Here is a 130053-nt window from a genome sequence, read left to right as displayed (position 1 = left end):
ATTTTCGTTTTCTGTCCTTTGTGAGGGTTACGCTCTTGTTTTTTCAGATGTGGCTACCTCCAGTTTTCTCAGAACCATTCCCTGTTTGCTTTCTCTCCCCTGCTCACGGGGCACTTGCAGACTGGAGAGACAGACACACAGGGGAGGTATCTTTAAAATTAAAAATAGGAAACTGAGAAGCCACACAAAGCACTCAGAGCAGTGGATGAGACAGAATCAGGCTCATTGCTGGGGGCTGCATGTCTCGCAAGGACGGTGCTGTCCCCAGGGAGGAGACCTGCCCACGGCCCCTCTTGAAACCTTCAGCTGCACAGAGAGACTTTGCCAGCTGGAGAAGTTAAAGACTGAAGCCCGTGTGCTTCTCCATTTTATTTTATTTTATTTTTATGCCAAGCTATGCACCCAAAACACACAACCAAGACTGGTGCAGAGCAAGAGAAGCCACAGGCACCCCTGCAGGAGCTGAGGCTGCCCCGTGAGCTAACAGGTGGAAAGTCCGATTTTACCTTTTCCCTCTCACTACTTTTATGACTCCTTCCTCCCTTAAGCACAACCCTGTGAGCAGCTGGGTGGCCTGGCACTTTGCACGGTGTCCGTGGGGCACCGAGGGCTGGGCTGGTGAGGCGAGGAGCAGCCTTTGCAGAAGAGCTGGCCATCGTATTCCACACACTGTGGGCCACCAGTGACTCACAACCAAAGCAAACTCAAACCAAAGCTGCACATGGGGAAGAAACGCCTAGAAGTTGCATTATTATGTAAAGTGAGTGGGATCTGCAGTGCTGAAAATCATTTCTGAGAAACCCACAATACCAGGCAGGGTGCCACAAACCCTGTCCTGCCCATTGTCCCTTCCCAGCCCTGGCGAGGGGAAATTACTGTTTTCGTTTACAGCTCCATCGCTTGCTTTCCTGCATGTAAACAGCCCCTGTAAAATCGGGGCACTGCTGCACACAGGCAGCATCATCCCGAGTTCTGCACAGGATGGACCACAAGCACATCACCAAAACCCACCCAGGGCTGCTGAGGACACAGCAAGGGGGTAGAAACCCAGGATAAATGCACAGGATTCACTCCCCTTCAATTTTTGAGCATTAGACAGGAAAATAAGAGCTGGGCTTTGATCATGAGATGCAAGTGCTTCATGCCAGAGGGGATGGCACAGGGAGCTGAGCGGGGGGTGCCTTCACCATACATTTCCTTCATGAGCTGAAGCAAACCACTAAGTAACATAATCACGGCTGCACAATTAACACACACACCCATCCGCACGGGGTTATTGCCAGAGATCCTGCTGGTCAGACAGAACTCGCTGCATTTCCACTTTGCAATTGCCTGAGTGCTTGCAAGCACAAAACTCTCCCACAAGTTTTTCCTCTGCACCCAAGGAGCTGAAACCAAAGACTTTCAGCAGAATCCTCCAGAAACAGCCACAGAACCCTTACCATGGACGTTTTCCTCCCTCAAGCAGGCAGAGCTACTCCCTAAGAGGGGCATGGGGGGAAAAAATCAGCCAGATAAAGCTGTGCCCACACCTGCAGGCTCTTAACTTGCAAATTAGTAAAAGCCAGGGCTGATAACTGGGAGAAAGGAATGATCATGGGGGGCAAGGCACAGGGCAGGACAATGCTGCCCCTGCAAACCAGTAGCAAAATGCCACTAGATGGTGACAGTGCCCACAGAAATTCAACCACCCAGGAGAGAATCCTCTCCAGCACAAGGCCACTGTGAGCTGAAATAGTCTTTTGGGGATAAATAGTTAGTATCTCCTGAAGCAAAGCTTTAATTTAACCCATGCTAAGGTGAGGAGCAGCAGGAGGTGGTGATTTAGTGATAAATGAACGAGTGAGAAAATTCACCTGCTCAGTGTGAGCCTGAGCTGGGTTATCTCCGTGTGGCCTACATGAGACATCAATAAACTCCATTTATCTTCATTTACTTGTGACTGCTCCCCTGTGGCTCTGATGTCCACCACTGAGCATAACGTGTGCTGTAGGATTCAGCAGCCTCTCCTGAACAAAGCTGATGGCCTCCTGTGGGCCATGTCACCCCCTGGTCCCCAGGCTCAGGGCCCTGCCCATCCAATGCACATTTACATTTTAAGCTATTTTTTACAGCACTTTCAACATAACACTTCAGCAACACTCTTGCAGTCCATTAAATTACATGAAATTCAGGAATTCGGTAAAAATGGGTGGTTAGAAATGATCCATAAAGTCTGCATGCACCAGTGCTGATAATTGTGTTGTCCAGTGGATACTGAATAGGATACTGTCTGGGAATTGTGTAGTAATTGGTTTATTTGTTGTATGAATGCTTGTGTTATGCTTGTGAAGTGGCTCCTGGGCCACTTTAATGAAGTCAGAGGTGTGTGAAAATGAGACCGTGTACTTCCCTATTTCAGCTACGTGTGTGACACGATGTAAGACACTGGATTCATCTTTCATTTTACATTAATCACCTAAATCACGCTTTAGAGAAAATGCAAGTTTGTCAGTAAGTTAGTAGTAGAGGAGAGACTTTTTATTGGCATTTAATAATCGTCATCATCTCTGCTCAGATAACAATGGATAAAATAATGGCTTGCTTACATTTGGCAGGTTATCTCCTTACCGTAGTTCTCTCATCCAAAACCCCATCTAAAACCCGAGGAGCCCAGCTTGAAAGAAAACTACAATACCCAGATTCTTAAAAAATCCATCCACATGTTGTGACTTGCTGTTTGTTAGACTTGTGCTAGCTCCCAGCTTGCTGCAGTGTAACACTGGGCAAAACTGGAGTGATTGCCATAATTACAGCAGAGCAGAGAGCAAAACCACTGTGTTCTGTTCTGCCAAATAAAGCTGCAGCCGTGATGGAAGGAAGGGAAATGTGGAAAGGACAACTTGCAGAAACTGTGATGAGATTTGCTAGAATATAGGAAAGATAATATTCTTTCAAAGACAGAAAGATAAAAATCCTCTGGGTAACTCTGAAAAATAGGAAGACTACCAAAGCATAATTACTGTCTGACTACGGGCCTTGTCTAGCTCCTCCGTAAGCCAGCAGAAACTTTCTCCTTTCTCCAAAATCTCCTATAAATCCAGTTGTGTGGGCACTGCAGCCCAGGGCACGGGAATCACCTTGCCAAGCAAGAACAAATCCTCCTGGCGGGGCCCTGCTGCGAACACGCTCAGTTACCAGCAGCAGGGTGGCCGAGGGTGAGCATTGGTGCTCTGGTAGCATTGGAGCATTTCTGCATTCTGATAAGGGACTTGAAGTGCTACAAGAAAAAAAAGAAAAAAAAAAAAATATATATATATATATATATATATATGGAAAAAAAAATGAGAGTATGTAGAAAGAAAAGGATTTCTTCTCTGCCTTTGTAAACAGCTGAGAAGTGCATCTGTGAAGCATCTTCACAACTGCCTTTTGGGTGTTTCTGCAAACACCACTGCCCAGCTTTGGTTTTCTGTTTTTCAAGCTCAGAAAACAGAGTTTTCGCATAGAAGCATGCACACACGTCGCTGTGCAAACTGAGATATTCCCATTGCAAATCCCCTCTGCTTAAAGATGGGACAATTATTACTCATTTCTAAACAAAGCCTCATCTCTTTATTTGAAAATAACTCATTTCTGAATGGAAAAAAAATATATCAGTGAATTTTTTCACCAAAAAAAAAAAAAAATCAGGTTTCGGTTTTACAGTGAGTGTGAAACACCCTATTCTGCCAGTTTTCACTTTTATTATACATTGCATTAATTTGCACAGCTCTTCTCTTACCCAAGCCAGCAAGACCTCTCACAGGAAAGCCAAAATTTTGCCTCTTCCAAGCCCACCCAAACCTTGGGCCACATGCACATGGGTCCCATGGGCACAGGAGGAAGAGGAGGATGGGCTGAAGGGCTGAAGGGTGTCCTCGGCTCCGAATGTTGTAGGACCATGGACCCAGCAGCAGAAAACCTGGCTATAGAAAAGTGTTGTGTTAGGAGGCGCAAATTAAAAATCACCCCTCTCAAATGATGCTCTGGCTTCATCCTGGCTGTGCAAGCATTTTTTGTGAAAGGTGGACACCAAAACTCTGCTTGCGTGCCACCACCCGCTCTCAACGTGGAAACAAAGACGGCAAAAAAATTTGGAAAGAAAAGAACATCAACCTAGATTGTATTGTGTGCTCACCACCAGGCCTCGGGAGGTTTTCTCTGCTCTAACATTTCTTTTGTGTTCTCCATTTGGTTTCAAGCAGCGCCGCACCGCAGGGCTCTCAGGCTGAGAGCTGGGAGGCAACGCCACAGGCGCAGATCCCAAACTGTGGTTTCCTGGGCAGAGTTCTCTGAATTGCCCCCAGACTGCCACAGGTCTGCAGCTCACACGCCTAACAACATTGTCTCAGTGCCAGAGCTAGCACCTGAGCTTGCAGCAATCTCCACGAAAACAGCTCTAAAAACTCGAGGGGAAAATGTTTTTACAGATTTACAGATGGGTCAGCCGAGGTTGTGCACGGCCGGGATGGGCATTGCTGGAAATCCTCACACAGCCGGGGCTGGGGGGATGCAGGGGGGGATTCACACCCGGTGCCACTGCCGTGTGGCTCTTTACAGGGTTCCCCTTTTCCACTTAATGATCTCCATCGTTTGCACTGTGCTGGGCTCCCAAATTCCCTTCAGCAGCTGTAGGAAAAGCCTCGTCCCCACACCAGCTCCGCTGAGTGTTGTTGCCTCTGTTCGGGAGAGCAGCGCTTCCCAGCGTGGCCCAACCTCGCCCGCAGTAATAGCAGGGCTTCGTTATTGTAACCCGTGCTACCAAGATGACAATTATTTTTCCAGACACACGAAAACCAAAAATCATTTAAATGTTGCATCATATAAACAACCTGATTCTCAAGCATGGGTTCACTTATTCCGTTCTGAAACAGATGTGCAGCGGAAGATGACAAAGCAAAGGGAAGAGACCACCAAACAAATGTTTTCTACAGGCAGAGAATTTGTCCAGGTTCCATTAAAATAATCTGCCCTGTCCCGGCAGCGAACACAGCAAGCTGTCAATGGTTTCCACGTTTCCCCAACTTTCTGGCACACACATGGAAATACGTTGCTGTAAAACGTACGCAAAAATTTCAGCCTAATTAAAGGGCTTTTATCTGGTTAAAATCATATCTTGCGTCTAAAAAAAAAAAAAGACGTTTCCTTGCCTGTGTGTACTAAATAGCATCTTAGAGTATTAAAGCAGAAAGGAGTTGTACGAAGCTAATTTACATGACACTGTTTATTGTCTTCTGTTTGTTTTTGCATGTCTCCCAGTGCAGTCTCGTCGCTCCGACCTTTCTCCACCAGCACTTTCTAATCAATGGCGTTTTCAGACTCTCTCGCCTGAAAGCAGGAGACAGGACGGTTCAGTGGTTAGGGCACTAGACAGAAATGCAACTCCCTGCTGCCAGTATCCCGTGGGAGCCCGGGCAAGGTGCTCGCCCGCTCTTTGTCTCAGCTCCCCATCTGTAAATCACCATTTTCCTAGGGCTCAGCGCCGTCCCGAAGCCTTCTGTCTGCGCACCGTAATGAGGTGCAGCCTCCGCGAACGGCACCGCCGTTTATCAAAAAAAAAATCCCAAAACGATTCCTGCGAGCTGTGCGTTGTAATTGCAGCAGTAATGAACCTGTAGGTAAGGCGTAGGGCTTTGAAGGCAGGAGACATATGAAAGTGTGCGAGGGCACCTCAGTCCCTGGGGTGCAATGTAAATCCCAGCTTTCCAGGCAAACACCCTGCTCCAAAACTGGAGTGACTTCGTTCGGGCGTAAAGGCTCGGCTTTAAATAGCACAGCAGTGCTTTATCTTTCTATCTCGACTATTAAGGAGCTCTCTGGTTTTCAGCAAACTGCCACCGGCCCAAGTGATGTTGCTGCAGCATATGACAGCGGTGTTTGAAATAGGATTAGACACAGCAGCAAGAGATGATCGTTTTTCTCCTTGCACTCTGTGACCAGCTGTCCAGGCTTGGCTGGAGCTGCACAGATGAGTGTGTAGGAGCAGAAGACAACAGGACCATCTCTGGCTCCATCCTGACATCTTAGACTGATGTCATGGCCTTGAAGACACAGCACAAAGCAGCTCTGTGTCCTCCCAAAAGCACACCCCTGTGCAACAGACCCAGCATGGGCATCTGTGATGTGCCACCTGTGCCTGTCCCTGAACTGCTTGAGGTGCAGGCACCACGCACAGCCCCAAAACCCAGGGTCTGCAACCTGAGAAAATGAAACCCCCAGCACGTCAGGGCAAGTAGGCAGTGCCAGAGAAGTAAGTGATGAAGCAGCCTCACAGCACTGCCCTGGGAACGGAACCACTGCCACACCAGCACCAGCCGGGGTCCTCCTCTGGGCCCTGTCGGAGCTCAGGGTCCCCCAGCAGATCTCTTTTTTTTTTTTTTTTTTTACCCCTGGAGCCTGAAAACACAAGCCCCAGCTTTGCGGTTGCTCTTGAGCAGAATCTGGAGAGCACCTGGTTTAACGCAAGCAGCTGCTCTCTGCCTTCTGTGCTGCAAAACACTACAGGTAGCTGAAGGAGAGGATATCGGTATAGAATTCTCCACTTCAAACAGATAAAATCCATCCCAGACTAACAGAGTCCACGAGACCGCCAGCTGTCTGGCAGTCTGCGGCCCACGTTAGCTGCTTTGCTGACACAGGCAGCACCAGGATCTGGCCAGCCCTGCTGTGGCTCCTGCTGGTGCGGGGCTGTGGGAACGGGAGGTAACGGGGATAACCCCAAGCACCGGACCCAAACATAGGGCCAGCACCCAGGCAGGGTGTCAGGCTGTGCCCTGGCAATTTAAGCTTGCAATGATGTGAGAAAAAAAAAAACATGAAATATTGTATAAAAACTCGTGGTTTGAAACTGAACCCCCAGAGCTTTGCCCGCGCTGATGGGCAGCTGAATTTGGTGGAGTTCAAAGCTTTGGGGTGCACCCGAGGCACATCTCAGGGGGTCAGCAAGATGCTCTGCTCTTTGGGGTGTGACACTGAGTTCTGCATAGGTCTGTCCAACCAACTAAAAACTCTCCATAAATCCAAATGCATGTGTTCATCACAACTGCTGTGGATGCTGGGTTACAGGAGCATATGCTCCTAATGTGTGCGCCACTCTCCACCAAGGCAAACACTTTTATTTTCTAAATATTACAGAGTGAGCAGCTCTTCTGTGTGTAACAGAACTTATGAAAAGGCATTAAAAAAATTATCTGTTGTTTCCCTGATGTACAGGCTAGCACAGTAACCTATCATTCAGTTACCAGTAAGCTCTCACAACCATAAAACACACACCACTGTAAGCAGACTGAAAATAATAATGCCTACAATTACTGGGTAAAGCTCAGTTTGCTCTAAAACAGCAGTTGGCTCTAATTACTTATATTTACCTAATTGCAACTTATCACGCCCCTGAATAAGCGTGGATCAGCAGCGCTTTCATGAAGATGCCTCCAAACGCCGTGGTACGCCCCAAGCCCTGGGGTGCCTGTTGGGACTGTGAGCACCAGGAGCTAATCCCTCCTCACCAGCTCCCGACGGTTCCCAGGGCCAGGCCACCCGGTGTCACACCGTGTCACATCGCCCTGCAGCAAGGGACCCCAGCCAGCTTCAGCTCACAGCTCGGACACTGCCCCAAGTGTCCAGGAAGGACGGCAGGAGCTGGGTTTGGTTCCTCCGGATAACGCGGGCACCAACCGAGCAGACGCATGCAGATGTTCTCTGCAGCAGGAGGCAAATAGCTAAAAGCTTGTAAATGCTGTAATGCTCATTTCTGCTACGAGCTGCTGATGTGAATCACAGGTACTTATTCAGCAGGATCTTACAGCATGTACTTGATTTAGCTGTGTACCCTCGGTACATGTTGAGATGCTTTTCTGAATCAGGCTCCCAAATAACTAGCCTATATCTTGAAGTATTTTTTTCCCCCTGAGGTTTTACATAATATTAAGAGTTAGAAAGAAAATTAGAAAGGAAAGGTTTCTTTTAAAGAATGCAAATAATCCCTTTCTTCTTGCCACCTGTCTGCAGGAATTTCAGGCAGAGATGGGCTGAGGGGCTGAACCATGAGGATCTTTCCAGGTCTGCAGCTGAGCGGTGCGAGCACGGCAAACGCCACCCCTGAGTTGAGCAAACAGCACAACAGCACAACTTTCCAGAAGAATGCATAACGTCAAGTTTTAAATAATGCTCTCAGCTCCTGAAACAGGTACTGGAAAAAAAAAATGCAGTAGAATCAGACAACCATTTGGGCAGAAACTTAGCTGGAAACAGAAAAAAAGAGCAAACAAAGCGCATTACTGGAAGGGCCTGCGTGGTCTGGAGGGCAGCTCGCCCCTTGCCCGATGCTGTGCAGAGCACCTGCAGCTACCTCCCCACCCTCACACGCCCCAGCACACCCCAAAAAACTCCACGACCTCGCAATGAATCAGCCTCTCTGTGCAGCTTGGGAGGCTGTCACTATCATTTCAGCATGTCTCACTCACAGTATTATTACTAGTCATAATATCATCCAGCTGTAAGCTGTTAAAAAAAAAAAAAAAAAAAAAAAAAAAAGCTATAATATTTAACTCTATGGACATTTTGCTGTAACAAGACTTTACCAGATGTTCTGCCCCTTGATTATGCATGCCACAAAAGCATGTTTTATAATCACATAAAACAAAGCAAGATGAAAGCCATGGAAATGCCTGTGTGTTCTTTTCCCAATGCAGCTGCTTTCGAGATGGTTTTTGCATCTGTCAAGCATAAATCAAAAGAGAAAAATGATCCTCAAAACTAGCCCATTTCTTGATAGAGGCAGTGTTTTCTGTCACAAACATTAGTCGATGTCAAGAATTATTCTTCATTATATACTTCCACTTCCCACACTCACGGGGAGGTTAAGTTAAATGTTATTAAAGCATTTCCAGTCCTGGAATGGGAAGCACTGAGAATTTCAGACTGAACTGCATTTATTGATTAGTGTTATGAAAAATAAATGATGGGTACTGCTTGTGGGGGACATATGTTAGCCATAATTCCTAATTTCCACTCCTAACAGAGCCAAAACACACGTGAGTGTCTACGGCCAAACCTCTGGCCTGGATGTAAGGTGCTTTCATACTTTCGGGGGACAGGCCAATTAATAGCTGGAATGCTCAGATAAGATTTGAGTAAATATGAATATTATTGTTTGAACTTTTCATGTGACATTGCTGAGGCTCTGGCAAGCAGGGTATCATCTAAATGACAAACATGCTGAAGTAAAAAAAAGTGTTACTGCATAAGCACAAAATGCAGTGATACCAGAACGAGCACCCAATTTTTTCTGACCTTTCCTAAGCAAATTGCTACTGCAGGCAAGTCTTCGGCTGTACGTTACCTATATCCTGTATGAATGAATTCCTTTTTTGTGTGATTGTTCAAAGCCAGTATGTCCGTTTCTGTAGAAGCACCCACAGGATCACTGAAAACCACATATTCAGCTCTTGTTAATGTCACCAATGACGTACCAGAGCAAGTACTTGTTTGTCCTGAAGAAATACAGGACTTCCACCGCTCGAGCATGAGCCCTGCCGAGCGCCTGTTCAGAAAAAAAAAAAGAAAAAAAGAAAAAAAAAAAGTTGTTGACATTAGAGGAAAAACCAGGTTTCCTGTTTGAACTCTGACAGGTACTGGAAGATATGAGTAACATCAAATCTTGGTCTGCTCTAAAGGCAGTCTGTGGTCAGGGGGTTCTCACATTTGTTTGTGTGGAACAGCTTTGAATTGTTTGCAGATACCGCGCAGAAGAAACTCGGAGATGCTTATCGTCGCGCAGGGCCTGTTATGAAATACATGCATTTGTGAACAGGTTAGAGGAGATCAAAACGGCTCCAGATGATATGCCTCACATGCTGTAAAATGTGGTAGATGCTCCCGAGATACCTCCAAAAATATCACATGTCGCAGCGTTGTCGAGTACAGGCAGCAGCCACCTTTATTTCCATTTCACGCTGCATGGCAGGCGAAAGGAGTTTGGGGGATTTTTTTCCAGATCATTCTTCTTTTGTGCGTGCGTGCCTGTCTGACTGTTCAAATTAAAACTTTCCCTCATTACGATTTTCACTAACGGAGCTACCCAAACAGATCCATTGCAAAAGAAACAAGATGCTGGAGAAAATGCTTAAGCCATCCCAGCTTTGCTCCAGCTGCCCCGTGCTGGTGCCACCGCCGGGCAGACAGGGGACGATGCTGGCACAGCAGCATCAGCTCTGTGCTGCTGCCCAAAGAGCCAGCAGGGAGCCCATGTTTCAGCCCGTTTGGCAGCAAAAGGGAGAGATTCAGTGGGAGCACTGCAGGCAGAGCCCAGGAGCTGAGAGCAGGAGCAGCCCTGATGCTCAGCCCAGCTTTGGGGTGTGCCAGCGAGAAGCACGTGGTTTGTAGCAGGCTCTCCAAAGTGCTCTGCCAAAAGTTATCAGTTATCAGCTATAACTGATAACTTTATAACTTATAAAAGTATCTCAGTTATCAGCCCAAAGTGCCTCTGAACCCCTCTGTCCTTCACAACTGCTTCTGCCAGGCTCGAGGACCGACCCCTCAGCATCTCTGTGCTGCTAACAGTGGATGAAGCCTCACCAGGGGACTCAGCATCTCATGCAGAGCTCAGCAGCTCTCCCTCCAGCCCTTGGAGAAGGGAAGGAAGAGCCCAGAGGGCACTGCTTGGTCCCTTGCCTGTGATGAGCAGATCCCAAACTCCTGCATCTGCTCTCACGCTTACGATGCCATCTCCTCTTGGCCACCCCTAACGTTGTATTACGGTACCTTTGTATACATGAAGCTAACCCTCTATTTTCTTTACTCTTAATGCAAACCATCCTTTTTGAAAACTACTAAGAAAAGACCTCCCAGAGCTCTGCTAAATCAAAATCATATCTGGGGATATAGCTGGTTCATGGCTTCACATTGCAACTTTGTAAGTGAGTAACTTAGAGCTGCTATGAGTCGCTAATGGAGGCAAAACTCTCTTCCAAACCACGAACCCCTTGGCCATGCCATCACCTCTCACAGCCCAAACTGAGTCCACACAAAGAGCTTCCCCCAAACCAGAGGCAGCTCTGCACATGCATGTGATGGAGACGTGATCCTCCAGGAGGAATGCTCTCCTTGGAGGACATCAGCAGCTTTACCCATTCCCATGAAACCACCAGGCCAAGGCAGCACAGATGAGCTGAACGTCTCTCCTGGGCTGTGTCCTGCTAAGTGATCCCCAGCTGGTGGGGGAAAGTGCTCTGCACCACCCAGCACTGGGCCTTCAAAGCCATTGGCGTTAGAGCTACCTCAAACCCGCAGCTGATGAGATAGTGCCAGAGAGCTCCTTTTAAACACCTGTGGTCCCCCAGAGCTAAACATTTCCCATCCTTACAGGCAGCAGACCAAAAGGCAGGGATGGTTTGAGCTAGAGACTCACCAGAGGCAGTGCTGTACAAGCCTCTTACCGGCTGATTCTGCCTATTCTCCTGGATTTTGTTTAGATTTATTTTTCCAGCTGATGTGTGCAAGCCTCTTCCACTAGAGCGAGTGCTTACAGAAAGCAAACGTTCATCTTGCATGTTGCAGTGGAAGCAGGGGAAGCAAATTAAAAATTAAAACAATTCAATCAAGGAAAAGAACAATTCCCCACAACAGGGCTAGCCAGTTGCAGCTAAGTAATTGGGCTCTCGGATCTGGGCCACTCATAAATTAACTTAGCTTGAAAAAGACTTTCTTGAACTACTTTAGTAACTGAAAAGTTTAAAGTGAAAAAAAACAAACAAACAAACAAACAAACAAAAAACGCTGCAAGTTCCTTAGAAACCTGATGCTCAACCCCTCAAGGAGCACCTGGTTAGAGAAAGAAACTCAGCAAATAATTATCCCCTTAAACCCTTTGGGTGTTGTGTTTGTCTTCATTTCTGAGCTGGAAATACTTAAGATAAATTCACAGTTTTCTATATTAATTTTTGTAAACTTAGTGAAAATTTATTTACCCCTCAAACAACAAATTTTGCCAGCTGGGTTTGAATTGTCTGTTCTGGTGAAGCTGGCACAAAAATGCAACATGAGCAACACGTTCCCAGCGTTCTGATTTGAAATTCCCCTCAAATCTCTGGGACCTAAGTGTGTGGTTAACTTAATGCCTGTGCTTAGGATTTTCCTGAAGCACGGCTCTAATTGCAAAAGAAAGCAGGAGGGATCCTCCTTTCACTGAAACCCTCTCATTTTTCTGAGGATATCAGAATTAAGTCATTAAACATTAAACTTTTTTGTAGTAATTCATACAAATGTCATTAGAAATGGACTTGCATAATTAAAAACTGCATAAGATGAAAGCTAACAGTATCAACAGTAAGAAAACCAAGTAGATTCATAACTGGAAATAATATGGAATTAGTTCAGTATTGCATGACGGTAGGGAAAAAAAATAAAAAAGGGAATGCTGGTTGTTCAAATACAGCACTACAGCATCATAAATTTACAAGTGTGAAGGGTTTCCTTTAACTGAATACTAATTTGTGGACAACTTTTGAATAACTTTCAAAGTGAAACTGTTTAAAGCAACACATTACAGGTCTTTGTTCCTTTGAGACTTCAAGTACTGATGTGAGCTATTACATTCCAAGTGCTCCCCATTGATTCAGCCTTGCTTTAGCAAATAATAAGGCCAGGTGTGTTTACACTCTTTGTAGGTTTTGAGTATTAATGGACAATTGGGAAGAGAGTCAAATTTAAACAAGAGATAAGAAAACCAGATTAATTCAATTATTAAATATGATTTGTGCTCATTATATTCATTAAGTATGATTTCATTAAGGAATTTTCCCTTTTTATTTAACTCTCCACACTTAAGTGCTGTTACCAAATGTTTTGATTCTTATTTGAATAAAAAAATTACAAGGAATAATCCTCTTAAACTTATTTAAATTTTTCTTTTCAACTTTCCTTTTAGCTTCTTTTATACGTTGGATTTTGAGACAGTTAATAAGATGCAATGGGGCTCTGTGCTCTGAGCAAAATCTTCTTTTATTATAGCCAGACTTTCCAGGTAACAAACACGCGATCCAGCTCTGCTTGCTAAATCCCACCAAACAGCTCTCAAATTCCAGCCATCGGCTGCCACACACCTTACGTGACTCCAGACGAGTGAAGCTTTTTCAGAATATTACCTGATTTCATCTCATCAAAAAAGACAAGCAGAGGCCAAGAATCAAAATAAAGTGTTGGCTTATTAGAGAAAAAAAAAAAAAGAAAAAGAAAAAAAAAGCATTTTTAAACCAAGCAACTGATTTTCAAAGTGTCTAAATCTTTTCTCTTTTTTTTTCTCTCTTTTTTTTTTTTTTTTTATATACTTTCAGAATATCTAACCACAAGCATTTGAGCAAACTAGAGAAAAGAAACTGTTGGTAATTTTCTGTAAGTTTCAAAAGACAGCAGGATATACACGCCGTTTTATGTTTCTATGTATAGAGACCTACTGGCAAACGTACAGTGGAACAAAGATAGACATCTAGATATATTTGTACCTACCGTTCATGTGCCTATATGGAGATAGATTCTTAATTAGATAAGTAAACAATGGAAACTTTTAAAATTTGTAGTTTGAGTGTACTAAACTCTATATTTATCTCTCTTACTTCTTTAGTAATAAGGCTTTCTACGCCTTCCCTGAGTGACAGCTGATCTCAAGGCATCGCTCGGGGTGCGTGGTAGGGCAGGCGGTGTGGTTTTGGACCTGCCTTTGACCTGCACTGAAACACAACTAAATACATAAAAGTGAAATAAATATCTTTCATGCTCTTAACACCAAAGAAATATTGGGTTCAATTTTTTTTTTTTTTTTTTTTAGCAGAAACATCATTTCTGAACTATCAAGTGAGGTGATTGCAACATGGAAGAACTTGAGCAGAAGTCGTGTGGCGAGATAAAATTTTAGAAATGTGGCTTTATAAGTGCGGTGACCTGGATGTTCCCTGAGCATGGGATCCAAGGGGACCAACGGGCATCTAACTCCAGATGGGAAGAGTCGAACAATTTCCAACCTGCAAAAAATAGATACCTAGCAGATTACAAACCAAACACATCCAGTCCTCTTGTATTTCTTTTTTATTTTTATCTCTTTGCCTTTTATTAACACGCTGGTGCACTGATCTAGCCCCAGGCTTATTGCCAGCATCAGCAATAGCAGTTGCTGCTGCAAGATGCTCTCAGACAGCTCTGGGCTTACACAGCCCCCAGCCATGCTCGTGCTGGCTTTGGTATGAGCAGGGCTGCAGGTTACTCACCCAGGCACCAGGCTGGCAGAAAGAAGCAGCCAAATGCCAGCACCGTCCCTTCACAGGCTCCTCTCCCCATCTTTGCCCAAAGATACTGCTCATCCCTGTTGCTCAGGGACTGGGCCTTGCCTTTCCCAAGGATCAGCAGGGTTTCCACTAAGCCTCAGAGCTCAGATGAAGCCTCAGCAAAGACATTCCTGTAGTGTAATGTCCCAGTTTATTAAAAACTAAAAAATAAATAAAAGAAAAAAGACAAAAAGAAAAAAGCCCCGATTCTAGGGTAACAGATGAACAGTTGTCCTAAATCTGTAAAGCTCTGGACATTTCAGCAGGACTGTGACAACTCTCACAAATTCAGTTTCAGACCATGGGGTCTGAGATCTCAGGAGATCTGTTCACAGGTTTCCCAGCACTGCTGAAAGAGCTCTTTAACTGTCCACAGAAATCAATCACTCCCAGCAAACCAAAAAGCAGTTTTGCTTATTTTTATTAAGCTTTCTTTTCTCCTATACTGGCAGGCTTAAAGGAAGCAAAGATATAAAACAGAAATATTTAAGAGAACATTCATTAATTTGTAATAGCTACAACATCGTGTGTTTCAAAACCCAGTCTCTCTGGGAATCCTGTGTTAAATAATCATTCTGATAGTTACACAGTTCCAAAGAGGATATATATTTCTTTGCAACCAAACTTTAAAAATTAATGAGGGGAAATAAATAAATCCAGCAGAACCCAGATGATGACTCTGACCAACTTTGCTTTCTTAAAGAAATCTGATGGCTTTAAAAGCTTTCTCCTTCTATTGTGGTCTAGAGTTTGGTTTTAACTATAATCAATGTCTTCTTGGTCATTGTAATAAATGATAAAAAGCACAACCTTAATAAGTTGACAAGAAAACCTGTGCATAAGACTGGAATAAGAAGCAGACATCAATTAATAGACTGAAGGCTTTTCCCAGACTCAGCACTCCATTCTCCAGTAAACTTCTCCAAGGACTTGTTTCAAGAGCGCAGATACTGGAAAGGCTGCCAGGCAGCAGGCTTGGGAAAGAAAAAAAAAGGAGGTTCCTGGAGAACACCATAGAAGTGCGTGTGATCTGAAAGTCTGTACAATGGGCAACCTACCAGTGAGCAGGGGGAAAAAAAATAGAAATAAGCAAGGTCCAGTGAAAATGCCATCCAGTACACTGGTACAGGAGATCGCTCTGGTGCAGAGAGCAGGGTTTATAATCTGTTTACCAAAGTGTTCTTCTGAAGCAGGCTCTGTAACTTCATTCCTTCTTGGACATCTAAAATAGTCTCTGAGTGTAGGACAAAATCTAACATACAGTTAGGTAATACAAGTAACAAAACCAAATCCTTGAAGATAAGATATTGCCGTATTTCATCTTAAGCAAAATATAAAATTTGTGCATTCACCAGAAATGAAAGTTGACATTCAGATGCAAAGCTAGCCTGGGATCTCCTATTTATGCATTTCTTCAAGCTTCACATGAGCTATAAAAGCTGTACAGATTTTGTGATAATCCCTTGCTTTATTTTATTCCAGGCTGGAGGGACAATAGAAAGCAAAAAGCAGCAAAAAGGATTAGTAAAATATCCTTGCCTTTTTAAGCAAAATGTTACTCTTAGGCTGTAGAATGTACTTTTCAGTTGGTGAAATTCTTAATCCTATCAAACCTTTTTGTGATTTTCACTTTCAAGGTCTGTAAATATTTTATTTTCAGCCACAATAGAGGCCATTTATAACCCCTTGATGTGTTGCTGGGTCTCCTATTGATGCCTTTCCAAGAGTCTCTCTAGCAACAGATTTCTTCCTAATTTTACCACTATCAATTTTACCCAGCCTATTGCACAGCTGGTAAACTCCAGAGAACCTCACGAAATCCAACACTAGGAAATCACCATGGAATTTTATGTCTAGATTTCAACACTAACTCTTCAGCAGCTGGAAATGCAGGCTAGAAGCAGTAATTCTGTTCCTGCAATGCAATAAAAGTACATGTTAGTACCACTATTTTTAGCCAGTATAAAGCTTCCACTTCCCCAAGCTAAAAAAAGGCAGAGATGAATGAGAATTGTCTGCAAAGTGTAAGTACCTACAAGCCTCTAAGTGTGCTTGCTCTGAGTGCTTTTTGATAGTCAGGACAATCCCAGTTTACTTGTTAAAATCCACACCAGTTCCATACATTGGGAGTTACAACTCCACTTTTCTTCAGCTTTCTGGCTACAATCAGCTCCCAGCTACACTTTTTTTCATGGGTCATCTGGACTTACCTCAACCTTCTGCTCCCAGTCCTGCTTCTCACCTGGCCTTGACTACTGGACCAAGTGCCCAAACCCAAATCATGCCTTACCCATGAGCTGCCATCTACACTGCAGGATTTCCCAGACAATATTGTGCAAATGCATATGTGCATTGTAAAAAACTACTATGAATGCAAACTTTCCTAAACCCTTTGATGACAGCAATAGAAAGTGGGACTGTGAGTGCTGATGTGATGTTGCTTACTTGCATTTCTCATTATTGTAACAAGCAGTCGAGCTACAGGCACTACAAACCAAATAGCAGCCAGGGACTAATTCTCCTCTGATTGCTATCCTGCCGCTGATAAAATGTTACAGCATAGACAAATTCTGCCCTCAAACTTTCATATAAACACACATACATAAGCAGCCCCGCGAAAGGCACTCGGCAGTATCGTTCCTAATTAGGAAGACGAGGCAAGGCACAGCATTTGTCTGCTTGAGGAAATCGCAGGAGAAGCTGCACCAAACCAGCAACATCACGGCACCTTTATCTGAATGGGAGCAAAACGCACCCGTAAAGGGGAGAATGGGAAAGGAACTGCATGGCATTGAGTCCCAAAGACACACAGAGCAAACCCAGCTCCCTCAGCCCCAGCTCTCTGCTGCTGCCATTGCCCTGAGGACAGCTGGCAGCTCCCCCGTGGTGCTGGTGCTGCGCTCACCACCCAGACAGGAGAAAGTTAATTCTCAAAACAAAAGCCTGAGCACGTGGGCAGGCTGGCACACAGCACCTGGAGTTTCAGAAAGCTAGCAGTTCACTTGGTTTAAGTTTTCTAAATTTGCTGTATTTCTGTTTTGGTTTTATTGCTGTTCTGTTCCACCTCCTCTCTGTCTTTCAGGGCCCCTGTTGTCAACATTACTTAACTGGAAAGGGCTTTCTCTAAACATTTCCAAGTAGCCTTTGGAAGGATATCTTTCCACAGCCCTTGAAGTTTCTACCGAAATTATTTTCCTCTCCTATCTTAACAATCTTTTTGCTTCAAGAGTATATTTTTTCTTGCTCTGCTTTTTTAACAGGCCTCCACATGGCCACGAGCCACCAGTCAGAGACTTTCCATTGACTTGAAGGAGCTTTAGTTCACACTTCAGGTTCAAAAGTTTTCTGCCCCTTCTCATCTTCAGATCCATTTACCGCAGCGCTTCCTACCCACACAGAAGCTCGTTTGTATGAGCTGGAAATCTCATGAGACGGTGGCTCTCAGGTTGTTTCCAATTCCCAAAGAAGGCAGTGTTTTTGCCCTCAGGCAGTTTCAGTAACTCCCATTCTGAACTGGCAATAAACATAATTTTTCAGGCACCAAAGAGCCTCAGGTTTATTCGGGGTTAGATAAAACAGATGGGGGTACTTGGCCACTTTTAGCCCTATAAATTTCATGAGGTTTGAGTAAATCTTTAGGGCGCATGCCAGAGTGGATACCCCAATACCAGTTCCCAGGCATCCGGTCACAGCACAGGTGAGCATTGACAACTCATTATCAAGGGGATGCACCAAGTGAGGGTCTACAGAAAGCTTTCTCAGATTCAATTCTGGTCAATGTTTTCCCCAAAATCAGGGATGAACAAACAGAAAGGGCATGTTTAGACTTGCAGCCGATCTGAACGTTGAAGCCACTACTAGTATACTGAAGGGCAAGATTAAAGTTCAACGTGATCTTTAAAATAGAAATAAAAATTGATGAAGTTCAGTATGGACAGGTCATTAAGCACAACAACAACAGCAAAAAAAAAAAAGTAAGCACTAACACACAGTATCAGATGCACCTGGTGAAGAGGTTGTAGTGAATACAAGCCAGATTGTTTCAAAAAAGTGAAAAAGGAAGCACCAGACTGGTGTGTGTATGGAGTATTTCTGGTGCGATATACAACAAAATATTTCAGTTGTGTTCAGCATCACTGTGGGCTCACTCTGGGGCCTCAGCTCCAAGTATACACAGCAGTTGGAGAGAGTGCAGAAGGCAAAGAGGAATGGTTAGACCACCTGAAAACAAGGCCTGTGGGAGAAGACTGAGAAAAAGGGATTGTTGAGCCCAGTGAAAGGACCACCAGCAAGGGAATGGCATGGTTACAGTCCATAAGTGGCACTCAAACAACAAAATAGTTTATTAACCACATCCATAGATGATACAATGAGGATGATGGACTTCAGTTTTGGCAAGATTCGGGTTAGAATTTAGAGAAACTCCAATGGCAGGGTGCACTGGAACGGGCTGATTGGAGAAGCTGTGGCGTTCCCATCGTGGGGAGTCTTTAAGAACAGATTTAAAGGTTTTCCACTGGAATGACAAAGGTAGCTTTCCTTGTAGTGGTTCAGGGGATGGGTCAGAAGACTTGAGAAGTCCTTCCCTTGCTCATTAAATAGCTGGCTATGGTTAGGTTCTCTGGGAAGATCAAAGTGAACACTTAGCCAAGCACAATGCAACCGTAGATTCACGGATGTTGTAACAATACAACTTTCTGGATTTTTAAACCCTCAAAAACAGTTAGCAGCCAACCTTGCCTGGAAGCTCCACAGAGATGATGCAACTGCACTCTGCTGCCAGAAGTCTATGGTGGGAACGGGGAAGAGTCTACCTTGATTGCTTTTCACTTCCAGAGCCACAGGGCTCTCCCAGAACTGCCTTAGCTTGAGTGAGAAGGATGGTGCTCCAGTCTGTGTCTAACAATCAAAAAAAAAAAAAAAAGAAAAAGCATTGACAGATCTCTCTGATTTTTGGTCAGCCTATTTCCAATCCTACCCACCATCTCACCATCCCTTATCCTCCTCCACCACCTCTTCCGAGCCCCTCCATCACCTTAACATCTGAGCATTTAGAACAACACTAAGATTTTGCCCAACAAGGGAGACAGAATCTCTCCCTTCCGTGTCTTTAGAGAAAAGATCAATGCTGAGATCAGCCTTAAGGAAATGAATACATGAGGTAGCAAAAAGATGAGTAACAATAACTGTCAAACAGGGAGCAGAACCGCATATTGTTTGAGTGAAGCGAACACTGTCCCAGGAGCCTCTGCCTTCCACACACGTCCTTTCTTTATTCTTCTCAAAATTGGTCAAGGCAAAGGTAAACAACCAGCAGAACACCCTGCACTTCACCTAGGAGCAAGACATTGTAATCCTGGGCCAAATCCTCGCTTTATGGCAATGATTTACCCCAAAGGATGGTCCAGCCACCCGCTTCAGTCCCAGTCCGTCTCATTGTTCCCTGTGTGCATGAGGTTCATTCAAGTTTAGCTCCCTTAACTCTCCTGATATTTACTTACACAATTATTTCATGTAGACTTATTGTTCAAGCCTTTTCTTTTGTTCTTGTAAAGATTAACTTCTTAGAAACATGTTCAGCCAGCAAAGCGTTTTGAAATATAATTCTCTGGTGGTCTATTTTCAGAAGTGAAATACTTGGTGGTCACTATGTTTTACTAGTAGTACTTAGTGGTTTTAAAAGCTGTTTTCTGTTCTATGCATTAACATAATTTGTTTACTATAAAAAGACTCCTAAACATATATTTCTCCAACCTTCCTTGCCCATTACAGAAAGAAACCTGAATGTTATATCAAAAAGACTCAAAGTCAAGTCTCAAAATGTTCTTACCCCAAAACAACTTTACTTGCAGACTATTTATTTTCCCGTTGAGCTTAAAAGCCCTTAAAACAACAACACAGGCACATACACCACAGCCCATCAGAAATACAGCACATTCCCTTATTGCTGCAAGAAATGCCATGATAGCAAGAATCCCAGCATGCACGAGTCAGACACCCTGAAAGCACAGACCATGCTCTGCACTCCGCAGACAACATCAATGGAAAATAAAGAGTCATTTATGAAGTTACACGGCTTATAGCTGTGTCTCAGCAACTGTTCCTGCTCCCTGCTCCTGCCTGCAAATGAACGAGGCAAGCAAAGACGTCAGAGCCTTCAGAAAATGATTTTTAACTGAATGATAGAATATCTTGAGTTGGAAAGGACCCACAAGGCTCATCACGGGAACACCCCAAAATCAAACCCAATGATCAGAAAAAAACTAATCTTCTTCCCCCATCAGCCATGCTTGCCGCTAGTGCTTCATTCTGGGTAAATTTTTAACAGCGGGCAGTGTTTGATGCCAGTTCGTGGAGTACATCGTTAGGTGGTAGGACAGGGTATTTATTGTCCACGTGTGAGCTGCCCTGCTGAGACAACGGGATCAGCCAGGTCTGCACCCAAAACACAGCCCCCGTGGGCTGCCTATGTGGGTACAAACGCCAGCAAAGCAGCCTGTGAAGTTCAGAAATCATCATAAAATAATATTGATAAACGGCAAGCAGTTCAGAGCAGGACTAGCAAATAATGAAGAGCCTGAGGGAACGGATGGCAGAGGGAAGATTAGAGGAATTGCATATGTATGGCTTTGACCAAAGGAAACAGTCAAGGGATATCTGACAGGTATAAACTTCACAGAGAAGAAGGATGTGCTCATGGTGGGAGAGGATGGATAACTGGGAGCAATTAGAGACAGCTGAATAAAAACAAATTTCGGTTCAACACGAGGAAAGAGAATCAGAGAAGAAAATTAGAATACGAAATAGTTTGGGGGCAAAAGGGCCATGCGTAGAAGCTTCTTCACTGAAGAATTCAAAAGCAAGCATGAGAAAGCCCTAAATACACATCCAGCAAGGAGAATCATCCTTTGTGAAGCAGAGAAATAGTCGGGGTGACCTACTAATGCTCCACCAGCTCCAGGACCTAGTGCTCTATTTATATGTGACCGCATCGTGGGATACAACGCAGTGAAGTCGAACACGTTTGCTTCTCAGGAAGCCTTTTCTTGGTGCCTCTGTTCCCACATGGCTGGTCTTGGAGGCAGCTCCGCAGACTTTTTTTGTGCTCTGGGACATTTGACCGCTACTGCTGGTGGCAGCAGGAGCCAAGCAAATGTAAGCAGTGTCACTCTGATCAGCAACCAGAGAGCAGAGAGCTGCCAGATGCTCTCCTCTCCCTAGAAAAGCTCTGGAGCAACGCGTGCGACTAGGTTCTTCGCCTTTTGCCAGAGTTTACATCTATGACACAAACACAATAGCCTTGTACTGACATTTGCTTCAATAAACACCGGGAGAGCTTCCAAAAGCCAGTTGCAGACAGTTATGAAAACTAACCAAGCCACTGAACTATTATATAAATGGTCTTCCAGGGCTTCATTATTGCAGTTACTACTGGACAATAACAAGACTCTGAGGGGCTCCTACAATGGCAAAGTCCTGTTTCTGATCCCAGAGGCTTCTGGCTCAGCCTCTTCTATTCAGGCACACCAGAACTAGCCCAGCTCTGAATTGCAAGACACTGTGGGGTTAAAACCCCAGCATTGCATCAAGATTAAATACATCTGTTATGAAAACCTTCTGTGCTTTGCATACATGATTCAATAAAGAGCCTTAGTGGGATAATTATTTCACCCAGGTTATTAACCAGAATTTTCTTTACGTTTTTTATTATTATTATTACTCCTCAGAAAAAATGTTTAAGGTAAACAACTCCTAATTGTGCAAGAATTGCATTAAGTGGGATGCTCTACCCTGAATGCCCACTCCCGGATATTATGTACCATTACCAAAACTCATCCTGGTATTAGGAAATGAGTTTTATATTTCAAGAAGCTTCAAGCAGAAGCTGCAAGCAGGCAGCACACGTATGCAAAACATAACAGTACCCGCTCAGGTCAGCTCCTGGCTGCCACAGGGGACCTCGAGGGGCGTGTGAGATGCCAGAACTCGGCAGAGCCGGGGATGGGCGCTTGGCTCCCGACCACCCGATGTTCCCCGCGGTGTCCCCATGCATCGGCTGCGGGAACAGAGCGGCGACAAAGCGGTGGCACCGCTCCGGGGGAGCCCCGAAAGCAGCCGGAGCAGGGCTGGGGGAGCCCGGAGCCTGCCCGGCGCCGGCCGCCAGGGGGCCCCGCACGGCCCCGCACCCGGCGGGGCTCCGGGGGATGCGGGTTCGGGGTTGGGATCGCAGCTGGGAGCAGGGTCAGGCCCCCAGGGAAAGGGGTTGGATCGTGGGAAGGCACTGGGGGGGGACAGCAGGCAGCGTGGACGATGTGTTGGGGGATATAAATTGTGATCTGGGCTCTTCTTGTGCCCAGGTGATGCAGAGGTTAATTAAAAATTAAAAAAATAATAATAATAATAAAAAAAAAAAAAAAAACAAAAACAAAAACAAAACAAACAAACAAAAAAAAACCACAAAGAAGTTAAGAAATGATGGTCAAGGAAGGAAAGAGACACAAAAATGGGCTCTGAAGCCCAAGACCCAAAGCAGCAGTGCTCAGCACTCCCATCTATTTGCTGGTGACTGCATTTAACCGATAGCCAGGGCCCCTCGCAGCGTCTCAGGGCCCAGCTAAGAACCCTCCGGAGAGCCCCGCGGCACCAGCAGTTATTTCACCCAGAAAGCCTGACCCAGGAGAGCCCTTGTAGCACATTTGCCAGATCAGGTGGTGGCTGCATCCCTCTCCTTTCCGCAGCAGGACTCAGAGGTGCAGGCACTGGCTCAGGATGTGGGGAGCACGATGCCAGACCTCTCCCCCCCACAGCACGCTGCCCACCAGCCTGCAGGATGCTTGGGTGGGCAGAGGCTGCACCTAAATCCTGCTCTTGATATTTTCCCTTACTAAGTATGGAATATACAGCTTGTGTTCCTGCTCACAGGACAGTTTATTCATCTTGGGGTTTTTAAAAAAAATAAAATGCCTCCTTGCGCCTATTTGCTGTTAGGAGAAAAAGCACTCTAACCACTGAACTAACGCGAACGGAAGGGCTCCAACAGCCTTTGTGTCCAGAGCAAACTGCCATTTGGCAAAATAAGTAAATAAAAAAAATCCCAGTCCATCACAAGTGTTGCTGGAGAAGTTCTACAAGTTTCAGCCCTTCCGCACAGACGGGCAGAGCTTTGCCTACTCGGCAAGTCCTGCCAGCGCAGAGGTGTTGAACAACCACCTCAAGCCCCAGTGTCGCAACACGCCGGCCTTGCTCAATCGCCGCCTGACCTTCGAGACTTCTGGAGCCTGCCAGTGCCTTTCTCCTCAAATTCAGCTTGCCCCACAACTTGAATGACACAGGAAGGTGTCCCGCAGTGCTTTGCAGAGGGCCACTTCCCAGCGGGGTTTTGTTAAGGGTAATTAGCTGAGTACCCACAAAGGATGAGATAGATAACTGGGAATGCCACAGTCGAAGCTGAGAGTGACCACTAGTCAGCATTGCAGCCTTTCGACAGAAAACACATTGTTTTCTGCTATGTGGACAAACAGGTTGGACTAATTACTACATATAATCATTATTATTTATGCTCCACAGACATCAGAGTTTTGTCTTTAAATGAATTTATAGAGGGAAAAAAAATCACAAAGCCGAATAATCCCTTTAATTATATGCTTAAAAATCCTGAATGGAAGAAATTAGGAGACACAAAGGAACAAACGTAAACTAATTATTCCTTGTTTTGCAACTAACGTATTTCTATGGTAACCACTATGGTCTTCGAAGAAATTAAATGAATTTAAAAAAAAAATCAGTTCATCAGGAAAGTCACCCAGTAAAGCCACAAAACAAAGATCTTTCAAATAAGTCTAGAGATGATGAAGGAGAAAAGCATGCATTTTCCCAGCTGTTGATCATTAGAGCTACGAAACTGCATTTTCATTAAAACCACCAAGTAGATTCTCCCTTACGTGCTCTGCGGGGAGGTTGGTGGGTATATGAATGGGCACACACACACAGAATAAAGGAGAGAGATGACTTCTGTGCACAGTGTGCCAGTACAGCAAGGTGAACAGAAGACAAGAATGTGTATTTTTTTTTTTTTTTTTTTAAGAATAGTTACACTTTCTGCTCACACGCATTTTTTGAGGTTGAAAACTTCCAACCTAATTTTAACACAACCTCAGTTCTCCTGTGCAGCTTTAGGTAGATTTTTAAGTGTTGATTTGAACAAGCAGTGTCCCAGATCTGTCTCTCCAGTACAGGAAAATTTTCCAGTAGGCAAAAAAAAGGTGTACAATTTTAATAGGTCAGCAACACATGAAGAGTGGTGTTGTACTCAGTAAAGACCAAGTTTACACATTTTTGCCCTTGAAATGCAGGAAATTAATCAAAACCAGGCACTTAAAACCTTAACCAGGCTGTCATCAGCTTTACATTATTAAAGTTTAGCTCAAGGGGTGCACTGCCAGAGGAATAATTCAACCAGAATGGTCCACGAAGCAAGCAGATTTGGGCTCTGCAGGAGGTTTGCGTCTTCAGGCTGTGCAGAGCTTGTTAGCCAAACAGACAATTCATGCAAACATGCCTTACTCCTCTTTTGTCTGCACCACCAAAACCAATGGCTTCCCCTATCACATCTGTGGCCGTGCTGGCAGCTACAGATAACGAAATGAACCGAATAGCCTCGTACAAAGAGATCCTCGGTTTTCAGTTGAGGAAAGTCCCTGCAGTTGAAGCCGAGGAGCAGGGTTCAAGCCCTTTTACAGAGGTTCAGAATTTTTTCCACCCTTTGTGCTCTGCATGGCGCTTTTACTGTCATACTCCCATGTCTAGCTTCATTCAGCACTGCAAACAGAACAGGAACTTTGTGCACTGTGTTCAATTTACAGTTTTCTGCAGTAATCTCTCTCTACGCTGGCATGAGTTGTCACAAACAGAAGAAATACCAAGACCCCTGCATGTCAACAGGGCAAAAAGGCTGCCCAGCTCCCTGCAGCATGGCTTTCTGTGTAACAGCTTCACCATTTCTCTTGGGTGGTTTTTGCCACAGCTTTGTAAGGAAAAAGACGTCACAAATCCCAGGCTCAGTCCAGCAACAGATTCATTCCCACCTTTGGTTAACATAAGATTATTAATATTCTTAATAATGGCAATAACAACTCCTATTAAGACAACCTGCTGGCTTTGGAGAACAGGTTCCTATTTTCCTCAGGTTCTAATTTTAGAAGCTTCTGGCGACTATGTAAACTTGTGAGCTAGAAACAAACATGAAAACAATATAAATCATTTGTTGAAAGGATGGGGTGGGCAACAAGACCCAAATGTCCTGCAACACTGAAGTCAGCCCCAGACTTTCAGATCTGCAGAGTAGATGAAGTGCAACACAAGTGTTTCACGGGCATGACTGGGTTGATGCTAAGAGAAGCTTTCCCATCAACTTCACTGGAAGACACAAAGCACACAACAGAGTAACCAACACTGGGCATCAAACACTAACCAGATTTGGGAAACAGGGATAAGCACACAGCCATGTGGAGAACCACAAAGGCATCACATCACATGGGTGAAACTTGCTCCCGTTTGATACAAGACCCTCCAGCTCAGTGCTGTGCTCACTGTAGCCCCATTCTGCATTTTCTCCACCAAATCCCTGTGCCCACTGCTATGTTTAGAAAGCACAATAGTGGTGAAATGCTCATTTTGCATTTGTTATAAGTTTTCTTCAAAAGATAAAGCAGCTTTTCATACACTGAAACACATCCCTAAGGTCAAGTCTGTTCATATTCCATTTTTCTTTCTCATTAATCCACAAAAAAAAAAAAAAAAAAAAAAAAAAAAAAAATCAAAAGCTACACAGCAATTTGCATCATACTTATAACAGACAAAAGAGCTGAAAAATCTTCATGAGATTTTTTTGGCTCTTTATTCTACAGAGCACTTAAGCAGAAGCTTAATTTACTTCACATGAGTAGTATGTGACTCCAGTGGGACTATGTATCTGATTAAGAATGAATCCAATTGTCTCTCTAGATCAATGCCATAATTTATTCCTCCCTGAGTATTAGATAGATCCTTAAAGTATCTTTGATAAACACATGCAGTGCAAAGGATTAAGTGATCCAAGCTATAAAGTCACACACACTAGCGGAAAACTCTCAGATACATTTAACATCATCACTCAATCATTTTGTTTCTACTACATTTCCTATTTAAATAAACTCCTTGCTTTTGCCAGAAGTCTGTACAATGAAGAGCTCATAAAAGCAGCCCTTCACCTTTTCCATCAATTTCTTGACAAATTCCAGATTAAAAAAAAACATTTGTTGGGTCAGATCCCTTCAATAGGGATAAATTTTCAAGACTCCAGAAATATAACATAAAGACATATATAAGAAATATAACAAAGATAAAATATACAAGAATTTTGCAGACCAGTTACATGCCACTAAATCAGATACAGGAGCTGCTTTTGCTGATAGCTGACGCTTTGGACATGGGTTTCTTTACCTGCACTCCAGGGACCCTCACACACTAGACTCTGGAAGTTAGCACTTCCATCAGAAGTATGATTTAATAGCCTTCACAGCAAACAGTGACCCTACAGGAAAAATAAATGAGTATGTGTTGGTAGCTGAAGGCGAAGGCATGTTTTGCACACATGATGTCACTCTTGCAACTCAGGAAGAACTAATTGCTTGGCTTGTTGTAGTCTCATACTCCTTGGGTTCACTTGCAAATTATAGTCGTCTGGAGAGCTACAGTATGTCATCAGCACACAGCAATGTTGTCTGAAGCGTAATTAATATCTGCCTTTCTTTTCAAGTTCCTTATTTACCCTCTTTCCCCCATGACAAATATGTTAATGACCTCTCCAAAACCCACAAGTTGTCATTTTCAAAGAGCCCCCGTCTTTCTGCCTTGAGCTGAACACTTGAGACTAAATCACGGTGAGCCTGTTCTTGCCCCCATTAAAGCTGTTGAGGGTTTTGTCAGTGACTTCAGTGTAAGCAAACTCTCACAGGCTCTAATGGGAGCAGGACCACAGACCTATTTTACTTTGCACCTTCAGCCAGAGGTAAAAAAAAAAATAAAATAAAAAAGCAACACACCAAACAAACAATAGGCAAGGATTGTCTTACAAGTCGGCAGGATTCTGAGTTGAATCAGGTGCCCAAGGCAACATCAGGATCTCAAGCTATCCAGTCCTGTGTGTTGCAAAGCTTGCAGGGTCCTAAGAAGCTATTTGGTTTTGATCAGTTCTGAGAATGTGTTTTTAAAGTTCATTTAGATTTTCCAGCAAAATTACTATCTGCTTACCTGATTCTAAGTACTTTTCTGCAAAGGGTAAAACATTTCCCAGAGCTGAATATAGCTGCATGTGAAAATAAACATACAAAATGTGTACATCAGTGACAGCAATAACTGTACTGCTAGCCCAGACCATCACTGTGGAACATTTTGATACCAGTTTATAAAGTACTGCTTGCACTCATACAAGGACTTGAATAATCCCAAATGCATGACTTTTTTTTTCTTAATATACATGTATCTTTACAAATGAGTCAGGTTTACAAATAATAAATGCATTTACACTAAAACCAGAAATAGGGTCTCCTATATTTAATTACCCACAACTGTGTTCTACTTTTCCTTTTCTATTAAAAAATCCCCTGATTAAATCATCTGCCATGAGGCAGAAATCTTCATAAAACAAAGAAATACTATTTCCACTACTACATAGCTGTTAGTTTCATATGTGAATAAAGAATTTCCCTTTCCAAGATTTAAGCACATGGCAAGTCCCCATGGCATATTTATCAAGTTTTCACATGTTTCTATCCTGCCAATTACCAAGGTGGATCTTTTGAAATTCTTACCATATTACTAATATGAATGTACTTGCAGGAAAGAAAGTACAAGATACATTTCTTCGTTTGTACATACTGCTGTAAAATAGAGGTTCAGACACCCATATTTTTCTAAATCATTCTCTTTCTTCTCTGTACAATCTCCTTCTCCCTTCCTTAGCTTCTAAAGCATACTTTACACCTAGCCATACCCTGGTCTCGGTGATAGCTGATACTTAGCACACCTCTTATTGATCTAGCAGGACTTGCATGAGCAGACCCTCTTGGGACAATGATTGCAAGCCTGTGTTCATAGTTTTTTCTTCAGCTCACCCTCAGAAGCATTACAGCCACATCAGAAGCAGTGTATTTGAGGGTGAAAATTGTATTTGAGAGACACCACAAGGTCTGCTTTGTTGAGACTGCAGTGTTACGCAGTAAATTTTGCCTCAACAGGAGCATCTTTTTCCAAGCACCTTTTTTCCCAGTCAGGAGCATCAAACCATCTTATGAGGTTTCCAAAGTGTGGGCAGGGCCAGGAGGGATAAGGCAGAGAAAGGACCATAAAACAGAATGACTCTGCTACCCCAGCCAGAGGCAGACTACAATAATTTAGGAAGCTTACAGCCTGACACAAGTACATGAGAGTCATCTGAGCCTGTGCAGCAACACAAAACCAGGAAGGGAAGTTTTGTTTTCGTGTCTTTCAGAGACAACACTTACAGAGAGCACTGGGGTCAGTCTTCCAGCAGGGATTTTCAAGATGCAGACTATTCCATAAGCATAAACCACATAGATCCCACAGTAACCCCTTACACTTAGGGTTGTGACACAGAGAGTCTCAGTCCTGCTGATGACAGAGGTGGAAGGAAGCCCATGGTCCACAAGCACCAAGGTACGGTACTCAACAAGCTACCTGCCATTTATATTTTTAAAAGGCTTTTATGCTACATTGATAAAACAACATAAAGGGAACATAGAATATAAACATTTCTGAATGACAGAAAAAAATCAATTCCAGCAGAATTTCTTTTTTTTAACAACTTATATTGATTCTCATTTCATCATGGTTTAGATGCATTTCTCTAGTGTTATTTTAAAAAGCCTCCTGCATTCATCATTTAATAAAGATAAACCCTCTGCTTTTAAAAGCTTTTATAAGTTTCTAAAGTTTGCCAGACTTTGTAGCAAGCCCAATGGATTTTCATGATCTTTTCTCTTTTATCAACAGCAGAACAGGGACCATGATTCAAGATTCCTGGTTTCTTGTCTTCATTTTGCAATACCATCACTGACAAGCTACATTTGACACCTCTGTGCCTCAGCTTGCCTAGTTCATAAATGGGCCCAGCAACACCTGTCACATGGTGTTAAAAGGTTGAGTTAATTACTGCTCATAAATCACATTGCGAAGAGAAATATATATATATATGCAAAGTAGTTTTGATGTTGTAATAGAATTGCATTGCTTTAAGATGCAATTAAATTGTTATGAGATTCATATTTCTTGTATCACTTTGCTACCCATTAGCATTAAATATTACTTCCAGAATATTCAAAACCTAGGTACAATATTTGTGCAATTCAAGACGACGCTACTCAGGACACTCACTGGGGAAGATACTGGAATAGGAACAACTTTCTCTCTCCATCTCCCATTGAAGTGCAGTGATTTTTGCATTCATTTTAAGTGCTGTAGGACCTGAATATATTCACCGTTGCTAATAAGCCTTGAAAAGCAACACTGCCACTTTATAAGACACAAATCCTACATTTAATAGCTCAGTTGCAAACAAACACTTCTCCTCCCTCCCTTTAACTAGCACACTGAGTGACTGAAGGATTTAAAATGAGGCACCATCACTTTGTGAAATGTTTTGAGATCTGCCAAGTACAAAGTAGCATTACGATTACCATTTTCACTTTGATTTTTTTTTCCTCCATGAACTACTTACTATCAACTACAGCTGCTTTGTGGACGAGGAGCAGATAAGGGGTTTAGGCATGAACACCATACCTTTCAGAGTATCACACACAATCATACACACAAATGTGGCTTGCAGTAGCAGAAACAGGATCAAGCTATGAAGTTTGAATTAGATGAGAAAATTCCTATTTAAGACTGCAATGATTTACAAAGCTTTTTTTCTTCCTGCCCACTAGAAAGACAAAGAAATATTACAAATTTCCCAGGTCCAGAATTCAATGGTGTCCAGTGAAACTGTCTTTATTTGGGTTTTACCTGAATTTCAGTTATGAGGTATAATTGAAGTAGACATTTTCTGTGCCTCTTCTATGCTACACTGAAATGGCATGAAAAGACAGGAGGAGGGGGAACAAAGCAACAAAGACTCATCAATGGAGCTGCCTATGGCAATAGACTCCATTTCCTACACATTTTCTTTCCATTTCTCTCATTGCTACAGTGGGTTGAATGTTCCTGTGCCCCAGTCAAACAGCATACACGACCACAAGTGGACATCAGGAGGAGACCTGAATCCCTACTAAGCAGTTCTGTCCAGATACCCTTTGACAAAATCCCAGACAATGACACGTTTATAGAATTGTTCCCCAGCACTACTCCATCAAGGAGCAAGTGCTCCATTCCCAGAACAGCTTACACAGGCTGTTCTACCTCTAAAACAGGCTGGTGAATAAATTAGTATGTTTTTTAACTATTTCAAATTTAACTGTTTCTTTCAAAGACTGGATACGTTTAGCTAGTGAAACCTGAGGTTTACTATTGGGATTTTCTTTTTCTTAAATCTTGTATGTGGGAAAATAAAAAGATTACTAACAATGTAGAAATACTTAGCATGCTTCACAAAACAGACCTCCTGCCTTGGAATTAGTAAGGCAATTTGACTTTGGGGCTGAAATTTCATCTTCACAGAAAAAGCCAAGTGAAGGTTTCTTAACGCCTCCTAGCACCCGATGAATAAATGACAAAAAGTAGGTTGTAATTCATCTCATGCTTGAAATCAAGATGAGCTGTGGGTACCCTGGATTGCCCAAATTCTGATCTGGATCCAAAGTCACAGTTTTTAAAAGAAGGGGCTAGCCTCAGAGTATAGCCACCTCTATGCTAGAGAATGCAGACGGGTAATATAAATCATACATGACTGCAGGATCTGGCCCTCATTTGGGGGCAGAATGCTGAAACTGTAATTGCTCTTGCAATGAATAGCTGATGAATGAAAACAATTAGTCACTTTATTTAACCTGTTGTTAGTTCTGCCAACACAAGTTTACAGAAGTCATTAGTCAGACTGCACACAGAGAAAAAAAAATCCAGAGATTTGATTTTAAAAATCATGTGATTAAAAAAGCTCCGAAAGAAACAGGTGAAGATGTTTGGCCTGCCCTTCTTTCCAAGCAGGATGGAGGGGCACGGCTGTCCCTGTCCCCCCTCCTCTGCTTGCCCCGCAGGGACAGATGGCTCCTCAGCAGGCACCGGACTCCCAGCGAACACCCTTGGCCCTGCAGCAGCCGGCCCGCAGCACGCCACCATCAGAAACAGCAAGAAACACCTCGCTTTTCTGCATTTAACCTTCTCGGGTTTGAAGGTCTGGAGAGACAGGGACACCACAAGCACAGGCTTGTTAAGTCTGCCGCCCTCCTGCCTGCCTAGCTGGCTGTCAGCCATTTTGTCAGCATCCCCAGTGGCATTGGGCTGGAGGGGAAGGGTGGCCATTTTGCTGCCCTTTGGCCCACACATCACCCTGCAAGGCAGCAGCCATCTTCACTGGGGGCCACAAGTCTGTGGACAGCCTGTCTTTGAAGTGGGTTAACCGCAGACACCATCAGCCAGCACCACTGGTTGCTCAAACCCCACCAGGAGATGGCAGAGAGCTGCTGCCATGGGCAGTTGCAGCCAGCACGAAGCACCCCAGGCCCTGACAGGAGCCCCTCGGCACCACACGCTCCTGTACCGCTCTGTTAAGACAGAAAAAAAACCACTGATTTAGCCTTCACTTGCTTCAGTTCACAAGTTAGAATTTTACTGCAATTAAAATGCTATTTTGTGTGAACAGAGTTACATTGTACGGAAACCATGCATGTTCATACTGAGCTCAGGAGATGTGTTATTAAAAAATGGACAAATCCAATTTCCCCATGCTTCACAGTGGTGTGTTCTAGTATCAGTATTGGAAGAGAGACTACGAAATAGATTGAACACCAGCTTGTGACCAACTTTGTGCAAGTAACATCTCTCTGTGCTTCACTTCCCCAATATATAAAATAAAGGTACTTATGTACCTTAAAACTACTGCTAAGCAAAAGGCCGACCTCCATGTCCATGAAGAATTACAGCCTGGATACTGTTTGTATTCAGTGTACTATGAGGTATTCATGATGTCCTCTGCCCCAAGCACACGTTCTTTTTGTGCTTTTACTCAAAGCATCTCAAACTCTCTACATAAACTTGTTTGAGGGTTTTTGGTTTTGTTTTTTAAAGAGGTGAAAATTTAAGATGTTTAAAGGTCTTACAGACACATCCTTGTTAGATTCTAAATGAGATTAATCAATAGGTAAACATAAGTGATTCTTTGCTTTAGCCAGACCATCTCAGATATCACAACCAATATCTTCTTTAAGGATAATTCAGATTGTTCCATCCACTTTCTAGATGATGATTACTACTCAAGAATGTCACAGACAGGAGAATAAGCTGTACAGTATTTCTGTACACCATATGCTTAGAAACAGAAAGGAGCCTTTTTGTGATTCTTCTGTTTGAGTGAATCCCTATGAATGTCTTGTCAGCTTGGTTCTCCAGGAAGTAGTGCTGAATCTCCTCAGCAGTGTTTTAATTGGCACCGTGAGAACATGCTGTCATTGCTCCCCTTCATTTTCTAAGGTATCATTCCAAAATCACAATGCCTACTTCTCTGATTATTTTATTTGGCAACCTAGAAAGAAAGGCAATTGCAATGTTTGCTATGAGCTTAAATAGAGAGAGAAAACACCAGATCATTTGGAGAAGAGAATAAAAAATAAAAAAATCAGACCAGTAGAACCTGGTTATACTCAAATAGGAATCTCCAAAGGAAATGTGTGATTGTGTGTGAAGTACTGCTGGTGACTAGGAAAGCCATTTTCTTTCAGATCAATACTGAACCAATACTCCAGTATGAGAAAAGGGGCATGGTAACACTGGAAATGTTATGTTCCCAAACAAGATGTTAAACAAATGTCTTTACCATGTGTGGTCATTAAAGATTTGATGTCAAGATGAAAGGTGTTAACCTTGGAAACCTGGCCAGATTCCAACATGGGTAATTACATTCTGTCTCCATAAGCAGTTCTCTGTAGAGTTTCAGCTGGACATTTCAGATCTTAAACCGTTATGTAGCCTTGCTGTGAGTGGCTTAAGAAACGTATTGTCTGATTACAGCAACAACTCAGTGTTATTCTGCATCAAGTACTCGTACTATGAAACTGCAAACCTTAGAGCAGTAACAAATCACATCATGGAAAAACTATTCCAGCCCTTGTGCATTGCTGCAGCCTTTTTACACGTGAGTAACCCTAGGAATGCAGAGAAACCTACTGTGCTGATAAATTTTATGGGATGGACCTTTTCAAAAGCAGGAAAACAACAACAAAAAGATGGTATTTTCACTTGCAATTACCACCTTGGAAGAAACTCAGGGATACAGACTTGTGTTGGTATTTTAGAGCAGTTAGCTGTTAAAGTTTGCATTCTAAACTGTTTTTCATAGAGGCATTCCTGCCTGGATCTGTGAGTTACGGGAAAATTTTGTGGAGTCTTAAACACCATTACCAAGTGTAAGCATCATATCTGTAGCCTGGCCACTGAATGCTACCAGCACATTAAGTACTGTCGCACTGAGACCTGCTCTGCAAGCAGAGCATTACAGTGCCAGACACTCTTCTGAAGGAAAGTTCCCCAGAGGCAGTATCTACACTGCTGGGCAGATGCTCTCTGCAATACACCCTGCAATCATGGTCCCTGGGTACACACCCTTGCCCCACGCTGACTCCATTGCAGGAGATCTGCATGCACACCCTTCCCCACATGCACTGGTTTCCTTTGTATGGAAGCCATGGCACACGTGGAGATGGGAGCTGAGTGGCATGCTGAGAGGTTCCCAGTGGGTACGATGTGCAGACCAGTGCAGTGGACAGTGATGAACTACAGCTGCCGATACTGCAGCCTGCATTCAGAGGTCAAGCAGAAAGCAGAACTGAGAATATTTTGTGCATCTTCCAAATGTTGAAAAGATCATTCTTACCATCCCCCTCATTGCCATTAGCATCTTTTCCTTCCAAAAGGAAGTTATACTTTAGCTAAAACAGGCAACTCCTCCAAGTCCCATACAAAATTCTGACGCAGAGATTTATCTGATACAGAGTTTACTGAAGCCTGTCACAGAAATGGTCTAAAGTTCAAGTGACTGCAAAATCAGACAGCATAGGAACACATTGTAAAGCGTGTTGCCCTTCTTGTGAATGAGAAGTCCTTATTTATGTAAAAAGTCATGAGTCTACCTGATCTTGTATCGATTGCCATATCTTAGATGTGTTCATTTCAGAAGACCTTTAATAATACTACACAATAACCTGAGCCAGTGACAGTCTCTTTTCAATGCTAAGTTTCTGAAACCACAAAGAACAACACGGATTATTTTCAGATATTTTCCCAGTGCTCAACATGCAATTTATCAAATTCCCTTCAAGCATTCATCACACCCATGCAAATAATTTATTCTACCCTACAGAACGTTTGTGTTTGATCACAATGACAACTTACTGCTGCTATTCTTTATCAAATACATTATGGCATTTCAAACCTGGGAACAACACCTAAATTACATCGAGGAAACATGTTGAGATGAATGTCCGTTCCTGCAATCTGTGCACCTCATAAACTCGGCAAGATTTAGTTATGTCAGCAAGGTCTGCAGAACCAAGACCATGCTTTTGAAAAATGAGTTGTTAATCTCCAAAAGGATTATCACATTGGAAGATAGGCAAACACTTATCTCAAGATTATTGTTACAAGAAAGGCACTTTGATTATAAACTACATTTTTATCATCTAGGAGTCACCTGTCCTGCAAATACACATGCACTAATTTGTCTATGAAATCCCTGGGAAACCACAAACAGGTTTTAGAATCTGCTGATCAGCGTAAGTAGTCTGTCAGAATACCTTCAGCAAATAAAAGAAATGCAAAATACCAAAACATACCTAGAGGACACGGTCTTCTGGCTGGGTAAGATTGCAGGCTGAGACCCAAATAGCTGGTAATTTGGGGCGGAATGACTTCTACCAATCAATCAGTACAGAAAGCTAACATCACACAAATTACGCATTTAACAGGCAGTGCTTGACAGCAAGAAACAAGCTACAGCACAGAAAATTTCTGTGTATTTTAAGTCTTCATCTCAAACTTACTCCTCATACAATTCATCTGCAGGCTGTAATTTACTAAATCCATCTGTTGTTCCTACAGCTTGCTTTCTGGAAATGCTGCATTTCAAGGGTCTGCTTGTTAGAGAAGGTCAAAGAGTAAAGCAGGCCCTTTCATTTTAAGTGACTTGAAAGAAAAGGAAAGGAAATTTATATTTAGAAATAGAAATGATTAACTAGGGGAAATATATTAGAGTATTAAAATAAGTGACATAGAAGAGCTCTTACTTCCAATTAGGCTGACTTTACTTCAAGAAAAATATTTATATACAAATATAAAAAGCTGAGGAATGCTAACCTATACTAAGATGAAAGTATCTCATAAAATAATTCAAATTTAGCCTTGAAAATGGAGTATCAGCTTATATACTTTTTCTTCTAGTTGTTCTGAAGTCTCTGCTTCTGTGCTTCCTTCTCTAGCCACCAAAACTTCTAGCAACTTGTGTTTCTCTGTTACCACACTGTCTCTTCTTCTAGCTACACACCTTCCACTTCTCCATAGTTTTCAGAAACGTATCATCTGCTACTACTGCCTTGTCCCAGGATTCATACACAGCACGAGCAGACAACTAACAGATTTACCACAGGATTAAGGACACAGATTCCCATACACCTCAGTCCAAAACTGAGGGTCTCAAGCTAAATCTGGACTAGGATCCACCAAGACACGCGTTTGACTTCTGACTGCATTCAGGGCTTCTGTTATCAGCACGCTTGTTTGCTGAGATAAGGAGCACCGAAGCCACTTCAGAAAAACAGAAGAAAGCTGTGGGCAACTCCCAAGCATATCCCACGATCCGTGAGGCACTGATGGTGGAGCCACACAAGACAGCACAAGTCAGCCCCGAAACCCCAAGGTGTGCCTACAACCCCCATGGACATACTCAAGCCTGTTTTAAATGGGTGAGCTCACATACCACAAGTGCTTTAGCCATCACGAAGGGGAGGAGGGAGACCGAGCCCCCTGCCTTATAAATACTCGGCAGCTGACGCTGTGGTTGCACAGGTGTTAGCTCCCAACTAACTCGCTAAAGGTGTGTCACAGCGAGCTGCAGTCACGCTTCAGGACTGCGGGACAGACCACGGTCACAGCTTTAAAGGGGGCAGTAATTGACTCCGTACAAAACAGTTGCAGAGGAGGACACAATCAATACGGCTGGACTTCGACCAGGACGCTGGAATAGCCATCTGTACGTGTACAGAAGTTTCCCAGGACCTTTACTAGCAGAAGTAGCCAGGCTTTCAGCCTAGAAAACATCTCAAGCTAGGTGTGCTAACGTCATGCTAAAACACTGGCTCAGGCCTGACTCAGAAGATCCCATGTCACCTACTGAGTCACCAAAAGCAGCCCTTGCAGCAGGGGTTTCCTTGAAGTCCCCTTTGTAAGCCCTGCTTCGGCCTGGCCGTGTTCTGCCTGTCAGATTTAACATGATGAGAGTCAAAAGTCATATGATGTAATAAGCTGCATGGCACGCCTGTTTTCTTAGGGGCTCTCCCTCCCTCCAACTGCAGCCCTACCAAAAGGCCTTTGTCTGAGAGCAGAACAAGGAGCCCAACAGTGCATTTACTTATGGAAGACCTACTCCCGCAGCTCCTCTCAAGTCTCTGAAGTCAGCTCCAGTACAGTTATTTGGCCTAAGTTCATCTAAACTAAATGGGCTGACTTGGTTCAAATACATTGCACAACCAAATGATAAAATTGAGGGGGTAGGGGGGGAATGACTGGTGATGACACATGTACTTAACACTGCATGTCTCCTCTTTCCAGATTAGGAGGAGCTGGCAAGCTTCAGTCTGTACACATGCCAGCAGCGGATGTCGGCACATATACAACACTTTTCAGAACAACATACTGTTGAAACATGTAGTTCAACTCAAAGGCACCCCTTCTGTTCAGCTAGCCCAAAACAACTACGAGGATTGTCTTGCTTAATATGGTAGGATTTGTAGCACAGCTTTTAATGCTGCTTTAATCTGGCTTCTTTGGAGCTCCTTCAGAAGTGCAGGGATGTAGGTAGGAGTAACCACGCTGTGCTCTGCTCAAAGTCCCCCACATCCATTGGGACTAGGGGAAGTGATGAAACTGTTGATAGGAGGGAAATGGCAAGGATAAGGGGGGGTGGCATAAATACTGTGGGAATGCTCCCTTTAGCATTTACCTTTCCTTCACTCTTCTTTCATTTTTGGTCTGAAGAACAGAAAAGTATGAAGCAGGCAAGCTCACCCTGGCTGTTGACAGTGAGTCTGAAGAGTCACCAGTAAAGATGTGAAATAAATAAAATTTGCAAAATAAATAAAAATATGGTCCAACTAGTAAAGGAAGCATTCAGCATTCATTAGCAGAAGCAGAATTCAGATCTGTAAATCTGCTTGGTTCTTTCCTCCTAATAATTTCCGTTTGAACATTTATAAATTCAGTATTTCCCACCTAGTCCCATGTTCTTTCTTTCCCCTGCTTTGTTTTCCCTTTCAGAGCTTCAATTATTTTTTCTTGTTTCCTACAAAGGCAGCAATCATAAACCAACAATGGGGTTAGGGGTAAAAAGTGCAGGGGGAGACACTTTTTGCCATGGGAGTCATGTATCAGAACTGGTCTATATGCCCGAATTATGTGGGTGGCTTTTCTACACTGGAGCCGTTTTCCTTTGGATTCCGATCTGGGCAGCCTACCCCACCACCATTATCCTGACAATTTGCTTTTAGTCTCACTTCCTACCAGCTGTTTCCATTTCTTTCACCCTTTCTTTCTGCATAACTCAGGCACTGGAAAGGGGGTGATCAAGCTGCAGAGAACTGGGGTGGGTTTCCTGCCATGCGACTCAAATGTATGTTCGTGTAAGGCAGGGGAAAGCCAGAGCCTCCAGCCCTGCTCTGCAGGAGTTTGATGTGCTAACGTGGGGATCACAGAAAGAGCTGCAGCCAAGGCTATCGTAATAATCCCAAACCCGGTCTGCTTGACTCTGCCCCATCTGTTTGAGCACGGTCACCCTCAGTGTAAGATGTGCAGGAAGGGAAGGGGCACTTGGAGGCTGGCTGTGGATGACAGCCTCTTCACCAGGCTCAGCTGCAGCCAGCACAGCATGTCTGAGCAGCATTTGAGCTCAAAGAACAATATTTGGATTTCTCCTGTACTTTGTTCCATCCAGTGTACAAACAGCGATCCCAGGACAAAGTGTACTTTATGTGAATGGTAGCAAGCCAGTAATGGACAGCAAGGGGCTACTTCCATGGGCTTGTAAGGATTTTATTGACGTGTAAGGGACAATGTCAGAGAAAGAAAGAAAAAGAAAAAGAAAAAGAAAAAGAAAAAGAAAAAGAAAAAGAAAAAGAAAAAGAAAAAGAAAAAGAAAAAGAAAAAGAAAAAGAAAAAGAAAAAGAAAAAGAAAAAGAAAAAGAAAAAGAAAAAGAAAAAGAAGAAGAAAAAGAAGAAGAAAAAGAAAAAGAAAAAGAAGAAGAAAAAGAAGAAGAAAAAGAAGAAGAAGAAGAAAAAGAAGAAGAAAAAGAAGAAAAAGAAAAAGAAGAAGAAGAAGAAGAAGAAAAAGAAAAAGAAAAAGAAGAAGAAAAAGAAAAAGAAGAAGAAAAAGAAGAAGAAAAAGAAAAAGAAGAAGAAGAAGAAAAAGAAGAAGAAAAAGAAGAAGAAAAAGAAAAAGAAGAAGAAAAAGAAGAAGAAAAAGAAAAAGAAGAAGAAAAAGAAAAAGAAAAAGAAAAAGAAAAAGAAAAAGAAAAAGAAAAAGAAAAAGAAAAAGAAAAAGAAAAAGAAAAAGAAAAGGAAACCAGTACTTCAGTACTTTCAATTGTTAAAACTAAGGTTTTATAGACCCAAAAATCAACATACTTTTCCCTATGGTTTATAGAAAAGTGGTTGTGGAAGCAATGAGCGTGATTCTGCAAATCCATCTCCACGGGTCCTTTTAATTTAGAGGGATGACTCATGGGAGCAGGGACTACTTGGATGATTGTATGACCACAGGATGCAGCCCTGGAAAAGTGTTTTTGTAAACAAATAAACATGCTCCTTCCTGTTTGAAACTCAAATCTCTCAGCATTGGGCAAGTGCCTGAGAACCTAACAATGAAAGTAATAAGAAATATTAAACACGATGCCAGTTGGTTGATCCAGGTCCAAAAGCACGAGGTGAACAAAACACTCAGCGTGAAAAATAGGTGAGCCTTAAAAGTCCTTTAATAATCTGAACTGTTGTTTGTATCAGGAGCAAAGAAAAGACTTTGTAAGTGAAAACTGCCTGAAGAGACAGCCTGACAACCTGACAATATTGAAACAGGATTCTTTTAATACAGGGAAAACCCAAAACTGCACTAGGGAGATTTGACAATGGCTTGTGCCACACTGTGCGTTACAAGCAGGGAGTTATCCAAACATCACAGTCTCCAAAATGGATTTCACACTATGGCTTTTTACATCTGATAAAGTCTTTTGAGAGAGCTTATCCTCTTTCGTTAGAATTCCCTGGAGAACACGGGATGGCGGCCCCAACTCCGGGACCTTCACTGTTTGCCTCCCAAAAGGGAAAAGAGGAGTCTCCAGTTCCAACAGCTGGAAACATTTCCAGAAGAGCATGTAGACATTCGAAAGCAACCTAAATATTGCAATGTCAAGGAGTCGATGTTCTGCTGGCATTTTAAAAGCAATCTTTTGGCAGCTGCCTGTGAATCCTTTAAGTATGTTGAGATCGATGCATGAAGTCAAATACCAAGATCGTGCAGGATTAAGATGGGCAGAGTGAAACAAGCAGGGAAAAGGCTGAGTGCCTGCCTGACCCCTTTTTCTATCCCAGACCTACAAAAGCAGAGGAGGCTTCGAACCAACCCCAAGCCCTGCTGGACCCAGGCGCAGCGAGCAAAGCGGAGACAACGTGGAAGAAGGCACCGAGGCTCCGTGCATGTCTTAGCTGGGTCGAGATGTTTCAGTTGCAAGCGATAGATCTATTTTACCCATTAGAGCTTGTCTAGACTAAGGAAATGTTCCTGCTATGACTATGCTGAGGTAATTATACCAGCGTAAACCCCTTCGGGCAAAACAGAGCTTTCAGTGGCCTGATTTACTCTGGTCACTTGCCAGGATTAGTTCAGCTGGTACCAGCCTATTCTCCAGGAGCTCATGCTCCCAGCTGGAACACACACGGGAGTTTTTATCTGTCTCATCTGAAAAATTCATACTGCCAACCTATCAGTCAGCCGTCCTCATGGGACAGCCGTGCAATTGTTTCTCCAGGAGAATGGTGAATGTTTAGAAGGTTCCTCTGTTAGGGCAGAACTGGTTAACTGGTTTTGAAAAACAAGCTAAAGAATCTGTTCTTAAATCTAAGCATACTTGGACTCGTGTTCGCCTATCAGGGAAACGTATCTGCTCCAAAAACAATGAAATAGGCAGGCACGTGGAGGGTGTTCAGCCTGCCAGGGATAGATGTGACCCTTACACAAACAGGCTTGTACAAGAGGATAAAATGTGTCCAAAGAGGGTAATATGGAAGCTAATCCAAATTGATTCTATTAAATGAATAAAAACCTGAGAAAACAAATATGCTAAATTAAATAAATCCAAGTGCTTCCGTCCGAAGCCCTTTTTAATGGAACAGAGGGTGAAACCCTAGCCTAAGAGGAGTTAGTGGCAACATTTACATTGACTTTGAAGGAGAGGCTTCACTTAATATAATGCATATGGTGAAGCCACATAATGCCTCTCTGCGTGTTGATAAATGCAGGATGAGGAATAGATGGACTGACAGACGGACAGACTTGGTTATAGGTTAATCTGGTTTACTGTTATCTGCAGGTGTTACAATGCCCTAAAAAGTTATTAGGCACCTTTCATTCTAAACACTTACGGGAAGGACAGTTAGGAGCTCTAATAGTGAAAACAAATGTGCTCCCTCACTTTAAATGCCTCCTTATTAAAAAAAGAAAAGAATGTAAGTCTGAAGCACAGCGATGACATCAGAAAAGTTCCTCAATTCACAGATGGCTGCACCTTTCAAAAAAAATTAAAATAGGAACCCTAGATTGATTTAATCACCCATACAAGCGAAAAAACGTAATGAAGATACTTAGTGCCAAATTGGTTTCTTGGGACCTTTTCCATGTAAATAATACAAATCAAACCTTGAAGTTCAGTGCAGATATGATCTGACAAGTAAGCCAGGCTTTTTGCTTTACTTTGATCCAGCTCCAGAAATATTTTATCCAAGGTAAAGTTGTTTTTAAGTGTTTTCCATTTCAATTTTTAATTTTGGACATTCATCATATAGGAAACTTGCTTATAATGCTTAAAACATAGTCTGGCTAAACTGACTCACTGCACCGAACATAAAGATTTCCTTATATTTGCTCCTAGGAGTGAAAACATAAAAAGCTCCCGATGTGACACGGGATCAATTTCAACTCGCTCTGTTATTTTTAATGGTACACTGAACGTGGGCAACCCGAGTTGAGTATTTCCAAACATCAAGTCAACCTGACTTGAGTATTTTTAGCCCTGTTCCACTTCTCAGAGTTGAGTTTGTGAATAATACTTTTGGAAATAATAGGACGGGCAGGCCTTTGTTTTCTGAGCGGTTCCCCAAATTCCCCACGTGCTGCCCTTCTCTCAGGATGCTGAGGGAGCAACAGGGACTTCTCTTGGAAGAAAGTCTCCACGTGTTGGCCTTATTCTGATTTTTTTGGTATTTTACTTTTATTTTCGCTTTTGTTTGCTAAAAAAAAAAAAAAAAAAAAAAAAAAAAAGCCTCTTTTTTGACTCAATTCTAACCCCAGCATGAAGATTCTGCAGTTCAGAAAATTACGCACAGAAAAAAAACAAACCAACCCTCTTCAAAATTTTCAGTGGTGTGTGCCTAAACACGGATTTAGGCACCTTGCTGAAGGCATCCAGTTTCTAAAAAATCAGCTTTTGTGAATAATGTAAAATCCTCTGGATTCTCTTACTTCCACAAATTGGTATGTAGTATATTTAGCATTAGCTGGGCCTCTTTTCTCTTTTCACTCAAATGTGTGGTGTAAGGTTAATGAAAATAAGATGGATCTTTTATTTTGGGTCTTAAATATAACATTATTAAATGTGCCCACCAGAAATGTAGGATAAAATATTTGCTCTGCTTGAAGATTATGTGATATTTGTATTCTAAGCCTCACCACAGTGGGTTTCTTTAAATAGAAGCTATACTTTACTCCTAAATTGCTTAAGGCAAAGGAAGCAGAGATGATGTTTTTATGAATGTTTAAATGCAAATGGAACTGAGAGTGAATGCTATGCTAGCTAACATCAAAGGCTCACCAAAGTCTCTGCATTAATGAGGCTCTTTGTTTCCTGGATCACAGATTACAACAGGTTTCCAACTCATTGCCAAGGCTTTATCTCCGTTTGGGAGGGCTGTAAATCTCAGACGATTTTTTTCACATGCAAAACAAGAGGATCATCTGAAAGAGAAAAAAAAAAAATCTGAAAGTAGCAAATATTTCATTCAAATGATTATTACTCAAAGTGGCTGCAGCTTATTTTATTTTTGTGATGTTTAAAAGAATGGAAATTTGCAGACGGAGTTTCCTATGGGGTAGCCCGTTCACAAATTTGGATGGGAGAGCCGAGCAGGGAAAATGCGAGCGGTATCCTTTCCCTCTCCCATCTCCTTTAGCATAGCGTAAACCGTGCCCCCAAAATACGAACAATAATTCTATGTCATGCAAAAGCGGCAATTAGCAGAAAGACGGATTTTGCTTCATTTAAATATATTCAGGACTTTTCAAAGTGGCTCCAACTAGTTCTTCTCCTCCCCAAAAAGTAATGAGATTATATCCATAGTAATAATACCCTAATTAACAAGAAAAATAGGGACCGAGATTTTTAGCTTCCTATTCAAGGGCTGAATGTGACAATATGTAGTATATTGGGTCATAAAAAACAATTTACATGGCGTCATTACAGTCTGTAGAAAAGTCTCCAGGACCCAGGGCTATCTTATGCAATCTTAATTAAGGAAAATAAATATCGGTGTGTTTTTTTAAGCTACCGGAGACATGCACAGGACCTGTCGTATGCGATCAGAAGAGATGGGGAGTTTCCTTTTCCATGGGAACTGCTTAGAAGAAAAACCCGACGCCGACACACAAGTGTCTAGTGTCTTCGGAATTGGCTGCGAAGATGTTAATTTCGTGTTTCCTGACCCTCGGGGCCGCTCGGGAGAACTCATAATTTTCTGCCGTCCGACGGCACGGCCGGGCTACCAGGGGGGGCGAGGGAGGGAGCCGGGCAAAGCGGGGCGAGCCCAGCCGGGCCAAGCCAAACCGGGCCAAACTGAGCCGGGCCAAGCCGGGCCAAGCCCCTGGGGACCGAGCCGAGCTGGGCCAAGCCGATCCGGGCCAAACCGAGCCGGGTCAAACCCCCTAGAGCCGAACCGAGCGGGGCCAAGCCCCTGGGGGCCGTGCCGTGCCGTGCCGTGCCCCCCGCTGCCCAGGTGCGCATTGCAGCGCGCATCCCCCCGCGCCCCCGCACCGCGTGCGCGCACACGTGGGCGCGCATCGCTACCCACGCGTGTGCGTGTGCGCCGCGGGCAGCCGCTCGTGCACGCGCCTTGGCTGCGTCCACGCGTGACTGCCCGCCCGCCCGCGCGTGTTTAGCCGTGCGCAGCCGGCCGGCGGCGGCCCACGCGCGTGCAGATGTGCGGGTGCGGGGCCGTGCGCGCACACGCGGGGGGCCGGTGCCCGCGCACACACTCGGCGCGCAACGGGGGGGGCGCGCGGAGCCGCGGTGCTCGCGGGCGGGGGCGCGCGGGCACGGACGGGAGCGCGCACGAGTGTGCGGTGCGGGCAGATGCGGGCACGAGGATGTGCGCGCAGATGCGCGCGCGTGCACGTGCGCGTGTCCAGATGCGGGCGCGCACAGGTGCGCGCACAGACGCGTGGGCACAAGCGCGCGCACCGCCGGGCGAGCAGAACCGTGAGCGCGCACGTGTGCGCGCAGAGGAGCCCGCACAGCCCCGAGCCCAAGGTGGGAGCTGGATGGAGAGGAGGGGCAGGAGGTGGGGGGGGGGGGTCTCCCCTCGGAGCCTCGCTCTCTGCCCCTTTAAGACCGGCACCCCGCGGGGATGCGCGCACGGGCACGCGCGCGGGGGGCGCGCACGGGTGCGTGCGCCCGCCCCCGGCCCCTCCCCGGCGCTGCCAATCACCCGGCGGCCGCTTTGATGTCGGCAGCCCTTGGCCGCCGCGCCGCCGCGCTCGCACACAGGCACCGGGCGCTCCGTGCCGCTGCCCGCCCGCTGCTCCCGGGGAAACTTTGCGGGGCTCGGGCTCGGGCTCGGCTCGGGGCGGGGGGGGGGTGGGCGGTGGTGGGGGGCGGCCCGGGGTGGGGGGCCCCGCCGAGCCCGGCATCCCGCGACGCCTGCCCGCAGCCTGCCGAGCCCCCCGCCGGGAGAGGGAGGGAAAAGAGGAGGTGGGGGGGGGGGGGTGGAAGGAAAAGAGTTAAGAAAGGAAAAGAAGAAGAAAAAAAAAATTGTTTTTTTTTTTTTTTTAGAAAGAATTCGGAAGGGGGTTTGGAGAAGGAAGCAAAAAAAAAAAATCGAAGGGAAAAGTTTAGAAGTTAAGGAGGCAAATTAGAAAAGAACTTTAAAAAGCGAGTTTTGAAGAGGGAGCGAGTTCTTCTTCAAGAGGAAAATAAGAAGAACTGAGGGAGAGGAAAACAAATTTAAAAAAAAAAAAAAAGCCGAGGAGGGCTCGGTGCGGGCGGCGCAGCTCAGCCCTCGCCGGGACGGTCGGGGCTCGGCTCGGGAGGGAGGAAAATGCCGCAGCTGGGCAGCGGCGGCGGGGACGACCTGGGGGCCACCGACGAGATGCTGGCCTTCAAGGACGAGGGCGAGCAGGAGGAGAAGATCCCCGAGAACGCCTTCACCGAGCGCGACCTGGCCGACCTCAAGTCCTCGCTGGTCAACGAGTCCGAGGGCAGCGGCAGCCCGGCCGCCGCCGCAGACCCCGAGGTGAGCCGGGCCCCCCCCTCCCCAGCACGGCCCCCGGCCGGCCCGCACCCCCCCACCCCCTCCCCAAGCCACCCCCCGCTCTGCTTTTTCTCTCTCCTCCCCATGCAGGCCATCAGGCGTGTGCAGGATCCGCAGAGGGTTTATCAGGAGAAGCTCCCGGACCACATGGAAGATGGTTAGTGGCGGCGACCCCCGAATCTCCAGACCCCCCTGGGACATCCCCTTGCCCCCGCGACCCCCTGGAGGCCCCCCCCAGGGTGGGAAGGGTTGGGGATGCCACCCCCAGAGAGCTGCCTTCATCCAACCTGTGGTCCCCTCTTTTAGGGCCACGGGGCAAAAAGGCTCCCCAAATAATCCATCACCTCCATGGGCTCCCCTGGCAGGCAGAAGTCACCTGTCGGAAGGCAAACCCTGACGGGGAACTTTGATTTTAGCAGGTATGAAGCACCAGGACCCAGGGATGTATAAAGGATCCACGTATTCTGGCTACCCTTTCCTAATGCTCTCAGACCCTTATCTGCCAAATGGATCTATGTCACCGCTGGTGAGTTCATCCTCTCCTTACCCAGAAGTTTGGTGGCCTCTCATGCCAAAGTGTGCCGCGGGTACTGTGCAGGCACCTCCGTGTGCTGTTTTTCTTGACAAAATGCATCTCAGTTTCTGCCCGGGCACTGTCCTGTCCGAGCAGAAGGAAGGAGCGGGAAGGGGCAGCAATGCTCGGCGGGCAGTGCTGCTTTTCTCCAACTCTGCTGGAGGAGTTTCTTCTCAAGTCTCCTCTTCTAGGTGTGCCTCTTCCAGCAATCAAAGCCTAAGATCTGGTGTAAAAATGCCCCTTCCTTTCTCTGTGTCTGGAGGCGAGCAACTTCTGGTGTTTGTGTTCAGGGACACGTCCCATGGTTTAACTTGAGTTTGGTGTATCTGCTGGTAAAACGGCCAGGTTTTGGCCTGGTTAGGGCTCTGTTGTGGATGATGGCCCAGAAAGTGGATCTTGCACTTCTAAAATGGCAATAGAGGCTTTTCGGAAAGAGCTTAATGCTACTGGAGGGTTATTCCAGTCTTCTTCCTACAAAGTTTTTCCCTTTCAGGTCGAATCAGTTAGTAGCTCTGCGTATTTGGACGTTTATAATAAGTTGTGCTGTATGAATAATTGAACTAAAGGCTGCTGTAGAAAAGCTGTCTCTCCCCATCGCCATCTCTATCAGAACTTCAGAAAAGAATTTGGTGACATCGCAGCAGATACCGAGCTCGTGTCGCTCCAGGGGAGCCGGCATCGCTGCATTCATTTCAGACACTTGCAGTCGGTTAATGAGAACACAGCAGCATTCGGCGTATTTCAGTTTTAGTTTTTAACCTTTAAAGGAATAAGGTTTGAACGAACGTGTAATGCCCTCCTTAGTGTAAGCAGTTCAGTTTTCAGTTGTTGGTTCACTGGATGGGGTAGGATGTTAGGCTGGCGTTGTGAAAAATTGATGGACGGTGGGGTCTGAAACAATCCTTGAGGTGTGATAAAATGTTGTTTGTGGGAATCGGTGCCGTCTGCTCCCGCAGGCAGGAGGGGAGAGATCCCTTTGGCAGCCCCACCGTGCCCCAGCAGAGCCCTGCTCTGTCAGGGGGAGCCCATCTCCCTGCTGTCACTGTCATAACCGCTGAGGTCGGGGGGCAGGTATGGAGGATCTCTCTAAATGTCGAAGTCTTGTTCAGCTCACAGCAAGGAAAGGTGTGCTTGCAAGGCAGGGCGTTGTTGTAATCAGAGTAAGCGTCTCGTCTGTTGTTTCCCACCTCATGTCGCTTCTTCCAGGTATCCCCCTCGCCCCTCCAAAACATAAAGCTGCTCTCTTCCTGATAGACTAAATGGTGATATAGAAACCGTCTTATTGAAATGCATTCAGTTTGCTCCCTTGTATAGAATCTGGACAAGTTCAAAGTTACATTAGCCCAGCAGCTATTTGTTGTAGTGGAATATTTCTTTTAATCTTAAACCCTTACTAGATGGGCACTGAAGTGCAATAGCCTATTTATTAGCAATTATGCTGAAAAGTAGATTGTGGCTTGTGAATTGCCTTTCCCCTTGATAATGTTAAAAATAAATAAATAGAGGTTACTGTCAGAGCAACAGATAGCTGTAAATAGACCGTGCAGAACTCAAAGAGGAGAAAAATGAGTAGCAGGGAGGGAATGATTCCTGTCCCCTCGAGAGCCACAAAAATCACTCACAGCCATAGTGAGTTTTACTCAGATCTGTTCAGATCCTGCAGTGTTTTATGTGTTGCATGATTAAAAAGCTGATTTGATGTTTTCAGCTAAAAATCTGTTACCAAACATTAAGGGAAGAAATCTTCCCATGTCTAAAGGCTGGTCTTGCCTTTGATTTTTGGGGTTTGTGTAGTAGTTACGCCAATATATCTTCCTGAGCAATTTTGTCCCGTGTTTATATTGACTGTGTAAAGGTTATTGTTGCTAAATTATGTATTGCTCTCATATAGATTTATTGCTACCATGTGCATTACATAAAATGCGAGCTGTAATCTGGTGGCTGCTTCCAGTAATTGAGGAGGTCAGATCTGTGACCAAAGATTTCAGATACTTAACCAGCCATAAAAGCGTGTTTAATTAACATTTTAGCACGAGTTGGAGGGGAGGGCTGTGTGAGTAGACGGGATTATGTATCACAGCCATGCGTGGTGGAGGCTGTATTTTGCTTGATGGGGCTTCCTGGAAGCAGTTGTTTGCAGCTAGGATTCATTTCAGAATCCTCAAAAACAAAAATTAAAAAAACAAAAACATGGCGCTTTTGCAAGCAAGCTATCGTAGCTTTGCACGTAACTGCCTGACCAGGACGGTACAGCTGCCCTGAAGACGAAGGGCAGTTGGTATCAAGGTTTGGGGCTGAGCCCCCCCAGCTGTGCACCACCAAACCACGATCCTGCTGCGGGGCGCTGCGAGCGGTGCTGGGGCCGGCCCGGTGCGCTGCCCCGGCGGGTGTGTCGCTACCGGTGTCGCCGCAGAGCTGCTTCTGCTCTTTCTTGTATTTATTTTGCTCAGCAGCATCACTTCAGCTTTGTTTCCCTCGGGGTGGTTGTAGCCTGCTGGCTGCTGCCTTGCCCTGGTGGTGCTCACCCCCAGTGTCCTGCTCTGTCCCCGCAGCCCAAACTGTGTCTTTTATCGACGCACACCCACCTGGGTTATCTACACGTGCTGCTGCCGCTCCCAAACGATGCTCGGAGGGTGTCCGGGTACCTGGCAGCAGCAGTGCCAAGCCAGCTGATGTGCTGAGCCCCCACCGAGCAGCAGGATGTGGCGAGAGCCAGCCTGCAGCAAGCAGCAGCTCAGTGCTGCTGGCGGTGGCAAACACCTTCCTAGGGCAGTTGGGCTGGATTGGTGCTGATTTCAGCACTGATTTGAGTGTCCTGGAGGAGCGTCAGAGCTGGCAGAGAGGCAGGAGGACGGATGGCTGGTGGTGGCCAGGTGCTGGAGCTGGGGACGAAGCAGTGGAGCGAGCCCAGGCTCCCTGCGTTTTGGGAATGGGCTGGGGATGCCCCTGGGGTGGCTGCTCCCGGATGGGCACTTCTGGGTGAAATGGGTCGAAAGCATCTCTGTGCAGACCATGCACGTGTCTGAAATCCTGACATTTTGCAAGGCACCAAGCGAGCCGTTCCTCAGCCGGCTCCCAGATGTCACATGCACATGGCATGAGTCTGCTTCGTCCCTGCTGAAAAAGTCCGGCTTTTTCCAGAGCAGAATATGTAGGATTTGCAGGTTAAAAAATCTGCAAGAAACTTCCAAAGAATATTAACACGCTGAGGAACTGCTTTTCTAAATGAAATGTAAGATCATAAAACTATATCCTTTTTTAAATAGTACAAATGACTTTAAATCAAATTAAGGTACATCCTTAGTAAGAACATCAGCCTTTTAGGTGGTTACAAACATTAGAGGTCAGACATGGTCAAACATGTTAACACTTTGATCAGATTAAAATATTTTTCTTGCTACAGTTGTATAATTGAGTTTAGACCCGAGGGGGTTTTCTGAACATTGTTATATCTTGTAGCATGTGGTAGTTAAATTTTAGAAGGAGCACTTATAAGTTCCTTTTGTAAATAGGTTTGTGAAGTCGGGGATGAGCAGCACCCTCCCGTGTGTAGGGACGTGGTGGGAGAGCCCCTGGAGCAGGGAAATGCGACCAAATGGGGCTTGTTCCGTTCCCTGCTCTGCTGCACCCCTCTTGTGTTTAGGCAGCTCCTGGGGTGTGGGAAGGCAGAACTTAAGTGTTTTGTATAAAAAAACTGAGGCACTGGGCTTTGTCCTGTTCTTGTGTGAGAAACAGAGGTCCAAGAGCATCTATTTCCAAGGAAAATAAGGACACTACCTAATTTTCTTGGCTATTAAGCTAACTAGAGCTCACGTAGGATCCAAAGGGGGGTGGTACGCTCCCAAGCTCTGCACGTTTAAAGCCCCAAAACGAGACATCAGGCCCAGGAAATAACGCAGGTGTTCCTGAGGTCCACCTGGCTCCTTGAGCTCGGTCCTCACGCAGTGGGTTTGCGCTGTCCCGTTGGGCAGGGCGAGATGAAAGCGCGCTTACTGCTGGCCTGGGGCCACAGGTCCCAAACATGCATCACGAGGTGAAAAAGCTGAGGCTGAAAGTCTCCCTCAGTGGTTGGCAAGAGAGGATCAGTCCCAGGGGGCAGGACAGAAGCTGGAGCAGTGTGAGCTGGCTGCTGGGACACAGCTTCTGGGTCCATGCAGGTCTGCTTCATCCCACAGCAGGAGGCTGTTGATCCCGCAGCAGGTGGGGGACAAAAGAAATCTGCAGCTCAGCGTCTGTGTAGAGGTCTTTCTGTCCTAGCTCGTGCTGTCAGAGCAGTATTTTAGTGTTGCTTTTTCCATGTGAGGTTCTGATCCTGTTGAAACCAGCAGCAGAACTCCCCAGAGTCTCCATGCAGGGGTTTGTCCCTGCACGGGGGCTGCTGCGTCCCTCTCCAGGTGTGCTGGGATGTGCTGGAGGCGAGCGCCAGCTCGGCACGACACCAGCAGTGCCCACTGTGGTGCGGCAGCAACATCACCAGCAGCATCCCAGCTGGCTTCCCTGGTGGCAGGGCTTGCGCTGTAGGACCTCCCCAAGACATTTCCCTTTCCCTGTGAATTGTTACAGTCCTGGCAGAAAGCATTGGAACCACAGTGCCCAGTGGTGGACATCCTGGCACAGGCAGAGGACTGATTTGTTCCCTCCTGGCCAAAACAAATCCACTTCTCCCAGCTCTTCCACCTAGCTTGAAACAGGATAGTGGTGAAAAGCTTTTTTTTTTTTTTTTTTTTAATATTAAAGCGTAATGCTGGATAGGTGGATGTACCAAGACGCAGGGCTTCCGAGGTCATTTATTGCATGTCTGATTCAGCCTCGGTTCCCCCCCAAGGAAAATTCTTGTGTTAATTTCTGAGTTCATATCACACCCTCAATTTTGAAACAGAACTTCCCTTTGAAATAAATTAGAGAGTTCTGCTTAAGAAGCAGTGACATGATACAGCACTGCATGTGTGTGGTCTAATATACCCTTATTTTTAAATTTTTTTTGGAATGAAAAGAGGAGAAAGAAATATGTCACAGGGAAACGAGACTGAGTTTTATGTAAATCTTTGCCTGCGCACGTGATTTCGACGGTTCAACCATATCTGCTCTCCTCTTGGCATTCCTGCCCAGGCTCTCCTGGAGCTGGCTGCCGAGGCACAGGGTGGTTGGTGGCAGGGAGCTGCTGTGACATTATGCATGGGAAAGGCACCGTTCCTGCGAGCTCCCAACTGTTGCAGTTCATGAGACGTTATTAGCTCAACCGGTGGAGAATTTGGAGAGAAAAGCAAAACGTAGCATAAACCCGAACTCCCAGAGCTCATCCATGTTAATGATTAATATTTTTGAAATTTTAACTGGGAAGAACAAAGTGATTTGGGGGTTAGTGGCACATGGCACGTCCGAGATGAAAGGCGAGAGCTGCTCAGCCTGGTATCCCAGGCTTTAGCTGAGCAAACAGGGGAGCAGCAGGAGGGGGCGAGGAGCTCGGGAAGCACCGGAGGACGTGTGGCACCAGCCTGCAGTCAGCTTGCTGCAATAAGTCTGCAGGCACCATTCAATTCCTGTGCAGGGTGGAAACTCTGACAAATCCGTACAGTTCGGGTTTGCTGGCATTTGTTGTTCTGAGGTACCCGTCTGAGAAAGCACATGGGCGCTTCCATGGCTGAGCCAGACGTTGCTGGGTCCGCAGGGATGACTCTGACTGCTCTCGTGGATCATCTGTGAGGGCCAGATCCTCGCTGCAGATTGCATCCCTCTCTATCTGCAGCGTGATCTGCAAGAGCAGCAGGTTTTCGGGGTACGGGTGGTGTGAGCTGCACACCTAAGATTGCAATCTGCTCCGGTCTGTATGTCTGTGTGCATGTCGTGGCAGTCAGTGGCAAAGCGCAGTCAAGAGCTGAGAAATACCCACGGTTTTGAGGGAACATCTACGACTTGCCATTAACTTCATGCCTGTACTGCTCTGTCTGCCCTTTGTCCCCGTGTGATGCAGCGAGACCAAATTTAGTGTTCGTTTCATGTGGTTTGGCCTTTGAGCCCCTCACTAATTGACTGTAGGGAAGGTAAAGGGAGGACCTGGCTCAGGATGGTCCCAGAGGGATGCTCATGGGGAGGCTGTGGTGGACCAGGCAGGTGTGGGGGAATGGTAGGCTGGCACAGGCTGCCCTTCAGCTACTGAAATCCCCTGCACCATATGTGCCTCACAGATTCCTCGTGAAGTCCCCAGGAATTGTCTTCTCCTGTCTGTCTGAAGAGGGAACACCTCAGTCCCCAGTGCAGACCTTTAGGAGAAGGCACGGCCAATGTGGGAGCTGCGGCTCCTCTCATCTTAGCCCTACAACACTTTGCACAATCCCAGAGCCTCTCCTCTCAGGTGCTGCCCCTGCTTTTCCTTGTTTTCCCATGCCTTTGCCACTCCAGCTCCCTGCTGCTGGTGCCAGGAGATAGCTAGCATCAGCATCTCTCCCCGCCTGATGCGTGTGTGCTCTTACCTCATCGCTTACCAGCGGTGGGTGGAGGGCTCAGAAACAGGAGAGCAGGTCCACGCCGCCTCCTGGGCTCTGCAGAGCCAGGGGGAGCTCCTCAGCCTGCCAAAATCCCCCCCCGCTGCCAAGCTGGGAGGTGGCAGTACCCCCGCACAGGCCCTTTCGTGTGTTGTTCTTCCAAATGTGCCTTTAAAAATACACACAACACAACACTTGCTCCCTGATCTCCGTGTCTGGAGGCCGAAGCGAAGGTTGGGTAGGAGGCCTGGCTGACTCAGAGGGCTGGTAACAGGACACGGGGCCGTGCGCTTCCTACTTCCCAGCTTTCATCCGGCTGATTCAGTGGCGACCTCGCACCCATTGCTGCCTGGTCCAGCTGCCTGCCCACAAGGGCAAGGCCCCTGCCTTCTTCCGAGCAGGGTGAGAGTCTCATGGCATGGATGATGAACGTCCCCTTGGCCCAGCCTGGCCATGCGGGGAGCTGGCGATGTCCCCACCGAAGCCTCCGCTCGTCTGAGCCGAGGGCCTCGTCCTTGCCCTAGGGTTGCCGCTTCAGCACATGCTGCTGGCTCACAAACCCACCTACTTGATTTCTTAAAGGAAGTGATTGCAACACCATGTGCCTCCGAGTCTTGATTACAGCAGGATCTGTTTTCTTGGTCACCTCCAAATGATCTTGGGCGGGCAGCTCTCCCCTTCGCGAGGGCCTCCCTGCGCAGCAGCGCTTCACCGCTCTGTCCTCTGGCCCTTTTCTCCAATTTTTGCCCCTGGGCGTTTATAAATTATGACCCTCCCCAAAGTTATGAAGGGCTGTGCTGCCACGGCTGTCTCTGTGAAGTGGTTTTGTGGAGAAAGTGGGCTGTTTGGTCAGGGTTGACGATGAGGAGGGTTGGCAAAGGCCGGCAGAAGGAGCGGTGCCTACCCGGAGCATCCCGCTGCCCGGAGGCTCTGGGCAAGAGGCCACTGCAGTGGCTCCAAACCTCCGCTGCCTCGGCACTAAACACAGCTCAGCTGCAGCAAGAAGAATCTGGCTCATTGTTTTTCACGGGGTCCCCAAATTAGTATTTTGTAAAACAAAACAATAAAGTCAACAATGCTGTGGGAAGTTTTCGAAACCAAAGTAAAGCTGGATGCTAGAATCTAGAGCACTTTTCGCCTCCGGTTATAACAACTTTACATTTGATTAAATGATAGGCAAAAATAAAAAAAGTCTCAACAGTGTCTCCTTTGTTCCATGGAGAATTGGGAGCCATAATATGCAGAGTGCACATCTGCCTTCAAGAGCTCTGCCGCAATCATGGACTGACCAAAAAAAGACTTTTTTAGAATGATTCCGCTCCTGTGCTATATGTTGAACTTGTTTTCTGCTGTGGTTTGCTCTGAGGAGCAGCATCCACGAGCATAAATAGAGGTTCTCCTCTGATGTGACTTACACAAAGAGAAAATGCGAAAGCCCAGAATCATAAAGTGTGCTTGACTCAGCACGAAGGGGGTAAAATTATAAACACTTGCTGAGGAGGTAGTTTTCCCAGAAATATGCTCAGAAAGGATCAGAAATGCGGAACTTGTATTTGAACACTGAAAAGATGGCACCCCAGAGATTGCCTTTATGTTTCGGAAATAAACCCTCTTAAGGTCTACCACATGAAAATTTGTTGTTCTTAGCACGGGCGGGCTGACGATTTGGTTCTCATTACTTGTTGCTTCCCTGGAATTGCTGGCACACGCTGCTGTGTCGCAGGAGCTGGGGTAGGCAGTGAGGAGGAGCCGTCGTCTTCTAAAAATTTCGCTTTGTATGACTTTGCCCTTAAAGAAGAAAGGCTGATTCCAGCGTGGGAGACTGTACAACCCCTGACACCAGCATAACCCAGGTTGAAGTTTGGCCTTTGAACTCTGACTTCCTGCTATAACTTACGCAGTGTGGCACTGCGATCTTTGAAATCCGACCATCTGAGGTGGTGCAGGGATTCAGAAGTCCAGGTGACGCTCGTGGGGGCGCATCGTGCTGTGCTGTCACTGCCGTGCAGTGTTGGACAGCCAATGCTGTCGCACAGGAGAATTAAAAATATGCATATTAACCTTAAATCCAAAACTGAAGTAATAATATAAAATAAGAGGAAAAAAAAAAAAAAGAAAGGAAAAAACCTTTCTGTTTAACTTTCTCTGATACAAAGCAATTTCTCCAGGACTGTGCGCCATATGAAACACATTATAAATGCTCTTGTAAAATCCACATCATTATACCACATGAAAGGCTGGCTCCTAAAAATAGCCATTCAGAGAGGATGCAGGCTAGTAGCAATTTCGGTGATCATGAAATAGTTGTGTTGACATCTCTATGCATGCACACCCACAGAAAGCTTTGACTTTTGAATATTCTTAGCAACATTTGTGCTTTGTGGAATTTTCCACGTTCTGGTCCCATGAATAGTCTCTTGGCCAGTGGAGTTCCCTTCTGATCTTATCCTTGTACTTCTAAACTTTATTTTATTGAGAAAATTGGTAAATGATTTTTTCTTTTGCACAAAACTCTTTCCTTGCTGTCAGTTTGCCAGCGGTTGACAGTATCAGTTGTATTTCCCTATCTGCTATCAATGGAAATATTTTCCCTTTCCTTCAATAAACCCACACATCCCTAGCATTTGGAAGGCTAACTGTCAAAATGTAAACCTGGAGCATTAGATGATAGCATGAGGTGCTGCCACATCTACCCGGCCTTTGTATCTGCTTTAGTATTCAAAAGAAAGTAAATGAGATCTGCAGTAATTACACAGCAATGTATCCACAACAGAAATTTCTTCCTCGTCCCAGCAATCAGAATTTGGCTTTTGTTTTGAAATATGAAAGGATATAGCCTCCTGCCTTTGGTGTGTTTGCAGCAAAGCCCTGGCTGGTATAAACTGCCATAGCTCTGGGACAGACAACAGAGTCATGCCAACTGATATCAGTCAAGATCTTTTTGAAGAGCTCATCATATTTTATTTTATTGCTGCCATGTTTTGTTTTTAGCTTGTTATTTGTTTGAAATCATTACTATAGGGATAGCTTTCTGAAAACTGTTTGAATCTTCAGCGCTGATCTCTGTTTGCGTTTTTCTTTTATAAGCAGAGATGGGGATGCTGGAGCCATGCATCTTCAAACGCTTGGATGTCTGAAGGTTGTGGCTAAAGCCTGTCCAAGGTTTTAAGTGTGTGGCCCCTCTAAAGCCAACTGGAAGCAGTTTATTTCTTCAAAATAAGTTTGCTTTTGGAATTGGAGTAAAATCTTTGGCAATATCGAATGAAATAATAGGGTGTTCAGGAAAATTGCATTGCTTCATAAATAGCTGGCATGAAAATCATTAAGTCTGAAGTTTCATTCAAATCAGATGTAGCTGTGGTTCTAATGGGGCAGTACACAAACTCTTCAAGAAATACAACTCAAACCGATTCACTGTGAGAGTTGCAGTCACTCTCCAAGTTGTTTTAACTTAAAGGGCAGCTCTTGTCCCCTGTCCAGCTCTGCAGTCCTTCTCCAGTGGAAGCCCTCTCTCAAGTTTTTACATCCATCTGTTGAATTCTTGCAGGCTGTTGGTAACTTTGAAGCATCGCATGCTGTAAATCAGCATCACAGAAATATGCTTGCTCTTGCCAGCTTAGCTCCCTAAAACAGCTGGATATGGGGATAGGGAACACCTTAACGAGACAATGACTTTAATTCTTTCAAACATCATAGAATAAATGCATTCATGTCTAAATACAATCAGTAGTACTTTAAGGATATCTTTCCAACTAAGTGCTAAGAAATTTTGGCTCACATGTTGGCATAGAGGCAACAGATACTTGGAAAGAGCCCCAAAAAGTTCCAGACACTTCTACCTTGAAGTTTACATCGTGCCTAAGCCCTTTCTTATTTTCCATAACTGATCTGAGGGCTGAAACCAGGGTTTTATCTGACAGTAGGTTTTCTACTATTCTGATGGACTCCGGGCTTTTCCTGCTAGGAGCAGAGTTCAGTTAAAGACAATACATGCGCACGGCTAGGCTGGAGCTCTGAGATTCTTAGCAGTGCTTGAACAGAAGGATTGTTGTAGAGAAAAATTCATTTATTCACTCAAGAGGACAGCAAATTACCTGTTATTATTAGTGCCAGTTGCTTGAATATTGGCACTAACTGAAAATGGTATATATCTACATAACATACATTTAATCTTTGCAAAAATAACTATTTTCAAATTCAAAAAAATATAATATTTTCAAATTGTAATATATTTACTGATCTAGTGTATGGATCTACATGTACATCCATACTGGGGGATAAGGCAGGCTGCAGTGCTGTATGTGTGAATCTATGAAAGATGAGCACATCTTTCCAAAAGCATCACTGTTTGCCCAATTTTTTTTTATTTATTTTTTTGAAATCTTGGTCTCTCCCGGCGGGTGCGTTGCTGCTGCCGTGGGTGGGAGCTGCCTCCCTCCTGCCTGTGCCCGGGGAGTTTGTTTGATACGGTGCCCAGCGATCCTGTTACCGGAGAGCACCAGGTGCCGCGTAAATAGCCAAATAAACAGACATTAGTAACACAAGTTGTTTATGTGTTAACACAGGATGTTCTCAAAATCAGGTAAGAAGTGAGGCATGTTACCAAGTTTTATAGCAGAGGAACCGGATAGTCTTGTACCTGCGTGCAAGGCTGCGACTGAGGAAGCGCGGTTTTATCCCAGCTTCTGCTCCGGGTCCCCCAGCAGCTCTTTGTCTGTGACTCAGTTTCCCCCAGGAACATTTTGAAGCTTTATCGTTGCATGTGTGAGGAGGGTTTGCAGAGCACTGCAGGAAAAGCTATGTCAATACAGAAAAACAAGAACAAAACAACGGGAAAAAAAAAAAAAAAAGAACACAAAACCCATCACTGGCTACTGTGATAGGAGCTGTTTCAGAAGCGATTGGAGAAAGGCTAGCCAAAAAAAAGCAAGCTGCACTGCTCGTTAGACCATTTACTTTAAGATATTAAACAAATTGCAATTTCATAATCTTTAAGCAAGCTGCAGGTGGCCCTAAAACCACAACTCCTTCGAGGCGATTGGCATGTTTTCTCACTTCGGAAGCAAATCACTTTTTTAGCCTAAACGGTAATTTCATGGAGTGACATTGGTTGGTGGGAGTGATGACTGGATGGTCCAACGTGTTGTCCCTAATGCACATACCGTGCAAATCTCTGCTGCTAAGCCGAGGACAAAATGTCATTTCTTATTTACCCACTTGCAATATGCTGATGAGAACAACCTCCAGGATTGCACGGCATCGTTTTTGGACACATGTACCAAACTCCTGGATGCATAATTCAAATTCCTTGTCATGAAGAGTGAGTCTATTTATCTTGGAACCTTTTTTACTTAAACAGTAATCTCTAGGAAATCATTTGTTAACAGTAGTTAGCTGCCAGTTTGTCAGTTAATGGCTTGAGGCAAAGTCAGAAGCAAATGAAATCTTTTCCAGGCAGATGTCGCATGTGGTGCAGAAAGGTTTATAACAGCTACAAGCATCAGGGGAGGCTCTCGGATGACTTCAGTCCAACTTCTAGCAATACGGGCAACCTGGGCGTCATCGGGTATGGCTGGCCGCGTGGCTAGCACATCCCTTTGTAAAATAGCAAAGCCTGAAGCCGTGTTGCCTCTGTCTGAGCCAGGGCTTTCCTCGCTGGAGGCTGCAGGTGCGGGTGTGCAGAGCCCAAAGCCATGGGCTTAGGTCCTGCACAGCTCCGGGGGGACGGGACAGGGAGCTCCAGCCTGGCTCTGAGATGTTATCGGTTCCCCATAGAAGTCTAGCAGCGAGTTTCAGTTAGGTAATGAGGGTTATCTGATTTCTCTTTAATCTGAGAAGCATCACTGAGCATCGCAGACAGAACGATAACCTCAAATTGCTGTTTATCTCGAGCTCGGTGCTGCGTGGAGGAAAAGTGACAAAAACGGGGGGAAATTCACGGGAAGGGGAGCTGAGAAAAGTCACCGAAGCCTCCACCAAATCCCTCCTTCTAGCAGGAGGAGCGGGTGAGAAATAACTGCCCTGAGTAGAAACTCTCCCATGAAGCCACAAAATCCAGCTGAAATAAATACCACTTCCCTGCAGCATTATCTCCCACTCTGCGCTGTCTACCCACAGAGGATGGTAGGGTGTATGAACTGGCAGGGGATTAATGGCAGCGTGGTTCATAAAAAACGTTGCTGCCAGAAGGACGTGGGACCCAGACAGAAGTAAAGAGGGGCTGGTTCTCTCTGCAGATGCCCCCAAGTGCTATTTGTCTGAGAGCAGATTTTCCCACAGATCTTTGGCCTTCATATTATTTGAAGAACCCCCTCTGCAGCTGCAATCCTTCCCTCCCCCGAGGGAAAAACAGGGTGGTAACTTTGTGAACTGAATGGTGTGGAGGTTTAGGAGTGCTGCCATGGGAGGGGAAGATTTGGCTCATTAGCGTGGAACATTGTGTTGCCAGGAACAGAGTTTTGGGGCAGAACTAATAACATGGAAGCAGATGCAGTCAGCTTTTATTAAACTGGTTTGTAGATGACTTTAAATAGGCAGCAGTTGTTCGTGGGTCTCTCCCTGTGAAAGGCAGAACAGACCCCAGCAGCAGAACCTGACTTAGATGCTGGCTAGCAGGTACCAAGCAGCCAGCCAAACCTGGGCATGTCAGGAAAAAATTCTTCCAAAAGTCCTTTAAGGAAAAAAAAACAAAACAAAACAAAACAAAAAACAACAACATTATGGTTCTGTTATATTTCTAAGCTCTTATAGTCCGCTTCTCACTTGGGACAAGGAGCAGCTGTAGAGTCAGAGAGCTTATGGTCTGAAGGAACCAACATTATCTCATCTCCTCTTTATTGTGGTGTATCACCTCTATGTCTCTGACTACTGAATGTCACTCAGCCACCCCAATAGCTGGGTATACCATTAGCTGCTTGGCTGTGTGTTACAGGTCGGGAAGGATAAATCCACCTCCAAGCCCAGTTTTGAAGCACTTCTCCCTTGAATCACCCCCTCTGTAGCGCTCATTAACTCCAGAACGCTTATCTGCATCACTGATGATCGGTTGCCATTTCCTGACACATAGCATTCCATGGCCACCAGTAACGATGGGCTGAACTCGCTCCGTAATTGCTTTACACAAGCACACGGCCTGCAGAGACCATCCACCAAACACAAATTGCCCATGCTGGCTGGCTACCAGAACCAAACAAGGCGGCTGATAGCTCCGAGAGGTCAAAGATTGTCCATCCATCCCTCTGCCAGAGCCAGCAATGAATAGTGTTGGGTGTCCTTACAGTGTCCTCCTCTTCCACCACCTCCATGCAGCCTGAGCTAGCTCTCTGACTCTTATGAGGCTCCCAGCAAGGATCAGACCCTCCAACGCAGCCAAGTCTGCAAATCTCTGGAAAGCTGTCTGTTGGATTTCTGACTTCTCCGCAGAAGTCCACTAGCTGTCACTTTCTTCCCCACCAGCTCCAGCCACCATTTCGTAGGGCAAGGAGCACCTCCAGAAATCCTCTCTTTGCTCTGTGCAGCCAGGAGCAGCCTGACGTATGCATGAGGTCTTCATCCACGTGCTCCTTGCAGCCTTGTCATCCCGGGCCCGCTGAATAAGGCTCAAAGAATCCCATTTGAATGCTGCACTCCATCCTACCTTTGTTGTGCAATACTTTTTTCTCAGGCAGTTTCTAATCTACAGATTTTCTGGGATCTGTGCATGGCATGAAGGGAAGCCTCCTCATCACCTCGGGTTCTGTCTTTCAGTACCGAGTGTTTAAGACATAATTCTAGGCGTCCAGGGCTTGCTTTCTCTTTGTGTCTCCTTTGCTGTTGCTTTCATTTACTAACATGTTGAACTTCAAAGTCTATTCTTTCTCCTTCCTAATTTTTATGGAAAAAATGGTCTGAACCCCATTTGCATTTCCTCCCCGAGGATACTGGCAATCCTTAATCCCATATATTAAAGAATCTCAGTTTTCCCAGCAGCCTTTTATTCTGGGACTACTCTTCCACTCTGTTTTCTCCTTGAAATTCTCTCCTGTGGTTCCAAATTGCTCTTCATGGTGCCCCTGACCACTGTCACATTCTGTTATTAGGTATTTGCATGGACGTTCGATCACTTTTAAGTCTTTTTCCTCCCCTTTCCAGCCTGCTCTGTGGCAGGTAATTGGTGAGGGTTTCACGCTCGTGGCGGTGCGTGCACGTTTGCCCTTGGTGTTGCAGCATCCAGTATGGGGCCGTGTGCCATGAAACCCAACGATCTCCAGGGCCCGATGGGAATAACTATTTCTAGAGCCACGAGACAGCAGGATGAGATCAAGGATGGCAAATAACTGAGTGCAGACATATTACGCATGGTGCTCATCCACACTGCAGGCTCCATACTGCAGTCAAGGACAAGGCAATGGATCCCGGTGGTACTGGGATGGCACTGGGGGGATCCAGCTGCCCTGTCCCTTGTCCCTCTCACTGCTTCCATGTGAGTGTGTGCTGGGACAGCCCCGATGGGGCTCACTGGGAGGTGCGGGAAGCAAGCAAGGTGCTGGCTGGGCTGGCCAGCCGGATCCGGGGGCTGAGATCACGCAAACCCAGTCTTCTCTCCTACAAGTCATTCTCAGCTATGTGCGCGGGTAATTAGCATGTGCATAAACACTTTGTAATCTTGTGATCATGGCTTGCAGATTAGCTCTTTTGCCAGCTTTGCGATTTCTTTGCCAGTTTTAGTTTTAATTGCAAATCCATTACTGCCAGCTCCCTTGCATATTGTAGCAATAGGCAAATTAAAACACTTGGACACAGTTGGGCGGGTTTCAGTTAAGAAATTAATTGTTACTGCCAACCAGGGCTTTTTAATGTGAGGGTGGCATTTGAGCTTGTTTTTGAGGGCATAATCTCCGAGACTTTCTTTTTTCCCTTCTCCTCCCCCCCCCCACCAGACTGCGTTGCCCTGTCGAGCAGCTCCACAGATGGCATGAAGCAAATGCTCGCCTCTTTGATCTCCTAGTCAAGAAATTTGGAAGTCGTTCTGAATTTATGAGAATCCTGTCTGAAATAAATCTGTCTGTGCGCAGGGCCACACTAAGTCAACCCAGAGCTGCAGGCACCGCTCACCTGCATCTCGCCATGCAGGATGCGTCCTGCAGGAGTGCTGGGCGATGGCATAGCGATAAAGGGAAACTTTATGCATGTTGTTGAACATGAAGAAGTCTAGACAATCTACGATTTACCAGTCAGGGTAATTGGCTAAAGGCTTAATCCGCCCTGATAATCCAGTAATGGTATTGTTGGCAGGACACTGATGTAAATATCACTCAGCAGAGCTGGCAGCCTCTGTCTCCTGTGATTGCTGCCATTCCCCATTCCCTGGTCCTGGGGGCTGGTGGGGAATTTTTCAAGTTTTGCAGACTTTTCCTCTTCATTGGCCGTTTTCAAAAGCTGCTCGTGCTCCGCTGATGTTGTTTTTAATTGCATTTGCTGAACAGGCACCATTTGTCACCAGTTCCGAATTTTAACAGAAACATTCACCAAGAATCATCCTTTATTTCCTGACGTGCAGTTTTTCACTCAGCTCCTTCCAGCCTCCTGCTGCTGCGGTGGCACAGCCTGCCATCTCCCCTGAACACAAACGGCACCTGGTTTTGGGGTGGACCCGTGCCAGCGCTATCAGCCACCGTCCCCCTTGTCCACACCTGGTGGCATTCACTGGGCCATCGGGGTTCAGCAGCAGCAAAAGCAGGGAAGGACAGATGGACAAGTTCCCCCTTACAGTATGGGTCTCCAGCCACTGGAGGCTTCCATCCTCACGTGCTGCCTTCGTGGCCTGTTGCTGTGTTAAAGCGATTCAGCTCTGAGAGCAGACTGAAATTATTGTCTAACTGTGCGTGAAGCCAGCGGATATAATCACCTCTCCTGTCCCTGTTACATTATTCCCTTTAACTCGTTCCCTCCGTTTGCCTTAAAAAATGGGCTGTATTCAGCTACCTCTGCAGCATTCCCAGGGGTGGTCTCTGGTCTTGTATCTGTACAGCACCGAGCCCGATTGAACCCTGCTGGGTACTGGGACTGGGAGAATACATATAATTTATAATGCAGTCGTATTCACTCACAGGACAGCCACTTGCTTGCGTCTGATTGCTGGCCTTTCTCTCTGTGCTTCATCACCAAATTATGCCCCGAGTATTGTCTGTAAAATTCCCCTGCCTTCAGTGCGTTTGCAGACGTGTAATTGATTGGAACTCAGCAAACAATTCCCGCGAGGGCAGACAGCCTGGGAGTTACGTCTCTGCAGTGGGGTTAACTCCATGCTGCCAGCAGGGGTGTAAAAAACAACATATATAATAGTATATAGAAACTTAGTTCGGTCACTGACCGGCTGAAATGGCTGTGAATCCCTGAGCGAAGTGACACTGTTTTTAAGGCAGCCTTCTTTGAACATTGTTTCTTCGTGTTTTTTCTGCTCAGAAAACAATGGAAGAAGTACAGTTCCGCTGCAAACAAAACCTGAACATGCTCAAACTTACATGCAGAATATCAAAGAGCGCTTATTCAGTACACATTACCACCCTTCCGTTTTACAGCAAACACCTCGTCACAGCCGAGAGACTTTGGGAAAACTATATATAGTGTATTCGGCAGAATGTCACCCTTGCAATTATCCTGTAGCTCTGGCTCCACGATGTTGTGGCTAACAAATCCAACTTTAATTGTTCATGATCTCTATCAGAACAGACATCGGGTTTGCGTTCAGCCGGTATGGAGTCAGGAGGAATAAACACAAACCTACAGTAAGATCAAAGCGGCGGAGAGGTGCGCATGTGCTAATAATAATAGCTTATGAAAGCTCATATTTTCCTTCAACAACATCCTGTCATTTGTGTATTAGCTTTGAAAGGGGTAAAAAAAAAAATTCAGTGTAATTTACTTCAGCAAAAAACGCGATAAGGCAGATACTTGGTTGCACCAGCTCGTGTGTGGTTTGCTGCGAGGATTGTACATGAACCGCGTCCCCCCGCGCATGTGTGAGCCGAGTGTGCAGAGGCTGAGCTGGCTGTGACCGAAGTACCATTGTTATCTGATTTTTACATACAGTCTGTGACAATGTGATGCAGGAGGGAGGATGAGGTAAACAGTCTCAAAGCTGGTAACCGCATCCACACCTGGTGCACCTCGATAAAAATGTCTGTAAACAGTTTGTATAGAGTGAGGTTACAGCGAGGCTGAGGACGTCTAACGGCTCCCCGCGGCCCAGGCAGGCTCAGGAAGGCAAACGCAGGGTCTGGGGGAAGACATCTCGCTGTGTTGGAGTCACCCTGAAGGGAACAGGCCTGGCCAAAGCCAGGATCCCTCCATGGGTGGCACGGCCCCACGGGCGGCCTGGTCAGGGTGACCGTGCCACCCCGGGGCGCTCCAGCGGGGCCGATCAGCAGTGATTTACCCCCGGCAGGATGTGACCTACTTCAGGAGCGCTGACAGGCCCGCAGAGCCTGGCACGGCACTGACCATTTCCTCTGCCCTCTTACTTCCAGTTTTCACCCTCAACTTTTTGATCCGCTGCAGGGGATTGAACCCCACGGGACTGTTTCCCATCCCCGGGGGGGTGCCCCGGCTGGCCCCGGGATGCCCAGCGGAGTAACCCCAACACCGAAACCGCAGGGGGAAGGCCGCACAGAGAGGATGCTGGGCACTGGGAAGGATACGGCGTGTTTTGAATCCGCCTTTCACATCGCATGCTGTGGTTGTTGACATTCGGTTTTGCCTGTAGTTCTGCGTGCAAGCAGGAAAGGGTTTGGGGTTTTCGTGAAGGGGAGGACGGCTGACAATAAAAGGTGACAAAGTAGCCCAAGAAGTGCTGCAGATAGGCTGGCTGAGGAAGGAGAGAGTTGTTTAGAAAGAAAACCGAGGGGAAGAGCTCCGACGGGAGCAGATAGGTAGAGGCACGATCACAAACTTTCTGGTCTTCCTGCACAGGTGCTGTCCTAAGGTCCTGCCGTCTGTTGGGCAAGGTGACTGCAGCCGTACACTGATAATAGCAGCGAGTAATCGCAGCGCTAGAGAGGCGTTTTTCAGGGTTGTGAGGCTGAGTGAGAGTCTATCCAAATTCTGCAGCGGCTGAATCGCAGCAAACAGGGACTCGTTAAGAAAGTGGAGCAAATAATAATGATCCGCCTGTTTAATGCAGCTGAAAGGCGTACTTCAAAGATAGAGTTATCCTAAAAAAGCCCAAGTATGGAGGGGAGTAGACTTGATCACCACTTCCAAGTTTTGATGGTAGTGTTGTAAGTAGGTCAGCAAACGGTAATATTTAAATTAACTCCTCTTTCTGGCAACTAGATGGGAATGTAGGTCTGGAAATGTGTAGATGTAGGTTCTCTTCCCAGCGCTGCCACTCTGACAAGTCACTTCATCTCCTCACGCCTCAGGGGAGAATACACCTTTGGGCTCTGCCCAGTAATCATCATCCAAATGCTTCCCCACCTATCTAAAGGGTTTTAGAATATGTGATTGAAAAGTGCAAAGTATTATTAACGTTGAATTAATGTCTGCCATTACAATATGTAATGGAGCACTTCTGCACACACCCCATTTCCTCCTGCTTGAATGTTTTGTCAGACGAGTCCAAGTGTTTACCAGCCTTATAGCCGCCCTAAAAAGAGAGCGTGAGCTGTGACTGCGGTACCGAGTGGGGCCGCCAGGCTTGTTGGCTGGCTGGACGGGGTATTTTGGGAGCTGGCAGTGCAGTGGGGCCAGGGGCATGGGGCTGCCCCATTGCCAGCTGCCCTGAAGCTGCCACCCCATACCGGAAAGCCGCATACCTTGGCTGCGGGGTGCACGGTGGGGCACAGACGTGCCACGCTTCCTGGCGGGGTGTAGAGGGTGGGCACATGGGGGGACAGGTGGTGGGAGATGGAGCAGCCCCATCCATCTCCCACCACCCATGTGCCCATCGGCAGCAGCCTCTGCAGCCCCGAACGTGCCCTGGCAGCGAGCAGCGCGCTGCGCCAAGTGCCGGCATTTCCACCTCCCCGAACGTATTGATTTTCTCCATGCAAATAACAGCTGCGTGGCTGCTGACACATGGCCGTGTTTAAGGATTTAAAGGCAGACCTTTCAAGGCAGCGTGTCTCCTTTTCAGTCGTCGGCTCATCTCAGCAGACAGAAATTCCCGGTCTGCCTGTTGCTCTCGCCCACCGCTGCTGGGTGCACCCGGTGCCGGTGTGCACGGCAGCAGCTTGGCAGCCCTGCCTCGCTCGCTGCCTTCTCATTATCGCATGCCACGCAGACATTTTGCTGCTTTTCTGAAATGTCTGAGCGCTCGGTGTGGGTTACTGTCTAGACTGCATCACTTTAGCAAAATGTATTCACTAATATAATATACTATTAGAGCTCACTAAAAGTAACAAACAAAGTGCATTTCTTTGTTCACTCCTTAATTGTTTGTTCATTAGCTTGCTCACTGATTCATAAAACATGAAAACCTCCAATAGGGTATCTAGTCACTAGTGCAAATTAGCTAGTTTCTAATGTACATAAATAAATTATAACCCTGCATTTACAATTCGCCTTTAATACGAGCGCAGCACAGAAGTGCTTTATCTCATCAGGAAAGAATTGGGTCTGCTGCTATGCACACAAAATGACAAGTAAAGGCAGAAGCCGGGAGTGCTGTATTCTACACCCACAAAACACATTAGTAGCAAAACCAATCTCTTTTCTGGTGGGTAATCTGTTTTCTTTAGTTTTAAAGCTGGAATAGATCATCCTTGGATACATACCTTTGCATGTAGGGCTGGATGTTCAGCTGCTGTAAATTGGCACGGGCATGGTTCACCTACTGAGCAGTTAGGGAAGCCCTGAAGCTCTCGTCCCGGGGCTTCATGTTTTCCCCTGGTTCATGTGATCTGGTTTTGTTCTTCCTTTGTACTTTTTGGCTGTTCATGTTGCTTAAGAAAATATTCACCGAAAAGAGACGTGTCCTCACTTTCCTAAGGAACTTATTTCCAGGTAGGATGTGCTCATGTGCGAGGCTCCTGGAGAATCTCAGATAATCTTGTAATGGTATTTTCTTTCTAGCCTACAGAGTTTTGTGGCAGGGAGTGTAATTCTATAATGCGATTCATAGATACAGTTCTTCACTCGTCTCCATACCACCAATAGCATGCTTGTCACAAAGGGTCTCATTCTCTAAAAACACTGTAGGTTTTTAGATAAATTTCTGAAGATGGCTGTTTAATGTCTGCATATTTTATTGTTTTAATCCCTATTCAGTTCTGTAACTCTCTTAAATAATGAACACAGGCTATCTGGTATAAGCTTTTAATACAAGTTGTGGCTTATGCAGCACAATCTGTCCACGGGAGAGGTTTTCACTAGTGCAGCCTTACCTTGAGCGGTTAAGGGTCCCACAGCAAGAGCACTTGTGTTCCAAGCAGTACAACCTATAGATTAGATATTCAAAACCCAGGTCTTGTCTGATTTGTATGGACGCTAACAATCTATGGTAAAGATTGAATAAATAAGATGCCTTTTGTTCCTCAGCTGATGGTTACAGCCTTTTCCGTGGGCAATATTCCCAAAGTCTTTACTGTGTGTAGGGCTCAGACCTGCAAGTGCTCACATAGGGAAATGATTTCACATGTGTGGACGGTCTTGTTGAAATCAGCCTGACAATTTGTGCATAAAATTATTTGTATGCATTTGTATTTGTAAGTGTTGGATTTATGCATACAAGATCAAGGACTTAGTTCGTAAATGTTTTTTGTTTTGATACATAAAAGCATTGTTGACTGGGTATTCAGAGGTCTCTGCTGCCTAAATCCTATTGAATTTCAATAGCAACCACTCATATGCCTCTCTTGAGCACACCTAAATATCCATAAAATTAAGAAAAATTATGAGAAACTGAAGGATATTCCAGCAAGTCAGTTCCCTGTGGGATGCAACATTGAACAAGGTCTGTTGCCAGCAGTCGAGATTCAAAACATGTATTTTGTACAGAACGAACTGTACCCTTTTTTCTCAGCCTCACAATTGATTAAACAGAGATTAGGATTATGTGGGGTGCGTATCTTCAGTTATTTTACCTCATTACTATACCATTACTTTAACTGACTTTACCTCAAAGCTGGCCAAACTTCCTTTTCTTTGCTAAATTTGCTCATGAATTCTACTCTTGCTCACATGGCCAGCACCTCTGCTGCGGATAGATGTTGAAAAAGCCTGAACCAAGAGCTATATCTGTATATCATGACATGTCAGAGGTGTTCCTGGGTGATAATCCTGTGCCCCCCATCGCAGCGCGGCACCAAGCCTCCCTATTGACTGGCACACAGGAGAGGATTTCATCAGCAGGCAGATGTGCAACAGCTAAATCCGCTTCCTGGAGACATTTTAGGATCTCTGTGGTATCCAAGGGGATAATTTTTCATGGATGTTTTGAATTTGAAAATCCAAGTGCGTGATTCATGTGGTGTGGGAGCTGGCAGTGCTCAAGTTGTGCTCTCCAGCTTCACCAGGAGCTGCAATCCACCTGGGCTCTTCAGGGTGGGCCAGTTGTGCTGCCACCTGAATGAAACCCTGCCTTGGCAGGTCGGAGGCACCTTTGCCCAGTTTGACTCTGTCCGGATTTCAGATAGTTGGCTTTTTTCGTGTTTGACCGGTTGCTGATTTCTTTTTGTCAGTGTTCTGCTTCAACAACACAGAACTAGCACTGGTTAATAAGCCCACAGATCTGTAATTTCTTGTTTATGAAGGAAAACCAGACATTTGGTGACATCTCCTATCCTGCTGTTGGAGCTAACCGGTACGCGATGCTCTGAAGGACTACACAAAGACTCCAGAAGGCGTCGTTCAGAAATTCTCTTTCATCTTCATCTAATTCTGCTTGAATTTCTTCATTTAATTGTTCAAATCATTGGCTGTGTTTGGGTTTTTACATTTTTGGTTTGCTGTATGTATAATGCTATCCGGCTCTCTTTAGAGATGACCAGATTAGGTAAAAGAAAATGAATTATGCTTATTTCTGTGCTTTAGGTCTTTGTTTAAGTGTAGTGTCCTATGCAAAACAAGGAGCATGATTCTTTAATGTTTTCTTTAGATCCTAACTCTAACCCAGCCTCCCCAGCTCCACCTGAGTTATATAGCTTTCTTCGCTGTACCTTGTTGAAGGTAGAGGTTATTGCAAAGCGTATGGAAAGCTCTAGATTAATGTCTTTTATTTTAGTAGTAGTTGTGGTGCCAAGACTCTGTTGGTGGAGTTTTTGTGACCACTGGAAATTGATTTCAAGGGCCAGCGCACAGCTCCTCGATGAAGACAACTTTCCTTCACAGCTGGTCCTGTCTGGATTCAGGACCACGACTGGGAGGCAGAATATTTTACCTCAAATGCCAAGAGTTTTAAAGTCCTCAAGCAAGATTGCATTTAAAAGGAAGAGTTGCTAACTTCGACATACATAATTGACATATAATTTGAAATAATAGCTTTAGAGGAGTGACTGCATAGAATTTGACCTATATATTCCTTAGAATTGGTGAGCATATGGAGGAAGGAGGGAGCATGACCCAGCATGACATTCAGATCTTAGAAGAAGGTTGCATGAGTAACCTTAAAAAAGGCAGCCATTTAATTTCAGTCTTGGAATTGCATCATGAAATCACAAGCCAAGAATCATGGAACCCAGCAGGGGCATTGTTAGAGCCATTTCCTGGTGCTCATCTGCCTGAATTAAAAAAAAAAAGTTAACTGCTTTCTTTTGGAGAGCAGCAGTAAATGCATCTCCTTGTAACCACCTCGCTGTACTAAGAGCACCTCTTCTGCAGCTGAAGAGGGTTTCAGCTACACCTTCAACTCACGGTATTGCCAGGTGGAGGTGATCCTGCTTACTCAAAATACCTCTGCAGAAAGTTATCCCAATCCCACAAACCACTCCATATTATCCCATTGATATTCCGCCGGCAGAGCAGCCTCTAAGGCTTTAGAAACCCAAATGGAGGCAGGTGTCTTTTTTGTCCTCCAGCATTCCCAGAAAATCTGGTGATGTGGGATTTCCCCAGTCCTTAGAGGAGTCCCCTGGGGGGAAGATACAGACAAGGGTGGCAGTGGGGTACTTATTAGGGCCTGTGCTCTGCTTCCACCTCTTGCTGGGGCAGAGGGCTGTCACATCCTTCACCCGTGTCCCTGTGCTGCCTGGGGCTGAGCCCTGGCTCCCCGGGAGCATCCCAGGGCTGCTCCGTCCTCTCCAGCTCCTCCGCTTTGCCATTCCTGGCACGGTGACAGCAGATAGATCACACGTGAAGGGAGGAGGTGCAGCAGCACGGGGGTGCTTACGAAACAGGGGATTAAGCCAGTGACACCAGTATCCCCAGTACCAAGCTCCCAGGGGAGCGCACGAGGTCAGTGCCTTAGGACAGCAGCGCCCTTGGGCACCACACTGGGGTCCCGCTGTTCCCTTGACATTTGCTCCGTTTCCTTGCACAGCACAGGCATTGTTGGTCAGCTTTATGGAAAGGACTGCTTTGTATCAACTGTTTTAATCGCTGTCTCTCCTGTCTGTGGAGTATCAGGGCTTCCACGAGCAGCAGGAGTGGCTGTGGGATCGTAGCTCCGGTCATACGACGCAGTGTGCTGTTTGGGGTGATTCACCTGGCACGCTGCTCTGCCCCTCGGTGTGTTTGGTTAAGGCATGACATGTTCCATGAGCCGCAGATCTGGAGTGAAATGTTGCTGCTGTGGTGTGTTTTTTAAATCTGTCCTTAAATGATGAGCAGCGCATGCTGAGAGCCGCTGGACGCTGGTCCTTGCTCTCCTGTCCCCTCATGCAGCAGGTTCCCAGAGCTCTGGCTTTTCCCTGGTGAGGAGGATGGGTACAACCAGCTGGAAGCAAGCCCCGCTGCCTCACAGGGAGATCACAAAGGGTTTTCCTCAAACACTGAGGCCACCAGCAGTCCTGGAGATCCACGCAACTGCTGTGTCACCCGAAATATGTCCCAAGAGCGGAGCACTTTCCTTTTCCGTCTGCCTAATAGTCTCAGCAGCAATTTTAAATAGATATTTATGTGAAATCTCTTTTTATGTTCCATTTCCAAGCCTGCACTCATGGGTTTACGCGTGAGTAATGCATGAGTCGGCAGGGTATGATGCTCATTACTCACAGGGGCCACGCAGGGAGGTGCTCGGAGCGGTGCTGAGGGCCGGTTGTGCCATGGGTCCGTCCCATCCCTGAGCGCTGGGTGCTGCTGCCTTCAGTTGCCGATGCTGTCAGAGCTGGGAGAAGGAATTTGGGTTATTTGGGCCCATTTTTTACTCCGTTTCTGTCATGGTAAACCGAATCTCTACTGCGTCACCCAGTACAAGTCGGTGATAAGGCCTCATTTCTCCATCTTCTGCCTTCCACTGCTATTTGTGGAAGGGAGGCAGTAAGTGACGTTGGGTAGACACAGACTCTCTTTTACATGGGGATTACATTACCTACAAAGAATGTAGGCAAGCCAGATTCAGTGGTGCAACTTGCTGAAGAAAAGACTAGCAGCCAGCGCTAATAGGAGTATCTGGTCATTCACTAATGGATTAATCTTCTTTTCCTTCAGTCAAACGTTTCTGTTTAAAGCACCTGCTAACAAGGGAGCAACATAATGAAGTGTCTGGGTGGTAAGAAGCATTTTTAGAGCCCTGCTTTTGCTTCCTATTCTTTAGTCGGTGTATAGAGCAAAGAAAAATGAGGTCTCTTCCAACCTAGAAATTCTGTGATTCTGTGATTCTGTGAAAAGGCTCCCATGGCACGGAGACACAGGAACAGGGGTGGGGAATTAGGATCAGGGCCCCGGTGCCTGAAATACCCAGCCTGCAAGGTCTCATGCCGCAGGCTGGGTGGAAAACAAGAGTGATAATTGAAGCAGAGAGACTGACATTAGGAGCAGAGCAGAACAAATTAATGTGTGATCCTGGAGGGCGATCGCTCCCATTTCTGCGCCTGAGAACGCCTGGGTCCGTGCCGTATCGCAGAGATGCGCAGGCGAAGAATCAGCTGCTGCTGCTCAGAATACAGTCTAGACCAACCCTAGACAGACCAGAAAGACAACATGGCATGGAAATCAAAACACAGGCTCCTATTTGGCTAATGGTGCACAGGATACAGTGGGGCCAGCGTGAGGTTTTTTGCTTGTGGTCGAGAATTTAACTTTCTTTTTTCTGAACGCGCTCTAACGTAAGACAGTTTGGGGGTGAGGGTTTCAAATGAAACAGGATTCTGTGTATGCAGAAGTTGCTTGTTTGCAAATACAGTGATGTGAATTTAAACCCCTTGTGGTTTACCATGGAAAATACAGACTTGGTGTTTTTCACCTGAACGGCGCTACACACACACTGAAGGCAGAGGGGACTGTGTAGCCCAGGCAGTGGAGAACGTGAAACTAAAATTAACTTCCTCGGCGTGCTCACAGACAGATGCAGATAAACGCACACACAAATACTCCAGCAGGGTGATTTCCTCGTACCATTTTTGCTTGCAGAGCGGCTGTGTTGGTGGGGAGAAGCCTGTGGCCTGTTCCGAGCAGCGCCGAGGAATTGAAGTTTTTCATGGCAAGGGCTGGCAGCAGTGATGTGGGGGGATCACTGCTCCTGGGGAAAGTGCCCTGGCCATGCTCTGTGCAGAGCTAAGCAGAGAGCTAACACCCACAAATCTTTGTAGACAAGTTCAAGTCTTTATACATCCTGAGCTTATTTTCCCAGAAATCAGACATAAATATCTTGCTTTTGCTCATGTAAGACCTGTGCACTTTTGTTGGCAGCGTATTCCCAGCTGGGCAGCGGCAGGGAGAGGGCAGGCTGTGCCCCTTTGGAGGAGCTAAAAGAGCTGGGAAGCTGATGATAAATCAGTTGAAATGGAAAGTTTCCACCTTGGTGTTGGAAAATAAGATATCTCCCGGTATAGACTCTATGCAAAGGAAGCTTGGATGCATTTATTGTTATGCGTTAATGGGATGGGTGAGAGAATTACCTCAAAACTGCTTTTACTTTTGATTCCTCCTTCAGTGTTGAAGGTTTACAGTCTGTAGCAGAACGTGTGTGGGTTTCACAGGTCAATCAGCCTGCCCTGGAGGAAATGGATTTCATCTGCAGTTTCTCATTCTCGTTTTCTCTGTGCTCTTCAGTGGTGCAGAGCGCCACAATGAGCCACGTGCGGAGCCTCTGCTGGAGGAACCCGCACACGATCATTTTCACATGGCAACAATTTTGTGAGGATTTTGCCTGAATCTACAATTTAGCAAAGATGTAAAGTCTGGTTTTGAGTTAGGATAAGGCATGTGTTAGCTTTGAGGTTTAGGCTGGTAGGGACCTACAAGTTAAATGAGCACAGCTACAGCCGAAGGTGGCCCTGGGGACCGGGACAGAGCACTGTCCTGCACTGGGGTTAGGGCTGCTACGAGACCCTGGGTAGGAGGGAAGCATTTTAGGAGTAAGATTTGGATGGGAAAGAGTAGCTGGTCTCAGCTGTTCCTCAATTCCTGTGATACACTGATTCATTGGCTCTTTCCCTCTCAGCTTTACGTGCTACCTCGAACCTTGGTCATCAGTGCCTTGCTGGCCATGGGTATAAGCGTGGTCCAGGGGCACCCAGCAGTTCACAGATTGTTTCGGTGCCCTGCTGTGTAGCACAGCCTCGTTGGCACCTCCTGGCTCAAGCACTGCTCCTACACTCGGTGCCAGCCCAGCCGACATCTCCCCGTTCCCAGACAAAATACACTCTGAGGTTAATGACGGCTCCAGATGTGGCAGCACTTTCGGAGTCCACCATATAATCCACTAGACTCAAACTCTAGCCCCAGCCTCAGCCTCAGCCCTTTCACTGCTCCTGTGACTCCTGATGACCCCAGATTTCAAAAGAGTCACAGATTCACTCAACACGTGCTTTCAATTTTGGCGCTGTCTCCCCCATCTGGGACAGCACCCTTTATTACGCTAGCCCATCAGCTTCTTCTGATAAACCTGTGATCCTGGACCTTCCCAAACTCCTGCCGCCATCACCAGTCCCAGAAAAACATGGGCTTGGAGAGCTCCATATCCTCTGCCCTTCCTTTGCTCATCAGCCTCCACCAAACCTTCTCATGACCCGATTTCATCTCTTCTTCCCAGCCTGGATTGCAACCCTAACGCCTACTCTAGTCTCAGCACTATCACCTTCCCCTTGTCAGATACTAACCCTAGCCAAATCTCTCACCACCTGAAAACAAGATCTGGAGTCCCAGGGGTCCTGGGTGTGGGGCAAGCCATGGCCAGGGGTGGCGTGAGGGTGACAGGCATCCTGCACTGCCCCTGCAGAGCGCACGGTGCCAGCTGTGCGTAGGGATAAGGGTTCCCTGGGGTGGCTTACTGCTAAAGTTAGGGCTGGAGCTAAGTTCTGAGACAGCAAAAGTAGGAGAAAAAGAGTAAGGACTGGGCTCGGCAGTGCCATGAAGCTGTGTTTTGACATACGGAAAGACGCCAGTTGGGTGTGGGGTTAATATCGTTCTCCAAATTAAATTTAGGGATTAATTCAAGCTGGGGTTTCACAGGAGCCACGAGGTAGGAAAAAAAGGCAGTGCTGATGGTGCCTCCAGTCGCTGGGGAAGCTTTCCCAAGCGAGTGGATCCTGTCCCACATTTCCTTGCCTGCTCTCACGTGGATCAAGCAAAAATTGGAACTGTAGCTGCACGGTCTGACAAAAGTCTTCCTTGGAAAAAACACGTTTCAAGGAAGCGTATCTGATGTCGTCACTGTGAGATGACTGGGCTAGAACAGTCTCCTTAATTAACCTCCTGTAAATGAGGTGCTTTAATGGGCTGCAGCTCAGCAGTGGAGCAGAGATCTATTTCAGAGGAAATACTGAATTCCAGAGGAGGTAAAAGCGTTTTGAGGGGGAAGGTACTGTATCCAATAATAGCTGCAAAGCTCGCAAATAACACTTTGATCTCTTCTGTATCGTGACTCCACGTTGCTTCTGAGAGGTAGCTGAATCTTAGCCCCATGAAAAAAAATAAAAATAAAAAAAATAAAAATAAATAAATAAATAAATAAACAGCTGTTTTCCTTCCCCTGCTGACAAGGTAGCTGGGCAGGTGGCAGGTTCTGGTGGTGCGAGGAGCTGAGGAGATGGCCTCTCCTTCTTTGCAGCTTGGTGACAAACGCTCAAGAAATCTGAGTATGACAGCTCCTCCTGTTTTACATATAAAAAGAAGGTTTGGGATTTATGTAATCAACAGTTTGAAAACTATCAGAGGAACGAGAGGAGCTCCAGGCTGTTTGCATGTTTGCTTGCAGCTGAATACAAAGCCTCTCGAGGCCAAAGTCCACCCAGACCCAAACGCCCCCGTGTCGCAGGCCACCCTGATCAAAGTTTCATGAGGAAAGGCTGTTCTGTTCCCAAAATTGCCTTCCAGTGACAGTCACCCAGCGACAGGGGGAGGGCGGCCATCTGTGCAGGTCTGGCTGGCAGGGCGTACAGCTGTGAGCACATCCTCGTGGGTTTGAGGCTCCCCTGTGAAAGGATGAACATCACGTAATGCATTCAGATCCGTCCCCATTGTGCCCGTGGCCACTCGAACAACAAAGCGGGCACCAAGAAGTTAGCCCAGTCACAGGTTTTTCCATTGATTCCCATTCAGACTCCCAGAGGTGCTTTTTCTTTCTCTGTGTTTTATGAAGTGCTGTGTACACCTACTTTCAGCTATAAATAAAAAATAATCATGTGCATTTAACACTTATTAAAATTCTTTTTAAATTTATATGCAAACGAGGAGCAGCCACAGGCTCCTGGCAGGTTGCCTATAAAGCCCTTTGTTCTGTAAAGATTGTACACCACTGATGAGGCAGATAAATTTGTCTTCAGTGCCATAGTCTTGTCTTTGCTCTGAATCTTTTTTATAACTACTGGAAGGTGTAGGTTGAGAAATGCTGGTTTGATTAGCTGGGCTTGTGGTTGGTCCCTTTTCATGCCAAAATCATTTAAGTGTTCCAGACATGGCATACACCCATGGAATCTACAAATATATCTCTCCCCAGTGCGTCATAATTCCTAGGGTAGTAAGTGATGAATCATCAGGATCTAATGTGAAGATAAGCTAATTAGCATTAATCAGAGCTCCTGCCTGAGGTGGGAAAATGCTAGGTGAGCAGTCTGTTGGCTGCCATTTGCCTTATTTAATTATTTTTATTTCTTTCGATTTTACAAATCGGTCTCTTCAAAGCTCCCAAGCTTCCAGACGGTTTTCTTTAGTGCCATGCAAAATTTAACAACCTGCAGTGTCCCTGAGCCTCCATCCTGCCCCGATCTCACCCATCGTCTCGCTTCTCAGCGTGCCCTGAAAGTCCGCAGACCGCGGCTGGGTCCCATTACGGCGTGAGATGGCTCCGTATTTAAAACTTTCTCCCTGCAGGAAGCCTGCCTGCAGCCCCCTCCTATTCAAATCGCAAAGTGACTATCTCCAGAATTTAAATTGCTCCTAACATCTTGCAGTATCACGGAGAGTGCTCCCGTCACATGCAGTAAGCGGTGACGAGAGCATTTCCCTGTCAAAACCTAGCGTAGAGCAGTTGCAGTATCAGGCTGCGCTCCCTTCTTTCTACTCTAGGGACTAACTCTTCATATGAACTTACAAAACTACTACGGTGTTTTTCTTCTAGTAATGTACCTTCTAGCAAAAACCCCAAGCAGCAAGGAGCACAGTAAATCCTTCATTAGCTGTCCCGCCTGGGTGCCAGCTGCCATACCTTGGTTGGGGCAGCCGTGTTGCAATCGGCGTTCGAGCCTGTGGTGCAGAAGCACGAGGAATTCAACCTCAGCAAAAAGGCGACATCAAACACCACCCTCCGTGACTGCTGGCCTAGTTGAAGAATTGTTTATGACAAATTCCTTTACATCCTGGCATCTGCAGCATGCCTCCAGATTTTGAAATGAATTGGCTTTGCTTGTGCAGCTCCTCCTCTGCGTTCCCTGCACGCTTTGGTTTTGGTAGCAGGAATTCTGGTGCAAAGGGAGTTTGGAGCTCAGGCTTGGCCATTAGCATAGAGATAATTAGCTTCCAGCGAGACCCAAGCCCTACAAGGAAGTCTTGTAAAGATGTTCAGGCACCTGGGAACCACCCGCAGGCTCCGCGGCGCTTCGGAAGGTGATGCCCAGCATAGCGGCAGCAACATTGCTGCAGGTTCCCTCATGAAGGGATGCACATCAGTGGTGCCCCACGGCAAGAAAAAGGAGAAGTGTTTTCTGGTCTGTGGGCTCTGGAGCCCAGCGAATTTGGGTCAGAAGGTTGGTGTGTCTGTGTGGCCCTTTGCTGTTGCCCTGTGTCTAACACATGCCTCTGCCACCCAGAGGCAGAGCGGAGGTTATCATTCCCTGAAACTGCTGGACGTCTGCCGCTGGAAATGGATTTCTTTGCCCTGCATTTTGCCGCGATCCCATAACTTATAATTACACAGACTCTTCCATTGTGGTGAAATCCGCCCCTTCCTTTTTTAACTGCGGCACATGGGCTTTTGCAGGAACCACCAAGAAGTCTCAGAGCAGCGTTGGGCTCTGTGGACTGCTTGGGTGGGTCAATGACTTTTACCTCCTGAGCTTGCTCAGATGGAGCATAATTACTCCTTTTCACATAAATACTGCTCCATGGCTCTATGCTGAGCCGAAAACAAACCAAAAAAAAAAAAGACCCACAACCCCAAAGCACAGGAGCACGTAGCTGCTTCTCTTATGACAGGGAGTAAAACTACCTGGGCCAGCTGAGAAGGTTTGTAACCACCAGCAGATGTCATTGCACCAGCACAGCCTAGGACACGCTGGGTGAGAGCGGAGGCTCTGCAGGTATTCAGATAATACCCAGTGGAAAAATAAAATAAAAAAATAAACCATGTAGCCTCTGATTGCCAGGTAGCTCACTCCTAGATCACTGGTAGCTAGTTTACAGTAGATAGAGTAGATATGAGGGATTAAATTCCATGCTACAATTTGTTTTCTGCTGAATAATTATGATTTATTAGTCTCAAGCACAAATTATAGTAATTTAAAATATTAATACTTTTTTTTTTTTAATAAATAGGGAGCACACAGGTGGATTGTTTAATGGGGCTAGCTGGGCGCTGACACCCTGAGGGCCAGGCTGAGCAGGCTATGGCTGTTGGGGGGCGGCCTGGACCCCAGCACCTCACGATGCTTGGTGGTCGCTGGCCGCTCTTATCCCTGTGGATAGGGGCTGTGGAGGCTCCCTCTGCCCGGCTGTCCCCTCCTGGCCATTCCTGCATGGCATCAGGCCATGCTCCTGCTGAATTTGGTGGCACAATTCTCTGCTGTAAACATAAAACAAGGAGAAACGGCTACTGGCTTTCCTTCTCCCTGTTCCTCTGTAAGTTTGCCACTCATTTTCTCCCTCTGGGGTCAGCAGACAGGCAGACAGGCAGGGAAATGCCACTGAGAGGAATGTAAGAACTCAGTCAGTAAATGCTAACTATTAGCATAATGTAGTAAATATGCATAAAATATTATAAAATACTATAAAATATATGGGAATATTTTACACACTTTGTTGTATACCTTTTGTATAAATGCATGACATTTATAGCAAATGTCTATGCGTAAATTTTCTATATGTTTTGTATAAAATACGTGTTTACTTCATACAGAATATCCTGTTTCGAGCAGTGTTTACAGCTCGCACCATCAGGATCACAACCAGCAGCGAGTCTGCTCCATCGCGCTCAGATGCAGGCGATAACAGGTCTCCGCCCTAGAAAGCGCCTTACAGTTAACGCAACTGCTGTTAAATCCTCGGGCTGAATATAGCCCTGCACGAATACGAAACAGTTGCGCCGGGGCCGTGAGCAGATGTACGCGGAGATAAGCGAGGCCGGCTGCGCGCAGCCTGTTGCAGGCCACGCCGGCGAAGCGGCGTTTATCTGGGGGGAAGCTCCAGGTGACGGGCGCTGCAGGAACCCAGAGAGCCGGGGCAGTGCCCCCGCTGTGGCAGCGCTCAGCCGGCTGCACGCAGGCACCCAACCGAGCCCCTTTCATGTGGCCGGCCAGGGCGCGGGGCTGCGGCCTGTGCTGCTCCCCTCCCGGGCCTGCACGTGTGACACCGAGCCCCGCGCCCCAGCAGCTGCTTAGGGCAGTGCATGGGGTGAGGCGGCTTCCCGAAATGAGTAAATGAGGGCCTGAGCGAGGTGCCGAAACGCGGTTGCGCTCGGCAGAGGAGTGTGTCCCGCTCCTGTTCAACTGCCGCTTCTCGGGGGTGTGCTCCCCCGTCTCGGTGTGCCTGACAAATTGAAAGCACTGCGTGTTTATGGATGTTTGCAGACAGAAAGCGCTGCAGATAAAGTACCTGCAGTCCCCCAGGCCACTGAGGTAGGGCATTTTACATTTCTAGGAGCCTCCAGAAATCGGAATGAACGCCTGCCAGCACTGGAGATAAGCGCGTGGCTTTGAAACCAGCCCTGAGCAAGATAGATCAGTGGAAAAACTTGCATTGACTTTGGCAAGGATTGAATTAGGGAAGCGTCCCAAATGCTAAAAAACCTTCTTGTCTTTCTAACAAAGCCCTAAATTCCGGTGCTCGCAGCTCTCTGGCCGCTTCTCCTTCCGTCAGGCTCCTGCGAGCAGCGCTCACTGTGCCAGGCACAGCGGGGGGCTGTAGGGGGACTCACCCCTAAGCCCTTCGGCTGTGCCCCCAGGTTCGTTCCTGCAGGCTGCCAAGGGCTCTGAAGTGGCAGAGAGACTCTGCTGACAAATGAGAGGGACAGGATTATGTTAAGCACGTGTTTTAAAAGTGAATTGCTTTCTCTGCGTAGCGCCAGAGTTAAAACCAAAAGAAGTGTGAAAATGTGTAATTCTCTGTAGTCTATATGGGGCTCTCTTTCTGCATCCTAAGTGGCTTAGATGATGATACACAGGTTTATTTTTGGAGTTGCAAACTTTACAAGGGGAAATGTAAACCCTGAACCCATTGAAACAGTGATTTAACTGGAGATTTTAGCACTTGTTATAAAGAGCACTTTTATTAAAAAAAAAAAAAAAAAAAAAAAAAAAAAAGCTAGCTAGGTCATGTGGTGTTAGCCTGAAGAGAGGACTTTTTTGCCTGTGGAGTATTGTGCTAACAACAAGAGAAGTTTTTCATTCCCAGATTGTCAGAAGGCAGATGTGGGACACACAGACATCCAGCTTGGCCCTAAGTAGTACCTACGCTGAAAAATTGCACTGTAGGCATGTGGAGGTTGTGTGCACGTAGGTGTGGCAGATATATTTTTTAGTGTAATTGGTGTTCTGTGTAACCTCAGTTTCATCATTCAGCACATACTGCTGTCAGTTATTGTTATAAGTCAGAGGACGTTGCAAGTAGGTTAAAAATAAAGCCCGCGTTACAAAATGACCTACAGTTAAACAGCTGATCCCTGGTGGTGGGTTAAATCAGTTAATTGTCTGGTTAGAAAGCATCTAGCCAGAAGCTTGCTGCGCTGATGGTGCCCTGGGTACCCGCTGGTGTCTCGTAGCGAAGGCCAGCACAAAACAGGACCCCCGTTGTTCTGCCTCTGTGAAAGCCCTGAGGTTTTTGCTCATGTGAAAACTGGTTGAAGTCCCCACGCGGTCCCGAGGTGCCACCCAGGAAGAGCTAAGAAAGCACCTTTTGTGACAGACCCCTCAAAAGGAGCTGCCCGGAGGAGAGCAGCTGCCTGCAGGCCACCAGGGCCCTCCTTGTGGTCAGCCAGTGTGGTTGTGTGAAGGGGCTCGGACAGTAACAGGTCACTGCTGCGGTCCAACTGCAGCACGCAGACAGAAAAAGAAAGGCTTAGGAAAAACAGGGCTCGAATCTGGGTCTTCTGCCTGCTGGGCTGGCACATCCATCAACCAGGACGTGCTTCAAGACTGTCCCTGAGATTTTCCAACAACATACGGGTGAGAGCCACAGTGTCCATGACTTGGTTTTTCTGACAAAAATGCATAACGTTGTTTGAAATTCCTGACCCTGACACCAGTGGTGAATCCCATCGTAAGGGCCGGATCATTAAAACTGCACCGAGTTCCGTGACTTCGTGCCTTGCGGGTTTGCACCCAGGGCTTTTCGTAGTCAGATGAGCCCCAAACTCAAAGCAAAACCAAGTTGAAAGAGCCGTGTTTCATCAATTATTTTTCTCATCAAAACCATATGAAATCGTGACTTTCTCATTTTTTCAGCGTGAAGCCTTTGATCAATCCTGCCCTGTGAACTTCTGATCAGCCTGGCTTAAAATGAAATCCAAGACTGGGCACATTTTGTGTGGTCTCTGGTTTCGAAGTGAAAATTTTTGGTGTCTGTACCAACCATGTTATTCCCGGGCTGTTATTTGCAGTCACTGTCATAACACCATAGCCAAAAACTTACTGGAGCTGTTGGCATAAATACACTGAGAAGCTGTCCTAGCTGTAGCAGCATTCGTTTATCTTTTGTTACTTAGCATAACACAAAGAGAAGTTGCTGTTTGCTGTGTTTCATTGCTAGTCCAAGTGATAATCCCCCATTAGGGCATCACCTTGCACAGTATTTAGCTTTAACATCATAAATAGGAAACAAGATCTTAACCAGAATCTGAAGCTCAGAACCCAGCTCTCCAAAAACTGGTTTCCACGCTGGAAAACCCAAAGATGAAAATAATCACGTGAGCATCCACTCACGTAGTAAAATCTGATGCAATGAGGTCTGTGAATCTCAATACCTGAAAAACAGGACCTGGCGACACTTGACAGGAGCCGAGTTGAAATGTGCGTGACTTAATTCCACCGCAGCAGTAAGCTGTGCCAGCGCCGGTGCACGGACATGACATCGAGGCATGGAGCGGGCCTGGCACGGAGCTGAGGTGTCCTCGCGTGTTCCCAGCCCTGAAAGCGAGCCCAGGGAGCATTTCCAAACAGACTGTTCAGGCAATTCTGAACGAAACGTGGGAAAAGGTCTAAAAAGATCCCAGTGTGGTGCCAGGCATGGCTGTGGCACCTCGTGCCTCATGTATCTCCTGGTTTCCCAGCTCCCAGTGAGAAATGAAGCAGCAGCACTGTGTGATTCCCCTGCACACACCCAGTCCTGTGTAAGGTGCCAGGATCAGGCCATTTACCCCCAAACTGGGAGGCACAAGAGCCTTGGTGGCAGCCCCCATCTCCACAGGAGGTGAGTCGAGAGCACACAGACTGCTCCTTGGCCCCCATTTCGTTGGAGGTAACAGTTAAGGAACTTCTAGAAGTCAAGTGGCAGGACGAGATTAATTAGGATTCATTTCTAATCCTAATTACACTGATATTTGCTTCCCACGATAGGAGGCGTTCATTATCATATGGATAAGTTTGTTTCTTTCCTCTGTCTGTGTCCCTCCCCCCAACAAAAAAAGGTTAAATAATATCTAATACATTTTTGCAGTCATTAAAAAAAAAAAAAATCGACTCTTTTTAATCTGGTAAAAACATCAGATGGGCTGAGGAGAGAACCACTCAATTCCCTATTAATTTCCCCTTGCTGTCTAATTATATGCAAATCCACCAAGCCCGGGTTTTAATTCAGCCGTTTGCATTAAGAGATCAGAGAGAGATTCAAAATGGGAAAGCGGAGTTTGACGTGGCATTGGGGGCTCTCAAGAATTCAACGGGAAGATAAATTCTACATTTTAATTAAAATGTTTATTTCGCCCTGCACAATAACGCTCGCTGGCTTTCAGAGGAAAAAAGGGCATTAAGCGTTAAAGGAACTAATTCCTCCTATCGAGAAAATGTGGATTTCTCCCGGGCAGGCACACAGCATCATCCCGGATTAGCGGCTGTAGCATTCTTTGTCAACATGTCACCCTCGAGAGCGAGCAACAAGGAGAGCTGCTATCTCCTTACAGCTGCGGGGTGTCAGTAGAAGCTGCCTGGGACTCCAGGGGGGATTATCTTCCCCCGCGTCCTCCAGGAGGAGTTTGGCACAGAGACTGGGAAATAAACGTTAGTGCAGGTCGCTGCGGTGGTGGCTGAGGACCTGGCACGGGGCAGCCCCCCTGCGCAGGGTCCCCGGCCCTACCCAAAAGGTTTTTGGGGAGCCCTCGCCCCTCGGTCTGCCCTCAGTCATCAGGGTAGGAACGCTTTGGGCATCTGTATAAGCACTGAAGGATTCCACCAGAGCAGTTAAATGCCCAGCAAAGAGCGATGATAACTTCCCCAAATTATCATCCCTGCGTGTACCACCTTGTCTGTCAATTAGCCAGTTGCACAGCTGCGTCTGACACCAAGAGATCTTCTCGAGGGGTGTCTGACACCGGGAGAGCACGGCCTTGGCAGCCGTGTGTGGCAGGACAGAGCTCTGCACAGACCAGCAGGATTAGGGTATCGTTATTATTGCCACTGGTATTATTACTGTTATTACCATTGTTTCTTCGCGGTGCAGTCGCCGAGCTGGGGATTTGCTTTCAGACAGGCTGAGACACTTGATTTGTTGTCTTTCTGCAGCTGGTGACGTTCTCACACAGTGAGATCCCCCCACTGCTGGGCTTTGAGAATGGCAGGGGATTGAAATAAAATACAGTTTAGTATGGTTTAGTTTGGTTTAGTATGGTTTAGTATAACATAACATAACATGTCGTAATTCATCAGGGAGTGTAGTGCCTGCCAGGAGGGTCTGGCAGCCATCCCATCCCATCCCATCCCATCCCATCCCATCCCATCCCATCCCATCCCATCCCATCCCATCCCATCCCATCCCATCCCATCCCATCCCGAGGCAGGGCTGGGTGACATCGGGGACAGCAGCAGGACTGTGTCCCCGCGGTGGCCACGCGCCCCCGCCCGCGCGGAGGGGCAGGTTTCACCCCTCTGATGTTCGGGGAATCGAAACGCCTTAAGTCACATCAGCGTTTTTTGGTGTTTTGGTTCTTTTTGCTAATTCCCCTACGCTCTTTCAAGTCAATGGGCTGTTTGTGTTTTTGTTTTTGTTTTAAATGGAAAGAATCGCCCCAGCCAAGCAGCTGCGAGCCCTCTCGGGAGAACACTTGCCGCCTGAAAAACGCCTTGCTGACACCTCGAGGTTTCCTGTGCGCTTTGCTTGCCGGCAGAGACACCGAGCAGTGGCACAGGGCTTTCCATCCGCTGCTGCAGCGTGGCCTCAGTGCGGAGGGATGCCACAACCAGGCGTCCGGTCCGGAGCCACCTCTGGCCTTGCTGCAGGGCACGGACCCGTTTGGGTTTTGCAGATTTTCCCAGAACTGGCTGCTGAAACCCCACTGCCCCGCCAGGCACGCGAAGGTGAAGGCGGCCGGTGCCTTCGGGCAGGTAGCGCAGGGCTTCCCCTCACGCGCCGGCTCTGCTCGTAGTGCTGTTTGCTTTCCTCCCTCGCCCTCCTGGACATTTTCCTGATTAATTCTGGGTATTAGACCAACCGCTCGACTGCGAGAAGCCGAACAGCCTAAAGGAGGTCAGATAGTATCAGCCTCTGCGGGTCAAGTCGGTGCCTTCGCGTCTGCAGCCGTGACAGGGGTTACTGGCAGCGCCAGCCCCGGCAGCCCCGCAGAGAAATTCGCAGAACTGTGGCACAAAGAAGCAAAAAGCACCCAGGGCCATGCTCCACCTCTGGAGACTGGGGGGACAGGGGTCGTTCTCCACAGCCAGGACCACGAGAGACGCCGAAACCAGGGACGGGCACTGCAGGAGAGGGGAAATAACCAGGCCAGCACAGCCCCTGGGTGGTGTTGCCCCAGCATTTGGGGGAAAAAAACCCTGGGATGTATGACCCTGGTGTTTGTTTCCACGAGGCCAAGTGCTGTCGGTTCCTGGCTGGTCTGGCTCTGTGCTGCTGGCACTGGCGAGGCTGCTTTTGGCATCACGACAGAGGTGTTTCAGGAGCAAGGCGAGCACTGAGCATGGGAGCGAGGCAGCCCCTCTTCTAAACGGGGCAGCAGATACCAGGCGGTGATGCCAAACCCAAAATGATGTTCATTTTTCAGGGGTTCTGTTCTCCAGTGTGCAGCGTAATTGCCTCCACACTCGCCCCCTGTCACCCTAAGAGCAGCCTCTGGGAGGGACTTTTAATCTTTATTTTTCCATGCCTTTTCTTTCTTTCTTCTTTTTTTTTTTTTTTTTTTTTCATGAAGAACCACCTACATCTTTCTCTTAGAAGATAAACACTTGAGAAGCGAAACAGCTCTTCCTGTGCCCGTAAACGGAGAAAAGCTCAGCTATTTCCCCTGCAGGGCTTAACTTAAAAATAATTACCATCACTGCTTAAAAACAGCGAGCAGCAGCGGAGGGGCAGCCGGGCTGCTGAGCGCTGTGCGGCTCCTGTCGAGGAGCAGGAGGCTCTCGTGCCAAGAGAAGGGTCGGGACGGGCTGCATCGGGTCACGTCCCGGCCTGGGATGTGGCCAGCAAGTCACTGAGGGCTTTTAACAAGTATTTTGGTTCTTTCCCTGTATTCATCCCCGCTGTGTCTGGGCCAGCTCCGTGCGCTGAGCGGCCCCGAGCAGCGGGTCTCACCCCCAGTTCTCCTGGCAGGAATCCTGCTCTGCCCTTCGACCCCACTGAGCTTGCAAAAAGGAGCAGGTGCCTCGCCAGTGCTGGATTTCAAAGCAGAATTGGATTTTAAAGCTGAGAGGGAGCGGAGGGAAAGAGAAGAGCTGAGAGGATAACCCTGCGACCACAAAACGTGACGCAGAGGGCTCACACCCTGCACAGGGGCAGTAGCTGCCGGCAGGTGCGGGCGGTCCTAAACGCATCAGCCCCTTCTTGAAGCCTGCATGTGGATTAAATGCCGTGAATGCTTTCCCCATTGCCTGAGCATGGCCCTTGAGCACCTCTGGGTGAGATGGGGATGGGACAATGGGACAAGGGGGAGACCCTACAGAGCCTTCGAGGGGTCCGGGGGCAGCCCCCTTGGGTGCCCAGCTCCCGGCGGGGCGATGCTGCCTCTGCTGACGCCCGGCGCTGCTGCGGGGTGAGGGCAGCGCCCGAGCGTGGGTGGCTTTAACTTTCCCTGCTTCCTTTCTGCCGCGGCAGCGGGCTGGGGAGATGTGACTGCAGCAAAAGTGAGAAAGGAGAAAAGAAAAAAAAAAATAAGTGCTGTGATGAGAAATGAGTAGATGCTGCCGGGCGCCCGCGGGCTGCGGGGGTCCCCAGCCCTGACGCCTGCAGAAAATGGTCTGTGCTGGGTGTTTCTGGGGAGATTTCATCCCAACATCTCCTGCTGCAACACCACGGGGGCTGAAGGGGTCTGGTGGCACAGTCCAGTTTAGTTTTATTCCCAGGGGAGCCCCGAGCAGGGAGATGTTATCAGAACTCAGAGGTGCCCTGGAGCTCTGCAGGGCTGGGCTGGAGCCACAAATGGGCTCCGGGTCCTTGTTTCTGAGAGCCCCGAAGCACAGCGCTGCCCTCCAAGCCCTCCAGCAGCTGATCCCATCCTGCAGGATGCACCCAGCCCCTGATAATTTCCTAATTTGCACTAAATTTTGGGTACAGAGCAAAAGGCAGAGCCCCCGGTACCCAGCAGCTTGTGCAGCAGCAGTGCCTGCTGGCTGCAGCCTGACCTTATACCTTCGTTTCTGTGGCACGGTGACTAATTCTGCAGAAAAAAGGAATTAATTCCTCATTGAATCAGCAGCAGCAAACTCCGTAGGTTTTGTTTTTCATAGCTGACGCGTAGACTCATCTCTCTCTCTGAGAAGTGACGTTGAAGCAAACACGCTGGGGGTGACTTCTGGCCGGGCTGCAGCCTCTGGCACATCCCAGGCGCTGCTCGCCCAACCTCGGCGCTCACCCCATTGCCAAAATCGTCTCTGCTGGGGGCGGTTTCTTCGTGCCAGTGCTCACAGCAGCACAGCCGGGCACTGGGGCTTCGAGGATGCCCAGACCCCGGCTGAGCCGTGAGCCCCAGCAGCCGTCCCTTGGCCCGGCCTCTCGCCCCCCGCCGCCGGGCTGGCCCACGGCTTTCTCATTTCGCTATTTTTGGGGCCAGCGATGTGGGAAAATTTGAAAGTGACGTGACTAATCTCGCCTCACCGCGGCTCGGCTCCCCGCGAGCGCTGCAAACCACAGCGCTCTCCCTGGCGCCGCGCCACGGGGTCGGCTCCTGCGCACCCCGGGGTGCTGCCAACCACCCCGCCGGGTGACCGGGGTGCCCAGGAGGGCTTACGGGGCTGCCCCCAGCCCCCCTGCAGACCCCGATGGCTCAGTGCAGGGCTTCCCAGCAGGCTGGTCGCCGCTTGGGTTGCTTTTGGGATGCCTGCAGGAAATTCAGCATCCGGAGGCTGGGGGCTGATTGTGGCAGGAATGGCCCTGGCAGATTGTCCCCGTGCCCTGGCCTAAAGGGACCCCGGTGTGCTTGGGGTCCTCTATATGTATGGGGTCCCCTGTGTGTATGGGGTCTGCAGTGCCTACAGTTTGCCATGTTTCAGGTCCCCTATGTGTGTAGGGTCCCCCGTGCCTGCAAATTCCCTGCAGGGTCCCCCAGGGGCATGGGATTTGCTGTGTGCATGGGGTCCCCTATGAGCACAGCGTCCCCCGTGCCTGCAGGGTCCTGAATGTGGGTGACATCCCACATGTAAGTAGGGTTCCTTCTGCCTTCGTGGTCCCCTATTGCATGGGGTCCCCTGCAGCTAGGAGGTGAGGCTGCCAGCTCAGAAATCCCACCTGCGGGGCTGACCCGCAGTAAAGCTCCTGGGGCTCAGGGCTGTCTGCTACCAAGGGCGAGCAAATTCTTACGTTCGTTTTATTTCCAAAAAAATCTGTAAAATGAAAGTTTCTGTTCCTGCAAAGCAGCCTTATTTATGTGGCTTTGCCTTCAAAACAAACTATGAAAAAGCCAGCTTTTCACTAATTCCGTTTTTGTTCAAAGCTGGGGGGGGAAAGTAAGACTTCTTCAAACAGTCATCTGCAAAACCGAGCAGCAGCTTTTCCTAGGAAGGGTGCTTTGTGCCGCTGTGCAGCGGGGCTGATCAAGATCAGCCTCATAAGATGAGCTCCTGTGTCTGGGTTGCTTAGTTTGAATTGTGGTTTGCTCTTCTTTAATACACTAACTCCAAGCGTTATCTGCTGCTTGTGCTCTTTCTTTTTTAATAACCGGGTTGATGGGAAGAGAGCAGAGGGGACACCCCAGTGGGATTGCAGGAAACTGGACGCCGTGCGGCTCGGGTGGGCAGCCCTGGCCGCCCCACACAAGGACCGGCTGGCTGCTCGGTGCACAGATCGAGAAAGTCCGTAAAACCCTTTTCACTAAATTATGGTAGAAATGGCAGCAGAATCCGGCTGCTTTGTTTTAGTTATGACTTGTCCTCTACCAGAAAATTAACAAAAAAGTTCCCATCGCAGCAGCCCCGGCGCAGCACTGGCTGGATGTGGGGATGCCCAGGCAGCTCGACGTGACCACCGCTGCTTTCGGCTGTAGCAAGGAGGAGTTCTCACAAGTTAACAAAAAAAACACTCCTTTCTTCTTTAATTATTTTCTTCTCCTAAGATGATTCAAGCAGAAAAAAACATCTTTATATTTTTTTTCTAATATTTTCAGCGTTAAAAGTGATACTCTTTATATTGTAGAAAATCCATGAAAATTTTCAGTTTTGACAATTTCACTCCGATTTTGTCTGTTGACCATCTGTGCTATGTTTTGCTGAGATTAACTTTAAACTTTAAAAGAAAAAAAAAAATCTCATTCAAGCCAGCAAAGTAACACAGCTCATTTAGCACGTCACAAATAAACATACCAGCCTTTAAAAATTAGTCAAAGCACCTGCTGGCAGTGAGGTGCTTTCCACAAAACTTCTGATTACAACATACCACTATTTTCTGAACGAAAAAAAAATTAAAAATAATAAAAATTAAAAGAAAAAATGTTAAAAAAGACTTAATTGTTGGATAACCCCACAACTGGTGGCAGTCTGCGTGCAGGGCTGATGCTGCCTGTGCTGGGTGCACGCAGCGGGGATGGGAGCAAACGGGGAGGATGCTGCAGCGTGGCTCTGAGGGCGAGCCTCCTTGGAAAGACCTGCTGGGTTTGTGTGTGCTCAGCAGAAGGAGTTTTACGGCTTGCCTCCAGCTTCTCTCGCAATCAGGCACCCGTGTGTGAGCGGTGAGGTCTCCTAATTCTGCCCTGCCAACAATTAGTGTTTCTTAATAATGAGTGCGACTGGGTTTTCGCCTTGCTCATCAGTTCTTGAAGTCACTTTGCTGCTTCGGGGTGGGAGCTGCCTCCGTCACAGCCCTTTCTCTGCCTTCAGCCTGGCTGCTGAGCCCTGCGAGGGCGATGGGCTGTGGCTCGCCAGGCACACGGGGACTTGGCAGCACCCCAGGGACCCGGCAGCGCCACTTGCCAGGATTAATTGTTGCAATTTAGCAGGTTTGAGAAGGAAAACGGCCCTCTGGGGGTGCAACCCCCCTGCTCTGCTGCTCTGTCCCCCCTGGAAATGCCATTCTGGTGTTGCTGTAAACGCGCCTCTTCATTTCTGTAGCCAGGTCGCGGCTGCACAGCTCATTCCCCAACCTGCCCCCGAGGGGCTGCGCTGGGAGGGGTGAGACAAAACCGTCCCCAGAGCCTTTTTGTCACCCCCCCGGGGCTGCTTGAGGTCACCTGGGCCGCGGGGCCGTGACGCCAGGCACTGGTTATTTCGGGCAGGCCGGTGGCGAGCGGCTCCATCACCCCCGGTCTGAGCTGTACTGAAACACGGAGGAGACACAGCGAGATGCTTCAGCAAACCACAGCCGGGGCGAGCCACGGTGCTGCAGGGCCCAGGGCCCTGCTGGGAGGGCACAGGACACGGTGCCCTCACGTCGTGTTGCTCCCCTGGCAGAAATCCTTTGCGATCAGGTGGATTTTGTAGCTTAAGACATCGCCAGCAGCTACCTTCGGGCTTCGAAAAGCCTCCCCAGGGTCCACGTGCTGCAGAAAGTAAATCTAGACTGCATTAAAAAGAGGAAATGATACCATTTCTCTGGCGTATAGGTTTTTATAAATGAGATTTTATAAATGAGACTCATCCGGTGAAGGCCAGGAGCTAGGAGCCTGGCCACTGGTGGCCAGCAGCAGCAGCAGAGTTTAAAACTGGGGATCAGCACTGAAGGATTCTCTGCTTCTGCGGATCCTGCAGCCCTATTTCCTCCTTCCCTGGGTTGCTTCAGGCTGGGAGGCAGGTCCCTGTAGCGAGCTCCCTAACTGAGGAGGTGGCAGTGGGCAAGCAGCCTCTTTCCTACCCAAGTTTCGGTCTCGTTTCTGTCCCGAGCATCTTCCCCTGCCAGCGTTTCTGTGACTTCAGAGAGGAACAGCAAAGAGTTTTCGAGCAAGGCAAGTGCAAAGGCAGAAGGGATGCGGGGAAGGCCAGCTCTTCGTGCTGCTGCCTCGTCTCGTTTCCCATCTGAACTGGTGGAAAGTCTGAGTAACCGCGCTGCAGCCCGCTGTGCAGCCCCGGTGCCGTGCCCTGCGCCCTGGCCTGTTGTGGATCGGTGTCAGGAGGGTGCAGCCTGCGTCTCCCACAGTCTGAGGGCTGTTTGCAGCCATCGGTGGGCCAGGCTTTGGGTGCAGGCTTGTATGGAAGGAAAACTCAGCCCACGATGGAGGCTGAGCCCTTGGGGGGCTGAGATTTTCAAAATTGCTTAGCACCGAGCTGGTCCTGGTCCGGTGCGATGGCAAAATGCCCCCGCAGAACTGCACATCCCTCACTCGGGCTGTCTGCCACGCGAATCTGCTAAACTATGGCTAGTTCTAGAAACAATGCTGAAAAGCTACCCCTCATCTCTTTTTTGTTGGCAAGAAAAGTTGAAGCTTGGAGCTTCAGACATGTTTAGCAAAGCAGGAGCCAGCCCAGATTGTTTTTGGAGGTGCACGTCCCCCTGCGCCCTGCTGCGTGCAGGAAATCCACACCTGCTAAGCATCAGGAGCTAGGGTGTTCGCTCACTCTTAAATGCAAACCTGCATCCCTCTTTAATTTTATTTGCATAAGCAAACTCTGCGGGCGAGGCGGGTGGGAAGCAGCGTCCCCATCCACTGGGGCTGTTCTCCTCGCCGTTTCAGGGGTTCCTCCTTGGAGCCAGATGGCGTTTCATGCTTGCTCTGCCTGAGCAAAATCATTACCAAAGTGAAAGGCAGCAGTGAATCAAGTCCAGAGATCTTAAATGACTTGTCAGGAGGCATCTGGAGATGCCCTGATAGGACACGAGAGCTTTGGCGAGCAGCACCCGCGGCAGCTCTCTCACGTGCTCCGCTCTTTCCTCCCGCTGCTGCCGTGCCTGGTCCTGGTTCTCCTTCGGGATTTATCCGGGGCAAATCCTGCAACACTCCACCACCGAGGCGAAGTCAGTTTGGGTTGAAAGGCAACCACGGGCGAAACCGGGCGTGTAGGGAGCGGCTTGGGACGCTCGAGGCAAGGAGGCTCGCAGCAGACAGCGGCGTGCGCACGCGGGCACGGCTGTGCGCAGGTGTGAGCGGCTGTGCGTGAGTGTGCACGGGTGTGTTTCCCTCACAGCTGCTCAGGCCTTTTGAACAGGCTCTGCTCTCTCTGCCCCAACACCCGGAGGTACCCTGGGGTGTGTTAGAGGAGCTGCTGGGCCACCCATGGTCCCGTCCCGCGTAGCCGGGAGCAGCTGCAGAAGCCCGAGCGCGGTTTTCGGGGTGAATGTGCAGGATGTGGGGGGTCCGGCTGCAGACCAGGGCAACGCACGGGACTGTGCGTGTGTGTGCCAGCAAGCTGGGGGAGCAGAAAACAAGAGCGATGCCTTAGGTGACATGCTTTCCGCATTTATCCTGGAATAAAAGATGCTCAAAGTGAATTCTTCAAGTATTCTGGATTTTGACAGCATCACGTTGATTCGGGTTGATTTGCACCTCCCGTGCAATCAGCACCAGCTGTTACCACTGCGTGATGGTGGATTTCTCTTGCAGGATGTGTTTATTTAAGCATAAAAGGGTGTTTTCTGCCTTCCCCCTGGGAAGCCTGTTGTAATTGCCAACCCCCTCACAGCAGCAGCACCCCAAAGGCCCTCGCTGCTGGCGGAGCTCGATGATCCCGTGCCCCTTCCTCGCAGCCCGGCCCCCGCCTGCCGCTGAGCCCTCTCCTCCTTCTCTCTTGCAGTCCAACAAAGTTCCCGTCGTGCAGCCGTCCCACGGAGTCCACCCGCTCACCCCGCTCATCCCTTACAGCAACGACCACTTCAGCCACGGCTCCCACTCGCCCCACTTGCCCGCCGACATCAACCAGAAGCAAGGTGAGGGCACCGCTGGGACCGGGCACGGGCAGAGGGAGGGGACGGTGCTGGACACCGCAGGGATCACAGCCAGCACCTTTAGGAACACGCCCTGGCCCCAAATCAATGGGAAAATGAAACGCTGGGGCACTGCTGAGTGGTAGGAGGTTGTTTAGCTTCTTGGCCATGCTTGGTAATCTTGGTCAGTAGGAGTTTGACACGAGAAGCAGCAGCCCCGCTGGGGAAACGGCCCTAATTCGCTGTGCACGCTGCCGTGGGGCTTAGCCCAGAGCAGAGCCTGCACGGTGTGCACGAGTCAACCAGAAAATGGAAAGTCTTCTTTCCTTTGACTCATACCCAGACTGTTGTCAGGCTGTCATTTTGAGAAAATAAATGCTTGAAACAGGAAATATTTTGACTAAATAGGATCAGCGTCTGAAACCTAAATGGACATCGGCGTGTGTGTCCCCACAGCCACACGTGCGAGCTCGTCACACGTTGGGCTCCTGGGGCTCCTGCGTGAGCCCAGCACACACCAACTAACCCATGTGTACGGCGTGTAGGGGTTAAACCTGAGCTGTAAATACAGGAACACAGGCAAGGTTTCACCCCAGACCAGCGTTCCTGGGGGCTGCAGAGATCCCACAGGTCCTGTTATGGAGAGATCCAGCCCAGCACCCCCAGCTGTGCATCCCCCAGCCCCGTGCTGTCGGGGCAAGGGCTCCTTCCCCCTTTGGTCGGGCTGTCGCCCTTCTCAGCCCTGAGGTAGCAACACCTGCTGCTCTGGCTGTGTCCCGACAGAACACAGCTGCAGGTAAATTCTCCTACAAAGTTACATCTTCCTCTCGGTCCTGTTACAAATCAGGGTAGTGAACTCCTAATAAGATGGATCCATCGGAGTCAGTCCTAATTACAACCTTATCAGGAATCCATCTGGGAGAGTAATCCAGATCTTGAGCTTGCAGGCTGCTGGCAGCTCATCACCAATTCCTTAACGTATATATGGCCCGGGGCAGCTGCTGGACAACCCCTGCACGTTTTCTGTAGCCTGAGGCTCCTCTGCAGACAGAGGCGAGCTGGAGTTTTACCCTGGAAAGCCCTGCTGCTTAGCAGGGTGCACAGCTCAGGCAGCTGTATCTGTTTCCTCCCTGGGGGATTTAAGTGCCTCGGGCCACGAGCAGCTCATGCCCAGAACCCAAATTCACTGCCCGTGAGCCTCCTGCTGAACCCCTCCTGCCCTGAGCTGGCTGAAGGGACGAGGCACTGTTCCCCAAGACAGAGAACAGCCGGGGAAACTGCAAGAAATGAGAAGAGGAAGCCCTCCCTGCCCGTTTTACTCCAGCTTCTCTTGGTCTGTTCCCAACCCCGGCAGAGCTGACAGGAGCAGGAGATGCTGGGCTGCCTCCCGTGCCCGTATCTCTGGAGACCATGCAGGGATTCCCCCTACGGAGGGAGAATTCCCACCTGGCACCATCCCCTCCTTCCCAGAGCCTGTGAAACGATCGCTTTTCATCCCAAACCATTTACAGACACCCACTGGAGCATCCCCGCTGGTCGCTGCTGGGATCCCAGGGGTGAGCGATGGGCTGGGGGCTGTAGGAACAGCGCTGCCCCCGGGCTCCCAGGTGCTGCAGAGAGTCCCACAGCAAAGAAAACTGTGACTTCAGTGCCCTGCCTCCTGCAGACAGCAATTCCCCTGTCCACCAGTGGCTGTGGGCAGATGGGGCCGGGAGCGGTCCGTGTCAGCGCTGGCTCCAGCTCACCTCCTTCTCCCTTCTCCCAGGAGTGCACCGGCCCTCCCAGACCTCAGACATCCCCGGCTTCTACCCGCTCCCCCCGGCTGGGGTCGGCCAGATCACGCCCTCGATGGGATGGTGAGTGTGGGATCCACGCGGGGGTCGGCTTCCCCGGCTGCGTGCAGCCCCCGCTGCGTGCGGTGTGCCGGGGAGGGGGCTTTCACCCCGTGCAGGGGTGGGCAGCGGGTCCGTGGAGGGGTCCAAAGGCATCATCCTGCCCAGGGCATCCCTGGAGCAGGGGACAACCTGCTGGATTCAAAACCACTGGATTGGGAAGGAGGGAGGGCTTCTTCCCACTTCTTCTAACCACAGCCAAGCCTCTCCTTTGGAGGAGGAGGGGTTTTTTTCCCTCGCTGGGGTTTGCAGCACAAGCAGGGCTCTCCCGGAGCGTGGAGCACGGGATGCTGCGCCTGTGGTGCCTCTCGGGAGGTGAGGCAGGAAAATGTGCCCCCGGGCAGAGACCTGAGCCTGGCAGCCTCCCTGCTGCCGGTGACGGTGACGGGAGGATTTGGCGGAGGCTGGCAGGGGGCTGCGGGGCACAGGGCAGGCGGTGGCAGGGGGCAGGGGGCACTGCCCTCCTGCTGCTGGCTCAAAAAACCCCGACAAAACCCAGCAGAGCCGTCCAGGTACGAGGCCGTATCGCCAAACCGCCAAATGCGTTAAAACACCGAGTAAAAAGTCAGCTTTCTGTTGTCGTTGTCCATGGATTTCGTGCTGCAGATCTTTAACCACCAGGAAACAGAGGCTGAGGCCTTCGATACAGAGCTGGGCTTCAAAGAGGTGGCATTCTGCTTTCTGTGCTCCATCTGCTACTCTCGGGCGATGATTTAACTCCTCATATGACGTGATTCATCCTCAGGAAAAACAAGTACTGCGGTGACCGTGCCGTAACATGAAAGAAGTAGCTGGGGGTGAGGCAGGAGCTCCCCAGCGCGAGGTCCACTCGTGGGGTGGGAAGCTGCTGAAGGCAGCCCCGCTGCGCGGCGGGGAAGAGCCAGCTTCTCCCCGAGGCTTTGTCGGGAGGCTGCTCGCGGAGGAAGCCGCACTGCTGGCAGCTCCCAGCGTCTGCGGGGTTTGGCATCCCCGATAAACCTCGCCAGGCGTGCACGTCGCTGAGTAATAGGGCAGATATGGCACGGCCACAGGCAGCAGGCCGGCCTGAGGGAGCGGGGAGCACACATGGTGTCTGCAAGAGGCTTTTGTCCTATTTTTGCTTGTGCCGAATTCACAGACAGAGCCCCAAACCACTCCTGAAGTGCCCAGCCCTGTGCCCAAAGCTGGGTGGGCTGGGACACCGCAGTGGCACTGACCCCACAGGATGCAGGGGATGAGGATGGGGACGGGATGGGGACAGGGATGGGATGGGGACGGACGGGGAGCACCCACCGGTGCAGGAGGCGACTTCTCCTCCCCAGCTGGCCAGCAGGAGCCGGGCACAAGGCTCGGGAGGACGAGCTCTGGAGGAGGCATTGTCACTCCTGGCTGGAGCTGGATGCCTTAAGCTGCCTTAACCCAGAGCAGCCACCGGTGCTTCGGGGCAGCAGGATGGTGCCGTGATAAGGGGCTGCTGCTGCTGATCGGTGCTGGGAGTAGCCGTGCTGTCCCTACAGCAGCTCTGCACAGCATCTGTGCAGCCACATTTTGGGGTTCGAACATCCCAGCTCGCCTTCCCCAGGCGTCTGGGCTTCCACGCGCGGTTTCAGGCTGGGAGCGTGTTTTGGCAGCCGTACAGAACAAACCGAGGTGTTTTTGAGCTATCTCCATATGAAAACGTGGGGGCTTTCCCGTGCTGGGAACAACCAGGAACTTCCTTCATATTTATTTTACTATCTCACAAATAATTTCCAGCTCCAGGTCTGGTACATGCCCGATTCCCAGTGTGAAACGACTTGAAAAAGAAAAGCAGGACCTGGCGTTGGGCTTGTTTAAAAACAAGAGGCATCCTTTTGAGGATGTGCAGGGGCACTCAGAGCCTTTCTGGGACACGTGTGGGGCACAGGAGGTGCTCTCTGCCCGGCACCCCAAGTTGCTGTGCACCCACACCCTCCCAGTGCCGCCTGCGGCTGTGCAGCCTTGGGTGTGCCGGGCAGAGGGGCTCTGCCCAGGCTGCAGCTCTCTGGTCAAACCGTGCCCTTCCACTTCATCCGTGCAACAGCAATCTCTCCTAACTTTTCAGCAAAACTCCATATTTTGACTTTACCGAGACCCTAAACTCCAAAAAAGCTGCAGAGCTACCCAGACTGGGGGCGGAGGGGGGTCAGGTTTGGAGGCGAGCTCCGCAGGGAGGTCCAGCTCCCCCTGCACAAAGCCCAGACCCCACGCTGCCCCCGGCTCCGAGCCCCGTTAGCTGAGGGTATCTTTAGGAAACGCCACGTGGCTGGAGATACTTGATAGACTCTTTCTTCCCGATCCCAGGCAGAGCCAGTCTGTCTATCCGCTCCCGTCATGTGGATTTAGACAGCCGTATTCGTCAGCACTTTCCGCTGGGGCTTCTTTCTCCAGGTGAGTATGTGTGGGCCGGGGCAGCGGCCCGGCTGCCCCCGCAGCTTGCAGTGTGTGCAGTAGGAGCTTGCAGCAGAGCCCGGCCCCGCGGAACAGCGAGCGGCCAGGGAGGACGCCCAGCGACTGGGTTCCCACCAGCACGAGGCAAAGCAGAGCCAGAAATCCCTGCCTTGGGCTCAGCGTTGGGAAAAGGGGGCGAAATCCATCGCTCGGCATTTCCCCCCTTGTCCCTAACCGTGATGGCGAGTACATCCCAGGCGCAGGGCTGGGTTTTGCTTTGCAGGGGGTGATGTGTTTCACTGGGGCTCAGCTTTTAGGGCAGGACGGGCAGGGGGCAGGCACTCGCTGCCCTCCGGGCCCTGCAGCTTGCTCGCAGCCCGCAGCCAGAGCCCAGACCCCGTGCAGGGGCCTCGGGCAGCGAGCGCAGCCCTGGGGCAGCCGCAGCGCTGATCTCCCAGGGAGCAGGACACGGCCCCCGTGGCTGGGAATCGCAGAGCCTCGTGCCTCTGGGCGAGCTGCTGGGCAGGGCAAAGCCCAGCCCTGGCTCCCGGCTGCTCCCCTGCCAGCTTCTGCTTCTGCTTCGTGTTGTCCTGGAGAGCACTTAGCGGAGGCTTCCCGCAGGAAAACCACGCGAGCAGACCTCCGGCCACGCAAACCCTTTCTCCGTGCAACCCCTTGTCCATGCAAACCCTTCTCTATGCAGACCCCAATCCGTGCAGCAGAGGCAGGAGCGTGCTGTCAGCCCCCCTGGCTCTCCGAGGCATCGAGGCATCGCTTCTCGTGGCCTCGGGGGCGCCGGGCAGGACGAGCTAACGGTTCCCTGCGGGGCCACGGAGCCTCCCCGGCTGTGGCACAGGGGTTCCCGCTCGCAGAGGGTGGATTTTGCAGCGCTGCTGCAGACGAACGAGCGAGTACACCTGGTCAGATAAGGATCAGACTTCAGACGGTGCTGGTGGATTAAATTAAACAGCTTTTCTTTTCGTGCCAGCATATCTAATGAACAGTTCATCTCCCATGGGCGATTCTGCCATCTCAAGCTGCAGTCATAAAGTGGCAAGCTTGGCAAAGCCGACTGCTCTGGCTTTACCCTCTAAAACTCTAGAGAGCTAATGAGGCTTGAAAGCTAGCGAGACCTCTCATGATCTCATTTCTGTGTTGGTGGATAACATTGCTTAGGCGAGGTGCACCTCCTAGAGTTGCAGTTTGGTTCATGTTCAGACTTATGCTTTTTCTGTTAAAAGGAAGGTGTGGGGTGGTCCTAATCTCTCAAATCCAAACGTTGGTTTGAGTTTGTTGTTCCTTCCTACAGCGCTAATAAGATATTGCAGCAACAGAGATCTGAGTGTCTGAAAACGCTCGTTAAAAGCGCCCTTGATCTCGGTGAGGCTGGCTCACGCCGCGGGCTGCTTTCTGCAGCCGCCTCTCGGCACCCGGCCGCCTCTCCCCGCGTGCGTTCGGCGCGGCTGGCAGGGGCCAAGGAAAGAGGGAAGAGATGCCCAAATCCCTGCTCCCCGCTGTGTTCACTCGGTCCCCAAATTTTGCAGCCTGCCAGGCGAAGGAGGCCGCGCCGCCGCGGGTTCGCTTTCCGTGTCCTCCGCTTGCCGTCTGCTTCTGCCGCCCCGGAGTGCCACCGAGGGAGAGCCACTGCTGGGGCTGCTGGGGCTGGCCCACCGTGGCCCCACAGCTCCCCGCACAGCCCTCGTGGCCACCCCGAAGGCTCACGGCTCGCCCGTCTCCCCTGCAGGTTCACTCACCCGCTGATGCTGGGCTCCGGCATGCACACCACCGGCATCCCGCACCCCGCCATCGTGCCCCACTCTGGCAAGCAGGAGATGGAGCACTACGACCGAAACATGTAAGTTGGAAGCGTCACTGGGCTCCCAACACCGCGGGGTCCCCCTTGGTTGTCCCCTGTGATGTGGGCACAGGGCTGGGCGCTGAGCACTGCGTGTGCCGGGGCAAAGTTTGGCACCGGGTGGGTTTGGCACCGTGCGTCTGGGTGCTGGGGTGGCTCTGCCTGCTGACACTGACTGCTCCTCTTGTGTCCCTGCCAAGGAAACCTCAGCCAGAACCAAAGAGAGAGAAGGAAGCCAAGAAGCCCACTATCAAGAAGCCCCTGAACGCTTTCATGTTGTATATGAAAGAGATGCGGGCAAAAGTCATTGCTGAGTGCACCCTGAAGGAGAGCGCAGCTATCAACCAGATCTTGGGCAGGAGGGTAAGGGCTCTTCGCTGCGCACCCGTGGCCAGGGTCAGCGTCCCCTGGGGGGTCCGGGGGAGCAGAGCAGCAGTGTGGGGCTCGGCAGGGCAGTGATGGGACTTGTGCCGTGGTGGGGGGCGTGCGGAGTGCGAACATCCCCAGAAACAAGGGCAGGGAGCGGGGCAGAGGGGGTTCTCCCATCGCTCTGATGGAGATCGGGGTTTTGTTGGTGTTGGAGGCACTGCCGCCTCACTGAGGAGCATCCTCAGGCTGGAAAGAGGGTGCAGGAAGACCCAAAAGTGGGAGAAAAGGGAAATCTTGCACCCCAGTAGCAACGCTGAGATGGCAAGGTCCCCAGCGAGACCAGTGACCAGCGCAGCACCCTGTCCCCTGCAGCTCCTCTTGGGCACCTGCCCCCAGGTGCTCCTCCCTCGTCCCCTGGAGCCCGATTCGAGCTGGTGGCCACGGGGCAGGGGCGAGGGGACGCAGCTCAGCTCTGTACTTGTCCTTGCAGTGGCACGCGCTGTCCCGGGAGGAGCAGGCCAAGTACTACGAGCTGGCACGCAAGGAACGGCAGCTCCACATGCAGCTCTACCCCGGCTGGTCCGCACGGGACAACTACGTGAGTGGCGTCGCACCTCGGGTTCCCACAGAAAAACCCCCAAAATGGCCCAAAAATGACCCGGGGGGGCTCAAATCGGTGCCTGCCGATGTCCCAGTTGCCCCTGGTAATGCAGTTTCTGGTGGGGTGGGGTGTGTAGAAATACAGCGGTGCTTGGAGCATCCCCGTGCTGCTCACAGGATTGTAATAATCATGGAAAATAATTTTTAAAAATGCAGAAGAGGAAAGGAAAAGCTGCTTTGCATGAGTTCCACACAGAGCTCAGCCTCACGGGGTGCTCGGTCCAGCTCTGGGACTCCCTGCGGGGCCGTGTCCCAGGCAGCAGCCCTGGTACCCCCGGCCTGTGGGGGCTCGTCTGCTGCCCTCGCAGGGTGACGGTCACCAAGTCGGTGCCTGCCCCCCTGGGATTTTGGGATTTTGATCCCGCCCTGGCCACTGCTGTGAGAGGATCCTAAGCAAATCAAGCACGCCACGTTCAAAGTATTCAAATGCAGTCTGAGCACACGCAGACAGCAGCACTGCTTGCTCTGCGAGCTTGCGAGCGAGACCCAGCTCTCCAGCGAGCCTGATTCCCAAGCAAGGTTGCCATTAGGGATGAGAAAAATCTTTACAGATTTAAAAAAAGGGGAAAAAAGGTCCCAAATCAGGCAGAGAGGGGTCTGCAGGGAGCAGTGGCCGTGGTGGCAGCTCCCAGGCTGTCTGGAGGCACAGCACAGCGCAGCACAGTGGGTGTGCTGCCCGCTGCTTCGCGGCACGTCCCGCTTGCAGGTAGCAGGGCTGGCGTTTGGGGAGCCTCCGGGCTACTCAGTGGAGCATTTACAAGCGAGCATTAGAAGAATTCATTTCCTCGTAGCTGTATTAATAATGCAAGAGGCACCGCGGTAAGCGAGGTTCCACAGGCGGTGCGGCGCTCCCGACGCAGGAGATGCCGCCTTTTCTAGTGGCTTTCTCGCCTGTTTTGATCTCCCATGTAAAGAACCCTGCCTAGCAGGCTCACTGGGACCTGAAGCAAAGCACACGTAGATCTTCAGATGTCTGTCCATCCACTCCGGGGCTCTGTTGGTGGATCCAAGGCTCCGTCGTTTCCCTCCCAGCCACTTTCTTTGCCTTGGAGCCGTGCAGCCCACCCTTACCCTTCTTCCAGCGCTGCTCAGGAAGCCTAAACTCCACCAAAGGGTCCTTAAATAAAAACAACAACAATTAGAAATGGAGTGCAAATGCAGAAAAAAAACAGGAGAGGTTCTGGGAAGCCCCAGGTTGTGTTTCCCCTACGACAGCACAGATGCCCCTGCCTCCTTGCGAGCGCAGACTGGGAGCTCGGCATCTTTGCGGGATCAGTGCCTGCTGAGACCCAAGGGGTGCCCGCAGAGAAGCCGGGGCAGCACCAAAGGGCGCTTCTCTGCGGGCATCCCAGCGTCTCAGCCAGCATCTCTGGAGGGCAGCAGCGGTGGTAAGAGCCAGGCATCGTTTTCCTCCACGCCCAAGCACTTCCTCCAGCGGAGTCCCATCCCTCCTGCACCTTTCCTCCCGGGAGGCACCGGCTCCTGCTCCACAAGTTGTCCCTTCCCGGCCGGCAGACGAGCTCGGAGCACGTTGGCTCTCCCTCCCGGCACTGCCGAGCAGCTGCTCCGGGTCTCGTGGTCGCTGCAGGAGAAGCTTTTCTCTCTGGAGCTCGAGCGAGGAGGAGGAATGTAGGTCACCTCCGCGGCACGTGACTCGGATCTCAGGCAGGAAATACAGTTGCTCCCACACCGAAGAAAAAGCTTACCGCAGCTCGGAGCTTTCCACCTTCACTCAAACCACAAGAAGTCATATAAAAAGTCATAGGTCAAAGGCAGCCTGCAAGCTGTGCTCCCCACGCAGGCCAGATTTGCTCCAGCTCCACCGTGCCCTCATTAAGGAGGTCACCAGGAGACGCGGGGAGTCGTTCCGTATTTGGGGTCAGGGAGGCAGTTTGGGGATAGGGTTGTGTTTTGCTGCTCGGGAGTGAAGAAAACACGTGAATGAGAGGTGGGTCCAGAGCTGCAAAGGCACTGAAGCAGGGAGATGAGTTAAAAAAAAAAATGTAGTAGAGAGATGAGTATTTTAAAACAGTCTCTAAGGACTTGCACAAACTGCCTTTCCCATCTGAAACCAGGGATGCTCCTCCTGGTTCCACGTCACTGAGCGATTTCTGTCCAGGTGTCAGGAGCAAGTGAGTGTGTGCTGGAAATGGGGAAGGTGCTGGAACAGGGCAAATGGTTTATAGGAACATAAGGATGGAGGAGGAGATAGAACGTGCCAGGAGGGTGAGCTGTTGCTCGTACAGCCTCAGTCGCAAGTGGTAACTCTTGTTTAATTCTATTCATTTAGTTAAATCTATTAATTAAAGCGATGGGGGGTGGGATTCCCAGGTGGCACACATAGGGTGGCTGTGGCGTGCCAGCAGAGCAGCTCCGGCACAGAGCTGTCTGTTCCCATCCCCGTGAGCCCCCACAGAGCTCCCGAGGGTTTCCACAGCACTCCAGGGGGGCAACAGAAATGCTGTGGTTTTAGAACAGAAATCCCATTTCTCACCCATCATCGTCAGCTACCAAGGGGGCTTCCCTCCTCAAGCATTTCGGTACAGACGATGAGCTGACACGGCCTCACACTGCAGTCCTACGGCTCATGCAGGCGCTTTGATAGCTCCTCACTGCTGTCGGGGACACGGAGCACCCCAGGGCGCTGCCCCAAGTCGCTCAGCACCGCACAGCACCGAGCGCAGGCAGCTTTCAGCGTGCCCATGTGGTTCGTGCTGCTGGGCTGTGCCAAGCTGCTGCCCACGGCCAGGCGAGGAGCAATTTGCTCGGGTCGGTGCCGAAGTGAAAAGGTCCAGTACTCACCATGTCACACAGACCAAACGCCCTGGGTGAAAGCCGCTACCACCCCATTTCCCTAAATCCATTCAGATCGGAGTTGTGCCGTGTCGTGCAGGTGAAACCTCAGTGGGATTTACTCTTGGGCTTCTTTGAATTGAGGAGCAGAGCTGGGTGATTGTTCACAATAACGCCCTGCAAAGAGCCATTCTCCAACCACATGCACTAAAATCTTATTTTGCAACTTCTTACGGAGGCTGCAGCGTAAGTGAGGGGCTCGGCTGCATTTGCAGCGTGGCTGTGGGCTCACGCAGTGCTATCAGACCTTGCCCAAACATTTCAGGGCTCCACATTAGGAAGAATTGCCAGCAACGCAGCCGGGTGACAGCAGCGCCGTGCCCTCTGTCTCTGGGTTTCTGCTGCTGCCCCTGTGAATGCGCTCAGCTCCTGCACGCCCGTTCGGGCATGCCGGGGATGAGTCAGAACGCCTGCGGTGCTGGATCCAGGGATGCTGACAATTAGGGTTGTTGCTGAGCAAACGTACGTGCCCAGAACAAATTTGTGCCATGTCAACGACAGCCGTAGCCACTTGTGCAGACGGTTGGCTCGGTGGCTGCTCTGAGAGTTCCCCCTGGGTCTCTTCTGTGGAGCACCAGGCCAGCACTGCATGCAGCCGCGGCTTTCCCAAGGGCCAAATCCAAGCCCCACAGCCCTGAAAACACCGAGGGGCATCCCTGGTCTCCTGGGAGCATGGACTAATGGGCTTTTCCTTGCATTTCCTAGGGGAAAAAGAAGAGACGGACACGGGAAAAGCAACAAGATTCCAACTCAGGTAAATCCTGCGGTGCCAAGCCACGTGGCTCCTTGGTGGCTGCCACCTTGCTTTTGCTCGGAGCGTATAATCCACAGCAGTCGTCGGGTTTTACCGTGGTTCCTTTTATTTTCCTGATCTTAACTAATGAACTGCACAATTTAAAGGCAGTGAATGAACATTGCTGTGAGTTCTTCATAGGTGTTAGAACATGGGTAGTTCATGGAAACTGAAAAGATCAGATTTTGGCAAGCAGATAACTTAATATATATTATCACTCGAGTTAATTATTCATAACAAGCAGCTGAATGTCCCCATCGGCCCCACAGGTACTGTTAAGGAAAGCCCTCAAATGAGTCAATATTGTGTGCGGGACTAAATGCAGTGAGAGGCCTGAAGACTGGCACTGCCCAAAATTTGTTTCGCTTTTCATAATAAGGCAGAGCTCGAGTAAAGTCAGACTAAAAACTAGGACAGGTTTCCTCCCTGCACCACGCTGTTTATCAGAAAAGGCCCTTTGACAGGTTTGAGCTGCTCATACACACATTCCCGTCATCCAGGGCCATTCCCATACTGGCTTCTGGAGCATTTCTACTGGGAATGAATCACATCTGTTCCAGTAAGCAGGCATTGTAAAACATCAGGAGACCATCCCTGCCCACTGTGGCATCGCGTAGCCTTCAAGTTACGACCCGCAAGTCGAGCCCTGGCTCTGCTGATGTGCTTGCCGGGGATTACGGGGCCATACAACCAGAACCCTGCAGCCCGCATTAGCACTCAGGGTTCGGGTTATCTCATTAATCGCTGCAGGATGATCCCTTTGGTTTATCCATAAAAAGCAGTTCCGTAAAAGTGTCCCAGTGATAACTTCGGTTTGGTTAACGCTGTTAAGCCATTCAGTGCCTGGCCTGCAAAGGAGCACTCAAGCATTTAGGTTTCTGTGTAGTGTGAATGTATTTACATACCCAAACGGCTTGTGTGTGTGATACAAAAATAGTAATTTTGCCCATTCCGGACTGAAAGCCTGGTACACAACAGGAAGCACTGGTGGTGGCTGATAGAGGCGGTGTGAATCCAGCACAGAAACCCTTCGAATCCTATTGCAGCACGGCAGAACAAGCACGATGTGCCTGAAGGAAAGGCCACGGAGGGTGGCTTTTCCACCCAACCTGGAAGGGGAAGGCAGGGGACAGAGCAGGATGGCCGGGGCTGATCTCCGCGGTGCTACCTCTGCTTTCCACCTGCTTCTGCAACGTTTCCTCTCTTCTCTTCCGCCCGCAGCCCGCGCTCGCTGGCAGCCCGGTTAGTCACTGCTGGGAAGGCAGGGAGCAGGTAAGGATTCAGGCACAGCAGGCAGCGTCGCTGTCCTCTGGCAGCGCTCCCAAACCTAAGAGATTGGATGCGTCACGAAAAGCCGTGAATTTCCCGGTAATTGCTCGCATTTCCTGGAGCTGAGCTGGATTTAGCTGAGCTAGGGAAGCACAACGAGAGCAAAATCCAGGAGAATTCAGCCAGGAGGCCGTTTCCCAAAGCTCCTCCTTCCCCAGCTGCCATCACTGACTTTGCCTAACGCTCGCTTTTTTACAGGAGAGGTGGTGCCGGCACCGTTGCAGAACCAAAAAAAACGGGATTGTAGTCTGTTAGTGGTGTGTTAAGTGGCTGACATGATGTTGCCTCTTTTCTTCCTCCTGCTCCTCCTCCTCTTTGTGCCTCTGCCTTGCCCATTCTCCGCCACGCATGCTTCTGTGTTCAGATCCTGCCTCTCCTAAGAAATGCAGAGCTCGCTTTGGCCTCAACCAACAAACGGACTGGTGCGGCCCATGCAGGTGTGTATCGGCAACCGGCGGCTCCTGGGCACCTCGCGGGGTTTTCCTGGGCCAGGGGGTTCGGCTGCGCTCGGTGCTGTGGTGGTTTGCTCCCTTGGGGGCTGCTGTCCCGGCTTCACGCTGTGTCTGGCAGCCGCCGTGGGCACTGCTCCTGTGGTGCTCTGCGTGGTCTGGTCGCTGGCTGATGAACCCTAAAAGCTCATTTGCAGGTGATCCTGGTGTGGGGCTTTCCTCCCCTGTTTAAGATTTCCTATCCCATAAACACCCCTCCGGGGCCAGTAGTGAGTAGTGAAGGTTTTCCCTGCTTATCCTGGGACTAACCGTGTAATCCAAGCTGTGCCCTCGCTGGCCCTGAAGCTTTGCAGCACCCACCATGGGGTGGGAGAGCCTCAGGCAGTGAGGCAGTTTGCAAGCTCCTGGCTTCTAGGGCAAGACCATGGAAAGGCAGCAGTGAAGCGCAGTGCCTGAGCTGCAGCAGTACCTGGCTCAGGGTGTCTGCAAGTGCTTCCCGGTAGGAAAAGCTCAGGGGGGTGCTCCTGGACCAGGACAGAGGTCTGTGGCTCACAGCACAGCAGGTGCATTTCCAGGTTTCCATACCCATGTGCTGAAGACAAGCAAAAGCTGAAAGCACAGCGAGAAGTATTGCTTAACGTGCTTACTGCAGCGTAAAGCGAGGGAAATCATTTAATCCATCCAACTCTGAATCCTGGAGGCGTAGCCCTGCAGAGTCCCGGCAGTGCTTGGTCACGGCTCACCCAGGCTGTCCAAGGTCCCATCCCCTGCTTTAACTGATTAAGTTAAATCCCCTAATTTAACTGATTAAGAAACTGAATGTCCAGAGGGACACCCGGGATGTGGCAGAGAGCTGAGGGACAGCAGGTTGGGGGCAGCTCCGCTCCGATTTCATTTGAACTCTCTTAACTCAGCTTCAGCGCTAACCCTCTGCATTGCTTCTGATTAACACAGGCTGCTGAAGTGTTTGTAGACCTTAGCATGCTTTTTATTTTTAAACTTTTGCCTCTCCAACACTATTTAGTCAAATCTTTTCTGCAATTCTTTGTACTAACGTGCTGCTGCCAGCTCAAAGGCTTCTGTCCTGCGTGCTGTGGTCACCGATGCCTGCGGAGAGCAATGCCCACCAGAGGATTCCCACTCCACAGGAGGAGAGTTTAACTGGTTAAAACTGGGTGGTCCTGCTCTGGAGGTTTCACCCTCAGCCCCCCTTACACCAGGGCAAAATGCTCCAGGGTGCCGTAGTTCCTAAAGGACAGGGATAAATCCTTTTAGCTGTATGGCAGCCATGCCAGCCCTAGCCCACTAAATGCTTCATGATCAACAATCTGTAGTATCAGATCTGCTTTTTCTCCGTTATTTTACATCTAATTGAATCAGTGGATGGAATGGATAGATTTGTATCATCTCACAAGTAGGTCGTTGAAACTCTCGGTCCTGCAGCTACTCCTGAAATGTCTGTGGGAAACACAGCTTGTCCTGAGGTTTGTCTGCTCTGGGAAATTACAGCCCGTGCAGAATAACCTGTGTTAAATATTCCATTCAGCAGGGCTGTCGTGTTTCATATCACATTAATTGGGTCACCACAGCTAACTATGACACTGACAGCAGTAATACCACTTCTCTTGTTCACATCCAGTGCAAAGTCATGTTTAATACTGGGCTAGTTAATGCATATTCCAACACTGTCTGGTTTTTCATTAGTAAGATCAAAGAAAGGTGTGTGCCCACATTAGCAAGTTCTCCATTTGATCTGTTTTCCTCAGATGAGACAGTCGAGGCAGGGAGCTGAGCAGGAGGAAGACATTCTTTTTAGCTATTTTAGCTATAAAGTCATTAACAGCATCTCCAGCAGAGGAATTGTTCCCTCGCTACTGTTAAGGTGACATCTTGAGAGCTCTATTGTTTAAAACTACTGAGCTGCTCAGAGCAGGTGACATGAGGGCTCTGTCAGGAGAAGAGAAGGAAAACCAACTCCATACAGAGCGTGTACAGACAGCGTGAGACAGTGCGAGGTGCTACCTGAATAGCCAGGAACGGGTCATCTCCGTGTGAGATGGCAACTGGAGCTCAGGTAAACACAGGCTACATGTTCCTGCTTTTGGTCCCAAACAGCAGAATTGTCCTGGGATGCAGTGAAATCATGTCCAAGTCTGGCTACAGCGAGGACAATGTGTGGCTTGTATTTTTGAGCCCCCAGACCAACAGGGGACAGCACATCCAACAGAGGAGCAGCAGTTTCTTACTAGGAATGTAGGGCTAGTGGGGAGTGATTGTCAGCAGCTGGGTACTTCTCTGTGAAACCCTTTTTGTGAGCAGATCTGCCCCTGGCTGCTCATTCACACACCTCTGCCGAACCCCCTGCAGTGTGTGTGTGCGCACTGCACTTTGTGCTTGTGCCTCAGCTTCCGAGGAGACAGATCACCGTGAACACTTTTTGCCCAGGAAAGCCCTGGGCTGAAGTGAGAAGGGTGGCACTGTCCTGGCTGCTTTTCCTTGGCCTAGTTAGTAGATTAAAAGGTGATGGATGCTCCAGAGACAAATGAGTCTTGCGAACGGCTCAGAGCTGCTCTGGCATCCCAGGCGGGACCTCAGCCAGCTTCAGACCGTGCCCTCCGCCAGCCGGTCGCTGGCCTTTTTCCTCCTTCCTCACGAGCCTGTTGAGTGCCTTCAGCTCGGCTGTGTCACTGAGTCAGAGGCAGGAGTGAATGTGAAGTATTTGGAGGGTCAGAGGTGTTACGAATAGGCTGAGATCAGAGGCTTTTGCTGCAGAAAAAAAAAAAAAAAAAAAAAAGAGCTAAGTAGATGATACATTGCATGCAAGTCTAGGAGAGCGGTAGGAAACGTGCTACAGGCAAAAACACTCCTGAGACATTAACAGTTTGGGTTGACCAGCATTGCCTTGGGAGGAAAGCCAAAAACCGATGGGGTCCTGGCAGCGAGCGCTGGGGCTGCATCCCACGGGGCAACCAAGAAGGGCACGGGTTGTGCCGCATCGCAGCGGGGATCCCTGTCACGGCCAGAGCTTTGTGCCCACAGCAAGGACGGGCCGGTCCTTGGCCCCCATGGGGCCGGGATTTGGCCCTCAGCGGGCTCTGCCCTGACGGGGCCCGGCCCCGCCGCCATTTTATCGCCCCCTGGCGGGCGCTGGGGGGAGCCGCTCATGGTCATGGCCACCCGCCCACAGCCACCCCGTCACAGCCACAAGCCCACGGCCACTCGGTCCTGGCCACCCAGGACCCCCTGCAGGGCCAGCTGCGAGCCCCCTCACCCCACACCGCCACCCACCCGCCCTTAGGTGCATGTCCGCAGGCTCGCCCGCTATTCACGGCTAACTCTCTTCACTGTTCTTAGGAGGAAAAAGAAGTGCATTCGGTACTTACAAGGAGAAGGACGCTGTGCCAGCCCAGTTTCTTCCGATGGAAGTGCTATAGACTCCCCTCCCTCTCCCCTGGATGCACTCCAACGCGTACCCTCTGCTTTCCCTTCAGACCAGCCCGCAGCCCCCGCTGCCTCCGCGCACCGAGAGCCTCCCGACCCCTTCCCCGTCTCGGCCCACGCCGGCCCGGCCGCCAGCTCCTCCAGACCGAGCGCCCACCGCTCGCCCCGCACGCCCGCCGAGCCCCCGGCGCACAGCGTGGCCCCCGCGGGGACGTAGCCCCGCGCCCGCCCGCCCGCCTTGGCTGAGACACCGGGCACCTTGCTCGCTCCACAGCACCGGAGGCCCGTCCAAAAACTCCCCAAGTTCACTGTCAAACTTGCAAAGTTAGGCGACGGAATGATTTAAGGATGCTGGAAAACTCTCTTTTTTTTTGTTTTTTTTTGGGGGGGGTGGTGGTTAAAGATAGAAAAGTGACTTTAAAAAAAAGGTTAAAAAAAATATTTGCCAAAATTTCTAAGTGCTGATGAGTAAACAAGCCTTTTGTCCCTGCCCTGTGCTGCTTTTTTTGTTTGTTTGGGGTTTTTCTTTTTTGTTTTTCTTTTTTTTTCTTTTTTCCTGCATTATCTCCAAGTATGGCAGAAAGCAAAGAGGAACCCCCAGCTTGCTGCAGTAGGTGGTAGGTGCTATAAATCTAACACTGGCTTCCATTTCCTGCCTTCTGAGCTGCTTTAAACTGTAGTCGGTCACAGATCTCCCGTAGCTGTTGTACCACAGGGCTGGAAAAGCTGGAACAGGAGCATTTTGTAAAAGCCCTCGTGTCTGAAGACTAAATGTAGCGATGCTAGCTCCCTGATCCGACCGATAGATGAAATATTTAAACAAATGAGGTGTGTTTTTTAAGCTTCGTGTCCGAGGACAGGAAGGTACTGTTTACAGGTAACAGGTCTCTGTGCAGACGTCGATCCCACTAGCAGAGCAAAGCGGGGCGCTGACCAGGCACAGCAGGAGGTCTGACTGCTGCCCGCGTTGGTGCGGGGCCTCCCTTGCTGTCGTGACTCGGTCCCTGCAGCTCTGGCAGCCAAAATTCCCATCCAACAGCCTGGGGGCAGCCTCAAAAAGCCTCAAACTCTGCAACCAGCTGTGCACCGGCTCACGGGAGGAGCACAGCAGGTGTAAAGCCGTAACGCCCGAGCGCTACGCTCCGTCCCAGAGCCTTTCCCTTGGCAAGCAGGGGTGAGGACAGGCGGCCGCGTGTGCTCTGCCCCCTCTTGGCTCTCCCCTTCCCCGGGGCAGGCCGGGAGCAGAGCAGCACACTGCCTGGCTCTCTACTTACAATCCGTACTTACCCTCTGCAAGATCAAAACCATTTCTTGATGATTTGGTGTAGAACTTTAAAAAAAAAAAAAAAAAAAAAAAAACCTTATTCTAGCTTTTTCTGAGAGATCTTCCCTCTACCTCCATAACAATGCCAAATGTTAATGTCTTCTCTCCAGCTTGAAAACATTTACCAGTTTCTGGTATTTTATTTATATGTTGAGCTTGACAAACAAAAACACTGTGGACAGATTCTGATCTCTACCATAAACTGATGCAAATCCCCCAAAAGTTATTGATTTACATCACATTTGCATACCTGTCACAGAGACCAGAATCTGCCTGAAAGAAATGTATTCTAGACTGCTGAAGAGAAAAATAACAACAGACAGAGGGAGAGGGGGATCTATTTTTTTCTACTTTACAGAATAGGTTTTAGAGTACTGAATGCAAATTATGTAGTAATATTATTGTAGAACTGCAAGAAATTTAAGATGACCTTTATAATGTAAAAATATTTTTATATTTTTTTCTTAACACAAAAACAAAAACCCTAATTTTTTTACATTGGACTAAACAACTTTTTAAGCAAGTTAATGCATCAAAGATCAAAAACTTAAAAAAAAAAAAAAAAGATTAGTCTGTAGAGCATCTTTGGGTTTATTCCCTTTATTTAGGTACTTTTGCTTATGGTAGTGTAGACTTTTTAATTCCAGTTTTAGTTTAGATCTAAACCTATTGCTTAATTCCTCTCCTGTGTAAATGTAACTTCAGAAGCACTGAATGAAAGCTACGTGCACAAACCTGAAAGTTGTTTTAACCCTCAGAGAAGTGACATTACCTGAAGCGCCGTCCACCTGTACTTGGCCATGTCCTTACGGCACTCGGAGGGTTAATTACATAGCACTAGATCACCACACAATCTGCTCAGTTTTAAATTATTTTAGAAAGCTTAGACAACAGCATGGTCCAGTGCTGAACAGAGGAACTCAGCAGACTATTCCCAGACCCGACATAGATTCTTCTTATATATATATAAAAAAAAAATCTAAAAAAAAAAAAAAAAAGCTGTGTCTCAGCTGACCACTTTTCATGGTGACTCTGATGTAAGGTGCTGTAGAAGTGTCAACTACTGTAAAAGCCACAGCTGACAAATCAGCCACACTCAGCCCATCAGTGGCCTAGCGAAAGGCTGGCACACCCTAATACCTGATCACTATTTGGTGGTGGGATAAAACGTAACTTAGCAGCAAAGCAAAGAGGGGTATAAAACAAAAAAAATAAAAAAAGCAGATGTGTTTAAATAACACCAGAGGAAATTTAGGGGAAAGTCCTGCACAGTATTAAGCTGCGCATCTTGACCAAGGGCCGAGTAGCACCGGCATGCCCAGAACAGCCGTCACTCATTTCAGAACTCGTTAGGACTTTCACCCGCTTATTTCAAGGCTACTCAGGGCCCTCCACGGCGTTCGGGCTGCCTGCCTTGGTTCGGGGCACGCTGACCAGGGAAAGGCCTGTCTGCATTGCAGCCTCCTCTCACCACGTTTATTCCATCCAATTCCTGCAGTCTCCTGGTGCACCGCGCTGCTCCCCTCCTGCGGGACCTTTCCCTGTGCACACAGGGCGCAGGCGCAGCGCTGACACCTCCACCTGCCCCCCTTTTCTGACCGATGCCCCAAAACGGGGCCCTGCGCCCTGCTCTGTGCCAGACCTCACCCCGTGGCTTCAGCTACTGCAGGACAGACACCATTTCCACCTGGTGCACCTACCAGCGTCAGTTCGTACTGGTCTGAGAAAATTTAATCCCCCTCCTCCCCCAAAACATGCAAGAAACAGACCTTTAAACTGCCCCTTTCTGAGACAGAACAGCAAGCGTGAGCAACTCGTGCTACGTGCCCTACGGTTAACAATCAATGCCAAAACAGAGCTACGTTTATTAATACCAAAAAAGTGTCTTTAGAAATGCTATATGAAGTGTTACTCTTTTGTGTTAATGCTCTTTTGTAATAGAAGGAAAACTTTGCCCTTAAGTTTTTATCGCAACAAGATTTTTTTTTTAGTTCTTTTACAGCAATTTCAACTTTTCTTGAAATACGCATTTGAATTCCTGAAACCAGTTTGAATGTAGAAGTCATGGAAATACCACTTCATTAAACCAAGTAAAACCACTGTATGTATGTAGCAGGGATAAATGTTTTGCAGCTGTACTTTCATTTGTCCAATGATTCTCCATCATTTGTTGTAATTTTTTTACTTCATTGAGTTTGTATTTTTTGGCTTTTATGTTCAAAATATGTTTATAGCTTTATAAATAAAGTAATTGCCAGACTGGCTATTCAGAATAGGCCACTGGAAGTTATAAACCTATCAAGGTGTCAAACAGTTATTCCTTGGAAACAAAGAAGATTCTTGCTTTTTTTTTTTCCAGCATTTGTATGTTTAAACACTTTTTAGGATAATTGCCAATAGTCTTCAACAGAGGTAAGACTGAAATTGTAAACCAAGACTAAGGAAATATATATTTTATGTAAAACGATCACTACAGATGACTTCCTCCTCCTCTCCACAGCCCATTTAATCACTTCCGCCAAGAGCAGCTCTCTGAAAAGGCCATGACTGGGGAAAAAATAAATAAAGTAAGGCAGCACCATACAAGTTAAACAGAAAAATAAAGCTTAGCAATGGGAACTCGGTCGGCGTCTCCCTTTCAGAAATTCCAAACTACGCAGCCTCTGTCTTTTACAACAGCAGGCATCAGGTCTAGGAAAGCCCATGTAGCAGCTGCAGTGGACCCCAAACTATCCCACAGCACCTTCATAGAGAGGCTGGTTCTCTACAGCCCAGCTCTAATTGCTCGAATGGATGAGACAGCCGAGAGGTTAGACATTCAGAGGTTAAAAAAGGCGTTTTCTCACACTGACATACCCGTCTGGCAGCTACAGAATTTGAATGGAGTCTGAGACAGCACTACAGGGTAATTCCAGAGAAAATAAGTCACATGGAATCCTAACAACCTGGCCTACTAAGAATATTAAAATTTGTCACAGCCATATAAACCTCTGAGCACAACAGCCCTTTGTTGTGCATATTACTCTACCACCACAGTTGCAGGAGTTGTGTGCGCACTCCTCCTATCAGCTGCCCACTGGCACCACTCCGGACCTTCAGCAAAGGCCACTGCGGTCAAATGCTTTCGTGGTGAAGCTGAGGGGTTATTTGTTAGGCAAGCTGCCTTAATAATTAGCAAGTCTTGCCACAGGTGTGTTTTGTGCAAACCAAGCAGAAGCAGGGTAACACGGAAGACAAGCTCTGCCTCTTCCTCATCCTTCAGCACAGAGGCACGGCGTCAGGCAGCAGCTGCCAAGACACAGATCCCAGCCCGCTGACCAGCCCCTACAGGAATCACACACACGTTTCTGCCTTTGAGCACAATTACAGTGTGAGGCTTCTGTATCAGAAGCACAGCACTCCAGGGATGGAATCCGGGTGATCCTGGGACACTGTGCTTCACGCACAGAGATGGATTTGTTTCCTGAAAGAACCCAGGTTCAGCTGAATATTCAACTACAAGAATCGTTATCAGAAGCTTTTCTCTAGCAGCACTTTGAGTTGCTTTGTTTGCAATACAGGATGCTGGGAAAGCTGCTTCATCCATCCAAATCTGCAGCACTGGAGCATTTTATGCCCACTGACAATGCCATCACCAGCACAGACGCAGGCCCAGCAGCCTTATGAATAAGCATGTGACCAGCAGCTGCATCCAAAGCACGGATCTGAGCGCTGCTTTAGACCAAGTTATGAATGCTTTCATTAATGGCTACATCAAAGCAAGATTACCTAAAAAGCTGGTAAGCCATCAAAAAAAATCCATCTGGATTTAGCTTCAGACTTAATTTGAGCAACCCACTGTGGCTGACTAGTGACTCGCATTACAGTCATTTAAAACAAAAGATTTTATTTCAATTAGGTGCTCCCTCAGTACTAGCATTTGTATATTCAGTAGTGACACTAGGATTGTCTGGTTTCAAATAACTAGAACCATTTGCAAACAAAAGTTTAAAAGCCCTTTATTAATTCAGAAGTGAAACACATTTAAAGTGAGTTAAGTATGTTTATTAAGGTTCATTCTACTCTAAGGTTTATACAGAGAATGGAATGCAATACAAGCTAAGAGCACACCTCAAAGATCTACCACACAACCATCCCCTACTCCCTATAAGGGAACTGTAAAAAAAAATAATAATAAAAATCAGGAAACCAGTTACTGTTTAACTAGTTGCAAGTGGCTTTGTCCAAAGAAGTCAAGCTTGATACTGCATTAGCTTTGTATGCAATAATTAAGTCTCTACAAGCTGAAGTATCACATACAGAGGCAAAAGGATTTCCTGTGGACACATGAAACCATGTTTTAAAGAGCTACATCACAAGGATTGTTTAAAATTGCCTAAAAACAGCCACTAATGGCATGCACAGGTCAATAATATTAACTTTGGTAATGTCAGTCATTTTTGGTCAAACCTGGATTCCACTTTTAGCAAGAAGTATAAAAACACACCTGTCCTGTGCATAAAGCAACACACTCTCCAATTGCTAACAGCTAGAGGCAGGTCTTCAAGACATGGTTGAAGTATTCCAATTTAACTCTCAGGAGCTTGCTTAGCCCTAGATTACACCTTACACTAGTCTATCAGGCAAGACTAACAGGACAAGAAAGTGGACAGATTTTTTTTCTTTTTTTCTTTTTTTTTTTTTTTTTTTTAAATGCAGAAGAACAACCTTTAAAGTTATATAGCTTTAAGTAATACTAATATTCCCAAAATGCTTTTGGAAGAAATCAGCAACATTTTTTTTAAACTTCACGTAGTTCCCCAAGACACATTTTAGGTGTTTTTTCCTCTCTGAAGCTATCAATACCCTGTACGTAAGTGTTTTGTTCTTGAGGAAGAAATCATAGGTGGTTTTATTTACAATGGTGAAGTCAATGCTTAAGATTGTAACTGGACTTGGAACAGTTAAAAAGAGTAATGAAAATGACAACCTTAAGTGCTACTTCCCATACAGAATCCACACTTAGATCAGTTTTATTCGTTGCAGAGTAAAGTAAAAAGACATCCAATTACACTAGTAAAAACTCAGAAGATTTAAATTTATACTCAAAAAAAACACTACACATGCAAAGGGAACAATATCCTGCTAACACAACTTCATTTGCTGCTGCATTTGTCTAATATTAACAATTATGAACAGAGCAGTGCAACTAGTATTTGGAACAATCCTTACAGTGTTCGAGTGTCAGGCACAATACTTCACTTCTCTTCACACCACTGGTTCTCTTTACGTACCTGAAAGAAGATTTCTCAAGTTAGCTGCCAATTCCCATAAGCATTCAGGATTACTTACTGCAGAAAGGTGTGCGCTTGGAAGCAGCTTCCCTTATACGTGCACAATTTAACTACAAAGACTTCTGAATTGACCTGTTTATCCCTAGAAATCAAGAAACTTCTCGTGCCCAGATTTGATCAGAACCGAATTGTTTCACCAAGTAAAACAAATGGACTGGCTTAAACCTTAACTGCTGGCTTCGTGACACAGTACTGGAGACACACTGAAGCATACAATTCACTGCTCTTGTATTTAAACAAGGTATCTTGGTCTGATCTTTCCCAGCTTCACCATTTGGCACTTCATTTGTTGTTGATGTTCTGAAGGCGATGAATTAATGACTTAGAGCTGGGAATCTAAGCATCTTACCTTTCAAGCCGCATGCAAGAGCACACCAGCTCTGTTACTACAGCTCCATAACCGCAATCCAAGACTCCCATAAGCAATCCTACTTCCTTTCTCACAAGGCACACATCTGAGCTAAGAAGTCAACACTGTCCAACCTTCTACAAGTAATGGGCTGCCAGCACTGTAGACACTGGAAGGTCTTTCACCAGCAGCAATCCAAGTATGAGTAGTTAATGCATTAGTTTACATATATTGTTAATAACCAGTCAGTTGCATCACACACAAAATTATGAAACATTGCACATTTGATTCAGTAGGAAAAAAGCTAAATTATAATTAAACCCAGATCAAGTACCTGTGCTTCTTCCTCTTCAGTGAAGTCATTCTTAATATTGAATGTCTTGCGAATTTCTTCTGGAGTTTTTCCCTTGATCATGTTTGCAACTGTCTTGCATGTGACATCAAGCAAGCCTTTGATGTCCAAGTAATTTGCAGCCTGTAGAAGAGTTTCCAAATTTAAAGCCTTGGTATCATTTTTCTGCCTCTGTAGATGTACTACCAACATTTTGCTTACAGCACTGTAAAACGCTGTAACCACAATCACATCATCTCCACTTTGAGAAGCTTCTAGCTAGAACCTTGAAATAACAGTACCTAAAACTTCCTTGCCAAAACAGGAGCTATTTCTACCATGAGAGACCCATCCCCTTCTTCTACACAGGGCTTTCAGAATCCCAAAGACATCTGAGATCTTCACTGTTTACCTGCTGTTAACTACCTAAGACAAGTACGACTGGGTCACAGTACCACAAAAAGTACAAATTTTAAAAAAATAAAGCTAGACAAACCTCACAACAAAAAAAAAGCTAAAACAAACCTCACTCCCTAGCATGAGGTTAACATCCTAACATTCACTGATTTCACCCAGTAGTAGTTGCCAGAACTGCTTGCACAACCCAGGTTTCCCCCCATTAAGAAGTTACTCCAAAAGCATTAGGACTGTATTTGTAAACAAGCAGAGGGCACTGCACAGGAACAGTCTTGATGCTTCAGGAACGTACTTACCAGGATAAGTTCAAAAAGTGTTCCTTGGTCTACTTTCAGGAATTCTTGATCCCACACAGGGATGTCATCTGTTCTTTTCTCTTTGTTCTCATCATCCTCAGGAGGAGGTGGATCATCTTTGTGATGGGTGCACCACTGAATCACCTAATTATAGTTTTGGTATTAATTTTTTTATCCGAGTGATTCTTCTACTAGACCCCAACTCTAACTTAGCTTCATTTTAGAAGAACTGTACCTTCTGCTCTAGATTAATATTAGAAAATACAAGGTAATGGAGCATGTTCTATGATTCATCTTAGAAGAATCAATTCCCAATCCCAGAGTTCAACAGCCTTCAAGAAGACCACTTGAGACAGTAGCTAGTAAATTAAATACTTTGGATCCTAAAAGGCAGCTCCCGGTATTAACAGTAAGCCCTGAGCCAACACAGAACTGTGCAGACAAAACCTAAGCCTCATTTTGAGGCTTTTGCACTATTTGAAGAACAGGGGAAAAAAAAATTGTACTGAACAGAATACTATAAAGGGGAAGAGTATAGAGAGCTATTAGCTACCCACAGGACTCCACAGTTCACAACAGTACAGAGTTTACCTAGAAAACAAAACCTTGCAAACCAAGGTGTTATTTATTTTAAATAAAATTAAACCCTATCTCAGCACCCAGACAATTAAAAGGAATAGATATCTACTGTAAAATCCTGTTCCATCCTGCCAACCTGAAGTAATTCCCAAGTTAGAAGTTAATTACACGTACCTCCACAGGGAAATAATTCCCAACCCTGTACTAACCCCACAGTCCAGCACTTGCTTTGGCTCAGAGTAAAAAGCATCTCCAGATACAGCAACACGATTTTTCCATTTTTCTCATTTGACCCGACAGTAATCACGCTCTATTATTAAATTTAACACCAGGAGTGTACAGTGGCTATGAAGCATTTCAGTGCCACACAGCACGGCACCTGCACAACACGCTTACTGTCACTAACTCCCACCACTGCCTGTGCTTTCATCCTTTCATGAATTTCCTTACATTTGGATCTCATGAACAGTCACCTCAGATCAAATCAGAGCTTTAAAGCCCTGAAATGCCAGTGTGCACAGATGTCAGGCACCACCTTGATACCACAGGAAGGAAACCTTCCAGAAGGAGACTCCTGTAGGTCTTCTGCCGCTAGCTGCCAGCCTCACCCCCTAGGCTGTTCTCAGACAGCCCAGCTGCCTGTGCTCATGTACCTCATATTGATTAAGCTCGTGCTAAGACATAATAAATGTTTTTTATGGTACATCTCTGACTCCATCGTTAATTCCGTATTTCATTACTGGTATATAATACTGCAACTTTCAGCATCTTACCTTTTTTAAAATAGCTGCATTAACATTTGGAAGAGGGACTGGGTCATCATCACCTTCATCATCCATTCCCAAATCTAAAAAAGGAAAGATGACTAAGCAATCGGCAGACAAAAGAATTGATTTTCCCCGAACTGGGCTGCCTCAACAATTCTCCCCTGTTTTATCAACACTGAGGCTGAATGGCCTGGTAGCAAAGGAGCTATAACTGGGTAAGCCAGAAACTTGGATATTTTTGGTGAGGCTCTGCAGAGCACTGGCTGCATTAAACATACTTAACCTCAGGTTGGTATAACCTGGTAACTAGTAAGGCTGCCTCAGATGAGATGCCGCTATGCTTTGAGCACGAACAGTCAGTTCAGCAGCCAGTTACTTGTTCAGAGCAGAACTTGATAGTTTTGTGCTCTGGGAATGCAGTATGTTCAAGAACCCAAAGAAAAGTATTTAAATATTTTTACCACTTTCAAGATCTGAAGCCACAAGTTCAACCAAATCGCTCCAACTGAAATCCCCGATTCAATTTATCATTAAGAAAGCACTTAGACCTCCTGGGGTAAGTACAGCCGATGTTTTGTCTCACACAGCAGCAGTAAATACCGCAGCCATTGAGATGCTAGTTAGCTGGCCTCCGAAGCACCTGCATTGATTCTGAGCATGCAGATTTCTTTGGCTGGTAAGACAGCAACACAAATCCTTCAATTAAAGAAAACAAATATGCATTTACAGCATAAAGTTTCTGATAATCACCGTTTCAGAAGCCTGTCAACAAGAGCATGACAGAATTGGATGGTTTGTCACTTCAGCCCTTGATGCAATTTGGGAGTCAAAGTCAAAACAAGACAATTAAAATTTGGACTCTTTACACAGAAGAAATACCACTGAATAGAGAATAGGCATTTTTTATTCATTTTTTTTTATTATCCAATAGCTGAATGACACCCCAGCTCTCATAGATCTGCATTGTGTATCAGCTACGTAGCTGAATAACACAGGCCTCCGCTCAAGCACAGATGAGCCAGTTCTACAACGTTGAGGAATTTAATTTTAAGAACAGCTGTGACACCATCCCTGATCAGATTTGCACACAATTAAAACAGCGTGTGCTTCTGTATTTAGGCAAGTCAACCACTGTCATTAGGGGGACATCACATAGTACTACTTTTTGTTTAGATTAACTAATTTCATAGGTTCTGAAACCAAAATATTGACATTAAAGGGTACTGCATAAAGTCACCAATTACTGGAAATTTCAAACGCGTACTTTGAACATGCAGATACCAGTGTAAGAAGTGACTGACAGTTATTTGAGCAGTACCCCAGCACTGGCCAACTCTGCTCAGCTCCCCCCCGCCCCTCCAGCACTGGGATTTCAGTTATCAGAAAATTAACACTTCGCTGGTGGGCTCGTGATGCCTGATGCAACCCCTCCTCCCAGCTCCTCCCCCTTCACTCACGGCACCAGAAATACAAAGCCCTGTTTATTAACTGCTGATGCTTAACCACCCGTACTGCGAGGCGCCTTTTATCTGTGCGAGGAGGCTGCTCCTTGCTCAGATCAGTCCAGCTGGCGGTGCCTAGCTGACAACACTCCCCACACCTAACTTCCAGCCACACGCGTGCCACCGAACGCTGGCAGTGACACAGCCTGCGCGTGAGGGAATGGGACGGAGTGATGTTCTCCAGTATTCCCACCAACTGCTGTGTTTCCTGCTCGTGTTGCTTGGAGGTTCGAAAGCAGCTCATTAAGCAGAGTGTGCAATGGTTGGAGCATTTCAGCCTTGTTGTTGTTGTTCTTACGTATAAGGTGTCACAACCAGGCAAAGGTTTATACCCCAGGACATCATTTTAACTATATCTACGAAAAGATTTTTTCTAAGTTGATTTGTGAACACACCCAAAAGCTAGAAAAAAAAACAGTAAACAATGAGGATTTGCACCAGACAGATTAGACACAGCTTGCTCTGTATCCCAGCCATCTGGCAATTTCCCCTCCCCCACCATGAGTTCTTTTGTTTCAAACTCATGTCAGCAAGAGATCAGAACCAAGTATTTACCCCACCTAATTTCACTGCATAAGCTCACAACATCGATTTCACTTCAGATCTTTATTCAGTGCATTAGTTTCTGATCTCCCATCCCATTTCAGAAAACACAGTTAGGGAGTACGACTGGTTTGCATGATAAAACAGTTTGTTTTTAATACAGAGCAGAAGTTCCGTTTGCTTACTTTCCCGAAACTGAAGTAGGCTGTAAGCAAACAGGGGGGCTTAGGATTTTATCAGCCTCACTGGAACTGCTCGTAACAAGTGGACTGAACTTCAAGCTCTTTGAGAGAGCACATTCACCCAAAATGTAGTTTAAGCTCCAGCAGCAACTGCTCCAGCTGTTCTGCCCTAAGACAGCAAGCTGTTTACAGGCTGGGAACCCTTCTTCAGCACCGTACCAGTTTGTCTCCTCTGTCACAATTCCTGCCCAGGAAGCATTCCTGCACACACTGCTACCTCAGCACGAGGCTCCACTCTTACCTTCCAGCATAGTCTTTATGGTTACAGACTGCTTTGCAATTTCAACATCAACTTCAAAAATCTCTCCATCTGAACTCTGCAGTTTAATTGAAGGCATCTATAAGAGAGGGAAAGTTATTTTCACACAACATCCAGCAGACATGACAAGCTTAGCTGACTCAAATACGTTAAGTTACCTTCATTATTTACATTGCTTCTGAGCAGCAGCAGAGAGCCCCGTGTTGCTTACAGCACGCCCAGGTTATTTGCTGCTTGAATCAAGAGGCCTAAATTCATTAGTCCTGATGTTTAAGAAGGATCAATAAAAGGAAACCTACCACCAATTTAAAAGAGAAGGGAGGAAACTTTTTTTAAGTTGAAACCTCAAAATAAATATAAAATTGATTAGTCAATAGTGCTTTTTTTTTTTTTTTTTAAAGATACAACACTAGAGCTATCTCTCTCTTGAAATAAGCTTACAATTCCTGAACGATACTTGTCTTCAAATGCAAACAACCACTGCTCATTTCTACCACTACAAGGAACAAGATCAGCACTTAACGCTGCTCTTACACAGTAGGAAGTTACATCAGCACTTTATTAGCATTAAGAAACAGTAAGACAAGCAAGTATTTAACACAGGTAAAACAAACAAACTTTGTTTTAATAAAGTTTTTCAAACAAGATAAGACCTAAGATACAAGCAGTAAAGATATCCTAGTAAGTCACAATCAAAATTTACAAGGAAACATCTTTCCAGATGCTTAACTCCAAGCCAGAAGTAACATACCAGTGCCTAGCAAGCCGCTAGGTCACTGCCTCTGTCCAAAACCACACCTGAGGTCTGTGTGGGTATCACTAGACTTGAACCAACTGACCCAACAGCCATGACAGACCTAACTGCCTGGCTGAAGAGCTTTATAACCAGTTCTCAGACCAGCACCAAGCGTTATAATGGCTCTACCATTTGAGATATTTGCTAGGAGCAGACCATTGCTCCTGGTTCTGTGTAAACACAGCCTGCAAGGCGCTGCAGAGGAAAACCCCAGCGCCAAAGAACTCCAAATTCCTTTCCAGATTTACTTCCCCTGCCCAAGCTCACCACCCCTGCGTGCTAGCTCCTTGCAGTGGTACCCGGCTACCAAAGGCGAGCCAGCTGCCCTACCTGGAGCAAACTTCCACCAGCCCTTCCCAACGCCTCCCACAGCTCCTCACAGCTCAGCCTGACAGTACTGCAGCAAACCCAGTCCAATGGAGGCCAGCCAAGGCGCGTTATTAAGCAGCTTGCACCAGCCTGGAGCTCTCCTTGCTTTAATTTCCATTTGGCAGAGCAGGGAGGCAGTTAATGTTTACAAAGCAACGTAACCCTGCATGACAGGGCCGCTTCTCACCGGGATTGGCGCTTCGGAGGGATGCAGCCATGATTGTTGCAGAGACAGGCGTACGTGTGTACGTGTGTGTGGATAAATATACGTATGCACACACAAACACATACGTGCGGGTTTATAAATAGCTATCTGCGTGCACAAACACCCACAGAAATTAAAAAAGGGTTAACGCATGGCTCTGAGTCAGCAGCTTGAAAACACCGGGGGGCAGTGGGGAGGATTGGGGGGGTCCCATAGAGCCCCTTTGGCCGCTCCACCCCCCCCTGCAGCCCCCCGTTACACAACGCGGCCCTGCCCGTAGCGCCGGGCACCCACACGGGCCCAGCTCCGCCTGTGGAGCTCTGAGGGGCGCCCAGGCGCTGAACCAGGCCCTGCGGCCCCGCTCCTCGCCCCTTAACGCCCCCCCCAGCCCCAGCGCCGGGCCGTGACCCCCCCCCCCCGAGCCCCCCTGTCCCCTCACGTCCCCTCACAACCCCTCACGGTCCCCTCAGGGCTCCCCCCAGCCCCTCACAGCCCCCTCAGGGCCGCCCCCCCCAGGCCCTCACCGCGAGGCGGCGGCGTCCTGCGGGCGCTGTCGGGAGCTGGCGGCGGCGGCGCTCAGGGCCCGGCTGCGGCGGCGCTTTTATAGAGGGGGAGGGGCGCGAGGGGGAGGGGAGGAGGACCCCGCCTCGCGCTGCCTCGCAACCGCCGGGCTGCCCGCCGAGAGCGCCTGAGGAGAACGCCGCGTTCTTCGCCGCCTAAGAGGGGAGGGTGGAGGTTAGGAGAGAGGACGGTGAGGTGGGATGGAGGAACGAGGGTGGGAGAGGAGCGGGGAGGCGGAGGGGAGCGCGGGGAGGGGGTCCGAATGTTTTTCAGGCAGCGCTGGCGGCCGCGGCGGGCACCTCGCGGGGGCGGGGAGGGCCCCGCGGGACGGTGGCTGAGGCGCCCCCCGGCGGCCCCGCCCCTTCCCCCCCCCCCCAAATCCCGTCAGGAGCCCGGGGAGGGGGGGCTCGGGCCCCGGCGCCTCAGGCCCCGTTTGGGCTCAGCCAAACGCGGTGTTTGGGTGCCCGGCGGGTGTTGGTGGTGTTAGAGCCCCAAAGCGCCCCCAAACTAAACGCACAGAGCCCCTCAGACGCAGAGCCTCGCTTTGTGCGCGTCAAAGTGCAGGGAAACACACAGCGATCGCCCCGCGGTTGTTTTTCCACCTTTACCTGAGGGGCAGAGCCCCCAGGGCTGTCACGTTACAAACATTCAGCCAGCAGGACAGCAAACACCAGAGCTCAGACCCTACAAGTATTCACCACAAAATAAAAAAAAAAAAAAAAAAAACAACCCCAAAAACCCAACCCTACAAGTATTCACCCCAAAAACCCAGCCCTACAAGTACTCGGCACTAAAATCCAACCCTACATATATTCACCCCCAAAACCCAATCCTACAAATATACACCCCAAAAACCCCAACCCTACAAGTAGTCAGCACAAAACCCCAACCCTACAAATATCCACCCCAAAAAAACAGCCCTACAAACATCCACCCCTAAACCCCAATTAGCAGGCAGGGGTTCAGCCCAGAGCACAGCGGGCTCCCCGCATATGGCAGTGGTGCCAGCACCGGCTGCCAGCCGGCAGTGACGAGGCTGTTCTGTGCTGGGTCACGTCACTTGAATCGGTTTCTGTAGAAATTCCAGAGAAGTGCTGGAGGTGACTGCCGGCCCTAAGAATCTTGTTCCGCAGGCCTGGGGGTGCTGAGCAGCTCATTAGTTACAGCACACCCCAAAATGAGCGAGCAACCTGACCTAGCTTTAACAGAGCTAATCCTGCGTGGAGCAGGAGTGAGGTCTCAGGACCCTCTGTGGCCTCCTCCAACCTTCTCCGCAGAGGTTCCTCAGAGATAGTGGTGTTAGGAACCAGATAGCCCTTGTTTACAATTTATTAGGGCCTAATTATATGTAAACCTGTATTACATATACAAGATATGTTGGGTATATTATGTGTGAAGCCTCCAAACTATGCCAACTATGCCTACCGTGACCTTGTACAGTCAGCACATTTACCTCTTTCCTGCTAAATCACTCCACCTCCTGCTCCAGTGTTGAGAACAACATTCACTGTGTTAAAAACAAACACACTGCCTTTATTTTCCTCAAATGTGCTTTTTTTTTTTTTTTTTAATTATTTATATTAAGTACTCGCTGACTTAGCGGATCAGATGATGACAGAAGGTGGCCTGTGGAAAACATCTGCAAATCCTAAATCCCTTTTCTCAATGCTGCCAGAGATCAAGGTTTCTGATTTGGAGTGCGTACAAGCTCAGACTGCAAAGCAGAGGCAGTAGAAGGGGGTGGGCTTTGCTCCCCACACAGGACAGATGCAACACAATCTAGGAACAGGCAGAAAGCAAAATTCCCCATCTAATTATGACCTATCCATCAATTACATTTCAAAGTGATTGAGCTTTATACTTGATACAGTTCTCCAAAGGTGTCGGAGAAAATTCAGTCCCCACTGGACTTCATCGGTGGAATGAGTAGTCTGGGAGAGTTAAAGCAACAAAAACACCACACACCCTAAGAAGTGGCAGACGTCTGTCACAGATATCCCGTAATCACGTGAAAGCCGCCTCCCACTGTGCCCTACATATCACATAATGAACCTCCCGAGCTAGTCTGGATGCTTTCTGCTATCTCTGTCATGAAAAAACAGCTGCTGTGGAGGTGATAGCCAAAGTCCTGGAAGTCAGGCAGAATTGCTAACACAGAAGACTTGTCCTTGACTAAAGCTGCAAGGCAGAGAAAAAGATTTTTCAAGAAAATTAAAAAAAAATGGGTGGGCCAATTTCAATTGTTAGGTGCACAGATAATCATTCCAATGCAAATAATCCTAAACCTAAGCATTGCTGTCCTGAGCTGTAAAGATAATTGTTCTCTGCACCAGCCACAGATAAATTACGATTAAAGGCCTTTCACCGCTGAGAATCCAGAGGAGGAAGCTTAACACTAAAGCAAATATCTGGAAATATTGGAGCAACCAAGATCAGCGTAAGCTTGATTTACCACTTATCAGATCCAGAAGAGCTCTGACCTACATTCTTGCAGCATCACTGAGCTGCGGGCAGAAGCCAGCTGAAGAGCTACGCAGCTGCAGGGGGAAGGGAATTTTAAGGCACTGAGCACAGCATTAGAGGGAGAGCAGCCTCCCAGACACAGCGCTGGGTTTACTCCGCAGCCTTGGATTCTCTTCCCAGCTATTTCTCTTGATGCTTAGATAAAAATGACTGCCCCCCAACCAAAACCAAAAACTTAACCCTTTCCATTGTTATAGACAGAGAAGTTTATTCTGTTAGTGATGGTGGTGATAATGGAGATAACACTGTAAAAAGATTGAGCATTTTTTAATACCACACATGTGACATGGGCTTATAAAAGAGACCTCAGCTTTGCTTCATTGGTAACAAGTTGGGAAATGTGACAGGACTCAGTTTGGATTTCCAGAAGGGAAGGCAGCCCCACAAAGACCAAGCTCCAGGGCCTGGAAAGCACAGCTGCTCTGGCACAGGCTGGCATTTCCTGGGATGCAAGCAGTGACCACTGGATCCAGACAAGAACCTGGTCTATGTGTAGGGGAGATAACAGCAAAAACGTTCTCCTCCCCCAAAATACAAAAAGAGAAGAACATTTTTGTAAAACAAGCAGCCACATCAACACTGCAAGGAAAACTAGGACTGGTTCAGTGTTTAAAAAAAAAAAAAAAAAAAAAAAAAAAAAAAGGAAGTTATTTATCTGATACAGATATTGGAAAGAAACTGCTCAGCTCAAAGGCTTGGGCTTCTGCTACTTAAAGCAATCTTACAACAACACAGCAGAAGAGGAAAACTCTTGTCCCCCCCCTCTAAACTCCAGAAATAGCTGTGATTGTTTCTTGTATTACAGGAGCATCCTTAAGATGTTGCTTTTCATCTAAGCTGTACCACAGCAATGCAAGGCACTGAGGAAGGCAGTGCCCCCCTTCAGATGTTAGTCGGGCTGACAACTCGCTAACTGCATCATGGCAGGCAGACATGAGCTCTGTTTTCTTGATCAGCTTCTGTTTCTCCCTCTAGCAACGTTCTCCTTGCATAACTACAGGGATTCAAGATGCACAGAAGACTGTAGATGAGGGAAAAAGTGATTAAAAATAGAAGCAAACCTACCTCAAGCATATTTGCATCTAACTCCCTAATCTTCAGTCCACCTCCACATACTTAAACATACTGATTTTTATTTTTTTGAACCATTTTTGCTGTAGCATCCATGGAAATAATTTGGACTGCTCAGACTCCGTGGTCCTTATGGCTGCATAAATAGCGAGGGAGATGCTGCTGGGCGAAAGCTTCCCCCACCAGCACGGTTAGCAAAAGGTCATCAAATCCCCGAGTGGCACAGGCAAAAAAAATCTGAATATCCTTGAGAACCTAGCCTGACAGTGAGAAAGCTGCATTGGCTTTATAGGGTTTGTTTCTTCACCACAGGCTGCAGAGCCTGTCCTTGGAGGGATCCAGCAGCTGCCTGGACGTGGTCCTGAGCGGCTCGGGGTGGTCCTGGGGCTGGGCCAGAGGGACCCCGAGGGACCCCGAGGTGCTGCTGTTACTCAGCCTGGCATCTGTTCAAAGTGCAAGGGGCAGGTTCTGGGCTGGTCCTGACGCCACTGACGACGAAGAGCCAACGCTTCGAGGTTTCAAAGTCCATGGGAAGAAATATGCCACGTTTCAGAAGTCAGGCTGATCTACAACATTTAAGGAGATTGTAAGGAAAAAGTGACAGTCCAGTGAAATTTGGAGATGGCTAAACTAAGCTAAGCTGACAGCAGGTAACCACGCTCACAAGCGCCACAGAATTTTGTATTTGAAAGGGGGAGGAAGTGAGAGCAGCCTCCCAGGGAGCTGAGGCACCTCCTCGCCCACACCCGGGGCAGCTTTCCTCTTCCCCGAGGACAAAGGCGGTGGTGGAACAGGAGCAAAGTGGGTCAAGTGTACGGTGAGCAGCACAGGATCCTTCCAGACAGCCCTCCTCCAGCACCTCCCCTTTTCTTAAGGGAAAAAAAAAGAGAACTTACACTGACAGGTACAGTAGGGAATGGTTTTTGATGGGAAGTTTTCAACCAGCCAGCACAGTGGCTGTTTTTTTCCAACTGCCTGAAAAAATATAGGCAGTTGGGAAGGAGGCTAAAGTAGTTTGGGCCAATTAATCTGAGATTACTGGTATCAGCACTACATTGCTACCTGGCAGTTCAGCACTGCTTCTAAATGCATCATCCCGTTTCAGACAGTATCTATATCTGATGAGTATCTGTATCTGATATATATATATACACACAAGTCAATGAGAGGTCCAAAGAGCAAGCATTTTGTTTTGTACAACCTCACGCAGCAGTACAAGTATTCACAAAATCGACTGTCCTCTCCTTAAAAGCACCTGCCCCAGGTTTCCATCAGGGTGCTCACCTCAAGTCGTGCTGCTCCTCATCCATCACTGGTCCCAGAGCAGTGGAAGGGGCCAAACGCAGCCACTGGTGAGAGCAGCAGCAAGGAGCCGATAATCATTCAGTGCTGTTGGAGCCCCCCCGATTTGTCTGGCTGATGCCTTGTGAACCAAAACCCTCAGCAGCTTCACAGCAGTTCGGTAACAAGGTCACAGGATAACCACCTATCCTGGGTGTCACGTGCTGTAACCCAGGAAAATGCTGTTTAAAACCCAAAAGTGTAGACTGGAAGGCATCTCAGCCATCCACCTGAAGCAGCACCAACCCCAGCTCAAGTGTGGCCTTTTCTAGGCTAGTCCCGAAAGCTTCCAAGAACAGACACTGTGCAGCCTCTTCTCCGGTGCCACAGGACCCTCCTGTGCTAAAACCTATGTTTTTGTGTTGCCTTATGTCAGGGAATTATATATAAAATATTTAGTTACTATTAGCATTAATGTTTTGTACACCAGAAACAATCAGTTTCATCTTCATCCCAAGCCAGTTCTGTTCACCATACAATAATTAAGAGATCAGGAGCTGTAGCTACCAACCCATCTTAAAACATGTTTTAAAGCCATAGCCTAAGTTTTAAAAGCCTAAACCATGCAGCGCTGCTTAATTTAATACCTAAAGTGTTGTTTCAGCCTTTTTTCCTGTATGTATGCCAAAGAACTCCAGCCCCTTGCTCAAGAGAGCAACTTGCCTTTATTCTCATCCAAAAGGAGTACAGCCAAATGAATTAGAGCACCAAAATAACTTCTTAAAAAACCACAGTAAGCTGACTCATCAACTGCTTGTTCTGCAGGGCTTTTTGAGTGTATTCACATGTCCTGAAAGATTTCTACACAGTCTCATTTAATTTTTAACACTTAACCTGTTCCCAAACTACCTTGTCCTGGGACTCACAGAGAACGGATGCTCTGTATAACGATCACTGTAGTGTTCAAGAAGACCCCACGCTTTCTACAAGACTTCAAAAACCACCACTCACAAATACTTTGCTCCAAAAATCTAAGCTCGTATAAGCCACGTGTATGGCTGGGGGAAAAAAAAAGACAGGATGGAACACTAAAAGGCCATTTCCCTTATGTACAACTTTCCTTTAGCCTATGCAGGCACAATTAAATCCACACCACTGTTTAGGCACACTGAAGCCAAGCACGCTGCTGCTGAGCAGCTGCATCACACCGTGGGTCTGGGCAATACCCCAGAGAACGGGGATTCAAAAGCTGTATTCGCAGACTGGAAAAAAAAAATTAAAACACCCTCAATTTCCATGAGTGCTCAGCATATAGAGATAAAACAAGCAACTAAAAAGTAAGCGCATGGCAGGTATATAGGGAGGTAACAACTGAAGCCATGCCTTAAATTAATTGAATTTAGAGCAGAGCTTAATTGGAAATTCAGGATTGTCATTTGATCACACTGGCCTCTCCTTACAGACCGTTTTTCCAGAAGGAACAGGCACATTTATCCTTCTGCACTGCCCCTTGCAGCACGGCTCCTCCTACAGCAGGAACTGTGTTCTCACCAGCAAGGAAATGAAGGGGCAAGAAGGGAGGAACACAGGGGTGTATTTATTGAACTATGATGAAGGTGCCAAAAATAAACCTAGCACCTGCACTTTTTTTTTTGTATCGTGTATGAGAAAATCCTTGGCCTTTAAGATTCATGGCAAATATCTAAATTGCTAAAGCCTTTGTCCCATCCCATACTACGTAATTACTTTATCAAAACGACTTTCAGTGACTATGAAAAAAATAATCCAGACTGACCTTTGCTACTACCCAGCCTGAAGCACAGACAGGTGAAACGTCAAAGCTTTCATCAGCACCGTGTACGCTCACTGCCTCTTTTTCCAAGGCAGAATTATCATTCATCCAGACACAGAATACCGGGGTAACTAGCTCTGTCCATCTTCACTTGCCTGCAGGTCAAGTAACCTTCCAGGGTATCGTCAGGAGATCTAAAACAGATAAGGCAGCCAAAGCATGCAGAGCAGCGATACTGAGCTTGTATAGAGGTGTCAGCAGCTGGAAACGATCTGACTTCAGCCCGAGCCAACAAGCACAGGCGCTGATACACCTCGGAGGGAAGGGGCTCCTACATGCCCACGCCAGCTGCCCTCGGGGACAGCCAGCAGACAGGGGGACAGGGCAGGAAGGGGGACCAGAGAAAGGGACCTAATGGGCAAAGAAAAAAGAGGCAGAGAGAGAATGGAGGGGAAAAAATGGCAAATAGGCTTCAAATCCTTCCCTCTTCTCCTTTCAGGAAAGGAAATTACTGGATGTTTTCCTGTGTACTAACAGGGGTGGATGTACTAACATTTTGTTTTTGACTGAATGACACCTCAGTGCAGAAGCACAGGTCCCTACACCTAAAAGTAAGCACCCAAAATGAAGGGTGTTTACTTCAGTCTGATATACAAGTTCAGACAATGATGTCCTGCATTTTGGCAACTTAAGTGTGATTTAAGTAAAGGGCAACATGGAAAGCTCAAAACCCTTCCGCGGGTGTCAAACAACAAAAGGTTTGTACTTATTCTATCCAAATTCAAAAAAACAGAAGGAAAAAGTGAAAGGTTTAAGAGTTTGTAGGAAGGCATCCAATTTCATTCATGACTGCTTCTAACACCAAATGCAAGTATTAGCCCTCCTTACGATTACGATCTCCTGCTTAAACCAAAACCATTACTGAACGATGAAAATACAGGATTTCCAGCTACCCTGATTTCACCTTTCCATGGACTTTAGCAGTCTTTGCAATGCAAAAGAAAATATTAACACTGATCTCTGAAACAAATACAAATCTAATTATGCTCATCCAGCCTGCATCACTGCAGTTTGAAGTGAAGGAAGCTTTGCTCCCATGAATTTCTAATCAAGCAGCTACCAACAAAATAACCAGACTAATTATTTCTAATTGAGGTTTTCTCCTCTTGGATCTTCCAAACACACTTCCAGCTGGTGAGCACTGCTGGTTGCCAATCTCCGTGAGTAACAATCCCCTGTTCACAAGGTGATATTCTCAAAAAAAAAGGCTACAAATGGCCAGTCACAGCACAATTACGGAGAAAAGCGCATGAAGTGGAGTGACTGTCACCACTGACTTCACTAACAGCTGCTTGTATTCATATATAGAGACTGAAGAAATGAACTGCTGAAACCCCACCAGAGCAGGAGCTGAGTCACACCACTTCAAGTACCAGGGAAAACAGGCAACAGGGCAAAGTCACTCCTTTTGAAGGAATGGTGTCAACAAAGGTACAAAGTTCTATCTATAAAGACACAAATATAGAGATAGCAAGCAAAAGAAGAAACCTGAACTACTCCCTACAGCAAAGGATTTTTTTTTGATAGTGATCAAAGCAAAAGTTCCTGACATACAAAAAAAAAGGACGCCTTACATGTGCCTTATTTTTAGTGCACGTCTTCCTGTAAGA

General features: G+C 47.8%; 2 protein-coding genes across 10 annotated transcripts; one reads left to right on the top strand and one right to left on the bottom strand.

Moving 5' to 3' along the window:
• The first annotated feature begins 44889 nt into the window (after positions 1-44889).
• On the top strand, positions 44890-108221 carry TCF7 (transcription factor 7). Of its 9 annotated transcripts, none has more exons than XM_082771619.1 (11): positions 44890-45578; positions 45687-45753; positions 46016-46122; positions 91685-91817; positions 93580-93670; positions 97839-97949; positions 98150-98312; positions 98809-98916; positions 102537-102585; positions 104318-104390; positions 107757-108221. In XM_082771619.1, the coding sequence occupies exons 1-11, from the start codon at positions 45384-45386 to the stop codon at positions 108058-108060; spliced, it is 1401 nt and encodes a 466-aa protein (XP_082627745.1). In that variant the 5' UTR covers positions 44890-45383; the 3' UTR covers positions 108061-108221. The 9 variants fall into 9 exon arrangements, with proteins under 9 accessions (XP_082627745.1, XP_082627740.1, XP_082627739.1 ...); XM_082771614.1 differs by lacking the exon at positions 104318-104390 and adding an exon at positions 96008-96094 and having other exon boundaries at positions 107894-108221; XM_082771613.1 differs by lacking the exon at positions 104318-104390 and adding an exon at positions 96008-96094 and having other exon boundaries at positions 46013-46122; positions 107894-108221.
• A 4928-nt stretch (positions 108222-113149) lies between these two features.
• SKP1 (S-phase kinase associated protein 1) lies at positions 113150-121746 on the bottom strand. Its single transcript, XM_082771483.1, has 6 exons — positions 121680-121746; positions 119768-119864; positions 117246-117319; positions 115894-116037; positions 115184-115324; positions 113150-114440 (listed from the first exon to the last, which is right to left on the bottom strand). The coding sequence occupies exons 2-6, from the start codon at positions 119862-119864 to the stop codon at positions 114405-114407; spliced, it is 492 nt and encodes a 163-aa protein (XP_082627609.1). The 5' UTR covers positions 121680-121746; the 3' UTR covers positions 113150-114404.
• Positions 121747-130053: the final 8307 nt, after the last annotated feature.

The sequence above is a fragment of the Aythya marila genome (assembly GCF_965140915.1).
Source record: "Aythya marila genome assembly, chromosome: 14".
NCBI classification, from domain to species: Eukaryota; Metazoa; Chordata; class Aves; order Anseriformes; family Anatidae; genus Aythya; species Aythya marila.
Note: the sequence above shows the minus strand (reverse complement) of the source record. Positions and strands in the feature narration are given on the sequence as shown.

Coding starts and splice junctions, on each gene's coding strand:
- TCF7 (XM_082771619.1), top strand. CDS start 45,384: ATGCCGCAGCTGGGCAGCGGCGGCGGGGACGACCTGGGGGCCACCGAC. Junction 98,313..98,808: donor ACCAGATCTTGGGCAGGAGG/GTAAGGGCTCTT, acceptor TTGTCCTTGCAG/TGGCACGCGCTGTCCCGGGA. Junction 98,917..102,536: donor GGTCCGCACGGGACAACTAC/GTGAGTGGCGTC, acceptor TGCATTTCCTAG/GGGAAAAAGAAGAGACGGAC.
- SKP1 (XM_082771483.1), bottom strand. CDS start 119,864: ATGCCTTCAATTAAACTGCAGAGTTCAGATGGAGAGATTTTTGAAGTT. Junction 116,038..117,245: donor ATGCAGCTATTTTAAAAAAG/GTAAGATGCTGA, acceptor AACTATAATTAG/GTGATTCAGTGGTGCACCCA. Junction 115,325..115,893: donor CACTTTTTGAACTTATCCTG/GTAAGTACGTTC, acceptor ACTCTTCTACAG/GCTGCAAATTACTTGGACAT.